Raw genomic sequence first — 144,179 nt, forward strand, 5'->3', positions numbered from 1 at the left:
CGTGCTTAGTGCGAAGAGACCAACCAATCAAGGCGCTTATGCTCTGGCCCAGCACCAATCTTGTGTTTCTTGATGTGCATTTTTTGTATCAAGAGAGGGCAGTTCCTGCTGTGTTCCCCTGCTCCTTACCACATCGTCAATAGTTTTGATGTATCATATTCATGTAGAATGTTTTGAAAGTAGGAAGTTGAGGACAGAGAGGTAAGTTTCGTGTCATTGGCGTTGTGGGTGCCGTGTGACTGATCCTCCAGCCACCGCTTTGTGCTGACGGCCGCACACGTTGCTGATTTTGGGGAAATGTGAGTTCCGTAGCCTGCAACAGCTGATCCTAACTCTGAGCAGTTTGGTGCTTGCTTGTTCTGGCAAGCAATTTGAGTTGCACACTTGATTGTAATTCGTGATTTTCTATCATTAATGTTGAATTCACAAGCTGCCCACGTAGGGATAACTTGTTGCGTTTTCTCCGTGCAGTTTTCCCATACAGTTTGGTACCTTTCCACTTTGTTAGCACCATTGTGTGTGAATTCAATCCAGATATTTAGAGAACTCGGCTCTCTCTTAACTGCTTGTGTTTTGTGTCTAATAATTAGAACAAGTAAAAATACCGTATACTCCGTCTTGATTTACATTACAAGAGCATTCAAACTGTCTTATAATTTTTCTATGGTTAAGCGAACCGTTATAATAGTAAACATAGGCTGTTGGACACCTTAAACTTGTTCTCAATGTGACGGTGTACTCGCTGAGCACAGTGGCCAAACTCAGCGGTCATTCTCTTACTATCCTGTGAAGGTAACGATCATTTGACTCGTTCGTCTTGTTTGATTATGTGCCTGGTTATTGACTAGGGAGAGCTGTGTCGATTTCCCCTAGGGTTATAACTTCGCTGTCTTGTTTAGTGATTATGTGGCTAACGACCTGGAAGTACTCAAGTATTCAGACGTAATAAGCAACAACATTTTATAGCCACGTCATAGCATAACACCACTCTTTATGACTGTCTTCTCATGTTTATACCGAGCGAGGTGGCGCAGTGGTTAGACACTGGACTCGGGAGGACGACGGTCATCCTGATTTAGGTTTTCCGTGATTTCCCTAAATCGCTCCAGGCAAATGCCGGGATGGTTCCTTTAAAAGGAACGGCCGACTTCCTTCCCCATCCTTCCCTAATCCGATGAGACCGATGACCTCGCTGTCTGGTCTCCTTCCCCAAACAACCACAACTCAAGTACACTCCTGGAAATGGAAAAAAGAACACATTGACACCGGTGTGTCAGACCCACCATACTTGCTCCGGACACTGCGAGAGGGCTGTACAAGCAATGATCACACGCACGGCACAGCGGACACACCAGGAACTGCGGTGTTGGCCGTCGAATGCCGCTAGCTGCGAAGCATTTGTGCACCGCCGCCGTCAGTGTCAGCCAGTTTGCCGTGGCATACGGAGCTCCATCGCAGTCTTTAACACTGGTAGCATGCCGCGACAGCGTGGACGTGAACCGTATGTGCAGTTGACGGACTTTGAGCGAGGGCGTATAGTGGGCATGCGGGAGGCCGGGTGCGCGTACAGCCGAATTGCTCAACACGTGGGTCGTGAGGTCTCCACAGTACATCGATGTTGTCGCCAGTGGTCGGAGGAAGGTGCACGTGCCCGTCGACCTGGGACCGGACCGCACGGATGCACGCCAAGACCGTAGGATCCGAGGCAGTGCCGTAGGGGACCGCACCGCCACTTCCCAGCAAATTAGGGACACTGTTGCTCCTGGGGTATCGGCGAGGACCATTCGCAACCGTCTCCATGAAGCTGGGCTACGGTCCCGCACACCGTTAGGCCGTCTTCCGCTCACGCCCCAACATCGTGCAGCCCGCCTCCAGTGGTGTCGCGACAGGCGTGAATGGAGGGACGAATGGAGACGTGTCGTCTTCAGCGATGAGAGTCGCTTCTGCCTTGGTGCCAATGATGGTCGTATGCGTGTTTGGCACCGTGCAGGTGAGCGCCACAATCAGGACTGCATACGACCGAGGCACACAGGGCCAACACCCGGCATCATGGTGTGGGGAGCGATCTCCTACACTGGCCGTACACCTCTGGTGATCGTCGAGGGGACACTGAATAGTGCACGTTACATCCAAACCGTCATCGAACCCATCGTTCTACCATTGCTAGACCGGCAAGGGAACTTGCTGTTCCAACTGGACAATGCACGTCCGCATGTATCCCGTGCCACCCAACGTGCTCTAGAAGGTGTAAGTCAACTACCCTGGCCAGCAAGATCTCCGGATCTGTCCCCCATTGAGCATGTTTGGGACTGGATGAAGCGTCGTCTCACGCGGTCTGCACGTGCAGCACGAATGCTGGTCCAACTGAGGCGCCAGGTGGAAATGGCATGGCAAGCCGTTCCACAGGACTACATCCAGCATCTCTACGATCGTCTCCATGGGAGAATAGCAGCCTGCATTGCTGCGAAAGGTGGATATACACTGCACTAGTGCCGACATTGTGCATGCTCTGTTGCCTGTGTCTATGTGCCTGTGGTTCTGTCAGTGTGATCATGTGATGTATCTGACCCCAGGAATGTGTCAATAAAGTTTCCCCTTCCTTGGACAATGAATTCACGGTGTTCTTATTTCAATTTCCAGGAGTGTATATAGATTTGTGGCTGTCAGACTCAAGTATGGTTCAAATTGTTCACATGGCTCTGAGCACTATGGGACTTAATATCTGTGGTCATCAGTCCCCTAGAACTTAGAACTACTTAAACCTAACTGACCTAAGCACATCACACAAATCCATGGCCGAGGCAGGATTCGTATCTGCGACCGTAGCGGTCGCGCGGTTCCAGACTGAAGCGCCTAGAACCGCTCGGCCACACCGGCCAGCTTAATTAAACAGGTAATCACTGATACGTTAATCTTTTCATTGACGTTCTGCTAGCAATATGTTCCTGCACGACAATTACTGTTCCTGAAACACGGAACTGTACCAACCATAATTCTATTAATCAATCGTCCACGGTTTTCTGCGAAATACCTGAATTACTGAAATACAATTCTCCCACAAACCGACATAACACTTTTAACTGTTAATTCCACTTTCTACCAAATGCTGCACATCACTTACCTGCGGTGGGGCAGGTCGCGACCACCCCATACGTAAGCACATCACGGACACTACACCCACCTAGGTGGCGCGTGACCATTAGCGCTGGGGCATTGTTGTCACTATACCGAGAGACAATGCTTTCACGGAGGAAAGGCGCGGCCGCTTGCGAAAGTTCCAGAAGTGAGCGATTAGCTAACGAGTACTGGATACTTTTGACATCAAAGGCAGCAGTACTACTGACAGGGTCTGTGGTTTACCACCCACGCAAACCGCTACAACTTTTAATTGTGCAGAGCCTTTGCATGTTCGTGTTGGTTTATATTCCTCGACTGTAATGCGAACATTGAAACGACAATGTCCGGTCACTATGCGAGGTCCCGGCGGCCACACGCGACCTGCGCCCAAGAGGACAGACATACACTGAGGTGACAGGCACGGGATATTGATACGCAATTATAGAGATGGCTGTAGTATCTAATACACGGGGTATAAAAGGGCAGTGCATTGCCGGAGCTGTCAATTGTACTCAGATGCATTGATGTGAAAAGGTTTTCGACTTGATTATGGCCACACGACGGGAACTAACAAACTTTTAACGCAGAATTGTAGTTGGATCCAGACGCATGGGAGATACCATTCCAAAAATCGTAATGGAATTTTTTATTTCTAGATCAACAGTGTCAAGAGTCTGTCGAGATTACCACATTTCAGGCGTAATCTCTCACCGTGGGCAACGCAGTGGCCGATGACCTTCACTTAACGACCGGGAACAGCAGCGTTTGCGTAGACCTGTCAGTGCCAACAGACAAGCAACACTGTGTGAAATTACAGCCTTGATCGATGTGGGACGTACGACGAACGTATTTGTTACGCCAGTGCGGAGAAATTTGGCGTTAATGAGCTATGGCAGCAGACGACAGATGCGAGTGCCTTTGCTAACAGCACGACATCTCCTGCAGCGCCTGTCCTGGGGTCGTGACCATATCGGTTGGACCCCAGACGACTGGGAAAGTTTGGCCTTGTCGGATGGTAAGAGCTGACAGTAGGGTTAGTGTGGCGCAGACCCCACGAAGGCATGGACCCAAATTGTCAATAAGGGACTGTGCAAGCTGGTATTGTCTCCATACTGGTGGTGTCTCGATAATGGTGTGGGCTGTGTATATATGGAATGGACCGGGTCCTCGGCTATATTCGGCTCTTTAGAGATCATCTGCAGCCAATCATTGATTCCATGTTCGCAAACAACAATGTAATTTTTATGGATGACAATACGTCATGTCACTGGGCCATCCACAATCGTTCAAGATTGGTTTGAAGAACATTGCTGCTCCTCTTGGTCTACCTTTGTCGACTGTAATGCGAATACCGTAACGACGGGTTCCAGTGGCCCACACTCAGCACCACGGAAGATGTCGGCGGCCCCTGGGCACTAGCACCGGAGTTGATAGTCGTGCAGCCGCGTCACGTAGTTTGAGTCAGGGGAGGGCCTTGAATGTAGCAGGACAAGTAACTACCCACATAGTGCGACGGCATGTGCACTGTCGACTTGGAGACTGTTGTTTCGGTTCCCTCTGCATGGCTGCAGAGAGAGTCGCGCGCGCCCAACTGGAGCAAGGACGGGCGCCGAGTCGTCTTCTGAGTACAGCACCGCGATTGCCGGTTCCAAATTTCGTTATGGGATACCGGAAGGCTGGCGAGCTGAGCTCCACTCGATATCCAGATCGAAGTTAGTGCCAGAGATGTCGTCACTCTGCACCCGCAGATCGCCTACAGATTTACAAAGGTACTCTTGCCACTGTACTGTTTGCGCAACCAGCTAAAACTTTGTTATCTACTTTCTATCCTGGTGTTGCAGTTTTAATAGCCAGTAGGGTATCTAGCCGCCGCTTTCCTCTTACACAAATGAAATACTTAGTTAGCTCTATCTTGTGAATTGTGGGGTCGATCGGTGCTGGCGGGCTAGTAGAACAAGACTCACAGCAGACAGGAGGCGTTCGTTGGTAATGCAGTGGATCGTCTGTTCTCAAGAGACAGACATTTGCCGGCCACACTGGCCGAGCGATTCTAGGCGCTTCAGTCCGGAACCGCACGACCGCTACGGTCGCAGGTTCGAACTCTGCTTCTGGCGTGGATGTGTGTGATGTCCTTAGTTTAGTTAGCTTTAAGTAGTTTTAAGTTCTAGGGGACTGATGACCTCAGGTGTTAAGACCCATAGTGCTCAGAGCCATTTGAATCATGTTAAGACAGATATTTGGCTTAGGTCATTCGTGTTCATAACACTGATAAAGAAATTGTCCACGCATTGGTGTTTGTTATCAGTATCATACAAACGCGTTCTTTTGTGCTAGATTTATAGAACAATGTCATGTCTGTGAATGAGAAGCTCAGACCTGCGAATTTTGTACGCCATTTATAACACTTGTTACACGCTATTTGTCCTGTAAAGGGTCTCATCAGGCTATGAATACGCCAGAGAAGCGTTGGTATATTTCTAGCATAATCTTTTTTCTTTACCTTTATTGTTGTTCCAGTTCTGCATGAGGTGATGTGCTGACAACTGTATGAAATCTGCTCTTCAATTAAAGATTTGTGTAATTTTAAAATGATATAATGAATCAAAAAATGTGTAATTGTGATTTTAAAATTATATATGGGGATGAGAACTTTATGTAGCTTTCTGGCAGATTAAAATTGTGTACCGGACCGAGATTCCAATCTGGTTTCTTTATTTGCTGGTAAACGCACTAGCGACTGGACTACCCAGGCAAGACTGCTGAAGCGCTCTCGCAGGCTTACTACCGGCAGCACCTCTGTCCTACCGTACAAACTTAGTGACGTTCTCCAGCATACCGTGCGTATTAGCATTACTCGAAGGAAAGATATTCCGCAGAAATTACACAGGCACGGTTCAGGCGATTATTGCGGAAATGAATTTTCACTGTACAGCGCAGGGTGCTCTGATCTGAAATTTAACGACCGGGTCTCGAACCTTTGCCATTCTCGGTCTGTGCTTGCTAAAAAGTAGTATTTCGCGGTGCTTCCTTGTTTCGGCTTCATCAGAGAAGCTTGCGCTTCATTTCCAGTGCTCTTAGATTTCCTTCTGAAAGTTTGTGAACACGCTTTTCTGGAAGTGCTGCTACGAGCCACTGGATGTATATATTTTAGTGGCATCTTTTCGATAATTCACTGTGGTTCCGAACAACCGCTTACGAGTGCAGAAACGATAATCGTTACGAAGAGTGCAACAGCTGCTAAAAGGAGGACAGGATATTTTCCCGATCTTTGCTAAAATTACACTTATCGGTGAGTATAATTCACGACTGAAGCAGTAAGCGGTAATTACTGAATTTTGATTGAAAAAAATGATGCCTGCTGAAAATACTATCCTTTGAAGGAAGTACTGTCGAATGAAAAATATTGCTTCCATAACTTTAAAAAAATTGTTAATATCGCCAGACGAGAAAAGGAATGGAGAGTGGGGGTCGGGTTAGGGGCTGTGTAATATCTTCGGTCTGTGACTCTTTAGTTCCTCTCAGCATTAATAAGACCGGATGGCAGTGTACAACGGAAGTCTGTGATAGAGTGTCTCTGCCACGAATTAGGGGCTGTGTAATATCTTCGGTCTGTGACTCTTTAGTTCCTCTCAGCATTAATAAGACCGGATGGCAGTGTACAACGGAAGTATGTGATAGAGTGTCTCTGCCACGAATTAGGGGCTGTGTAATATCTTCGGTCTGTGACTCTTTAGTTCCTCTCAGCATTAATAAGACCGGATGGCAGTGTACAACGGAAGTCTGTGATAGAGTGTCTCTGCCACGAATTAGGGGCTGTGTAATATCTTCGGTCTGTGACTCTTTAGTTCCTCTCAGCATTAATAAGACCGGATGGCAGTGTACAACGGAAGTCTGTGATAGAGTGTCTCTGCCACGAATTAGGGGCTGTGTAATATCTTCGGCCTGTGACTCTTTAGTTCCTCTCAGCATTAATAAGACCGGATGGCAGTGTACAACGGAAGTCTGTGATAGAGTGTCTCTGCCACGAATTAGGGGCTTTGTAATATCTTCGGTCTGTGACTCTTTAGTTCCTCTCAGCATTAATAAGACCGGATGGCAGTGTACAACGGAAGTCTGTGATAGAGTGTCTCTGCCACGAATTAGGGGCTGTGTAATATCTTCGGTCTGTGACTCTTTAGTTCCTCTCAGCATTAATAAGACCGGATGGCAGTGTACAACGGAAGTCTGTGATAGAGTGTCTCTGCCACGAATTAGGGGCTGTGTAATATCTTCGGTCTGTGACTCTTTAGTTCCTCTCAGCATTAATAAGACCGGATGGCAGTGTACAACGGAAGTCTGTGATAGAGTGTCTCTGCCACGAATTAGGGGCTGTGTAATATCTTCGGTCTGTGACTCTTTAGTTCCTCTCAGCATTAATAAGACCGGATGGCAGTGTACAACGGAAGTCTGTGATAGAGTGTCTCTGCCACGAATTAGGGGCTGTGTAATATCTTCGGTCTGTGACTCTTTAGTTCCTCTCAGCATTAGTAAGACCGGATGGCAGTGTACAACGGAAGTCTGTGATAGAGTGTCTCTGCCACGAATTAGGGGCTGTGTAATATCTTCGGTCTGTGACTCTTTAGTTCCTCTCAGCATTAATAAGACCGGATGGCAGTGTACAACGGAAGTCTGTGATAGAGTGTCTCTGCCACGAATTAGGGGCTGTGTAATATCTTCGGCCTGTGACTCTTTAGTTCCTCTCAGCATTAATAAGACCGGATGGCAGTGTACAACGGAAGTCTGTGATAGAGTGTCTCTGCCACGAATTAGGGGCTGTGTAATATCTTCGGTCTGTGACTCTTTAGTTCCTCTCAGCATTAATAAGACCGGATGGCAGTGTACAACGGAAGTCTGTGATAGAGTGTCTCTGACACGAATTAGGGGCTGTGTAATATCTTCGGTCTGTGACTCTTTAGTTCCTCTCAGCATTAATAAGACCGGATGGCAGTGTACAACGGAAGTCTGTGATAGAGTGTCTCTGCCACGAATTAGGGGCTGTGTAATATCTTCGGTCTGTGACTCTTTAGTTCCTCTCAGCATTAATAAGACCGGATGGCAGTGTACAACGGAAGTCTATGATAGAGTGTCTCTGCCACGAATTAGGGGCTGTGTAATATCTTCGGTCTGTGACTCTTTAGTTCCTCTCAGCATTAGTAAGACCGGATGGCAGTGTACAACGGAAGTCTGTGATAGAGTGTCTCTGCCACGAATTAGGGGCTGTGTAATATCTTCGGTCTGTGACTCTTTAGTTCCTCTCAGCATTAATAAGACCGGATGGCAGTGTACAACGGAAGTCTGTGATAGAGTGTCTCTGCCACGAATTAGGGGCTGTGTAATATCTTCGGCCTGTGACTCTTTAGTTCCTCTCAGCATTAATAAGACCGGATGGCAGTGTACAACGGAAGTCTGTGATAGAGTGTCTCTGCCACGAATTAGGGGCTGTGTAATATCTTCGGTCTGTGACTCTTTAGTTCCTCTCAGCATTAATAAGACCGGATGGCAGTGTACAACGGAAGTCTGTGATAGAGTGTCTCTGCCACGAATTAGGGGCTGTGTAATATCTTCGGTCTGTGACTCTTTAGTTCCTCTCAGCATTAATAAGACCGGATGGCAGTGTACAACGGAAGTCTGTGATAGAGTGTCTCTGCCACGAATTAGGGGCTGTGTAATATCTTCGGCCTGTGACTCTTTAGTTCCTCTCAGCATTAATAAGACCGGATGGCAGTGTACAACGGAAGTCTGTGATAGAGTGTCTCTGCCACGAATTAGGGGCTGTGTAATATCTTCGGTCTGTGACTCTTTAGTTCCTCTCAGCATTAATAAGACCGGATGGCAGTGTACAACGGAAGTCTGTGATAGAGTGTCTCTGCCACGAATTAGGGGCTGTGTAATATCTTCGGCCTGTGACTCTTTAGTTCCTCTCAGCATTAATAAGACCGGATGGCAGTGTACAACGGAAGTCTGTGATAGAGTGTCTCTGCCACGAATTAGGGGCTGTGTAATATCTTCGGTCTGTGACTCTTTAGTTCCTCTCAGCATTAATAAGACCGGATGGCAGTGTACAACGGAAGTCTGTGATAGAGTGTCTCTGCCACGAATTAGGGGCTGTGTAATATCTTCGGTCTGTGACTCTTTAGTTCCTCTCAGCATTAATAAGACCGGATGGCAGTGTACAACGGAAGTCTGTGATAGAGTGTCTCTGCCACGAATTAGGGGCTGTGTAATATCTTCGGTCTGTGACTCTTTAGTTCCTCTCAGCATTAATAAGACCGGATGGCAGTGTACAACGGAAGTCTGTGATAGAGTGTCTCTGCCACGAATTAGGGGCTGTGTAATATCTTCGGTCTGTGACTCTTTAGTTCCTCTCAGCATTAGTAACACCGGATGGCAGTGTACAACGGAAGTCTGTGATAGAGTGTCTCTGCCACGAATTAGGGGCTGTGTAATATCTTCGGTCTGTGACTCTTTAGTTCCTCTCAGCATTAATAAGACCGGATGGCAGTGTACAACGGAAGTCTGTGATAGAGTGTCTCTGCCACGAATTAGGGGCTGTGTAATATCTTCGGTCTGTGACTCTTTAGTTCCTCTCAGCATTAATAAGACCGGATGGCAGTGTACAACGGAAGTCTGTGATAGAGTGTCTCTGCCACGAATTAGGGGCTGTGTAATATCTTCGGTCTGTGACTCTTTAGTTCCTCTCAGCATTAGTAAGACCGGATGGCAGTGTACAACAGAAGTCTGTGATAGAGTGTCTCTGCCACGAATTAGGGGCTGTGTAATATCTTCGGTCTGTGACTCTTTAGTTCCTCTCAGCATTAATAAGACCGGATGGCAGTGTACAACGGAAGTCTGTGATAGAGTGTCTCTGCCACGAATTAGGGGCTGTGTAATATCTTCGGCCTGTGACTCTTTAGTTCCTCTCAGCATTAATAAGACCGGATGGCAGTGTACAACGGAAGTCTGTGATAGAGTGTCTCTGCCACGAATTAGGGGCTGTGTAATATCTTCGGTCTGTGACTCTTTAGTTCCTCTCAGCATTAATAAGACCGGATGGCAGTGTACAACGGAAGTCTGTGATAGAGTGTCTCTGCCACGAATTAGGGGCTGTGTAATATCTTCGGTCTGTGACTCTTTAGTTCCTCTCAGCATTAATAAGACCGGATGGCAGTGTACAACGGAAGTCTGTGATAGAGTGTCTCTGCCACGAATTAGGGGCTGTGTAATATCTTCGGTCTGTGACTCTTTAGTTCCTCTCAGCATTAATAAGACCGGATGGCAGTGTACAACGGAAGTCTGTGATAGAGTGTCTCTGCCACGAATTAGGGGCTGTGTAATATCTTCGGTCTGTGACTCTTTAGTTCCTCTCAGCATTAGTAAGACCGGATGGCAGTGTACAACGGAAGTCTGTGATAGAGTGTCTCTGCCACGAATTAGGGGCTGTGTAATATCTTCGGTCTGTGACTCTTTAGTTCCTCTCAGCATTAATAAGACCGGATGGCAGTGTACAACGGAAGTCTGTGATAGAGTGTCTCTGCCACGAATTAGGGGCTGTGTAATATCTTCGGCCTGTGACTCTTTAGTTCCTCTCAGCATTAATAAGACCGGATGGCAGTGTACAACGGAAGTCTGTGATAGAGTGTCTCTGCCACGAATTAGGGGCTGTGTAATATCTTCGGTCTGTGACTCTTTAGTTCCTCTCAGCATTAATAAGACCGGATGGCAGTGTACAACGGAAGTCTGTGATAGTGTGTCTCTGCCACGAATTAGGGGCTGTGTAATATCTTCGGTCTGTGACTCTTTAGTTCCTCTCAGCATTAATAAGACCGGATGGCAGTGTACAACGGAAGTCTGTGATAGAGTGTCTCTGCCACGAATTAGGGGCTGTGTAATATCTTCGGCCTGTGACTCTTTAGTTCCTCTCAGCATTAATAAGACCGGATGGCAGTGTACAACGGAAGTCTGTGATAGAGTGTCTCTGCCACGAATTAGGGGCTGTGTAATATCTTCGGTCTGTGACTCTTTAGTTCCTCTCAGCATTAATAAGACCGGATGGCAGTGTACAACGGAAGTCTGTGATAGAGTGTCTCTGCCACGAATTAGGGGCTGTGTAATATCTTCGGTCTGTGACTCTTTAGTTCCTCTCAGCATTAATAAGACTGGATGGCAGTGTACAACGGAAGTCTGTGATAGAGTGTCTCTGCCACGAATTAGGGGCTGTGTAATATCTTCGGTCTGTGACTCTTTAGTTCCTCTCAGCATTAATAAGACCGGATGGCAGTGTACAACGGAAGTCTGTGATAGAGTGTCTCTGCCACGAATTAGGGGCTGTGTAATATCTTCGGTCTGTGACTCTTTAGTTCCTCTCAGCATTAATAAGACCGGATGGCAGTGTACAACGGAAGTCTGTGATAGAGTGTCTCTGCCACGAATTAGGGGCTGTGTAATATCTTCGGTCTGTGACTCTTTAGTTCCTCTCAGCATTAATAAGACCGGATGGCAGTGTACAACGGAAGTCTGTGATAGAGTGTATCTGCCACGAATTAGGGGCTGTGTAATATCTTCGGTCTGTGACTCTTTAGTTCCTCTCAGCATTAATAAGACCGGATGGCAGTGTACAACGGAAGTCTGTGATAGAGTGTCTCTGCCACGAATTAGGGGCTGTGTAATATCTTCGGTCTGTGACTCTTTAGTTCCTCTCAGCATTAGTAAGACCGGATGGCAGTGTACAACGGAAGTCTGTGATAGAGTGTCTCTGCCACGAATTAGGGGCTGTGTAATATCTTCGGTCTGTGACTCTTTAGTTCCTCTCAGCATTAATAAGACCGGATGGCAGTGTACAACGGAAGTCTGTGATAGAGTGTCTCTGCCACGAATTAGGGGCTGTGTAATATCTTCGGTCTGTGACTCTTTAGTTCCTCTCAGCATTAATAAGACCGGATGGCAGTGTACAACGGAAGTCTGTGATAGAGTGTCTCTGCCACGAATTAGGGGCTGTGTAATATCTTCGGTCTGTGACTCTTTAGTTCCTCTCAGCATTAATAAGACCGGATGGCAGTGTACAACGGAAGTCTGTGATAGAGTGTCTCTGCCACGAATTAGGGGCTGTGTAATATCTTCGGTCTGTGACTCTTTAGTTCCTCTCAGCATCAGTAAGACCGGATGGCAGTGTACAACGGAAGTCTGTGATAGAGTGTCTCTGCCACGAATTAGGGGCTGTGTAATATCTTCGGTCTGTGACTCTTTAGTTCCTCTCAGCATTAATAAGACCGGATGGCAGTGTACAACGGAAGTCTGTGATAGAGTGTATCTGCCACGAATTAGGGGCTGTGTAATATCTTCGGTCTGTGACTCTTTAGTTCCTCTCAGCATTAATAAGACCGGATGGCAGTGTACAACGGAAGTCTGTGATAGAGTGTCTCTGCCACGAATTAGGGGCTGTGTAATATCTTCGGTCTGTGACTCTTTAGTTCCTCTCAGCATTAATAAGACCGGATGGCAGTGTACAACGGAAGTCTGTGATAGAGTGTCTCTGCCACGAATTAGGGGCTGTGTAATATCTTCGGTCTGTGACTCTTTAGTTCCTCTCAGCATTAATAAGACCGGATGGCAGTGTACAACGGAAGTCTGTGATAGAGTGTCTCTGCCACGAATTAGGGGCTGTGTAATATCTTCGGTCTGTGACTCTTTAGTTCCTCTCAGCATTAGTAACACCGGATGGCAGTGTACAACGGAAGTCTGTGATAGAGTGTCTCTGCCACGAATTAGGGGCTGTGTAATATCTTCGGTCTGTGACTCTTTAGTTCCTCTCAGCATTAATAAGACCGGATGGCAGTGTACAACGGAAGTCTGTGATAGAGTGTCTCTGCCACGAATTAGGGGCTGTGTAATATCTTCGGTCTGTGACTCTTTAGTTCCTCTCAGCATTAGTAAGACCGGATGGCAGTGTACAACGGAAGTCTGTGATAGAGTGTCTCTGCCACGAATTAGGGGCTGTGTAATATCTTCGGTCTGTGACTCTTTAGTTCCTCTCAGCATTAATAAGACCGGATGGCAGTGTACAACGGAAGTCTGTGATAGAGTGTCTCTGCCACGAATTAGGGGCTGTGTAATATCTTCGGTCTGTGACTCTTTAGTTCCTCTCAGCATTAATAAGACCGGATGGCAGTGTACAACGGAAGTCTGTGATAGAGTGTCTCTGCCACGAATTAGGGGCTGTGTAATATCTTCGGTCTGTGACTCTTTAGTTCCTCTCAGCATTAGTAAGACCGGATGGCAGTGTACAACGGAAGTCTGTGATAGAGTGTCTCTGCCACGAATTAGGGGCTGTGTAATATCTTCGGTCTGTGACTCTTTAGTTCCTCTCAGCATTAATAAGACCGGATGGCAGTGTACAACGGAAGTCTGTGATAGAGTGTCTCTGCCACGAATTAGGGGCTGTGTAATATCTTCGGTCTGTGACTCTTTAGTTCCTCTCAGCATTAATAAGACCGGATGGCAGTGTACAACGGAAGTCTGTGATAGAGTGTCTCTGCCACGAATTAGGGGCTGTGTAATATCTTCGGCCTGTGACTCTTTAGTTCCTCTCAGCATTAATAAGACCGGATGGCAGTGTACAACGGAAGTCTGTGATAGAGTGTATCTGCCACGAATTAGGGGCTGTGTAATATCTTCGGTCTGTGACTCTTTAGTTCCTCTCAGCATTAATAAGACCGGATGGCAGTGTACAACGGAAGTCTGTGATAGAGTGTCTCTGCCACGAATTAGGGGCTGTGTAATATCTTCGGTCTGTGACTCTTTAGTTCCTCTCAGCATTAATAAGACCGGATGGCAGTGTACAACGGAAGTCTGTGATAGAGTGTCTCTGCCACGAATTAGGGGCTGTGTAATATCTTCGGTCTGTGACTCTTTAGTTCCTCTCAGCATTAATAAGACCGGATGGCAGTGTACAACGGAAGTCTGTGATAGAGTGTCTCTGCCACGAATTAGGGGCTGTGTAATATCTTCGGTCTGTGACTCTTTAGTTCCTCTCAGCATCAGTAAGACCGGATGGCAGTGTACAACGGAAGTCTGTGATAGAGTGTCTCTGCCACGAATTAGGGGCTGTGTAATATCTTCGGTCTGTGACTCTTTAGTTCCTCTCAGCATTAATAAGACCGGATGGCAGTGTACAACGGAAGTCTGTGATAGAGTGTATCTGCCACGAATTAGGGGCTGTGTAATATCTTCGGTCTGTGACTCTTTAGTTCCTCTCAGCATTAATAAGACCGGATGGCAGTGTACAACGGAAGTCTGTGATAGAGTGTCTCTGCCACGAATTAGGGGCTGTGTAATATCTTCGGTCTGTGACTCTTTAGTTCCTCTCAGCATTAATAAGACCGGATGGCAGTGTACAACGGAAGTCTGTGATAGAGTGTCTCTGCCACGAATTAGGGGCTGTGTAATATCTTCGGTCTGTGACTCTTTAGTTCCTCTCAGCATTAATAAGACCGGATGGCAGTGTACAACGGAAGTCTGTGATAGAGTGTCTCTGCCACGAATTAGGGGCTGTGTAATATCTTCGGTCTGTGACTCTTTAGTTCCTCTCAGCATTAGTAACACCGGATGGCAGTGTACAACGGAAGTCTGTGATAGAGTGTCTCTGCCACGAATTAGGGGCTGTGTAATATCTTCGGTCTGTGACTCTTTAGTTCCTCTCAGCATTAATAAGACCGGATGGCAGTGTACAACGGAAGTCTGTGATAGAGTGTCTCTGCCACGAATTAGGGGCTGTGTAATATCTTCGGTCTGTGACTCTTTAGTTCCTCTCAGCATTAGTAAGACCGGATGGCAGTGTACAACGGAAGTCTGTGATAGAGTGTCTCTGCCACGAATTAGGGGCTGTGTAATATCTTCGGTCTGTGACTCTTTAGTTCCTCTCAGCATTAATAAGACCGGATGGCAGTGTACAACGGAAGTCTGTGATAGAGTGTCTCTGCCACGAATTAGGGGCTGTGTAATATCTTCGGTCTGTGACTCTTTAGTTCCTCTCAGCATTAATAAGACCGGATGGCAGTGTACAACGGAAGTCTGTGATAGAGTGTCTCTGCCACGAATTAGGGGCTGTGTAATATCTTCGGCCTGTGACTCTTTAGTTCCTCTCAGCATTAATAAGACCGGATGGCAGTGTACAACGGAAGTCTGTGATAGAGTGTCTCTGCCACGAATTAGGGGCTGTGTAATATCTTCGGTCTGTGACTCTTTAGTTCCTCTCAGCATTAGTAAGACCGGATGGCAGTGTACAACGGAAGTCTGTGATAGAGTGTCTCTGCCACGAATTAGGGGCTGTGTAATATCTTCGGTCTGTGACTCTTTAGTTCCTCTCAGCATTAGTAACACCGGATGGCAGTGTACAACGGAAGTCTGTGATAGAGTGTCTCTGCCACGAATTAGGGGCTGTGTAATATCTTCGGTCTGTGACTCTTTAGTTCCTCTCAGCATTAATAAGACCGGATGGCAGTGTACAATGGAAGTCTGTGATAGAGTGTATCTGCCACGAATTAGGGGCTGTGTAATATCTTCGGTCTGTGACTCTTTAGTTCCTCTCAGCATTAATAAGACCGGATGGCAGTGTACAACGGAAGTCTGTGATAGAGTGTCTCTGCCACGAATTAGGGGCTGTGTAATATCTTCGGTCTGTGACTCTTTAGTTCCTCTCAGCATTAATAAGACCGGATGGCAGTGTACAACGGAAGTCTGTGATAGAGTGTCTCTGCCACGAATTAGGGGCTGTGTAATATCTTCGGTCTGTGACTCTTTAGTTCCTCTCAGCATTAATAAGACCGGATGGCAGTGTACAACGGAAGTCTGTGATAGAGTGTCTCTGCCACGAATTAGGGGCTGTGTAATATCTTCGGTCTGTGACTCTTTAGTTCCTCTCAGCATCAGTAAGACCGGATGGCAGTGTACAACGGAAGTCTGTGATAGAGTGTCTCTGCCACGAATTAGGGGCTGTGTAATATCTTCGGTCTGTGACTCTTTAGTTCCTCTCAGCATTAATAAGACCGGATGGCAGTGTACAACGGAAGTCTGTGATAGAGTGTATCTGCCACGAATTAGGGGCTGTGTAATATCTTCGGTCTGTGACTCTTTAGTTCCTCTCAGCATTAATAAGACCGGATGGCAGTGTACAACGGAAGTCTGTGATAGAGTGTCTCTGCCACGAATTAGGGGCTGTGTAATATCTTCGGTCTGTGACTCTTTAGTTCCTCTCAGCATTAATAAGACCGGATGGCAGTGTACAACGGAAGTCTGTGATAGAGTGTCTCTGCCACGAATTCGGGCTGTGTAATATCTTCGGCCTGTGACTCTTTAGTTCCTCTCAGCATTATTAAGACCGGATGGCAGTGTACAACGGAAGTCTGTGATAGAGTGTCTCTGCCACGAATTAGGGGCTGTGTAATATCTTCGGTCTGTGACTCTTTAGTTCCTCTCAGCATTAGTAAGACCGGATGGCAGTGTACAACGGAAGTCTGTGATAGAGTGTCTCTGCCACGAATTAGGGGCTGTGTAATATCTTCGGTCTGTGACTCTTTAGTTCCTCTCAGCATTAGTAAGACCGGATGGCAGTGTACAACGGAAGTCTGTGATAGAGTGTCTCTGCCACGAATTAGGGGCTGTGTAATATCTTCGGTCTGTGACTCTTTAGTTCCTCTCAGCATTAATAAGACCGGATGGCAGTGTACAGTGGAAGTCTGTGATAGAGTGTATCTGCCACGATTAGGGGCTGTGTAATATCTTCGGTCTGTGACTCTTTAGTTCCTCTCAGCATTAATAAGACCGGATGGCAGTGTACAACGGAAGTCTGTGATAGAGTGTCTCTGCCACGAATTAGGGGCTGTGTAATATCTTCGGTCTGTGACTCTTTAGTTCCTCTCAGCATTAATAAGACCGGATGGCAGTGTACAACGGAAGTCTGTGATAGAGTGTCTCTGCCACGAATTAGGGGCTGTGTAATATCTTCGGTCTGTGACTCTTTAGTTCCTCTCAGCATTAATAAGACCGGATGGCAGTGTACAACGGAAGTCTGTGATAGAGTGTCTCTGCCACGAATTAGGGGCTGTGTAATATCTTCGGTCTGTGACTCTTTAGTTCCTCTCAGCATCAGTAAGACCGGATGGCAGTGTACAACGGAAGTCTGTGATAGAGTGTCTCTGCCACGAATTAGGGGCTGTGTAATATCTTCGGTCTGTGACTCTTTAGTTCCTCTCAGCATTAATAAGACCGGATGGCAGTGTACAACGGAAGTCTGTGATAGAGTGTATCTGCCACGAATTAGGGGCTGTGTAATATCTTCGGTCTGTGACTCTTTAGTTCCTCTCAGCATTAATAAGACCGGATGGCAGTGTACAACGGAAGTCTGTGATAGAGTGTCTCTGCCACGAATTAGGGGCTGTGTAATATCTTCGGTCTGTGACTCTTTAGTTCCTCTCAGCATTAATAAGACCGGATGGCAGTGTACAACGGAAGTCTGTGATAGAGTGTCTCTGCCACGAATTAGGGGCTGTGTAATATCTTCGGTCTGTGACTCTTTAGTTCCTCTCAGCATTAATAAGACCGGATGGCAGTGTACAACGGAAGTCTGTGATAGAGTGTCTCTGCCACGAATTAGGGGCTGTGTAATATCTTCGGTCTGTGACTCTTTAGTTCCTCTCAGCATTAGTAACACCGGATGGCAGTGTACAACGGAAGTCTGTGATAGAGTGTCTCTGCCACGAATTAGGGGCTGTGTAATATCTTCGGTCTGTGACTCTTTAGTTCCTCTCAGCATTAATAAGACCGGATGGCAGTGTACAACGGAAGTCTGTGATAGAGTGTCTCTGCCACGAATTAGGGGCTGTGTAATATCTTCGGTCTGTGACTCTTTAGTTCCTCTCAGCATTAGTAAGACCGGATGGCAGTGTACAACGGAAGTCTGTGATAGAGTGTCTCTGCCACGAATTAGGGGCTGTGTAATATCTTCGGTCTGTGACTCTTTAGTTCCTCTCAGCATTAATAAGACCGGATGGCAGTGTACAACGGAAGTCTGTGATAGAGTGTCTCTGCCACGAATTAGGGGCTGTGTAATATCTTCGGTCTGTGACTCTTTAGTTCCTCTCAGCATTAATAAGACCGGATGGCAGTGTACAACGGAAGTCTGTGATAGAGTGTCTCTGCCACGAATTAGGGGCTGTGTAATATCTTCGGCCTGTGACTCTTTAGTTCCTCTCAGCATTAATAAGACCGGATGGCAGTGTACAACGGAAGTCTGTGATAGAGTGTCTCTGCCACGAATTAGGGGCTGTGTAATATCTTCGGTCTGTGACTCTTTAGTTCCTCTCAGCATTAGTAAGACCGGATGGCAGTGTACAACGGAAGTCTGTGATAGAGTGTCTCTGCCACGAATTAGGGGCTGTGTAATATCTTCGGTCTGTGACTCTTTAGTTCCTCTCAGCATTAGTAAGACCGGATGGCAGTGTACAATGGAAGTCTGTGATAGAGTGTCTCTGCCACGAATTAGGGGCTGTGTAATATCTTCGGTCTGTGACTCTTTAGTTCCTCTCAGCATTAATAAGACCGGATGGCAGTGTACAATGGAAGTCTGTGATAGAGTGTATCTGCCACGAATTAGGGGCTGTGTAATATCTTCGGTCTGTGACTCTTTAGTTCCTCTCAGCATTAATAAGACCGGATGGCAGTGTACAACGGAAGTCTGTGATAGAGTGTCTCTGCCACGAATTAGGGGCTGTGTAATATCTTCGGTCTGTGACTCTTTAGTTCCTCTCAGCATTAATAAGACCGGATGGCAGTGTACAACGGAAGTCTGTGATAGAGTGTCTCTGCCACGAATTAGGGGCTGTGTAATATCTTCGGTCTGTGACTCTTTAGTTCCTCTCAGCATTAATAAGACCGGATGGCAGTGTACAACGGAAGTCTGTGATAGAGTGTCTCTGCCACGAATTAGGGGCTGTGTAATATCTTCGGTCTGTGACTCTTTAGTTCCTCTCAGCATCAGTAAGACCGGATGGCAGTGTACAACGGAAGTCTGTGATAGAGTGTCTCTGCCACGAATTAGGGGCTGTGTAATATCTTCGGTCTGTGACTCTTTAGTTCCTCTCAGCATTAATAAGACCGGATGGCAGTGTACAACGGAAGTCTGTGATAGAGTGTATCTGCCACGAATTAGGGGCTGTGTAATATCTTCGGTCTGTGACTCTTTAGTTCCTCTCAGCATTAATAAGACCGGATGGCAGTGTACAACGGAAGTCTGTGATAGAGTGTCTCTGCCACGAATTAGGGGCTGTGTAATATCTTCGGTCTGTGACTCTTTAGTTCCTCTCAGCATTAATAAGACCGGATGGCAGTGTACAACGGAAGTCTGTGATAGAGTGTCTCTGCCACGAATTAGGGGCTGTGTAATATCTTCGGTCTGTGACTCTTTAGTTCCTCTCAGCATTAATAAGACCGGATGGCAGTGTACAACGGAAGTCTGTGATAGAGTGTCTCTGCCACGAATTAGGGGCTGTGTAATATCTTCGGTCTGTGACTCTTTAGTTCCTCTCAGCATTAGTAACACCGGATGGCAGTGTACAACGGAAGTCTGTGATAGAGTGTCTCTGCCACGAATTAGGGGCTGTGTAATATCTTCGGTCTGTGACTCTTTAGTTCCTCTCAGCATTAATAAGACCGGATGGCAGTGTACAACGGAAGTCTGTGATAGAGTGTCTCTGCCACGAATTAGGGGCTGTGTAATATCTTCGGTCTGTGACTCTTTAGTTCCTCTCAGCATTAGTAAGACCGGATGGCAGTGTACAACGGAAGTCTGTGATAGAGTGTCTCTGCCACGAATTAGGGGCTGTGTAATATCTTCGGTCTGTGACTCTTTAGTTCCTCTCAGCATTAATAAGACCGGATGGCAGTGTACAACGGAAGTCTGTGATAGAGTGTCTCTGCCACGAATTAGGGGCTGTGTAATATCTTCGGCCTGTGACTCTTTAGTTCCTCTCAGCATTAATAAGACCGGATGGCAGTGTACAACGGAAGTCTGTGATAGAGTGTCTCTGCCACGAATTAGGGGCTGTGTAATATCTTCGGTCTGTGACTCTTTAGTTCCTCTCAGCATTAATAAGACCGGATGGCAGTGTACAACGGAAGTCTGTGATAGAGTGTCTCTGCCACGAATTAGGGGCTGTGTAATATCTTCGGTCTGTGACTCTTTAGTTCCTCTCAGCATTAATAAGACCGGATGGCAGTGTACAACGGAAGTCTGTGATAGAGTGTCTCTGCCACGAATTAGGGGCTGTGTAATATCTTCGGTCTGTGACTCTTTAGTTCCTCTCAGCATTAATAAGACCGGATGGCAGTGTACAACGGAAGTCTGTGATAGAGTGTCTCTGCCACGAATTAGGGGCTGTGTAATATCTTCGGTCTGTGACTCTTTAGTTCCTCTCAGCATTAATAAGACCGGATGGCAGTGTACAACGGAAGTCTGTGATAGAGTGTCTCTGCCACGAATTAGGGGCTGTGTAATATCTTCGGTCTGTGACTCTTTAGTTCCTCTCAGCATTAATAAGACCGGATGGCAGTGTACAACGGAAGTCTGCCACGAATTGGAACACCTGAAGGCGGTTTTCCGTTAAGACTGCTTACACACAACAACGTATCCGGCTAGCGATAGGCCGTACACCGGCAGGAAAACCGCAGCAAAGGGAAGAGGAACTTGTGAATGCCGTAGCTGCTGTATCTCTTTCATGCGAATCTGACAAATACTAGAGATTCGCTGAATTAAGGCTGTTTTAAATCCGTCTGTGAAACCGTAGGAACTCCTTGGGAGCATCAAGTCGGGCAAATCTCATCTTAACGCGCCAGTAGGTATTGAGGGCAGAAGCTGGCAGGATTGAAAAATATTGTCGCGAATAGCGGCGAGGCCACCAGTCGCAGACACTCAGTGTCCGTGTTGCACGCAATGATTTAAAACGTTGCACTATTGGATATGGAAACTGGAGCAGCATGAAGAGGAAGTGCAGCCGACATCAGAGAGGCACGAAGTGTACTGTATGGTGTCAGATGCAAATTGTTATCATTGCAGCACAGCCGCGTGGCAGCAGTAACGGTATTTCCATTCTGTACTCAAGCGAAAGGATACGTAGCGGCTTTTCAGAAATGGCACTTAAATGTTGTTCATTTGTAAGAAGATGATGTTATGCCTCTAGTAAATTAACTAAGGTTACAACCTTAGCAGTGCTAACTAAACCGAAATATGATCAATTAAAAGACGAAAAGAGATACCCGTATAACGTGCTCTTTCGTCTTAACTGATTATTCTGATATTTTAAGCGAAATATAGTAAGCCTACTGACTGCAAGAAAAGCTATGCACAGCTTTTGCGACTTGCAAACAACACAGACATTCACGTGTCGTCTTCTTCTTCTGAAGAGGTATGCTGCAACTCCTGCGATTCGAAACAGTTCTTTGTTACTTTAATATGAGGTTGACCTTGCAGTATTCGTAGACAAATGAGATACTCAAACAAGAACGAACTGCATTCGTACCTTTTATATTAACATTTACTGTTTCCTCTATTATATCGCGACACCGGCTGTTACCATACACTGTAATTACTCTTGAACAACGTCTTTTGACTATGTCGCACTTGTCAAAAATATACCTGTTCAGTATTCAGGACTATGTTCTGCCTTCAGTATTCTGTCTCAAACTGCACTGGTGTCCAACATTGAAGCAACAAACGGAAATCTTGCAAACTTGCGTTTATTTTGCCACAAAACAGTATAAACACGTGATAGAAAAGTAGGAACAATATTGAAGAATACAGACCGTAATCAACTGCTATATGCATAACGGTAGATAAAAATGTTCTTAGGTTTTTTTCCCTCTTAACCGATTTGCACAAACATTCTTACAATTGGTTAATGTGCTCAGTTCGAGTTGTGACCACCCCTGACGCCAAAGCAGGCCTGATAACAACGGGGAATGCTATGAACTATGTCATCAATCCCATGCTGAGGCAATGACGCCCATTTTTCCTGCAGAGCTGCTAGCAAGTGTTGGAGACTGGTTGGTGGATGCTGAAGTGATGCAACCCGTCTCCCTAGTGCATCCCAGACATGCTCCATGAGATTCAGATCGGGAGTGCGAGCAGGCCACGCTCCGCGTGCAATATCTTTCGTTTCCGAAAAAACATCAACCACCCGTGCCCTATGAGATCGAGTATTATCTTCCATCAATACGAAATCTGGGTCCACAGCACCATGCAACAACAATCCATCAGATCCCAAGGTCTCCTCACGACACCTGAGAGCTGTTAAATCTTGCAGATTCACTCGTACAACTCCATGAAGAGGTGTACGAGTGCTCAACATAATCCCTGCCCACTCCATTAGGGATCCTTCGCGATATCGGTCTCTTTCCACAATGTTTGAGTCTCTAAATCGTGTTCCACATGCCCTCCAGGTGGGAATCCGTCCAGAATCACTCTCCAGACCAAATTGGGACTCATCTGTGAAAAAAAAAGATTGACCTACCGTTCGACAGCCCAGGTAGCAAATTGACGGTTCCAATCTAGACTTTCTCTTCTGTGAAGACACGCCAGAGATGGACAGACAGGACGTCCCCAACAATAAAGGCCACTCTGCCGAAGCCTTCTGTACACCGTTTGCCTCGATGCAACATGTCCAGTGGATGCTGCGGGAAGAGATGCCAGTTGAAGTGCACTAGTAAGGCGGTACCGTCCTTCCCTTGCAGCCACGTGACGGTCCACTCTTTCTGCTGTCATACATGGTCTGCCCTGTCCTGGTCTCTGGGATGCAGCTTCGGTCTCTCTAGACTGCCGCCTCATCCGATAAATAACAGAGCGATTGGCTTTAAGGCACCGGGCCACACCAGTTTGCGATTGTCCTGCTTCCATTCTTCCTATGGCCCTCCACAGCAGAGTGTCTGTAGGCGTCTTCTCCGTGTCATACTGCACCGTCTGTGACTGTGTAGACAGCGACTGAGGGTGTGGGACTACCCGGCACACACTACACCGTTTGATAGGTGCCCTGACGTCACTGCCGGCGTGGCTGTTCGTTGATCGGATGCCACTTCCGTGCAGGACACGATCGTAACATCTGTTGACAGTTTGTGTTTATGATTACATGGTGGATTAGAGACATGACGGGGAAACAGCGATTTTTTGCTTTAATTTTGGACAGCAGTGTATTAATTTATCATATTTCTTCACATAATTGGACCTCACTCGCGAATGTTTGCTATCGTCCAGATCCAGCTTCTTCTCGTCCCCAACTACTCCTGACTGCCCTGCTTGGTGTCACTCTCCAGGAATATTTCTTCTCGGCCGACGCTAGTGCGTAACGTTCCTACGTCATGCGTGTCGTCCAGTGGCCACACAACTACCCCGGTTATCCAACTGGAGGATGCTGACCTACATTTTAACGTTGAATCCAAAATACTTGTCATTCGTGGTGACTCCTCACGTTGTTGGGGGGTGAAGACTATTCTAAAGGCAGACTGAAAATTTCCGTGGTCGTACTGTGATTGGATCCCGCGACTTCTCTGTTTCCAGGCACTTGCTTTAACACTTTACAACCAGATACGACGGTGTGTGTGATGATTTCCACTTATTACAGCACATGGTTTAACACGATTTAGCTATAAATGCGGTACTCTCGCAAGAGTTTTATTTTCCGAGTGGTGTTTACTTCTAGCCATACTGCTACATGCTCTGGAGACTGAATTCCGGGCTAATTAACATGTTATTTGTCGTATATCACGCTTAATTGTTAGTCACTAAATGAGAGGTAAGGTAACATTGGAGGTTCTCTGACATACCATCATCGTACATCCAGCATCACTAATGAACTGGTGTCTGATGTGGGAAGAGCATCAGCGAATACTTCATGCTTTAAACACGTTCATAACCTTGTCCATCTCATCCACCAATCCACCAGCAGATAAAACGCATGCACGCACACACACACACACACACACACACACACACACACACACACACACACGCACACACACACACACGAGGCCAGCAAATGATCGAATTTTGGTGTACCCGTAGGCGGTTCTTACTTTTCTTCCCGGAAGAAACTGGTTTTGCCTGCTACGAAGACTTTGTTACATTTTTTTAAAGTATCCCCTTACAGTAATTTACGGATTTTACGGAGTAGCAATGAAAAGACTGTAAGTTTTAACTGTCGTGCAGCTGGGTGCGGCGTTCTCCGAGGAGAGGCGTGGCTGCAGTGTACACGTGAGGGTAGCTAGGTTGAGGTGCGGCGGGGCCAGAGCGGCACGAATGAGCCCTCTGCTAGCTGGCCCGCGAACAGAACAGGATTCACGAGGACGATCTGCGTCGCTGAGAGGAGCACGGCCTCCGCAAAACCCGTTCCCCAACCCCGGGAGCGTCGCCCGACCTACACGGGCACCTCAGACACACCTAACGGCGCGCGCTTGCTTAGGCTGCACAAGAGTCGGGCGTGGTTTTCTATCTCTACATGTCCTTCACAGCAACAAAACCGAGTCAGACAGCTACAGATCCTAACACGGAAAGCAGTTTGCTTTTAACTTCCAGAATGAAATTTCGTTCTACGCAGACAACGTGCTGATTTCTTGGCAGATTTAAAACTGCGTACCGGACCGGGAGTCGAAACTAGGACGTTTGCCTTTCGCGGGCAGGTGCACTTCTGAGTGAGACAGAAGATACCAGATAAGGTGCTGAGGACATTAAAGGTCTGGGGAGGGACGAAGACGGTGGTCATTGCATAGCTCAGCTGCTAGAACACTTGCTCGCAAAAGGCAACGGTACCAGGTTCGAGACCCGGTCTGGCACACAGTTTTGATCTACCCAGGAGTTAGCAAAAACTTGTCTATACCCGTCTGTTTCAAATGAATGTTTTATTTGCTTGTACCAAACATGTTTCGTCTGTTCATGCTAGGAATCTTCAGCGGTCTATAATATCCAGAAAAAGTATTTAATTGTATCCCAGGTGTGCAAGTATGAAACCGGAATTTCGTTGCAATAATTACACGTCAGTTGTGTGAAACTGATAAAGAATATTCTATTCAAAATAATCTCCATTGCTATTTAAACATTTCTCCCACCTCTCGAGCAAGCTATGAATGCCACGCCAAAAAAACAGTTCTTCTTTTGAAGCGAACCACTCAGCGAGCCATTTTCGTGCACTCTCATGCGGATTGAAGCGTCATTCAGCGACAGCGTGTATCACTGATGCAAACAGATGATAAACAGAAGGATCCAAGTCTGGAGAATAAGCCGCATCCCCTAGTATTTCGCAACTGAACCCCGCGATCGTTTCCCTGGCCCGTGCTGCCTTTTTCCATATTACGGTCGTTTTTCACGGAATGCTCGATTTAAATCGATTGTTTGCTGTTGGTAGCGATCAGTGTTAACAGTTCCTCCAGCTCACAAAATATGACATCCCTCTGTTTCCACCAAACACACAGCGTGGTCTTCTTTCCAAAGCGATTTGGTCTTCCAGGGGAAGTCGATGGTTTGCCTGGATTCACCCATGATGTACGACGCTTAGGATTCTCAAAATGTATCCATTTTTCATCACCTGTCACTATTCCATTAAGAAACGAATTTGTATTATATCTGGCGAGTAGCATTTCACAAGTAGTCTTTCGATTTGCTAGCTGTCTTTCATTCATTTCATGCGGAACCCATTTTCCCACTTTCTGCCCCTTTCCCATATCTTTCAACTGACGAGAAACGGCTTTCTGCGTGACATTCGATTTTTTTCCGCGAGTTCCTGTTCAGTCTGAGTATCACCGTCATCCAATAAAGGCTACAATTCGTTGTCTTTGAACTTTTTCGGTGGTTTCCCGCACTCATTGTTTCTCACCCAAAATCAACACTTTTGAATTTTTCTAACCACTTGAAACACTGTGTTTTCGCAAGAAAATGTTAGCCGAAAGCTTCGACGAACATTCGATGCGATTCTGCCGAAGTTTTCTTCAAATGATAAAAGAAAACCAGTGCTGTCCGCAAGTCGTAGTTCGAAGGCACAAGACTCGACATGTTTACTGGTTAGAAAGTACCGATGTACGGAACTTGGGTTACTGCGTTTTGACATTCGTCGTAAGCCTTTACGGGAAGCAGATGGCGCTGCAGACACGGTCTCACGGGCGCTACGTTGACGGCTAGCACCATCTATAGGGAAATTCCGGTTTCATACCTCTCCTCCTGGTAAACTTTGATGGGAAAGCTGCAGTCATTCTTGGCAGCTCATCTAAATGATTAACTATTTACAATTACATTGCGCAACTGAGTTAAAGGATAACTTTTTTCGAAACCCCCGTAATTATCGACCATTACGAAGCAATAGTTTGAAATTTCGTCCAAAGGTGCCTACAACGTTCCTCTGTAATGGCGGAAAACCGTTGCGCCCTGCTGCCACCTCACCTTCGGGCTCGACGAGGCTTCATACAGCAACGTGTCGACACACGCAGAAAAGCATCAGCTCATCTCAACTGTATTAATCCCACCATACTGGCATCCACTGTGGATGCGTCACATGAGGTATTTACAGCCCCTTTTACCTACATTTCATGCCTTCTTTTGACGCCTCGACGATGGAGCTCAGAACCGCGACGCCCAGCGTTGAAATCAGGCGGTTTTTTTGTCGGTGGGCGAGGAAAGCATTTCAGGTAGGCAAACCGCACCCACGCGTGTCGAAAGGGTAGCCCAACCCTCAGGCGCTAGAGCAGCCGCCGTGCTCAACTGGTGTCGAAATTTCTGACAGGAACATAATTATGTAACGCGGCAGCAAAGCTACGTTGGTGGCACCGAGGGTGTTGCCCGAATGCGGGGTCTTGGAAGGACCCACTGCCGTTTTATTCACGCATTTGCTAATGCTGGGCACCCACGAGATCACGCCACAGAAGGGCGGAAAACAGAAGGGCTGAAAAAGCATAAGTACCCTTTACAGCTTCTCATCACTTTCTGATTTCGTCGAATGGTTTTGGACCGTTCCCAATGGTTCCAACCCGTGCACGATTCGCGCTCTACTCCAATGCATTACGATCACGTTTAATAGGGATACAGCCCCACAATATCCTTAAACAGGGTTTAAAGTCCGAGTACGTGAGCAGTGTCAAAGGGTGTACAGAACATCTTCCTGTCGCTCAGCGCACTGCAAACTGTCGTTTGCGATCGCGAAATGTGTGGGGGTCAACGACCCGGGGGAAGGACTCTCGTAACTGCCAAACTGGTAGGGTCAGTATTGCCTCTCGTGTTCCAACATTTCTACAGAATGCAAACTGGTGTTCCCTGAGGTCGGCTTCTACCAGTTTTTCCATTCGTCTGCAAAAAATTCGTATTAGTACTTTGCAGCCGTGACTTATTAAACTGATAGTTCGGTAATTTTCACACCTGTAAATACATACTTTCTTTCGCATTGGAATTATATTCTCCTTCAAGTCTGAGGGTATTTCGCTTGTTTCATACATCTTGCTCACCAGATGGTACGTTTTGTCATGGCTAGCTCTCCCAAGGCTGTCAGTAGTTAAGATGGAATGTTGTATACTCCCGGGGCCTTGTATCGACTTAGGTCTTTCAGTGCTCTATCATACTCTACACGCAACATCATATCTCCCATTTTATCTTCATGTACGTCCTCTTCAATTTTCATAATATTGCCCTCGAGTACACCGCCCTTGTATACACACACTATATACTCATTCCATCTTTCTGCTTCCCCTTCTTTGCGTAGCACTGGTTTTGCATCTGAGCTCTTGATATTCATACAAGTGATTCTCTTTTCTCCTAAGGTCTCTTTAATTTTCCTGTAGGCAGTATCTATCTCACCCCTAGTGAGATAAGCCTCTACATCCTTACATTTGTCCTCTATCCATCCCTGCTTAGACATTTTGCAATTCCTGTCTTCTCTTTTTTAGACATTTGTATTCCTTTTCGCCTGCTTCATTCGATGCATTTTTATTTTTTCTCCTTTTATCAGTTAAATTCAATGTGTCTTCTGTTACCCAAGGATTTCTACTAGCCTTCGTCTTTTTACCTACTTGATCCTCTGCTGCCCTCACTATTTCAAATCTGACAGCTACCCGTTCTTCGTCTACTGCATTTCTTTCTCCCGTTCTTGTCAATCGTTCCCTGAAACTCTCTACAAACCCTGGTTCTTTCAGTTTATCCATGTTCTATCGCCTTAAATTCCCAGCTTTTTGCAGTTTCCGCAGTCTTAATGCAAAGTTCATAACCAACAGATTGTGGTCAGAGCCCACATCTGCCCCTGGAAATGTCTTTACAATTTTAAACCTGGTTCCTAAATCTCTGTCTTACCATTATATAATCTATCTGATACCTTTTAGTATCTCCAGGGTTCTTCCATGTATACAACCTTCTTTCGTGATTCTTAAACCAAGTGTTAGCTATGATTAAGTTATGCTCTGTGCAAAACTCTACCAGGCGGCTTCCTCTTTCATTTCTTAGCCCCAATCCATATTCACCTACTACGTTTCCTTCTCTCCCTTTTCCTACACTCGAATTCCAGTCACCCATGACTATTAAATTTTCGCCTCCCTTCACTATCTGAATAATTTCTTTTATTTCATCATACATTTCTTCAATTTCTTCGTCATCTGCAGAGCTAGTTGGCATATAAACTTGTACTACTGTAGTAGGTGTGGGCTTCGTATCTATCTTGGCCACAATAATGCGTTCACTATGCTGTTGTAGTAGCTTACCCGTACTCCTATTTTCTTATTCATTATTAAACCTACTCCAGCATTACCCCTATTTGATTTTGTGTTTATAACCCTGTAGTCACCTGACCAGAAGTCTTGTTCCTCCTGCCACCAAACGTCACTAATTCCCACTATATCTAACTTCAACCTATCCATTTCCCTCTTTAAATTTTCTAAGCTACCTGCCCGATTAAGGGATCTGACATTCCACGCTCCGATCCGTAGAACGCCAGTTTTCTTCCTCCTGATAACGACATCCTCCTGAGTAGTCCCCGCCCGGAGATCCGAATGGGGGACTATTTTACCTCCGGAATATTTTACCCAAGAGGACGCCACCGTCATTTAACCATGCAGTAAAGCTGCATGCCCTCGGGAAAAATTACGGCTGTAGTTTCCCCTTGCTTTCAGCCGTTCGCAGTACCAGCACAATAAGGCCGTTTTGGTTAATGTTGCAAGGCCAGATCCGTCAATCATCCAGACAGTTGCCCCTGCAACTACTGAAAAGGCTGCTGCCCCTCTTCAGGAACCACACGTTTGTCTGGCCTCTCAACAGATGCCCCTCCGTTGTGCTTGCACCTACGGTACGGCCATCTGTATCGCTGAGGCACAATGAGAATACTGGTTCACTGTGATTATGTCTGCCCAGGAATGCCCCGCCCACTCCCATTTCAATCCTATAACAATCACTCCCATTTCAATCCTATAACAATGATAAATACTTCTTCTACTCCCTTCTGCCTCTCCTCCATTTGTTTGTTTTCTGGTCTCTTTTTCTGATATTCAACATGCATCTTGTAAACTCTGTATATTCGTACACCTTCAAAGGTTACCGTTAAACCGCCTTGCCTAGGGACGCCAGATGAAAGTTGATGTAGTCAAGCTCTGAATGAAAATTGCGCAACGGATAACTGGGGAGGGGAGCTTGAGAGCGCTACCTAGAGAGCGTGCCCTATTCTGTACGGCAAGGGTCTGGAGGGCTCACACGCTGATGTGTGCGTCCCTGCATTCTGTATCTTTTGTCTTAGATCAATACCTTTAACTTGACTCCTTTGTGATTTTTAATGTATGTTAAAGATTGATGACAATTGATTACTTATTTATTTTAAACATTCTCACTCGACTTTACAGCGATTGGAGAAATTGTTCCAGTTTGCAGATATTACAATTTTACAACTCATAGCTCGGGTATATTATATACTAATCTGCATGCACATTTCTACGGGTAAGACGGAATTGTGTTGGCCAAATGCATACCACCAAAGTGTCCCAATATTTTACATGGGACATTCGCTATGTGAGGAGGTTAACGCATAAACTGGGGACCAGATACATTAACACAGGGGGTCAAATTTCCGAAATTAAACGAGCACATTCATTTCCTTACACAATCCGAAGCTGTAAATAAAAGAATTAGTACAAATATTCAAATACCTCTCTTCCATGCTTGAACATTGAGACAGACGCACTGGGGACACGTTTGCTCGCTTACTCGTCTTCTGTAACACTTTAAGAATATGGCGGGCACCCGGAGGTCTTCCTGGGCCCCGGTGGAGGGGGTGGTCGAACCACTTGGCCGTGACCAACCTCTCCACCACAAATCTTGTGACACTGGAACGTCTTTGACTTTTACCTGCCTGTGCTGTCTCTCTGATCCCCTATCCAGGAGTGAGGTTGGCACTACTATACTACAGATCTACTTCCCAACAAAGGTTTGGCCACGCTTTACGGAAAGGTGTGAGGAGGATTAGGAAAGTTCATGTGCAGATTCACATTCACGTGCAAGAAATGCATAATAAACGACACATATAAATACGTATAACGAAGCCTGACACATTCCTTCCCGCCCGTCCACATGGGTTCTGCTGCAACCGCGCGCGGCAGCGTCGTGCAATAAAATTGGCGGCAAAGACGCCTCTGTTTGTATTTGTCAGTGAGAGCGAGCAGCGAAACCTGCTGCTTATAGAGCGGATACTACTGTACCGTTTCAACCCCTACGATATCTTGCGGCAGCGAGGTTCTTATGCACGTGCGTGCAGTTAAGGCCCAATTACTCTGCCGGACCAGTCTTCCCCGACCCGCTCGCCTGTTAGTGGGCGATGGCCCGGCGGTCGGATCCGCGACTCAGATCCGTCGGTTCGGCCGGCGGGCGGACTCCTCCTGCCTGCTCTCCGCGACCGCCGCCCGCCAGCCCACAAGAGCGGGATTCCGCGGCGGGCCAGAACCGCAGACCAGTTCCGCGGAGCTCTGACGGATCTGACTCCTACATCTGATGCCCGTCCGCCGTTTCCCACCAACGTGCTGTCCCCGCCTGCCGGATCTAGATCTCCGATCCGCCCACAGGCCGTTCGTGTGTGGGCGCAAATCGGCTCGTTTTCCTGATTTATCTGCAGACTCAGGACAGGCCTAGAGGTCACGGGCGACGTATTTCAGGAGTTGCGGCTTTGTCTCACAGCAAATACGTAGTACAATCTGGCACTTTGTTTCGTTTTACGTATCGTAGCACATTTTCGCAATTTGAAAGTAGTTCATGTCGTCAATGGAAAGTGTGGACGATGCTACGAAGAAGATTAGATTAGATAAGTTTTTCGTTCCATCGATCCGTGCTGAGCAGATCCTCGTGGATGTGGAACATGTCAATTTTTTTTAACTGTATAACAATAGTAATAGTATAAATATATACAACACATCATTTGTTTCTATTAAAAAATTCGTCAATGGAGTAGGAGGAGTTGGCCACTAGTAAGTCTCTCAGGCTCCCTTTAACCTGATCTTTATTTGTAAGATGAGTGTTCCTCAGTGGTGGACCCCTTTTTGAACTAAAGTCTAACATTCTGGGTGGTGTCTGTTTGTTCTATATCGTAGGGCCTTATAACTTAACACGGTTGTGCTCTCGGCTTCTGTTTTCGTTTCTGCCCTCGGGACTGCGTCTGTCTTGTGGTGGGAAGGTATGACATGCATTTAGGCATTCTTGTGTTAGTCTGTGGTATTCCATTTGCTCACTCGTTACTCGTATTACTTTGGATAATTTAATGTCACGATTTATTCGGAGCTATGTGACATACTGCTGGATTTGCTTATCATGTCAGGGTTTTCATGGAAGTTGTTGGATTTGCCTGACACCTTACATATCACCACCCTTCGAACTTAATTTTTCCACTGAAGTTAGGCAATGATTGAATCGTTGTCTAAGTCAGCCAAAAATTATTCCTTTATCTAAATTTTGTCGCCTACTGTCCAGCCATGTTATTCTGGTTCTATGCTAGTTTGTATTACTAATTTATATTTTTATATTCTTCCACATTATAGTTAAAAATGACAAGAGAAGAATATTTTTATTCTATTATTAATTTTTAATTATTTTCTTTTTTCATTTAAGTGTGATGTTTGTTTTTTAAGAAGTTTGTTATCGAAAGTGTGGAGTCTTTCACATCGATTTTCTTAGAAATATTGTTTTTATAAATGTAGTAATTAAGTAAAATCTATTCCTAACACATTTTCTAAATATCATGTACAAGTAAAATGTTTTTGTCTCTAGACACTCATTTCAACATTGTTACACTAACAAATAAGAATTATTTACAAGAACTGCTTTGACAAAGAAATATACATACACAAGTATAGAGATATTATCGTAACAAATGGTAGAAATGTTAAAAAAAGGGAAAACGTCCAACAAGATAATTTTTTTGTTCTTTGTTTTTATAAGGAGAAAATAAATAAAATATAGTTATTATTTTATTTTTATGAGGAGAAAATAAGTGGCATATTGTTTTAGTGTTTATTATGCCGTACTTTTGTTCTTTATATACTGTCCATTTCAGAACTAACGACTTATGTTTATCGATAGTCTATTTTTTTATTTAAGTCCATAGTCAATGACTGTTATTTTGTAGTTTATTAGCTGTCTGATGTGCTTAACTTATTTAATTTTTCACACGTTTCTTTTGCACAATTCCTACGTCACATAATTTGATTTCACACATTCACACAATCCTATGAATGTTTAAGCATGAGGTTGGCGAATGTTTTTGCATGAAGGTGATGGACTTGAGCGAGATGGATGTGGGCAAGTATTTGATGTACAGCTTCGTTCGTTGTTCCTTGTTGGCTTTGCAAATGTGTGTTGCTGTTGTGGAGGTCCCATAATGGAATGGGGCTGTGAGTGCAGAATCTCGTTTACTGGCTTTGTATGCGTGAAAGTTATCGTTATGTGTCGCTGAAAGCGGTCGTTTTTCGTTGTAATACTTTGCAGACGACTAGTTTACAATACGATAGGGATTTGGGAAGGTATGTCGTCTATTCTTCACCCATCTTCTTTCTTGGTCTCAATCTTGCAAATCTTCAACTTCTGTTCTTCCTGCTTTTTCTCTGCTTCTTACTTGCTTCTTGGTTCTTCTCTGGGCAGGATATGGAAATATTTATTGATAACTAGTCGCTTTGAAGTTCTCCTCCTAGTAAAAGTTTGATAAATTGTTTGGGCATGTCATTTCTACTTTGTGGACGTTTTCTTCAGTTTCGTGCATCAGCGTGCTGTTTAATAGCGGTAGTGTGACTTTTACACAAATTTTTTGCCAGTGGTGGCTTGCCCAAGCCGTCTTCTCGTCGGGCCGTTTTTTGCTCGCTCCGCTGAGTCGGGGCGTCCCGGGGTTTACGAGCGGTGAAAGTCCAGTGTTTGCTTTTCAGTCCCTGCACTGGTCCCTTCCGTGTTCCGCCACTCTGTGGTTCTGTCTTCTGTCCCATCAGGGTTCCGCCACCCTGTGGTTCAGCAGATTTACTGCCCACTTCAGCTACCATCTGTTGGTCTCGCTGTCCTTTCCCTTCCCTCGACGCTTCTGTCTTGTAGGAATAGTGTCTTGCTAGTTACGTCCTTTTCTTTTTTGATACTTCTTGCGTTGCAACTTGTGGGTCGTTGCATCTGGTCTTTGTTGGAGTTATTACAATGGTTCTTACAAAAAGTTTTGATCATGTAACATATGTCTAGTACCTACATTATTTTACGCCTTCTTAAAAAGCTTTACAAATTTCGGCGCCTTTTCCATGTTACAATTCTAAGATATTTACAACAATCCTCTAATTCGTTTTTTATTTTTTTGTTTAGTGTCGTGGTGTATAGCATTTTAGTATTTCATGCTGTTACACTATCTACGCTTTATCCCTTCTCCTTAATCTATGGAACTATTGGTGTTATTTTTGTTTTTGTTTTTACTGAAACTTTTCTTTTATCCACCTTCCTCTCTCTTAATTCTTCTTTCTCCTGACGATCTTATCTGCAACATAATCTTGAAATATTGTGATTATTTACCAGTAATAAAATTAATCTTCAAACTTGTACTGAAAGTGTTTAATACTGCCAGTCTTAGGTAAAAATACCTCTGCTTTATCTCGTAAGATACCCTCTAATTCTCTTTTACTGTGTTCCAATTACCTTGAACTTCTTGCAATTTTTTCGTCGATTTCTTTATGGACTTCTTTCATGAGTTGAGGCGATTCCCCCTTCTGTGCATACCATTCTAATTCTTCATCCTCTTTATCTCGCATCATTCTTAATTGTTTGTTTTTAACTGGTATTGCTTCTAATTTTAGCTTTTGCTCAAAGAGAAGTGTGAGATTCCCAAATGTTACGCTATGTTTCCCCATATCTCTTATCGCTTGTCCCTCATTTAAAAAATTTGCACCTATAATCAAATCTACAGTTAGTTTAGGTATAATCACGAAGTTGGCTAAGATCTTTTGACCTTGACATGAAAGAGTTAACCTTGTTTGTCTCGTAACTTCCTCTGCATTGTTTCTAATAGGACCTCTTACTTTAATCTTACGTGTTTTCAGAACTGGCAATTCCTCATTGGCATTACACTGCATGAATAAATTTTCTGAGATCGCAGTCAGTTCACTTCCGCTATCAATTACAATATTGACTGGTATATGCTTTACCATGGGCTTACAATTGGTTGAATTTGAAAGGGTTGGTTCTGTCCTTCTTCTTCTTGCATCAACTAATCCTCCACTGAATCATACATGAGTCTTTTCGGGAATTTCCCTTGTGAATTCGAACTTTCTGCAGGATAAGCTTCGACTGCTACTTCTCTCTTTTCTTTTCTCTTCTCTATTTATTCCTTCATTTACGCTTTCTTCAACATCCTCTACTTTTTCCTCACCCTCATCTATCTTCTCCTTCTTCGTCGCTACTTCCACATAATCGCATCTAAATGCTCTAATTATCGCTTCATAACTTCCTTCATTATATACGTTGGGTTGTGTGCCCACTTGTAACTTATTTTCAACTTCTGTCGACTGCGCATTATCCTCATTGAATTCGCTTTCCCTGGTTTTCATCTCAAATAGCTCTGCAATATTCATTACTTCGTCCTTTCCTCCTACATTCGTTGTGCATTCCTCTGGTAATTCATCTTCCTCGTCAGTATTCTCCCAATTAATTTCGTCCCAACACGATATTGTTATTTTCTTGTCTTTGTTTTCATCTGGTCCCTGCGGATTTGTTTCTTCTTTCTTATCTTCTTATGATAAGATTTTTACTTCTCTGTTCAAGGTGCTGGGTCGGTGCGCCATTCTCTTTGGCATGGGCGCTTAGCTGTCAATTCGAACTTTTATCGGGGTTTGGTCTTACCTACACCTCTTCTATCTGTATTCTCTTTTCTTGTTCAGCTTGTTGATAGTGGATTCTTTGTTGATAATCTGTCGGTCTATTGGGTCCCCTGTACCCGTTCCGGTTGTCGTTATTCCCTCTGGAATAGTTGTTGCCGTTCCTGTGTGAATTATAGTTATTGCCATATTCTCTTCTAAATCCATAACCGGTTCTTTGTTGAAATCTATTGTCGTTTCTTGGTGCGAAGTTATCACATGGTTCGTAATTATTGTTTCTTCGTACTGTGTCTTGTGGATTCCACTGCTTTTTGCTTTCGTTTTCACGTGCGCTTCTCCTTTTTTTGTGTCATCTTCCGAAAATATGAACTCTAGTTCCCTTAGAATACCTTTAAATGCTTCGACGTCATTGCCTCCGCGACCTACTAATGATTGCTAGTATTTCAATGGTAGCTTCATCGCGCATAATTTAATCAACTCTCCGTCACTGTGTGGTACATCTAAGCATTTATTTTTGTTTGCCATTACTTCGAAAAATTTCACGGGACTCTTCTCTCCTGAATTTTCAAAATATGGGTTCTGTAATAATTCGTACTTCACTCTGTTCTGTGCTTCGCTGGACCAATATCGTGAGAGAAACTTCTCTCTGAAATCTTCGTACGATCGGCATGTCGCTGCAACATTCTCCATGGTTTCTGCGACTGTTCCTGATATGTGTGCACATATAAAGTCTAATTTGTGTGCTAGCTTCCAGTGTTCTGGTAATCCTATTCAGAATTGATCAATAAATGTTCGTGGATGTAATGAGTTTCCTTCGCGAAAGTGTTGAGATTTTCTGACTGTGAGGAAATGATCGTTGTTGTACTTTGTCATAGTTCCATTTGAAATTCGCGATTCTTCGCCACTTTTGTTTCTGATCATTTCTCCCGCCGTTCTTTCCGGTTGTGGTAGATCCATTGGATATTGTCCACTGTAACTTTCGTCTACCCTTGCGTAGTATCGTTCGAGTGGTACGCAGTAATTTTCCTCCATCAGTTGTGAACGTGTAGCTGAATGCATTGCACTGTACTCTTCACGACCTGGCTTTCAATTGTCATGTATGTTACTTTCCGCCTGTGATTGGAATCGCAAATGCATGATATCTTCGTTAGTTGCTTGTGTTTCCGGTGCTGTTACAGATACGAATGTGGTTGCAGACTCTGCACTTGTTTGATCCTGTTCACTGCGCTCTTCAATGGTTTGCAATAACACTGTTCGCAATTTCTGAAATTGTCTCTTCGTTTGCGCTTCTATATTGACTATGCTCTTATCATATCTTTTCAGCGCTGGTTTTGTGATACGTTTGTGTAACACACTGTTTTTAACAACTTCACGCGCTGTACCTGCTGCTTGTCTAGTAATTTCGTTTATCTGTTTCTCTAGTTTCTTGACTTCTTCCTGGGTGTTGTTACGTAATCTTTTGATCTCGTCCTGAATGTCACTACGCAATGTTTGTACGTCCGCTTGTACCTTGTCAATGTCTGTTCTCAATTGATTGTGACCTGTTATTACGTTTCCTATCACTTCTCACGATTCTTTTGCCTCGTCTTCAATATCACTTAGGTGTAGCTGAATTTTTTTGTTTTGTTCGTTAATCTGTCTTTTTGTCTTTATTTTTCCTTGTCATGATTTCCGTAATTTGTTGTAATAATTCTGCCAGATTGGTGGATCCTATTGCGTTTTCTTCAGACGTCCTACGCTCTGTGTTTTCGCGGAAGTGTTGGTTCGCAACCGATTGCATTGAACTGTGCTGTGACACGTTTCTGCTCGCATTCCTTGTACTCTGTGGTGAGGGAGCTCTGATTACTTGTATTATGGGTTCTACGTATTCAAGACGCAAGTTAGAATCCCTATCGACTGTCTCTCTACTTTCCTGCTCCTCTGTTGTATGCTGACTTATGTTTTCTATGCCTTGACATACATTATCCTCGTTATGGTGCGTTATATGTCCTATTTCTCGCGATACTGCACCGTCTGTTGTACTGTCCTCTATTCTCTGTCCATTTTCATGTTGTGTCTCTACCTCAATTCGGTCAAGGTCTCGATCTACCATAGCTATTCTTTCCGAATCCCTTATTTTCTTTTTTTAAAAGCAACTCACGCGCCCTACTTCGAGTCAACATGCGCTCATACGATCTCACGCTTTTTATAAACTTTTTGTTCACACGACTTGACAATCCATTCACTTACTTGTTGGGTCAGAACCAACTTGTCAACGATGTATCCGCCACCTGTGCGCCTCCATTGGAGAGAAAAACTTAATTCTAACAATACTAAAATTCACAACTTCATTATGCGATTGTCTCTGTCAGAATGTCTCACTTTTATTGAATACTTTCTTACTATCTATCGCTGCAGCTACTGTTTTCGACTGCTTATAACGTTCAAACAAACTTTTTTTATTACGAAAATTATTCAACAGGATATTTTTCTGACCTAGTTAGGCATGTGGTCGACCTTCATCGTGGTATTTTACCACCCTGGTAGGGTCGCCATTTTCTAACATTCTGGGTGGTGTCTGTTTGTTCTATATCGTAGGGCCTTCTAATTTAACACGGTTCTGCTCTCGGCTTATGTTCTCGTTTTTCCTCTCGGAACTGCGTCTGTCTTACGGTGGGAAGGTATGAAATGCATTTAGGCATTCTTGTGTTAGTCTGTGGTATTCCATTTGCTCACTCGTTGATCGTATTACTTTGGTTAATTTAATGTCACGCTTTATTCGGTGCTATGTGACATACTACTGGATTTGCTTATCATGTCAGGGTTTTCATGGAAGGTGTTGGATTTGCCTGACACCTTACAAAAGTAAGTGCTTTTAAGTCCTTGTGCTGATCATTTTTGTTCCTGGTATTGTATGTATGAGCTGAGCTGTTTGTTGGAAAAAGAGATATATTATTTAGGACAAATTTCATTAAGCAGTAAATATACTGACAGGCAGTAGTTAATATACCCAGTTCTTTGAAGAGGTTTCTACAGGACGTCCATGAATTTACTCCACTAATAATACATGGTGTGCTCCTATGGCTCAAATGGCTCTGAGCACTATGCGGCTTAACTTCTGAGGTCATCAGTCACCTAGAACTTAGAACTACTTAAACCTAACTAACCTAAGGACATTACGCACATCCATGCCCGAGGAAGGATTCGAACCTGCGACCATAGCGGTCGCTCGTTTCCAGACTGTAACGCCTAGAACCGCACAGCCACTTCGGCCGGCGTAGTGCTCACCCAACTGAATTTATTATCAAGCTGTAATCCCAGGAATTTAAGACTGTCAACCTCTTCTGCCTGCTCTTCTTCATACTTTAAGCATATGCTGCGTGGAAACCTCTTACAGATTCTGAATTGCATATAGTGAGTCATCTGGAAGTTTAATGTCAGTGAGTTGGCTTTAAACAATTTATTAATATACATGAAAATATCATTAGCAGATCTTTCTAGAACTACTCTCGACAGACCATTTTTTGCAGTACTTGTGTCATCTGCAAACAAAACGGACTCTGCTTATGGCAGTATAACTGATGAGATATGATTAATGTACACACGAAAAAGCAATGGCCCTAAGATGGATCGTTGTGGGACACCACATGTAATTTCTTCCCATTCTGATGATGGCTGATGACTTAATTCACTAGTCCCTTGCACTGACACCCTTTGTTTTCTGTTAGTGAGGTCTGACTTGAAACATTTTGCAGCACTGCCCGTCACACCATAGAATTCTAATTTATTTAAAAGGATATTGTGCTTCACAAATGATGGCAGTCGCCCGCTGTTTGAGTCTTTGTGGCGTACAGTAATTTGTGATACCTGTCTGCCCCCCTGGGTGAGTGGTCAACTTGTCTCACTACCGTGCAGAGGACCCAGGTTAGATTCAAGGCTGCGTCGGAGATTGTCTCCACTCGGAAAGTGTGTGTTTTGTTGTCCTCATCAACGTTTGATCATCATCGACACGCATGTCGCCCAATGTGGCGGCAACTAATAAGACTTGCAATTCGGCGGCCAGCCATCAGTGCCATACGGTCATTTCACTTTTTTTAAAAATATCTGTAGTGTGGTCATGGTCCACTATCTTTACTGTATAGCAACTAAAACTTGCTGTCAACTGAAAATCACTCATTCATGAGCGGCGAATTTCGAGTATCACCTACATTTCTTTGGTTGTCATGTTAAAACTTGCTTCTTTTGGCAAAACCGAGCGGAGTTCACACAATGTCCGCTCACAAACATTCTAAGTCAGTTTCAGTTGCGATAGAATACTGAAAGAGTGGTTTGTTAACCGAGATACCGAGGATAAAAATTGGTTCAAATGGCTCTGAGCACTAAGGGACTTAACTTTTGAGGTCATCAGTCCCCTAGAACTTAGAACTACTTACACCTAACTAACCTAAGGACATCACACACATCCATGCCTGATGCGGGATTCGAACTTGTGACCGTAGCAGCAGCGCGGTTCCGGACTAGCGCCTAGAACCACTCGGTCACAGCGGCCGGCAAAGATTAAAAGAAATCACATTGTCGGGATAAGTATAAAAATGGATTTTCTTCACTTACCTTGTTGCAAAGCCGCACTGGGAGTTCACATCTCATCAGCAATCAGTGACTGCTAAAAACTAACTTCAGTTAACTGCAAGTCTGCAGTTACTCGTATATCGCGGTCGATGAGGAACTTCTGGTTGCTTGCCGTGTGGCAAAATACTCTCACCTTTGCGTGCTATCATCTACCAAAATCTCGTTTCGATATTTCAAATGTTTTGTGAGATATGAAGGGTGTATGAGGTTGTGGGTGTTGGAGAAAACAATTCCTTTATTCCCACATATATTTAGCAATAACTTAACACTACACACATCAATGAACTGTGTAGACATGCACAGCACGGAATAACCAACTAAAGCTAAGTCAGAGAATAACTATATCACTGCACGTAAATTAACACTTCACGGAATGTTTATGAAGCACTGTACACTTGTAGGGATCGATTGTCAGAAATAGGTCACTACATGAGTCCCCCCTTTAATGCTAACGATACCGCAGATTAAATTTCGCACGCTGTCCCGCTCTTGTAACTACTTCTTTCTTGAAACCGGGCGGTGGGTCACGTGTGTCAGTGGTTGTGTCAGGGAGTGGTGTAGAAGTCCTCGACGTCGGTCTTGGTGTTGCAGTGACTGGTGTTCGCTGAGCGTTGTGGTGTTCATGGGGTACAGGAACACATCTTGTAGCTTCTCCTGTCTTCTCTGTTAAGGTTCAGTGGTAGCTGTGGTGTCTGTTGCGGCCAGAAATGCAGGCTTGACACGGTCCACTGCAACTGTGGTGGGTGTGCCGTTAATCATTATGCGGAAAGTGTTGGTACCCCTACTGACTGCCAGGTATGGTCCGTCATATGGTGGCTGCAGTGGTTTACGCACAGTGTCATTGCGTAAGAATACGTGCGGGCACTTGTCTAGCTCCGCAAAAACGAACGAGTGTCTTCCAAGCTGGTTTCTGGGCATTGTTGGTCTCAATTGGCGTATATGCTCTCTTAATCTTGTGGCCAATTCCGAGGCTGTGATTGTATCATCTGCCATGCTGTGCAGAAATTCTCCAGGTAGGCGTAGCGTTTGTCCATACACCAGTTCTGCTACTGTTGCTTTCAGATCACTTTTGAATGACGTTCGTAGACCCAAAAGTGCGATAGGGAGTGTCTCTGTCCAATTCGGTGTTGCGTGACATCTCAGTGCTGCCTTTAACTGTCCATGAAGACGCTCAACCATGCCGTTTGATGCGGGGTGGTATGCCGTGTTGCGTATGCGTTTCGTACCTAATAACGTAGCCAATGCTTTGAAAACGTAGGCTTCAAATTGACGTCCTTGATCAGTTGTAATTCTCAGTGGAACTCCAAACTGGGCAATCCAACCACGAAAAAATGTTTGAGCTATAGTTTCTGCAGTGATGTCCTTCATTGGAAATGCCTCAGGCCACCTAGTAAATCTGTCAACCACCGTGAGGCAATAACTGTACCCTTCCGATGCCGAGAGTGGGCCGATGATGTCAACATGGACATGGTCAAAACGCTGATTTGGTGGAAGAAACGTGCCTAATGGTGCCCTGACGTGCTGTGTGATTTTATTCCTCTGGCACGCCAAGCATTGCTTCACAAATGCATTACAGTCTGTGTGCATACATGGCCATACAAATTTTTGTTTGACCAATCTGAGTGTGGCTCTTACTCCTGGGTGTGACAGATTGTGCATTGATGCAATTGCCTGTGTTCTGAATTGCTGTGGCACAAATGGACGTATCTTTCCTCTTGCTACGTCACAATACAACTCAATGCTTGCTCCAGGAACTGTCACGAGCTGTAGCTTCAATCCTTTCTCTTGTTGCAATAGATCACGCAACTCACTATCACATTGTTGCGCATGCGCGAGGGCGTCGTAATCAATGGCCTTTGCCACTGCTTCCACCTGTGCGATGTCATGTGCTACTGTGGACACTGCTTCTATGCGAGAAAGTGCATCAGCTAGAAGATTTAGCTTCCCTTCCACATACACAATGCTGACCGTGAACTGGCTGATATAATCTAAGTGTCGCAGCTGCCGGGGCGATGCCTTCTCTGGCTTTACCTCAAAGGCATAGGTAAGTGGTTTGTGATCTGTGTAAATCGTGAACTGTCGCCCTTCTATTGCGTGTCTGAATTTTTTTACTGCCGCTAAGCGGGGTACAGCTCACGGTCATATGTTGCCCAACGTTGCTGATATGGTGACAACTTATGACTATAAAATGCAATGGGGTGCCATAACTGATAAATTTGTTGCTGAAGTACGGCACCAATGGCAGTGGACGAAGCATCAACCATGAGAGCGAGTGGAGCATGCGCGACCGGGTGTGCTAATTGCGAGGCCTTTGCTATAGCTTTTTTTGTAGCGTGAAACGCGGTGTCCGCCTCGATAGTCCGATGCACACAGTGGTTAGGTTTAGGTGCGCCTTTAAGTGGTTCATTCAATGGTGCAGTTGTCAGTGCATGATTGCGAATGAAGCGTTGGTAGAAATTCACTACTCCAATGAATTCTCTGACTGTGACAGGGCGGGGGTATTTGTTTATGGCCTCTACTTTACTATGTGGCGGTCGAATACCCTGTGCATTCACCAAATCTCCTAGAAAGTGGACCTCTTTCTCACCAAAAATACACTCATCATCATCATAATAATCATCATTTAAGACTGATTATGCCTTTCAGCGTTCAGTCTGGAGAACCCCCTTATCAAATTCCTCCATGATCCCCTATTCAGTGCTAACATTGGTGCCTCTTCTGATGTTAAACCTATTACTTCAAAATCATTCTTAACCGAATCCAGGTACCTTCTCCTTGGTCTGCCCCGACTCCTCCTACCCTCTAATGCTGAACCCATGAGTCTCTTGGGTAACCTTGCTTCTCCCATGCGTGTAACATGACTCCACCATCTAAGCCTGTTCGCCCTGACTGCTACATCTATAGAGTTCATTCCCAATTTTTCTTTGATTTCCTCATTGTGGACACCCTCCTGCCATTGTTCCCATCTACTATTACCTGCAATCATCCTAGCTACTTTCATATCTGTAACCTCAACCTTGTTGATAAGGTAACCTGAATCCACCCAGCTTTCGCTCCCATACAACAAATTTGGTCGAAAGATTGAGCGGTGGACAAATAACTTAGTCTTGGTACTGACTTCCTTCTTGCAGAAGAGAGTAGATCGTAGCTGAGCACTCACTGCATTAGCTTTGCTACACCTCGCTTCCAGTTCTCTCACTATGTTGCCATCCTGTGAGAATACGGATCCTAAGTACTTGAAACCGTCCACCTGTTCTAACTTTGTTCCTCCTATTTGGCACTCCATCCGTTTATATTTGTTTCCCACTGACATTACTTTCGTTTTGGAGATGCTAATCTTTAATTGCTTGCAAAAGTTTGCCTTCTATTCCATAATCTCGTAGAACAGACACTAACTTCCTCCTAGGAACCCGGTCATATGCCTTTTCTAGATCTCTAGACCTCTTTCTCACCAAAAACACACTTGGCAGGATTAATTACTAGTCCATGTGTGCGTAGGCGGTCAAACACTTGTGCCAAATGCTGTAAGTGCTCCTCTTCTGATGCAGACATCATCAATAAATCATCTATATACACATAGCAAAAATCTAAATCTCTTGTATGTAATCTCATCCATAAAACTTTGGAAGGTCTGGGCGGCATTACATAGTCTGAACGGCATTCGGGTGAATTCAAATAGACCGAATGGTATAATCACCGCTGTTTTAGGGGTGTCTTCTGCAGCTATAGGGATCTGATAGTAAGCTCGAACTCGATCAATGGTAAAAAATATAGTCTTACCGTGAACATTTGCAGAAAAGTCTTCTATGTGTGGAACTGGGTACCGGTCTGGAATGGTCCTTGCGTTGAGTTGGCGATAGTCACCGCAGGGGCGCCATCCATTCTTCTTTTTAGGCACGATGTGAATTGGGGATGCCCAGCTGCTACTAGAAACTCTGCAGATACCTTGTGACAGCATGCTGAGAAACTCCTGCTTTACCACTTTTATCTTTTCGGCCGTTAAACGTCTAGGCCGAGCGTGAGTTGGCGGCCCTGGCGTGGTCAAAACGTGGTGGACGGTTGTTTGCTTGACTGGTGGGAGAGCAGGCGATTGCTGTGTGACCTCGGGGTATCCTTTCAGCAACTGTATATGTGGTGTGTCGCCTGTGACTGTGCGTACCTCTAGTGGTGTGGTACAACGGACGTTTCCTGTCGTATGCAGACTAGTAGTCAAATCTATTAGTCGCTGACGTCCCAGATCTGGCAGTAAGTCGTGGAAGGACAAAAAATCTGCTCCGATAATAGGCTGTGATATATCTGCCACTGTCAATTGCCATTCAAACACACGGCGTAGCCCCAAATCAAGGAATAATGTTACTCGACCGTATGTTCTAATTTTGGAGTCATTAGCGGCGTATAGATAACAGTCGTCGCAGCTCCGGCGTGATAGGCGGTTTGCTGGATATACGGACACTTCTGCGCCTGTATCGACGAGAAACTGTAGTTGTGTTTCGCGGTCTGTCACAAAAAGTCGGCGAGTGTTTGCACTGGAAGTTATCGCTGCTACCGTGTCTGCCTCATGTTTCCACTTGCCAGGTGGCGTACACTTTCGTGCATCATTACCAAATGTCTTGTGGTACCAGCATAAGTTCTGTAGTGATGGTGATCGATTGCGACTTCGTGACCGTCGGCGGCGTGGCCGTTGGCGGTTGTGCTTTGTTTATAATGTAATGTAGTGCAGCTACCTGTGCGGTCAGCTCTGCCGGTTGTGACTGTAGGGAGACTAACGTCACTGTGGGCGAATTCTCTTGTTGTGGCGTTAATGTTGAGACACTTGATGTGGGGTGCACTTCAGTTAAGCTGTCGGCCGTTTGTGCCAGTGCGTTTAAATCGCCTGCGCATACCGTGAGGATTTTTTGAGTATCTGACGGCAACCGAGACAGCCATCTATTTCGTAGCACATCATCAGTTACAGTGTTACGTGCCAGTGTGCGCAAACGTCGTAAGAGTTGTGATGGAGTGCGATCTCCGAGTTCTTCAGTGCGCAGTAGCTTCTCCAGCCGTTTTGCCTCTGATTGTGACAAACGCGCTATTAATGCTTTTTTAATGGATCCATAACGATCGGTATCCGGTGGTGCGGCTAGGATAGCTTGTACTTCTGCTGCTAGATCTTCTGTAAGTGCTGCAACCACATAGCTGTACTTGGTTTCGTCCGCCGATATTTGTGCGAGGACGAACTGGCTTTCTAACTGGGCAAACCACAGTAGAGTATTATGTAACCCTGTTAATTGCACTGCTGGCTTCAGGTTGAATTGAGACTGGCGAATCGGTCATTATCGTGCTAAAGCGAGCGCGACGCGGCTGGCGCGGAAGTTACAAACGCGAACGTTGCGGAACTTCGTTAAACGCTGGAGCCGACGCGGATGTTAACGTAGTTGGTCGGGTGTCACCAGATGTGGGTGTTGGAGAAAACAATTCCTTTATTCCCACAAATATTTAGCAATAACTTAACACTACACACATGAATGAACTGTGTAGACATGAACAGCACGGAATAACTAACTAAAGCTAAGTCAAACAATAACTATATCACTGCACGTAAATTAACACTTCACGGAATGTTTATGAAGCACTGTACACTTGTAGGGATCGATTGTCAGAAATAGGTTACTACAAGGTATTTCATTGTAACCTTGTCGCTGGCGCCTGCGATCGCAAAATAGTGCGTTACATAACATATATTCTCTCTTGAGCGATGATAGATAGAGATCTTCTCCTATGTCTAAAGAAAAGTTTAGTGTTTTAGCTAAATATCATATGTAGCTATATATAGTGTAATATGCTCAGATGGAATTGGAAGGATGCTTGAATAAATATACAAAGTGGTTGTACTGATTGAAAATGATTGCATCTCCAAAGACATAGTAATTTTACGTGAAGCACATAATTAGAGTTACATACACCATGGGGCATCTTCACCACTGGAAGACAAAGTCTTCTCTCAGAAAGCACTCATGAAACCGACAAAAATACTAGGAATCGCTCGATGAATGAAGAATGGATTTTTATAGCTCGCCTACGAGTCAAATGTGTGAATTCTGGCCGACATTATTCGAAACTAAATGAACCACTGTATCACTCATAATGGCTCGGTACAGATGTGAATACCTTGCATCAGCGTGTCACACCAACAGCGCACTGCGGCATGTATTACCTGAGTACTCATTGCTCGCGACCAGAGAATGCAGATCGCAATTATCGTAAGATTTCACATAAAAAAGAAAGTTGTTGCTACCAACCAGTTCCTTTATCTCTATACCTGAGAGCACCCCCACTTCCACCTTGCATCAGACACGCCACAGAAAACAAGTTCCACAGAACAGAATATTACTATTTGTTTTTCATTCAAAAACAGACAATGCTGCTACTGCTCTGACCACGTTGAATTCCTACTAGCCGAGTCTGCGCTTACCTAAAGAACGTCGTTAAGACAAAGCTTCGCAACTGAGCAAGTTAACAAATGTGTAGAACATGATAAATTGGATGTTGATAAAAATAACAGGGAAGTTTCAACTTCTAGATCTTCTTTCTCGTCTAACGAAGAGTCCTACACAAGACTGGCAATGGCAAGGAAAGCGTTTCTGAAGAAGAGAAATCTGTTAACATCGAGTCTAGATTTAAGTGTCAGGAAGTCGTTTCTGAAAGTATTTCTATGGAGTGTAGCCGTGCATGGAAGTCAAACATGGACGATAAATGGTTTGGACAAGAAGAGAATAGAACCTTTCGAAATGTTGTGCACAGAAGAATGCTGAAGATTAGATAGTTAGATCACATAACTAATCAGGAGTTATTGAATACGATTGGAGAGAAGAGAAATTTGTGGTACAACTTGACTAGAAGAAGGGATCGGTTGGTAGGGCATATTGTGAGGCATGAAGGGATCACCAATTTAGTACTGGATGGCCGTGTGGAGGGTAAAAATCGTAGAGGGAGACCAAGAGATGAATATACTAAGCAGATTCAGAAGGATGTGAGTTGCAGTAAGTACTGGGAGATGAAGCAGCTTGCACAGGATAGAGTGGCATGGAGAGCTGCATCAAACCAGTCTCAGGACTGAAGACCACAACTACAACAACTTTGCGACAACATCTTTTATCTAACACTGATGTTACCTCTGGCAGTATCTGTATTCACTGCATAACACTTGGTCCAAATTACACTTGCTCGAGCGCTTTTACATACAGTAACCAACGCTGTGTTCCAAAGCTCAGTATTCTGTCTCGGCACGGTTAATTATATCATTCTTTCTTCATATAATTCGGTATCACTCAATCCACCTCCACTCTAAGTACACAACTTTCGTTTTTAATGTCGATCCCCGTCTGCCTGTGCTTGGCGACATCTCCAGGGATACATCTTTACGGCTGACGTCCTGGGGTACCGTTCCTACGTCATTTACGGCCCTCGCCACGTACTGCACAATGTTTCTGCGGCTGATATAAGGACTGCATTGATCTTTCAGTGATTTCATGTTGTAAGTGGTGCTTTGTGCTAGTCAAACTACTCCATATTCTAATGTTTGAGTTGACAGTTGCTTTATCCGTTATCTTACAGCTACAAAGTTTAATTATTTGCCACTGAATCAGACGTAATTTGACATCGGAGCTTAGCGAAGATGTTGTCAACTTAACTCTGTGTTGAGCTTTTGTGTGGTACTTGAACATGACACCATGTCTAGCATCTATAGTACAAAATGTTCAGATGTGTGTGAAATCTTAAGAGACTCAACTGCTAAGGTCATCAGTCCCTAAACTTACACACTGCTTAACCTAAATTATCCTAAGGACTAACACACACATGCTCGAGGGAGGACTCGAACCTCCACCGAGACCGGCCGCACATCTTTAGAACGACGGATGAATAAGCGCTCCGCCATACGCTACCATTCCTTTTGCCTACCTGCGCAGGGTAGAGTGAGAACATAATACACTGTCCACTCACATCTTTTAAAAGCCTCAGTAACCACGTGGACGTGTAGGAAGAGAATGAGTGAGGAAGTTCTGGGAGACATCGACAGGGATGTGGAGCCACGCTTACTCCCGTGCCGTTCACACCTGCGCTAGGTTTCTCGGTTGAGGATCCAAGGCGGGAATAGCCCAGACGTGAGTCTCGATTGGGCTTTAATTAGGGGAATGTGGTAAACGCATTTGTTCTTGGAACGACGCACGCGTACTGCGAGCTGTGTGCCACGTTGCATTTACCTGCTGGTAGATGCCATTGTGCGGAGGGAAAGTAATTGCATTTAGGGATGGACAACCCCGAAGGATAGATGCATACGTGTGTTGCTCCGATGTGAATTCCAGAATGACGAGGTCACCCAGGGTAATGCCATGGTAACAGCCCTCAGACCAATGCTCCCTCTTCCGGCCTGGGGCCTTCCGATGATTGTTGCAAGGTGTTTGCTTTCAAACGTTCCACGCCGCACATGCCAACGGCTCCGATGGAGCATCAAACGTGATTCTTGTGCGAAGGACACCTGCCTGCCCTCCGTGGACGTCCAGTTCGGTAATAGCGTGCTTATTCCAGCCTTCGTCGCTGACGAACGGCAGTCAACATGGGTACGTGAAACTGGCGCCTGCCACAAAGGCTCATATGCAACAGCTTTGTTGTCCGATCGCTGAGGAGGCACTGTTGGCAGCCCGTTGGTCCATCCGTATGGTCCGTTGCTCAACAATTGCACGTCTATTCGCCCGTACACCTCTCTGCAGCTGTCGTTCTCCCCTGTCATCGGTGGCCCGTGGTACACATCAGTTATCTTGGCGCCCGTTTTGGATAGCTCTATTTTGCCATGTATGTTATACTTCAACCACGGCGGCACGCAAACGATTTACAAATTTAGTCGTTTCGGCAACGCTTCCACCCTAGGCCCGAGATCATACCCTTTTCGGACGCCAAATAATTCGCTCCGTTTGATCGTTATGACAACAACTGCAATATTTTCCGCGTCCCCCCCCCCCCCCCACCACTTCTTCAGCTGCCACCTGCCGTCTGTGATTGGTTATTGCACGGTGACGTCGAACATAGACGGTGGTCACGTTAATGTGACTGGACCGTATATTGATACTGAATACATAACCCACTGACCGCTTACAGTCTCGCTCAGTTCTCGAATGGTTGGCTCTGAGCACTATTGGACTTAACATCGATGGTCATCAGTCCCATAGAACTTAGAACTACTTAAACCTAAGTAACCTAAGGACATCACACAACACCCAGCCATCACGAGGCAGAGAAAATCCCTGACCCTCCGGGAATCGAACCCGGGAACCCGGGGGTGGGAAGCGAGTACGCTACCGCACGACCACGAGATGCGGTTTCGAATGGTTTTCTCATTAGGAGCCCAATGTCTCACTGCGATAAGTCAACATTGTTAATAGTGAGTCATATAAGTTGAAACATCGAAATATATTGAAAGTTATGGACCTACATACCACAAGAAAACTGTAAAGATCAAATACGCATGAATGACGTGTTCGCCTGCAATATGGCGGTATCTGATTTCAGAAGATTTCAGAAGAAAACTTTTTTCTAGTCGGAAACACTGTTTGTAACTGCATGCAGTATTCTACGACAAAAAGTGAATACGTTCGTGCTAAAACGTTTCTTTCGAACGAGACACGAAATGGAAATTATGACAAGGAACAGCAGACAGATTTTAAGTGGATTATAATACTACTGCCTGGGGCAAAAGGGCTGTTTGTATACAAATACTTGTACCACATACGCCTTTGTGGTGCTAACTCTTGCTGTGTTTGTATTCATTCAGTCGCAGTATGCTTTGTTTCAGGCAGTCCTACAGTATAATTATGTACAAGTAAAGACAGTTGTTCTGTGTTGTAGAAAACGAACGTACTGCACACTGTGGTTAGGCCTGTCTGTTCCTTTTTCATGGGTGTTGTTTTTGATAGGTATGGATAGGTTAAGTAGTGAATGAAATGGAGTGTTTTGTTTAAGAAAAACTTAAATGAGTTTTGATGTATGGTATTCCCAAAGGAAAAATCATAAATGCTGTCAGTCTTTACACAAAAAGGTTTCCTGCGGGCACACCGTGTAATGCTTCATTTTACAGCTCAGAGGAAGAATTTACCAGCAACGAATGCGCACAAGTGAAGGGAAGCCTGTGTAGAAGAACTAGTGGGGGAAAATAATTAGATCACAGTGTCAGCTACAGCTGCTGTATATCCCCGTATAATCTGTGAATGTATTGATCTTTCTGCAATATCAGCGATCGGTGTTTTCAGAATATTACGGCGTCACAAATGTCACTTCCACCATCATCAAAGCGTAGCAAACTTCGTGCAAATGAATTTTATATTTACCTCGTGCATTGTCAGGGGACTTGTGATAGAATAAAAATAAATCCACATGTACGCTGAAGCACCAAATAAACTGGTGTAGGCATGCGTATTCAACTCCTATATAAGACAAGCGTCTGGTGCAGTTAGATAGGTTACTGCTGTCAGAATGGCAGGTTATCAAGGTTTAAGTGAGTTTGAACTTGATGTTATAGTCGGCGCACGAGCGATGGGACACATCATCTCCGAGGTAGACATGAAGTGGGGAGTTTCCCGTACGACCATTTCACGAGTGTACCGTGAATGTCAGGAATCCGGTAAAACATCAGATCTCCGACATCGCTGCGGGAGGAAAAAGATCCTGTAAGAACGGGGCCAACAACCACTGAAGAGAATCTTTCAACGTGACAGAAGTGCAACCCTTTCGCAGATTGCTGCAGATTACAATACTGGACCATCAACAAGTGTCAGCTTGCGAACCATTCAACGAAACATCATTGGTATGGGCTTTCGTTGCCGAAGGCCCACTCGTGCATTCTTAATGACTGCCTGATACAAAGCTTTACGCATCGCCTGGGCCGACGTTGGACTCTTGATGACTGGAAACATACTGCGTGGTCGGTCGAGCCTCGTTTCAAATTGTATCGAGCGGATGGACGTGTACGGGTATGGAGAGAACCTCATGAATCCCTGGACCCTGCATGTCAGCAGGGAACTGTTCAAGCTGGTGGAGTCTCTGTAATGGTGTGGTGCGTGAGCAGTTGGAGTGATATGGGGCCCCTGATACGACTAGATACGACTCTGACAGGTGACACATTCTGTCTTATCACCTGCATCCATTCATGTCCACTGCGCATTGCCAGCCGCGGTGGCCGAGCGGTTCTAGGCGCTTCAGTCCGGAACCGCGCGAATGCGACGGTCGCAGGTTCGAATCCTGTCTCGGGCATGGATGTGTTTGATGTCCTTCGGTTAGTTAGGTTTAAGTAGTTCTAAGTTCTAGGGGACTGATGACCTCCGATGTTACATCGTATGGTGTTCAGAGCCATTTGAACCACTGTGCATTCCGACAGACTTCGGAAATTCCAGCAGGACAATGCGACATCCCACAGGTCCAGAATTGCTACAGAGCGGCTTCAGGAACACTCTTCTGGCTTTAAGCACTTCCGATGGCCACCAGACTCTCCAGACATGAACGTTATTGAGCATGTCTGGGATGCGTTGCAACGTGCTGTTCAGAAGAGATCTCCACCCCCTTCTAATCCTACGAATTTATGGACGGCCCTGCAGGATTAATGGTGCAATTGCCTCCAGCAGTACTTCAGACATTAGGTGGCTCCGTGCCACGTGGTGGCATTTGTGCGTTCTCGAGAGGCCCCTACACTATGATCAGGCAGGTGCACCACTTCCTTTGGCTCTTCAGTGTATTTCGCCGTGTTTTTCCCTAATCAGCGCAATAGCCACAATGTGCATTAGCCGGAAGATCTGCGCCCTTCGTCAGCTAACATATGGTGCGGAATAATGTTAGTCAAACTTGTTGACCGTTGTTGGTTTGCGGGCGTTTTTGATGAACAAACGTCAGCAGGCTTTCTGTCATTACAGCTTACAGATTTTTAGCCTTCAAAGACCGTCAAACTACGTGGATGCCAAGACAAAGTAGTCAGTAAAAGGTGTGGAAATAATAGACCGAAATTACAATGATCGATAGATCGCAAGAGATGGTACAAAAAACTGAACATCTAGATCGTCAGAGCATACAACTCCAGATTTCTTTCCCCAGGGTTTTCAAATGAAGAAATCCACCAGTAAATTGTAGCATCTAGTGAAAGTAGAAATGAAGGCATTTTAGAGGCTTCACAGATTCTGGCGGGGAAAGACCGTTCTGTTGTCAGAAATTTTTTACAAGACGACTTAAGGAATGTATCGATTTTGAAGATAATCGTGTAGAACATTTGCGGGAATGATTCCTTTTTGGACAGTTCTCCCGGGTCTTGTTGAGATGAATTTTTACAAAATAAATAGAAAAATTATTAGGCTCTGTTTCGTCGATAATAAACATTTGTAATAGAAAGTAGATAGTATCAGTTTGTAGGTGACTCTCGTTCATGCGAAGTTTGTCCTTTCGACAGATGTAATATGTTTTTTGTGGTGTCACCGCCAGACACCACACTTGCTAGGTGGTAGCCTTTAAATCGGCCGCGGTCCGGTAGTATACGTCGGACCCGCGTGTCGCCACTATCAATGATTGCAGACCGAGCGCCGCCACACGGCAGGTCTAGAGAGACTTCCTGGCACTCGCCCCAGCTGTACAGCCGACTTTGCTAGCGATGGTTCACTGACTTCTACGCTCTCATTTGCCGAGACGATAGTTAGCATAGCCTTCAGCTACGTTATTTGCTACGAACTAGCAAGGCGCCATTATCAGTTACTATTGATATTGTGAATCATGTAATGTCAAGAGCGACGTTCGTCATTAATGGATTAAAGTTAAGTATTCCACCAGCTACGTCCGTTGTTTCTAAATTCTAATCTCCTTGTCCTGTTCCAGACCTCACGCCAGCCTGCGTGAGCTAAAACGCGTGCCTTTCGGCCTCCTCTAGTAACACGGTGTTGGCTCTCCTGCCAACCACAACATTTTTTACATCAACAGTACCGATCATGACACGTAATGGCATTTGGAGTGCTTGACTTCTTTCCGCTTGTATATTAGATCAGAGGCCACACTACTTTTGAATGCTAAGAGATCCACATTTTCTTGCCCATTCGCCTTCTGGATTATCTAGGCATCAGCTACACCAGTTGTTCGTTGGTTGGTTTTGGGGAGGGGACCAAACAGCGTCCTCATCGGTCCCATCGGATTAGGGAAGGTTGGGAAAGGAAGTCGGCCGTGCCCTTTCAAAGGAACGATCCCGGCATTTTCCTGAATTGATTTAGGGAAATCACGGAAAATCTAAATCAGGATGACTGGACGCGGGTTTCAACCGTCGTCCGCTCGAATGAGAGTCCAGTGTCATCTGCTATCGTTACATTTAGCATGTGGTACAAACTCCTCCAGACAACCTATGATTCTAGTGTCATTTCTGTGCGAAGCAATTGGAGAATCCATCAGGTCAACACAACTCATGTGATTACTTTATATTCCAATTCAGTGGGGTCTTTAGATCTCTGTAGACTCCTTCTCCTTTCCATTAAGCCTGACAGGAATTCCTACTGGATCTGTACCTGCTTATTATTGTACAGGACTTACAAGTGAGCTGTCAGTCCATGTTGTGACAGTAACTGCTTCGACTAATGTTGCTACCGTGGAACTGCCACGTCCCTGCTTCTGTCATTGCTTCCAATACTCAGATTTTCTCTCTGCTGCCCGCTCAGTCCGTTGCTGTGAATTGTACCAACGTACCATACGTTGGGCTCTTTGAGTTTTAATATCAACCGAATGCTGCAGAAGAGATAGTCAACGTAAACATTGTGGTTCTTTCCATGAATGTACTTTACGCAAATAAAATTAATTTTTTGATGTTTGGCTAAAACTCCTAGCTACATTTAGCATATTTAAGAAATGACTGGATGCTGTGTACAATAAAATACTACTTTACAAAAGGATAAAGGGAAAGAAAAAATTCCGTAAGAACTGAAGACAGTAATGGACAGTTGTCTCGACGTATCAGGTCCTCATGTCGAAACACAAATGATTAATACAATAATCTATATTACCATTCAGATATTCGCAAACGCTATCAAATACTCCATCATAAATATCAACAAACGAATTACAAGGACTGAAGTATTTATTCCACAAATCAATGTAAAACTTTCACTACAAAACATTACAGCTACATCAAGAATGCAATGCCAAAAGTAACATTCCACGTGCCAACAACTTACACTGCCAACCTGCAGAGATTCTTTGAACTAGTATTTCTCCTCATTTAAGGAGTCTGTGATTTTACGGTCATATCATACTTAAAAGATGAGAGAAATGAGCCACAAAATGGTTCAAATGGCTCTGATCACAATGGGACTTAACATCTGAGGTCATCAGTCCCCTAGAACTTAGAATTACTTATAGCTAAGTAACCTAAGGACATCACACACATCCATGCCCGAGGCAGGATTCGAACCTGCGACCGTAGCGGTCGCGCGGTTCCAGACTGTAGCGCCTAGAACCGCTCGGTCACACAGGCCGGCAAATGTAAGATGTACTCGTTTTGTTCTTCATTGTCCTAATATGAATATACCCTCTATTGGTCTACAAAGTAGTTATTTGGGTTGATGTTAATGAATTTTATGTAAGAAAAGTCTTACGACACCAAAAAACATCGGATTTTTTTAAAATTTGCCTTGATCACGTGTGCATGAGAGAACTGACGGTATGATAAATGACAGAGACGAGCAAACGGCTGAACTGCAGCGGCGGCAGACAGGGAAGCTCTGCGGACAGACAGCTTGGCGCTGTCCGCCACAGGAGGTTGCGTAAGGCGGACGAGGAAGACCCAAAGTCGGCCTCCGGGTATTCTCCGTCGAACGGGAGTGTCGCCCAGACTAATGTGGGACCGTCTTATCACAAGACTACGTACGATTCTCCTTTAAGGGGGGGCAGGACGTCACACGGGGCGACAAGGAGCAGGAGACGCATCGCAGGACACTTTAATTTTACTTTTACAAATAAATTCATAAAGCTTTGTCAGCATGACCAGGAAGGATTCAGGATCCACATTAGTAGCAAGGAAGTTCCAAAATATAAAAAATAAGTTTTTTGCATTTGAAATTTCATCATTTTTTTCACTTACTGTTGGCTGCATTTGTTGCTATAGGCACACTTTTCTTCATATGTAAGAGAGATTCTTCGATGAATTTTGCACAGCATGCAAACCATACTTACAGGCGTATGAAACCCGAGAAACTATTTAATTCATGAAAAAATGAACGAGCTGTTACATTTTAAACTTCATGTTTAGAAAAAAATCAACTTTTATAGTTAATTGTCTCAGTTTTTACCACCGTTCTTAATAGATTTGAAAAATTCTGGAGTTTTGCATTAAGCAGTGCAAAATTCATCGAAGAATCTGTCTTACTTCTGAAGAATTGATTTGATCGCTCTGAGCTTTTGTTATAGCTTGACACCAGTGTCTACCAATTTTAATTGTATATTATAGCACAGAGGATGGTCACCAAGTGACCGAAAATCGATTTCGCTGACAATAAAACATCAGAATACGGCCAGTACTGATTTTCCGTCAAATTCCATCCACTATTTGGTGGTGGTGCGCACAACACGCCATGGAGGCGCCACTCAATGAAATCAGAATCGTGACAAATAGCTATAGCTCATATGGCAATGTGACAGAAATATACGGGAAAATGGAACCGGAACCTTCGGAAGAACGACGATGTGGTTCCCGCTAAACCGTGTTCAGTACATTCGCATACAGGTGTTTGAAATTTAGAAAACTTGTACTGGATGAAGACTGTGCAGCCATCATTCTGCCGCAGTCGTATACCTCACGTAGGCATCGAGGAAAAGATAAGAAAGATTGGGGCGCCTTCAGAAGTAAATAAACAGTCATGTTTTTACTTGTTAATCAAGCACAGAAAGTCCCTGAACTGGTACGATGTTTCTCCTGGAACAAGTTCACTGATACGTTGAGTGGCTCGAAGACTTCTTCAGCAGCAGGACCCCGGCGAGTGTTCACCAGAAACGACGACTTTGGCAGGAGTGCCCCAGGGAAGTGTCATATAAACCACATACATAAATATTATCATCACATACGTACCGCTAGGTATCGTCTACACTACTGGCCATTAAAACTGCTACAGCAAGAACAAATGCAGATGATAAACGGCTATTCACTGGACAAATATATTATACTACAACTGTCATGTGATTACATTTTCACGCAATTTGGGTGCATAGATCCTGAGAAATCAGTACCCATAACAACCACCTTCGGCCGTAATAACGGCCTTGATATGCCTGGGCATTGAGTCAAACAGAGCTTGGATGGCGTGTACAGGTACAGCTGCCCATGCAGTTTCAACACGATACCACAGTTCATCAAGGGTAGTGATTGGCGTATTGTGACGAGCAAGCTGCTCGGCCACCATTGACCAGACGTTTTCAATTGGTAAGAGATCTGGAGAATATGCTGGCCAGGCCAGCAGTCGAACATTTTCTGTATCGAAAAAGGACAGTACAGGACCTGCAAATTGCGCTCGTGCATTATCCTGCTGAAGTGTAGGGTTTCGTAGGGATCGAATGAAGCGTAGAGCCACGGGTCGTAACACATCTGAAATGTAACGTCCCCTGTTCAAAGTGCCGTCAATGCGAACAACAGCTGACCGAGACGTGTAACCGATGGCACCCCATACCATCACGGCGGGCGATACGCTAGTATGGCGATGACGAATACACGCTTCCACTGTGCGTTCACCTCGATGTTGCCAAACACGGATGCGACCATCATGATGCTGTAAATAGACCCTAGATTCATCCGAAAAAATGACGTTTTGCCATTCGTGCACCCAGGTTCGTCGTTGAGTACACTCTGGCTCTCCTGCCTGTGATGCAGCGCAAAGGGTAACCGCAGCCACGGTCTTCGAGCTGATAGTCCATGCTGCTGCTAACGTCGTCGACCTGTTCGTGCACATGGTTGTTGTCTTGCAAACGTCCTCATCTGTTGACTCAGGGATTTAGACGTGATGCCAGATCCTTTACAGCAATGCGGATAAGATGCCTGTCATCTCGACTGCTATTGATAAGAGTCCGTTGGGACCCAGCACGGCGTTCCGTATTACCCTCCTGAACCCACCGATTCCATATTATGTTAACAGTCATTGGATCTCGACCAACGCGAGCAGCAATGTCGCGTTACGATAAACCGCAATCGCAATATGCTACAATCTGACCTTTATGAAAGTCGGAAACGTGATGGTACGCATTTCTCCTCCTTACACGAGGCAACACAACAACATCTCGCCTGGCAACGCCGGTCAGCTGCTGTTTGTGTATGAGAAATCGGTTGGAAACTTTCCTCATGTTAGCACGTTGTAGGTGTCGCCACCGGCGCCAACCTTGTGTGAATACTTTTGAAAAGCTAATCATTTGCATATCACAGTATCTTCTTCCTGTCTGTTAAATTTCGCGTCTGTAGCACGTCATCTTCGTGGTGTAGCAATTTTAATGGCCAGTAGTGTACATACATAAATGAGTTGGCTGACTGGTTGGGCAGTAATCGGCGGTTGTTTGCTGATGATGCCATGGTGTAGGTAAGTCGTCGAAGTTTAGTGACTGTAGGAGGATACATATGACTTAGGCAAAGTTTGTGATTGGTGTGAGGAATGGCAGCTAGCTCTAAATGTGGAAAAATGTAAGTTAATGCGGATGAGTAGGAAGAACAAACCTATAATGTTCGGATACGGTGTTAATAGAGTCCTGCCTGACACAGTCGTTGAAATACGTAGGAGTAACGTTGCAAAGCGAGCATTTGAGAACTGAGGCAGGGAAAGCCTGTGGTCGACTTCGATTTATTGGCAGAATTTTATGAAAGTGTGGTTCATCTGTAAAGCAGACGGGATAGGAGTACTGCTCGATTCTTTGCGATCCGTATGAGGTCTGATTAAAGGAGGGCATCGAAGCAATTCAGAGGTGGGCTGCTAGATTTGCTACCGGTAGGTTCGGTGATGGACACCGACACATGTACAACAAAACGCCGGCAAATCCGGCACTGCTGCCGGTAACGAAGTGATATCTTCTGAGAGGTGCAGCCGAATGGCTGACTGCCGAAGGCCCGCAACGGAACGGCAGCATCTCCGTGGTTTTCGTAAACTCAGACGCGGCGCAGCACTGCGCCTCCTCCGACTGAAAAACGTGCATGTAGCCAACTTCGCTGGGGTCGGCAATGGAGACGACGGCTGCTACTTCAGGCCCGATCTCCTGAGATTTAAGTTGGCTGACCTGTTGTCACACCAGGAGACAATAGTGTCCCGTGCACTGTGGTGAGTGCAGGTGAAATATGAACTTGACTACTCCGAAATTTTACTACATTTCACCGTCTTGTTGGTTTTCTAATTTAACTGAACGGTGAACGTGAAAAATTATCCGCCCCCGCCATTCGATGGCCCTCTATCCAGGCAGCCTGTTAGTGGTTAAGGTTGACTGGGGAAAATGACTATATTGATTGATTAATTTTACCGACATTTTAATTAATCAAGCAAAAGGCCAATGATTACTATCGTTGAAATCGTGATTACGTATCCACTATGAATATGCCACTGGAAACACGATTCTGCAGTCCGGAACCGCGCGGCTGTTACGGTCGCAGGTTTGAATCCTGCCTCGGGCATGGATGTGTGTGATGTCCTTGGGTTAGTTAGGTTTAAGTAGTTCTAAGTTCTAGGGGGCTGATGACCTCAGATGTTAAGTCCCATAGTGGTCAGAGTCATTTGAACCATTTTGGAAACACGATTGTTATGTAACTGAAATCTCTTTCCATGGAACTGGACTAAATTGGTAGCTCCTGAGACTTCTTTTCCTGGATCATACGTTTCAAAAAAATCTCAGGATTACAGGTTTAACGAGGAAGAGAACAAACCGAATTAACCATAAGTGCATTAGCGACGTAAATAATAAGACATTGCACCAGTTAACTGCTGTTTACATCAGTATTTATATGATCTCTCTCTCTCTCTCTCTCTCTCTCTCTCTCTCCTCTCTCTCTCTCTCTCTGTGTGTGTGTGTGTGTGTGTGTGTGTGTGTGTGTGTGTGTGTGTGTGTGTGTGTGTGTGTTTTCTGATAGTCTTGCTCTCCAGCCGTCTTTTTATGGTTTTAAGGGACTGTGGCCCTGTCATTGCGGAGAAATTCGTATAGTAGTATACTAAAATCATTCGTCACCCTATTTCTTTACATAAACCAAAAACATGATACGCACAGTGTGTCTTTGCGTACAGGCTCATTTTACTTAAAGAAAAAGTGTGTGTTTCTGTTTCATTGTCTGCTCATGTTTTATTTTCTGCGCAGTGAAAGAAGCGCAATACCTTAGAACCACAAAAAGACGGCTGCAGAGCAAGACAAGCAGGAGAAAACATACGCAGACATCACGAACAGTAGTAACGTAAACTATCACAGCACTTGAAAATTTGAGTAAATTCCTGAAACATGTATTACGAAGGAAGAAAGGTAGGTGCTAGTGAGTTGTGTTACTGAAATCATTTGAGTAGTTGCCGCCTTTCAAGAATTACCGATTATTCGTAATTGCCGTTTGCGATATCTGAGACACATTAGTAAATAGTGGGAAACATTCAAGCAGGAAACAGGTCAAGATTTGCACTCGAAAAGTTGCTTTAGTACCGGCTTCTTACGGGATCCTTGAGGATGAGGATCTGCAGGACTGTATGACAACCTGTGGTTCTGTGCAGAGCAGACTCTGGCCCAAGAAAATAGAAAGAAAACTCCTCGCATCTGTGAGTACTCTTCTGAGACAGGTTTTTGGGCCAGTGAAGGACACAGAGGACTGGAGGGAAAGGAGAAAAACCACCAATTTCAGGAGTTGTACGAACCGCTGGACAATGTGGCTGTGATTGGAGAGAGAAGACTGACGTTAGTGGTGTGGGCATGTAGTGTGTCGCCTGAGCCAGAGGTGGTGGAAGAAGACATCAGAGGTAACAGACGAAATGGAAAATCACGCCTGAGATGGATTGACGGAAGCAGAGAAGATATGAGTACGGCGGGACTAGCTGAAGAAGAATACATGAGTTGAAGAAGATGGTGGAGGGTGATCGGCGAGGGCAAAGGTCCATTACATCAAAATACTCAGAAAATGTCCGTGATCAACCCACGAAACCTACGGAATATCAGACCAGCTGTGTGGCTGGATAGAAGAGTTTTTAGCAAACAGAACACAGCATGTTGTTCTCAATGGAGAGACGTATATAGACGTTAAAGTAACCTCTGGCGTGCCACAGGGGGGTGTTATGGGACCATTGCTTTTCACAATGTATATAAATGACCTAGTAGATGGTGTCGGAAGTTCCATGCGGCTTTACGCGGATGATGCTGTAGTATATAGAGAGGTTGTAGCATTAGAAAATTGCAGCGAAATGCAGGAAAATCTGCAGCGGATAGGCACTTGGTGCAGGGAGTGGCAACTGACCCTTAACACAGACAAATGTAATGTATTGCGAATACATACAAAGAAGGATCCTTTATTGTATGATTATATGATAGCGAAACAAACACTGCTAGCTGTTACTTCTGTAAAATATCTGGGAGTATGCGTGCAGAACGATTTGAAGTGGAATGATGATATAAAATTAGTTGTTCGTAAGGCGGGTGCCAGGTTGAGAATCATTGGGAGAGCCCTTAGAAAATGTAGTCCATCAACAAAGGAGGTGGCTTACAAAACACTCGTTCGACCTATACTTGAGCATTGCTCATCAATGTGGGATCTGTACTAGGTCGGGTTGACAGAGGAGATAGAGAAGATCCAAAGAATAGCGGCGCGTTTCGTAACAGGGTTATTTGGTAAGCGTCATAGTGTTACAGAGATGTCTCACAAACTCAAGTGGCAGACTCTGCAAGAGAGACGCTCTGCATCGCGCTGTAGCTTGCTGTCCAGGTTTCGAGAGGGTGCGTTTCTGCATGAGGTATCGAATATATTGCTCCCCCCTACTTATACCTCCCGAGGAGACCAAAAATTTAAAATTAGAGAGATTCTAGCGCGCGCGGAGGCTTTCCGGCAGTCGTTCTTCCCGCGAACCATACGCGAGTGGAACAGGGAAGGGAGGTATGACAGTGGCACGTACAGTGCCCTCCGTCACACACCGTTGGGTGGCTTGCGGAGTATGAATGTAGATGTAGATGTCTTAGGGGGGTTCACGCGGTGTATATGGATCCAGTCTGTACTTTCCCCCGTACTCCTACGCCTCTAAGGCGAGCAGAGTCGCCGAATGTCGCAGCCGTCACCCAGTCGGGCAGTGCTTTCTCCCACACACGTATGGTGTGACTCACTCGCTCCTCTCCATTGCTGGTGACGCGGAAAATCCGCACGCAGAGTTCCCCCGCTGCTATTCTGGGCCTCCTTCCGGTCTCTATTTATCGCCCGTCCCGGGGCGCTGGCGTCCATTTCTGCACCGGGGACGGCACTCCAGAGGATGCGCGCCGGCGGCTGGGCGGGCTCTGAGCGCGAGGCGACCCTCTGGTGCGCCGAGCGGCGCTCGCAGGTGTCTGCGGTGCTGGGCGCCGCGACGCCGGCGGCGGCGGTGCGCGTGCAGCTGCGGCTGCGCGCCTGGCAGCTGCGCGCCTGCGCGGGCGCGCGCGCCAGCTGCGGGCCGGTGCACTGCGCAGGCGCCGCCGCGCTGCTGGCGGAGCGCGGCGAGGCGGCCGTTGTGGTGCGCGTGGCGCAGCTATCGCAGGGGCCCGCGCCGCAGCTGCAGCCGCAGCTGCGCACCGCGGAGCTGGCGCTGGTGGTGCGCGCGGCGCGCAGCTGCTACAGCGAGCGCCACAGCCAGGACACGCCACGCGGCCGCGCCTCCTGCTGCTTCAGCGCCAGCGCGGAGGCCTCCTCCGTCTCCTACACCTTCACTGTACGCGTCTTCCGGGCACCGTCTTCGAAACTCGGTCCTGCGGGAGTAAAGGACTGTTCGTTTTCTGACAGACTAGAGGAGCTTGTGTCACAGTCCTAGTGTCCTCGTGCCACAAATCAATTCGGGGCAGAGCGTAAGGTGAAGGGGCTCGTAACTCCTGAGATGAGTATGAATAATGAATAATAGTTACAAAGAGGTGACATTTTCCGCTCTTGCTGTATCAATTTTATTTCTTCACAAACAATTTCAGGTTTCTAGGCTATTCTCACGTGTTTTTGTGGTTCTGTAATAGAAAACTGCCAGCGTCTATAAATCTGTGTTTTACATTCGTTTCGGCTCACAAATGCTGCCTTTTTGGTTTGACAGCTTGAGACATTTACATGTGATGACTATGGCTGTTATACGAATGAGCAATGTGTGTGGAATATACAGAGTCGCAAAATATAGGGAGCATCCGAAACAGCATGTACTTTTTTTGGAATTTCGCTTGTAAAATTGAGAGTCTATTTTAACAATAGTCTCAGAATGCTTAGACGGAGCTGATTAATGACGCCAAACTCTCAAGGAGCGAGACTGAGATTCCCCGGCTGCCATCTAGGATCACGTTTTCTCTAGTTGAACTAAACCTATTTACGCTAATGCGCCGGCGTGTCCTTAGGGACGGACACGGTCGATCTTCTTCTACACCTCTGTCATCCCGAGCACGTGTTTTGTCTCTGGTGACCTCGTCGTCGACACGATGTTGAAACACATAATTATTTTATTAGTTAATCCACATCGCGTATTGTTTCAAATGGTTCATGAACTGTACTGGCGCGTGTACAGATTACTTGGCCAACATCCCTTGAGCAGTCCGTTGAAGAATATGCTTGGCCTTCCTGCGTGTTTGACCTGCGCGTGCAATCACGGATTAATGCACATTATCCTGGTCATTGAATAGGTAGAGATGAGGCCATTTCGTGTGTTCAGCTTGGGTTGACTCACCTCGACAATTAACGTACGCCTGCCACTGGTTCGGCATGTGCTGTTACAGTAGTGTGGGAGACAGCACAAGTGGGTTATCCGAATACGCTGGAAACTTGGTGTGGCGCCGAGATGGTGGAATGTAGTCTCTTTGTGCAATTTGTGTGAAATGCTGTGAACCATTTGTATAATGGAGTAAATCATTTGTATAATGAAGTAAATGGCAAGTTAATGTACATCTGAAAGTCTCGTAACTCAAGGCCTAAGACTTTCAGGTCTCATCTGTGTATTTCTTTTTAATATTGAAGAGTATGGTGCCTTTTGTGTTATCCACTATTTTTGATACATCCAGAATATTTGTGGCATTGACTACTAAAGTCACGCTCTATTGAGTATGCAAGTACCTGAAAACAAGCGTTGCTGTGATGTTGTGCCCGAAAAAAGACTGTATTTATTGTTCTTGTGCCATCTGTAACAATAAAAGTATTTGCATATCACTGTCGAACTTTATTTACTGTTTAACCTTCCTATGATGAAATATTAGTGCTGTAGGCACTTTGATTTTATTATTTTTTATTTGATCTTACGTTTCCCCTACGTTTGAATGTTCCTCACTCAGTGAATTGGTTGTTACAACGTACGAAAAGTACATCAATTTTGACAGTAATACAGGATTCCAATTGTCCTGATTGAACACAGTCGACCTAAGGAACCCCGCCCCCCTCCCTCCCCCCCGAAAATTCGACTCGAATGAGCTATCACAATAAAATTTTCATCAATTAACAGCACTTTTTGAGAACAATGGCTCTTATGTAACGCACAATATTTGAAACTGAAAACAGCAATACCCCACTGATATTGATTCACTTTACTTAAAATACAGTGTGACCAAGTTACTTGGCCAGCCGCGGTGGCCGTGCGGTTCTAGGCGCTTCAGTCCGGAACCGCTAGACTGCTACGGTCGCAGGTTGGAATCTTGCCTCGGGCATTGATGTGTGTGATGTTCTTTGGTTAGTTAGGTTTAAGTAATTCTAAGTTCTAGGGGACTGATGACCTCAGACGTTAAGTCCCATAGTGCTCAGAGCCTTTTGAACCAAGTTACTTCCGACGACTTCCAACTGTAGTGGTTAAAATGATACATGGTGCGTCTTTTGAGGACGTACAACCCTTATGTAAACGGTAGTTAATAATTAGGAACAATCCAAAATAACTAAGCAAAATCGGGCTTCCTTTTTAAAACCCGTACTATAGTGGAAAAGCGGTGACATAAGTAGCTGAAATGTGGTATCTTGTTTTTCCTGCATGTAATCTTGAGCTGCTCCCTATTATCCAGCTGGGTGACAACGTCCAGATCATACGAAATCTCGACAAACCGGCTCGATTACCAGGACCGCCTGAAGATGGCAGCAATTGGCTTGCCGAAATTCCGCGCCACCAGCACGACGCCGACCTGCTGAACACTCGAGAGACCGTCTGGTTTGTTTTGCACACTGACTGCTACTGGAGTGTTTCCTGTCAACTCGTATTAAGTTTAAGTACTCTCGAGAAAAAGGCACACCCGGGACACTGCACTTTTTTGGTTGACATGTGCTTAGCGCACTGTGTAGACAGCAAAGACTCGAAGGGCCGAATGACGGACACTCTCGGAACTAAACTCATACACTAACGAAAAATTTTACGTCCACGACTACACGTACACAGTCTACATAAGTACACGACATTCAAGAATATTCCAGGAAAATAAAACTTCTTTTACAATCAGTGGTCATCTTAAAAAACTCCTCATAGCACCAGAAATTCTCAGCGTCTTTCCCTAGGTGAACTTGCTCCTTCCAGAGCGATGAAACTTGTGGAACATGGCTGGCACAGTTACCTGACCAGCCGGTCTTGTGATTAGTAACGTTCAGAAGTTCTCATCATCACATTGCGTAGAACTGAAGCAGAACAGAGGGTCTTCGTCGGAAGTGGAATTAAATTCTGGCCAGGAGTGCTGCAGTCTGAAGCAGAGGAGACTTTCTGACGTCTGTATTGGTTTCCACTCAGCCTCCCTCCCTCCTTGCCGTTCTCTTCTTCCACTGCTACAAACGACTGCTAGATGGCGACGTGGAGACATGACATTAGTTTTAAAAATTTCTTTTGTTGTGATTAAAACAGGGGCAGCTCAGATACTGAGTGCATATATGTATGTTTTCGGATAGGGCCCGCATTTAGCTAAACACATTTTTTGTTTTTTAACCCAAACATGTTCACTGCAGTTACAGCATCTTCAGTAGGCTTTTATTTTCCTTCTTTTTACCACATGGTGTGGTTTTTCTGATGTCTTGTGTTTCTACAGTGACAGTTTGTTTGCACAGTTTGTCATGTGCAGCCACTTATACCTTAAAGTAGACAAATTGTTTGAGCCAAAATTACGATTTGAAAACTTGTTATTTCTATGTCTGAAATTATTTAATTCTCTGTGTGTGTCTATTTACATACTGTTTCACTTATGTTTTCCATTTAATCATCTTCATCACTGTTGAACACTGTATACTGAGTTGTCACTGTCACTGTAACTGTTCCACAGCTTTACCAGCTGTAAAAACAAACATGGCGGGCAGTGGAACAGTTGAAGGTGTAAAAACAAGATGGCTGACAGTTTGAAGGTGTTCCTGGCGGTTGTTCTGAATCTTTCAGAGGCGTTAGTGATTCTTTTTGTCCTTTTGTGTGTGTGTGTGTGTGTGTGTGTGTGTGTGTGTGTGTGTGTGTGTGTGAAAAGGGGAGAGAGAGAGAGAGGGGGGGGGGGTGACAATAGGTTTAGGGATTTATTTTATTTTTAGTTTGTGTGTGTGTGTGTGTTTGTGTTTGGGGGGAGGGATGATGGGGAGGGGGGAAGAGCTCTATTGGTTGGTCTTGTCTAATAATTCCTTGAGGGCAGAGAACAGAATGCGATTGCAGAGAACTGTGTATTCATTTATCACTTGTTTGCCTTCCACTATGGCTTTTTGTATCTGATAATTTTCTTCAATTATTAGTTTTTGTGGGGGGCTGTTGCTGCATTTGAAAATTTTCAAATCTGTACTGATGTTTGTTGGGTTATGTTTCATGTCCATGAGGTGTTCAGCAAATGTGGAATGACAGCTGTTACTGTTTAATGCTAAGCACAGAAGAAAAGAGCTTCAATCCCAAGATGATGATATTTCGACGCCCTGCCAGGCATTTCAGAGAAAGCTCTACAAGAAATTCCGGAACACTACAGCAAAGTTACATCAAACTATTTTACATCAGAAAAACGACACCATGTGGTAAAAAGATGGAAAATAAAACCCCCACAGAAGATGCTGCAACTGCAGTGAAACATGTTTGGGTTAAAAAACAAAAAATGTGTTTCGTTAAAGGCGGACCCTATCCAAAAACATACATATTGTTAAAGCAAACACGGAAGAAAACAGCTTCAACCCCAGGATGATTATTGAGTGCAGAGCTTGTCTACAGCAAGCGTTTAATAAAACAGGTTTCGGACAAAATGGAAACTTCACGATTTTTGTATTTATTGGTAATCATTTACTTTCAGGAAAAGTTTACAACAATGCGTTGCATTTGGCAGCAATATGTCGAATTTCGGTGTTTCAACGTGACGACTGACTGTAGAATGATATGAACCAATGCGCAGTAGCGACCGCCATAATCATTTTCCGCCGTTTTCGCAGTTTTTGTTGTTGTTAGACACGAGGTTGTGTTTTGCGTAGCATTTGTAAGTATTTCGCGTTCTACACATTTAAGTACTGTATATAAAACGAAAGCTATCTGGAATGTATTGTTAATTCTTACGATACAAAATTTTATGGTGAGCGAAGTGCTGCACATTTGCATTAATATTTATATACTTCATAGGTCATGCACCGTCTTTTATCTTGAAACAGGAAGTCTTTACCATGGAAGATGTGGTACTTGGAAGTGAACTAAGTTTATTAAATGTCACAAGATTTATACGTCTCTTGAAAAAGTAAATTGGTTTAGTTTCTAATAGCTTCTATTACAAAATACATTTGACATGTAATTCGTTTTTTGTAATACTTCTGCTTAATTTGATTTCACTTAGCGACTGTCCATGTGTAACAGGGTAATAAAGTAACAGACGATTAAATACTACACTGACAAGTTTTTCTCCATTTGCAACGCTTTAACTGTCAATAGACCATTTGTTTCTAGGTGCACGACCATATTGTACCATGGATCATGTTTTCACACTTGAGGAAACCTTCATCTTCCGCAACAATTTTTAAAATTTCGGAGAAAGCTGCAGCACATAAAAATGAATTTCATCATTTAAAAGTGGAATAATAAAATGTATTAAACTTCTAGTACAGGGCTGGGTAGAGGCGAAAACTCGTAAAGGATATTAAGGTACAAAATTCACAACTACTAATGAAATTCGCTCGGGCTTCCAGCAGCGTCGAGCTATTTAAAACCTACATTTGACAGTGACTGATAATTGTAAAGTTCTCTTGAGCTTCCAGCAGCTTGAGGTTGAAAATCGATTGGGTCTTGATCAACTTGACGCAACTGTTTACAATTGCATAATTTCGTCGTGCTCGTACTTACGTCACTGATAAATTTGGTGAACATCGTGAGCGTGTGAGTGCCCTTTACCCTGTGGCTCCTGCAAGATGCAATTTCCACCCCCACACTACTACAGAAGTCAGGCAGACGTTCTAAACGTTCTAAAGAGCAATGCCTGAAAATCTTTCAGAAATAAATATCTTCTGGAGTTGTCTGTCCATTGTAAGGAAGTGACACAAAAATTCACAAAATTTCTTACGTAACTATTGGGATACTTGGGTACTGGAGTAGTGCTAGTTAGTGTAAGAAAAACATGAAACTAACGAAAATTATTATTTATTTTGAAAAAGTTCTGAGAAATCACAATGGCACTTTTAGTTATGAACTGAACAAGTTATTTCCGGGTTCTTTTCAGAATGTGAAGTTACCTCTTAAGGATAGGATTCGCTAATGAAATTTCTATACAAAGTTTAAGATGGTTATTGACTATGCAGAATGGCTGAGAGCCGCGCAATTATCCGTTAGAGTGTTGCTAGGTACGGTCAAGGCTGTTACGTGTGAAATGCAGTGAAGTGTACTGTTGTGGAGGAAACATGGGCTTGCAAGATCTGTAGTGCACAATACCGTAAGTTATGATGACTGCTGTCTGCGCCACTCGCTGCTGACAAATAAGATAACACTCGTTCTATGTGGATTGACCTTCGCCAATCAAACTCTCCCTACGCCTATTGGCGTGCTACACCGGTCAGATAACCAGTCCACCGCGATGCCACTCAAAAATTCGCTCGCAGGCGTTTAACTATAACTCTGTTTGTTCACACCGCACAATAAGTGTGGCGGCCTCCTGCTGCACTTACCTACCTGGTTACCCTTTACAACAGCTGCCTCTCCTATAATTACTTCCCTCCAGTTTGGAAGCTGGCCCGTGTCATTGCCCTCCCGAAACCCCGCAAGGATCCACTCTTCCCACAGAACTACCGCCCCATTTCCCTCCTCAACTTCCTTGGCAAGATCCTAGAACGCATCATCCTCTCCCACCTTCAATCCTTCCTTGATGCTCACTCCATCCTCATCCCCCAACAGTTCGGGTTTCGGGCTGGCCATGGCACGGTCCACCAGCTGATCCGCCTCCACGATACTATCCGCAGGGCGCAGCTTGAGCGTCAAAGTACAGGCATGGTATTATTAGACATTGAGAAGGCCTTTGACCAGGTGTGGCATGAGGGCTTACTCTATAAGCTTGCTGACTATGGTTGCCCTCTCCACATCATCCACATCCTCCGACGCTTTTTAACAGGGCGATCATTTTACGTAATACAGGGCCGAGACCGTAGTTCGATTCGGACCGTGGAAGCAGGTGTGCCCCAGGGGTCTCTCCTCTCCCCGGTACTATACGCAATATACACCAATGACATCCCATCCCGTGCCTCCAACCAACTGGCCCTCTACGCAGATGATACTGTTATCTTCACCTCCCACCGCAACCTACAATTCATTGCTATGAATCTCACACGCCACCTCGAACAGATCACCCAGTGGAGCAATAAATGGAAAATAAAAATCAATGCGGATAAGACTCAGGCCATCCTCTTTACAAACAAACGAGCTCCGCCGGCTCGCCTGGTGGAACTTGAAGGTCGTCGCATTGCATGGTCACAAACAGTCACCTATCTCGGCCTCACGTTAGACACCCGCCTCACGTGGAAACCCCACATTGATGGTGCCTGTCAAAAAGCATACGTAATGCTACACAAACTCTACCCATTGTTGAAGGGCCCAGGCCTTTCGATCCACTCCAAGCTGCTCATCTGGACGTCCTGCGTCCTGTCACTCCTGCTATACGGGTGCGAGCCGTGGGGCCTAGCAGCTGACACCCATGTTCTCCAGGCCCAGGTGGTGCAAAGTAAATCACTCAGGATCATATTAAACGCTCCCCGTTACGTCTCCAACAATGACATCCGCCGTATTCTCCGTATTCCGCCGCTGGTGCAACAAATCCGACTTCGCGCCTCGAACACACTTACCTTCCTCCAAAACTCACCTCATGATCACCTTACAGCTCTTTGTCATGCTGTTGGAGACGTACCTTACCCTCATCCAACGCTGATACTTCAGCGCCGGTATCGCCCCAACTGACGGTCTCACCGCAGCTGGGTTTCTGCTAATGTTTTGATCGCTCAACTTTACTATTATACCGTCCTTGTCGCATAAAAACGCCATTTCGAACCAAATATTCACTCTGAAGGCAGGCCCAGAGCGATCCTTCAATAAGTCAGGGGACGTAAGTCCCGTCAAGTTTGCGGGGTGGTGGGGTGGTGCACAACACTTAATCGCAACTCCGATTCGCTCTCGACGGAGGTGCTCTCCCAGTGAAGTACTGAGGAGAGACTTGTTCGTCACTCTTTGAGTACACGTACGAGCGCACACGCTCTCCTTATGTGTTCTCGCTCCAAGAGTGACAACAGAACGGCCTCTCTCCACGCCAAATGTGAAGGGGTATATCTTTCACTCTCTTCCATTACTCCTTCAGCTCATGGCGTCAGGAATATCGTCTGCCAATCAGCATTGCTCTTCTAAAACGGGAGAATGACGTTTCGTTTAAGGCGACCAATCCAGAAATCTGTAGCATCGGCGTTTGGCTTTTGCTGTCTCCCTGTGAAAACCTCTGAAACTCCGTGCTATGTTTGTAAAGAATGTGTAGGCTGGGCGCTCCCACACAATGTAGCAGAATTTGCTTTTGAGCTGAACACGGGGTCATTCTTCCCTTTCACTCGGGCAAACGCTGTCTGCTCTACGGGCGGTCACCGGTCGACATAGATAGGTTGACTTGTCCTCTGAAGGGAGCGGCCGCTTGGCGTGCGGTTTGCCTCTCTCGAACTAAGAGCTCCTGTGACCGTCGTGTCTTGAATGTGTATGTATATGCCAGCCTCGAGTATTTCAATCTCGGTGCACACTTGCGATTTACTAGTTATTTGCTATCGTTTACATGAATTACCTTACCGAGTTTGGGTTCGAATGAAGCATTTTGATGTGCGGAGTATGATTGTGAGGGCGAAATATGCAAGCAATGAAGGTCAGCAGACCACGACGTCTTACAAAGTCGGTCTGATGAGGCTGTTGTTCCAGAAACATCGATGATTATTTTAAAAACAAGAACTATGTAATCATATGTGTAAGTAAAAAGACACCCCAAGTTTCTATCTTCACTCAGTACAGGATGTAGATTTGTGAAGTCGCATGATTCTAGGTTGGTGAGTAAATAGTAGGTCGGATATACAAATGAATACCTTAAAACTCAGACAAATTTGAAGTTCGCATAACTTTGTGGTGCAGTCTCAATGTCCCTCGTCGTTGATTTGATCAGCTGGTCGTTTAGGTGGATGGTTTCCAGATTTTCTTCCATGTTTCAGAAAATGGTATATGCTATTTTATACTACTAGCGATGTAAAATTGCTCTTCGGCACTGAACATCACACTATTTTAAGTTTATTAGTCGATCACAGTATTATTTCACCTGGGAGTGAGGAGTTTCGGTCGCCTTATCGTGATATTTCACGTGCACACGCTGGCTCAATTGCATATTTGCGTCAAATCACTGTATATACACAACTTCCCAAGGTGCAAACATCGTGGTTATACTAAGCAGGACGCATATGACATCTTACGTTACAGGGGCCTTAAGCAAATATGCAATCCGAGTTCACTGCCGTAGGTAACCAATGTTTAGAGTCACGTCAAGTACAATACCTTATGCACAACAAAATGTTAACTTACAAGTAACAGCAGTTTGTAAGTTCATTGTATTTTTGTCGTAGTACTTACAAGCATTCATTATTAAAGCTACTAAATGTCGTATTTTGATTAATATTGTAATTCCTGTTCTACTCACATTTGACTCTGTGTTGCCAGTCCTTTGGCTAACCAAATTTTATAAACTTAATAATTATATCACTTGGTACACACTGATAATCTTAATGCTTTCCAGAAAATATTCATGTAACATTAACAACCAAGTTTTTGCTGAAAAAAGCGAATCCCAAACCTAGAATTTTTTTTAAAAAAGTGGCTCCCTTAATTTTCAAGATTCCATGAAAGTTTGTCAAACCAGCCGTAGCTAAAATTATTATCTTCTTGTAAATTCCATGCGAGGTGGCGCATCTGTTAGCACACTAGATTCGCATTCGGCAGGACGACAGTTCAAACGCTCTTCCGTCACGTTTTAGCTTTTCCGTGATTTCCCTAAATCACTGCAGGTAAATACTGGGATGGTTCATTTGAAAGACCGCCGCCGATTTCCTTCCCCATCCTTCCTTAAGCCAGTGGGACAGATGACCTCGCTGTTTGGTCCCCTCCCCCAAAGGAACCAACCTCATTGTAAATATAATTCTATAGCTACTCTCTGAATGCATTAAATATGATAATCGTTACCCAGTTAACTAAGATCCTAAATATGATTTTAATTAGCATAATTATGTAATAGAAAACTAAACGTTCCCCAGAGTGATACATACCGTGGCAGACAGTGCCCACAGGTTCTCCAACATTTCAGTCTTTGTTAAACATACATGTAGCATTCTGACTACAGTCTCGTGTTGATGCAGTTTTGAAAGCTGAACGATTTTGCAATCCACAAACAACATTTACATTCGCATAAGCAAGCCACCGTGCGATGGTTAGCGGAGGGTACCCTGTACCACTACCTGTCATTTCCTTTCGTGTTCCACCCACCAACTGAGTGAGGGAGTGTCTATACGCCGCTGTATGAGCCCTAACTTCTCGTATCTTTGTGATCCTCACCCGCAGTGTATGCTGGCGGCCCTAGAGACGTTCTGCAGTGAGCTTCAAATGGCGGATCTCTACGTTTTCTGAACAGTGTTTCTCGAAAAGATGGTCGCCTTTCCTCCAGGGAATGCCATTTGCGTTCCCGAAGCATTTCCGTGACATTTTCGTGTTGCTCGAACTTACCAGTATCAAACCTACCAACCTGCCTTTCAATTGCTTCTATGTCTTTTTTTTAATACGATCTGGTACGGTTCCCAAACACTCGAGTAATACTTAAGAATAGGTCGGGCTAGTGTCCTATATGCGCTCTCCTTTACAAATGAAGTACGCTATCCTATAATTCTCCCAATAAATCATAGTCGATCATTGGCGTCTCTACCAGAGTCCTCACATGTTCGTTCCATTACATATCGCTTTGCAACATTACGCCCAGATGTTTAAACGATTTGACTGTGTCAAGTAAGACACTACTAATGCTGTAGCCGAACATTACCGGTTTGTTTTTCCTACTCATCGCATTAACTTACATTTCTCTACATATAGAGTTGGCCTCCTTTCATCCCACCAACTAAAGTTTTTGTCTTCAGTCTTTTTCTATCTTTGTATAGTCACTCAGCTTCGACACCTTATCATACACCACGACATCATCAGCAAACAATCACAGACAGCTGACCACCCTGTCCGCTAAATCATTTACACTGCTGGCCATTAAAAGTGCTACACCACGAAGATGACGTGCTACAGACGCGAAATTTAACCGACAGGAGGAAGGTGGTGTGATATGCAAATGATTAGCTTTTCAGAGCATTCACACCAAGGTTGGCGCCTGTGGTGACACCTACAACGTGCTGACATGAGGAAGGTTTCCAACCGATTTCTGCCGGCCGGAGTGGCTGTCGGGTCTAGGCGCTACAGTCTCGAACCGCGCGACCGCTACGGTCGCAGGTTCGAATCCTGACTCGGGCAATGGATGTGTGTGATATCCGTACGTTGGTTAGGTTTACGTAGTTCTAGGTTCTAGGGGACTGATGACCTCAGACGTTAATTCGCATAGTGCTCAGAGCCAGTTGAACCAACAGATTTCTCATACACAAACAACAGTTGACCGGCGTTGCCTGGTGAAACGTTGTTGTGATGCCTCGTGTAAGGAGGAGAAATGCGTACCATCACGTTTCCGACTTTGATAAGGGTCGGATTATAGTCTACCGCGATTGCGGTTTATCGTATCGCAACATTGCTGCTCGCGTTGGTCGAGATCCAATGACTGTTAGCAGAATATGGCATCGGAGGTTTCGGGAGGGTAATACGGACCGCCCTGCTGCATCCCAACGGCCTCATTCACTAGCAGTCGAGATGACAGGCATCTTATCCGCATGGCTGTGACGGATCGTGCAGCCACGTCTCGATCCCTGAGTCAACAGATGGGGACGTTTGCAAGACAACAACCATCTGCACGAACAGTTCGACGACGACGACGTTTGCAGCAGCATGGACTATCAGCTCGGAGACCATGGCTGCGGTTACCCTTGACGATGCATCATAGACAGGAGCGCCTGCGATGGTGTACTCAACGACGAACCTGGGGACAGAAAATGTTCGACTGCTGCCCTGGCCAGCACATTCTCCAGACCTCTCACCAACTGAAAACTTCTGGTCAATGGTGGCCGAGCAACTGGCTCGTCGATATATGCCAGTCACTACTGTTGATGAACTGTGGTATCGTATTGAAGATGCATGGGCAGCTGTACCTGTACACGCCATCCAAGCTCTGTTTGACTCAATGCCCAGGCGTATGAAGGCCGTTATTACAGCCAGAGGTGGTTGTTCTGGGTGGTGTTTTCTCAGGATGTATGCACCCAAATTGCGTGAAAATGTAATCACATGACATTTCTAGAATAATACATTTGTCCAATGAATATCCGTTTATAATCTGCATTTATTCTTTGTGTATCAGTTTTAATGGCCAGTAGTGTATGTATATAGAGAACAGCGGCGGTCATATCACAAGTCCCTGGGGGCACTCCTGACGATACCGTTGTCGGCGATGAACACTCCCCGTCGAAGACAACATGCTGGGCTCTGTTACGTAAAGAGTCTTTGGACCGCCCACATATCTGTGAATCTATTCAGTATGCTGTGCGTCGTGTAAAATGCCTCCCGGAAATCTAGAAATATTAATCTGCCTGTTGCCCTTCATCCGTAGTTCGCAGTATATCATGTCTCAAAAAGCCAAGCCAAGTTTCGCACGAGCGATGCTTTCTGAAACCTTGCTTCCTCGTTGAATTTCCCCGTATGAGGCATTAGGAATGCGATTCGTGTGCAAGCTTATCCGAATAAGGCTGACTGTGAGGTTCTTGAGAATACGCCCCACAAGACTGTGGTTAGATATTTACCGTTTATTACTAGCTGGAAGCGACCCTATTATAGAGGCGTTACACTATGAAGGACGATCCATCCGTTGTTTCATTGCGTAAGAAACCTATTGTGCTTTCTGTTTTTGGTAACGATATTGTGAAAACACACTTGACCTCTTCGCAAAAAATAATCCTGAGTTAATAACGAACATCAAAACGGATACAGGGATGAGTGAACACATAGTTATCGTAGCGAGACTGAATATTGTAAACCAAAATCCTCCAAAAATAAACGAAAAATATATCTACTCAAAAAAGCAGATAAAAATGCACCTGACTCCTTCCAAATTAATAATATAATTGTAGACCAGATGTGTCTTAGATCCAAAGAAATAGTATCGGCAGAAATTGAGAGATTTATACCAAATAAATTAACAAACGACGGAGCTGATCTTTCTTGGTACACAAAACGGGTCAGAACACTGTTGCAGAAACAACGAAACAAACATTCCAAATTTAAACAGACGCAAAATCCCCAAGATTGGCAATCTTTTACAGAAGGTCGAAATTTAGCCCGGTCTTCAATGCGAGACGCTTTTAACAGTTTCCACAACGAAACTTTGTCTCTAAACCTGGCAGAAAATCGAAAAGAGATTCTGGTCGTATGTGAAGTATGTTAGCGGCAAGAAACAATCAATGTCTTCTCTGCACGATAGCAATGGAGATACTATCGAAGACAGTGCTGCCAAAGCAGAGTTATTAAACACAGCCTTCCGAAATGCCTTCACAAAAGAAGACCAGGTAAATATTCTAGGATTCGAATCAAGAACAGCTGCCAACATGAATAATGTAAAAGTAAATATCATTGGAGTAGTGAAGCAACTTAAATCACGTAAAAAAAAAGTCTTCTGGTCCAGACTGTACACCCATTAGGTTCCTTTCAGAATATGCTAATGGAATAGCTCCACTCTTCACAATCGTATACAACCTCTCGGTCGACGAAAGATGCATACCAAAAGACTGAAAAGCTGCACAGGTCACACCAATATTCAAGAAAGGTAGTAAGAGTAATACACTAAATTACAGGCACATATCGTTAACGTATTGAATAGAATTCGAGAGAAGAGGAGTTTGTGGCACAACTTGACTAGAAGAAGGGATCTGTTGGTAGGACATGTTCTGAGGCATCAAGGGATCACCAATTTAGTATTGGAGGACAGCGTGGAGGGTAAAAATCATAGAGGGAGACCAAGAGATGAGTACACTAAGCAGATTCAGAAGGATGTAGGTTGCTGTAGGTACTGGGACATGAAGAAGCTTGCACAGGATAGAGTAGCATGGAGAGCTGCACCAAACCAGTCTCAGGACTGAAGAGCACAACAACAACAACAACGACAACAACATCGTTAACGTCGATATGTAGCAGGATTTTGGAACATATATTGTATCCGAACATTATGAATTACGTCAAAGGAAACAGTCTATTGACACACAGTCAACATGAATTTAGAAAACATCGTTCTTGTGAAACACAGCTAGCTCTTTATTTGCATGAACTGACAAGGGATTTCAGATTGATTCCGTATTTCTGGATTTCCGGAAGGCTTTTGACAATCAACCATACAAACGGCTTGTAGTGAAATTGCGTGCTTATGGACTATTGTCTCAGTTATGTGACTAGACTGATGATTTACTGTCAGAGAGGTCACAGTTCTTAGTAATTGATTGAAAGTCATCGAGTAAAAAAGAAATGATTTCGGGCGTTCCTCAAGGTAGTGTTATAGTTTCTTGCTGTTCTTTATCTCCATAAACAATTTGGAAGATAATCTGTGCAGCCCTCTTAGGTTGTTTGCAGATGTCGCTGTCGTTTATCAACTAATAAACTAAGCAGAAGATCAAAACAAATTGCAAAATGATTTAGAAAACATATCTGTGTGGTGTGAAAATTGGCAATTGACCCTAAATAACTAAAAAGGTGAGGTCATCCACATGAGTGGTAAAAGGAATCCGTTAAACTTCGGTTACATGATAAATCAGTCAAATGTAAAGGCCGTAAATTAAACTAAATACTTACGAATTACAATTATGAACAGTTCAAATTGGAAGAAACAGGTAGAAAATATTCTAAGAAAGGCTAACCAAATACTTCGTTTTATTGGCAGGACACTTAGGAAATTCAACAGAGCTACTATGGAGTCTACGCTTGTTCGTCCTCTTTTAGGATACTGCTGTGCGGTGTGGGATCGTTATCGGATAGAATTCACTGAGTACATCGAAAAATGTCAGAGAAGGGCAGCACGTTTTTATGATCGGGAGTAGGGGAGTGAGTGTCACTGAAATGATACAGGATTTGGGCTGGTAACCATTAAAAGAAAGGCGTTTTTCGTTGCTACGAAATCTTGTCACGAAATTCCAATCACCAACTTTCTCCACCGAGTGCGAAAATATCTTATTGACACCGATCTACATAGGGAAATCAGAGCTCGTACGGAGAAATATAAGTGTTCATTCTTTACGCGCACTGTACGATATTGCAATAATAGAGAATTGTGAAGGTGGTTCGATGAACCCTCTGCCAGGCACTTAAATGTGATTTGCAGAGTATCCATGTAGATGTAGATATTGAAAGTGGCGTCGAATGCTTCAGGAGATCCGCAGCCGAAGAGCTATACGAGCTGATAAGTTTTACCTGTTCGCGTTCCTGCCGAGTTCTTCGGAAGTGCCGTAAAACCGGGAGCGCATCGCCGCCCTCGTTCGCAATGTTTACTGCGCGGCGGCGGCGGCGGCGGCGGCGGCGGCCGTTCCCTTGGACGACTTTACGCCGGGGCGATGCGTCCGCTCGGTCCCCGGGGGTCAGGGTCGGCGGTCGGTCTGACTGTGAGCTCAGGTCAAGGGGAGATGCGTGCGGTAGGCGAGCGGCCACGTTAACATTCAGCGAGCGGACCTCGTGCGAGCACCGGGCCGGAGCACGGGGCAGGGCCGAGCTGCGTCTGCTCACGTGCTCTGCTCTAGAGTTTCCAGGGTGTAATCCAGCGTGGACACAGCTGCTGCGTGCCACGGCTGCATACGCATTGCATCCAAAAATTTCCCAGACTGATATTATTCCTGGCGTTTAGGCAACGTCAGCGCAGTAACTACGATGGCAGCTTGAACCAGCTTCAACTAACAACTTTGAACACTATATATGCATTCGACCAGCCAGTTGTGAGTGGTTAAGTAATGGACGAGCGGTCATAGATTGTCAACTTCGTTGCCTCACAAATCGCGAAGGAACACCTGTAAATCATGTGTCTCCAGAATGTTTTGAAGATTGGGGAAAGTGCGTGCAAAAAGTCTGTACTGTATATTTTGACTTCTGGAGAAAAACAGCGACGTGTGGACGCTTGCCGTGACTTGATTTGAATACAAAACGCGGGCAATTGTTTTCCGGAAAAAAGATATTCACTTGAAAAGTCAACACTTTGTTCACATAACCGCCCTTCAGACCAGTGTCACAAACGAATTGAACTACAACTCAAAGAAGGGCATCTTTCATAGTTTCAAATGAGTGGATGAACTTCCTGTGCGTTCTACTCGAGTAGACAGAGATCATGTAGAAGATTTGCAGCATTAAAAGCACCATCGCAACTTTTCTGTAGTTTTTCTTCATCCAGTCTGGAAACTTTGCAGGTTGTTGAGGAATGCACTGAGGTAACTAAAGTAATGGGATCCATCCTAGTATGGTATCGAACCTGCTGTTGCCCGACGTAGTGCAGCAACGCGACGTGGCAAGGAGTCAACCAGTCGTTGGAAGTCCCCTGCAGAAGTACTGAGCCATGCTGCCTCTGTACTCGTCCGTAATGGCGAAAGTGTTGCCGGGGCAAGATTTAGCATTTAGCGCATATATAAATGGCTCTGAGCACTATGGGACATAAATTCTGAGGTCATCAGTCCCCTAGAACTTAGAACTACTTAAACCTAACTAACCTAAGGACGCCACACACACATCCATGCCCGAGGCAGGATTCGAACCTGCGACCGTAGCGTTCGCGCGGTTCCAGACTGTAGCGTCTAGAACCGCTCGGCCACTCCGGCCGGCTAACTCATTTATCGTAACAAAACTGCAGCCATATTCGCTTTCACAAAATATCATTTTTTAAATATGCGTCACTGCTAGTGATACTCAAGCAGATGTTGAATTCGTTAAGTTCTCACTTTTCCGCTCTGCTGTCTACCTGCAAACATCTCTTGTAATGACGCTTTCATAAGGCTTTGGCATTCGCCTAAATTACTTGGTATTTCAACGTTGTTGTTGTATACCTTTATCAATTGCTACGAGACCGTACAGAAAAACAATGCCTCCGAATTTCTCATGCCCAAACTCTCAAAGCTTTTTAAATAAAACAAACGCTATTTACATTGTAGATCTTTATTCTTGACGCCTAGATATTTGTCAACATGGTTACCCTGGCGACGAATACATTTCCCCAAACGAGAGGCCGGTTTGTTGATAACGTCACTGCAGAATGTTTGGCTTAGCTGTGAGAGCTACAACCTCATCTCCGCTTGCACCGCTTCTTTTCTATCAAAGTGAAGGCGTCGAAGGTGCTCTCTAAGTTTAGGAAACAGATGAAATCCGCATGACGCCAAGACGGTGATGCTCGGCAGATGTCGCAGCGCTCGTTATCTGGTCTGGCGTTGTCATCTTGAAGGAAGGGGTGCTCCATGTCTCGACGAACTCCTCGAATTCGAAACTCGGTTACAATAAGCTATTTGTCACACACTACCATAGTTATACTACATGCAGCCCTCTTACACTCTATAGTTTGGAGCCTCCTAGTGGGAGAGGGCTTAAAATACGCAGACATGAAGACGAAAGATGTAGAATGTTAACAACGTTAGTTTTATTAGAAAAGATTTAACAGTTTTCATACGAATAACTCGGAGACAGTACTCTTTAGCGCCCCCTCCTATTTTATGAAGCAACATCAGCACTGTCAGAGTTTACTTCAAATAGCCTATAGTAATACCCACTATTTTCTACAAGTTATTCCAAACGCACACCCAACAACCCGTCTAGCCATTGTCAAAAACTCGTTGAATACATCTTCTTCAAAGCGTCACAAAAGTAGAAATCTATAATGCCAGCTGCTGAACGCAGTCTGACTAATGCGCATGCAGGCTGGGGGCGTAAAATAAGTCGCACGCAACGGTTTGCTCAACTTCCCGTGTGCGTCGCCATGGCCGCCTGGCGCGTACACCGTATTGTGGCGGATAACTAGTTTCCTCACTTCATACATAGAAACATTACCAAAGTGGGAAATTACACTCTGACGATTTTGGAAAATACATTAACCGGTTTTGTGTGTGTTATTATAAAATTATACTCTGAAGAGTCAAAGAACCTGGTACACCTGCCTAATATCGTGAAGGCTCCCCGCTTGCACGTACAAGTGCCGCAACATGACGTGGAATGGACTCCACTAATGTCTGAAATAGTGCTCGAGGCAACTGACACAATGAATATTGCAGGACTGTCCATAAGCCCGTAAGAGTACGAGCTGATGGAAATCTCTTCTGGACAGCACGTTGCAAGGCATCCCGGATATGCTCAACAATGTTCATGTCTGGGCAGTTTGGTGGCCAACGAAAGAGTATAAACTCGAAGAGTAGTCATGGAGCTACTTCGTAGCAATTCTAGACTTGTGCATTGTCGAACTGTCCTGCTGGCAATTGCTCTAGTCTGCCGGAATGCACAAGGGACCTGAATGGATGCAGGCGATCAGACAGGATGCTCACGTACGTGTCACCTGTCAGAGTTGTATCTAGAAGCATCAGGGATCCCATATCACTCCAACTGCACACGCACCACACCATTACAGTTACTCCACCAGCTTGAACAGTTCCCTGCTGATATGCACGATCCATGGATTCACGAGGTTGTCTCCATGCCCGTACACGTTCATCCGCTCGACAGAATTTGAAAAGAGGCCCGTCCGACTAGGCAACATGTTTTCCAGTCATCAGCAGTCCAATGTCGGTGTTGACGGGCGCAGGCGAGGCGTAAATCTTTGTGTTCTACAGTCATCAAGGGTGCACGAGTGGGGCCTTCGGCTCCGAAAGCCCATATTGTTGATGTTTCGTTGAATGGTTCGCACGCTGACACTTGTTGGTGGTCCAGCATTGAAATCTGCAGCTATTTGCGGAAGGGTTGCAGTTTTGTCACGTTGAACGATTCTCTTCATTCGTCGTTGGTCCCGTTCTTGTAGGATTTTTTTCCGGCCGCAGCGATCTCGGAGATTCCTAATATTCACACTTGTCTCATACACACGTTGCCGACCGCGGCACCATATTCCGCCTGTTTGCATATCCCTGTTTTTTTAAATACGCATGCCTATACCAGTTTCTTTGGAGCTTCAGTGTGTAAATATAAATAAATTATATGAATATAAAATTAATTGGTAATAAATGAAAGAAAGAGTATTTTAACTACGTGATAGATTTTTTGTTAAACTTTTCACTAGTCGTGAACACCTTCAGTTTAGAAGTATCAGTTTGATACTTGATTATTAAAAGCAATAAATGAAGTTGTTTGGTTCGGGTCCCACCCACTTGAGCAATATTCTAGGATGGGCCGTACGAGAGATTTGTAAGTAGTCTCCTGATTGCATTTCTCTAATGTTCCACCAGTGAACCGAAGTCTGCCAGCTACTTTACCTGCTACTGATTGTATGTGATCCTTGCAGCTCGTTCTCCCACAAACTGTTACAACGAGGTATTTGTACTACTTGACGAGTGGGACAGCGCAAGCTGGTTGTACCATTACGGGTTGTATAACACCGTGACTTAGCGCTGCTAGTGTATTCGCATTCAGACACCTTCGGAATCCAGCAGACCGAGATCTTCATCTCTGTGCCCTGTCGCAGAACGCATACATCCATCACTCTGTAAGCAACAGACACAACAAGTGATCATTCTTCGTCTTTCCGTCCGCAGCTCGTGGTCGTGCGGTAGCGTTCTCGCTTCCCGCGCCCGGGTTGCCGGGTTCGATTCCCGGCGGGGTCAGCGATTTTCTTTGCTTCGTGATGACTGGGTGTTGTGTGATGTCCTTAGGTTAGTTAGGTTTAAATAATTCTAAGTTCTAGGGGACTGATGACCATAGATGTTAAGTCCCATAGTGCTCAGAGCCATTTGAACCATTTTTTTCTTCGTTTTGCATAATCAGTGCGGCTTTGTCCCTAACATTAATAGCATTATTTGCGTCGCACGTAGAACACGTTTAAGACTGTGGCTATTCAAATAATATGTTCAAAGTAATGAACACTTCCTAGTAGAGTTTGTAGGGCACATTAATCTGATTCTCGTCCAGAAAAACTGATATGCATTTTCTTCATAGTTCGAGTTTCAGCCAGATACTTTTTAGACCGATTTTTTGGTATTGAGTAATGATAAACCCTTGGTTCAAATAAGCATATGTATTACTAAATCTCCACAAGGCTCTTGACACTGTATTTCACAAGCGGTTTGTAATCAAATTACATGCTTTTGTAATTCGTCTCAGTTATGCGACTGGAGTCGTGATTTCTTGTCGGAAAGAGCTTACAGCTCGTAGTATCTGACGGAAAGTCATCCAGCAAAACAAACGCTTTCCCCAAAGTAGTGTTATAAGGCCTCTGTTGTTCTTTATCTGTATAAATGATTTGGGAGACAATTTGAGCGCCATCTTATGTTGTTTGCAGATGATGCAGTCGTTTATCGTCTAGTAAAGTTATCAGAATATCAAAACAAATTGCAAAATGATTTACGTAAGCTATCTGTATGCTGAGAGATTGAAAATCGACCCTAAATAATAAAAAATGTTATGTCATCCACATGAGTGCTAAAAGGAACCGTTAGACTTTGGTTACACGATAAATCAATCAAATCTTAAGGCCGTAAATTCACCTAAAAATGTAGGGATTACGAATACCGACCAACTTATATTGGAAAGAAGAGATAGAAAATGTTACAGAGAAGATGGACCAAAGACTATGATTTATTGGTAGAAACATTAGAAGATGCAACAGATCTATTAAAGAGACTGCTTACACTACGCTTGTCCGTCGTCCTTTACAGTGCTGCTGCGCGGTGTGGGATTCTTAACAGATAGCATTAACGGAGTACATCGAGAAAGCTCAAGTGTGTCAAGTCAAAGACGAGCAGCATGTTTTATATTATGGACAAATAGGGGAGAGATGTCTCGGACATGGTACAGGATTTGGGGTGGACATAATTAAAACAAAGGCGTTTCTGGCGTCTGAGGGACCTTCTCACAGAATTTCCATCGCCAGCTTTCTCCTCCGAATCTGAAAATATTTAGTTGACTACGAGGGGCGTTAGAGAAGTCCGTGCAAAGTCCGAGAGATGGCACCACCGGCGCGTATCGAGGTCATGTTTAGTTAGTAGTCTCTTTGGAAAGAACGCACACGGAGTTTCCGCCATATTAGTCTATTTCTTTGTGTTTGGCATTCGTGTGAATCTAGGAAGTCGAGTGATTCTCAAAAAATGGACGAAAAAGGATTTCGTGTGATGATTAAACATTACTTTATGAAAGGCAAAACGCCTCAGGAGACTAGAGAGAAGCTTGATAAACATTACTGTCACCCTGCACCTTCGATTACAACAGTTTATAAGTGGTTTAAAAATTTTTGGAGTGGCCATGATGCTGAACGTTCTGGACGCCCTGTGGAGGTTACGACTGCGGAAATCATTGATAAAATCCATGATATGGTGATGGGTGACAGAAGAGTTAAGGTGTGTGAGATTGCTAGTACTGTGGGTATCTCGAATGAACGGGTACATAATATTTTGCATAAACATTTGGACATAAGAAAGGTATACGCATGATGCGTTCCGCGATTCCAAAAACGGAATCGTGTGGAGTATTGCAAGGATGGTTTGCAGCTGTTCAGGAAGAATCCGCAGGACTTTAAGCGTTGTTTCGTCACTGTGGATGAAAGATGGACACATTACTATACTCCTGAGACCAAACAACAATCTAAACAATGGGTTATCAAGTGAGAAACTGCACCAAAAAAGGCGAAGACCATTCCTTCGGCCGGAAAGGTTATGGCGACTGTCTTTTGGGATTCACAAGGGATAAACCTCATCGACTATCTGGAAAAGGGGGAAACTATTACAGGTGGATATTGTTCATCGTTATTGGACCGTTTGAAAACCGAGCTGCACGAAAGGCGCCGGTGATTGGATCGGAAAAAGAGTCCTTTTCCATCACGACAATGCACCAACACACACCTCAGCAGTTGTGGTCGCAAAATTAATGGAAATAGGATTCCAACTCGTTACACATCACCCGTTGTCTCCATCAGACTACTCTTTGTTCCCCAATTTCAAGAAATGGCTGGCGGGACAAAGATTTTATTCAAACGAGTAGGTGATTGCAGCAACTAATAGCTATTTTGCAGATTTGGACAATTCCTATTATTCGGAAGGGATCAACAAATAAGAACAGCGTTGGAGGAAGTGTATAAGTCTAAAAGGAGACTATGTCGAAAAATAAAAGATTTACCCCAAACACGTAAGTAGTTTTTATTTTTGCATGGACTTTTGAAACGCCCCTCGTATATACGGAGAAACAATCATCATAGTAAAATAAGGGAACTCACAACTCTCACGGAAAGGTGTAGGTGTTCGTTTTTTCCGCGCGCTGTTCGAGTGGGGTATAATATAGAATTATGGTGAAGGCGGATCGATGAACCATGTGCTAGGCACTTGAGTGTGTTTTGCAGAGTACCCCTGTAGACGTTCAAAGAGATAATAAACAAGATCTTTGAATGTCCGAGCAACTGCATCATGTCTGTTATTGTCCTTCCGTCTCATATCCTCTGGAGAACTGTTGTTCGAGGTCAGACGCTACTTACTGCACAGTGCGTCGTTGGCGAGAGACTGTACGCAAAGCAAAGGATGCGTCTGTGCACACCGGTAGCTCTGTTGTCGTAGCATCAGCAATTAAGCAGACATCATCATAAAAATATTTGCCACAGTGATACCAGACAGTGAACCTGCATCATGCTCACCGCATGCTCCGTGTTTATCCACTATTTTGCGTAACCTTCATCGTTTCATATTATTACCCGTGATGCTCACAGCTGAATGTTAAAAATTTTTACTCTGTTCAGTAGACTTCTGAGAAATGTTGTTCCCATTGTTCAGCTGTTGTCGGCTGAAAACATCGCAACCGTCGGAAGCGGATGTCAGTTCACCAACACACACTTTCCTGATAGAAAAATTTACTGTCGGAGAAAAGGAATGACTGGAAACAGTACTTACTTGTACAAAATTTTCCTTTCTTTCATGCTGTTTCTGTTTTTTGGGGCACCGGACACTGTCTTCAGCATTCGTTACAGAAAGACACTAGAGCAGGCTGAACCACTCCGACAACTACTAGAAATGGCTCAGAGCACTATGGGACTCAACTGCTGTGGTCATCAGTCCCCTAGAACTTAGGACTACTTAAACCTAACTAACCTGAGGACATCACACAACACCCATGCCCGAGGCAGGATTCGAACCTGCGACCGTAGCGGTCGCGCGGTACCAGACTGTAGCGCCTAGAACCGCTCGACCACACTGAACTAGTACAAAGGGGATAACAAAAATTCAGGGTGCAATGTCCCCAATTTTCACACATAAATTGCCCTTGTTAATTGACAATAACCATGTTGTAATAAACATTCTTGAGAAAGCTTGTTTCTTTAGAAGCACCTTTTCTATCAGTTGCAATAATCAACCCATGTGTTGTTTGTGCTAAATTTAATTAAAGCAAATGGTGAGTCCAGGGCATGGATATCAAAACGCGTTGAAATGTCGAAACCAAAATGAAATGACATGGGTTGTTTTTGTTATGAACTCCGCAGCTATGATCTATTGATGTCGTAGCTACAGGACACTACGTTTTTTTCCATTTGTTAAGTGCACAAGTGTACTTTTCTGAACACTGAAAGCAAGTTGCTAATATTTGTAACTCTGAAGTCTTACGAAGGCACGAATGAATATCTGTGCAGCTTTCTGCAGATAGTATTTCATTATAAATAACTGCATCATCTGTGGAAAGTCTGAGGTTACTATTTGTATTGTCCGATCATTAATGTACCACATGAGCACCAAGGGGTCCAGCACACTTCCGTGGGACACCACTTCTACATTTGACCAAGACTGTCCATCCAAAATAAAATGTTGCGTTTTCCCTACCAACAAATCCTGAGCCCATTCACAAATTTCGCTTGATACGCCGTACTATCGTACTTCCGACAGTAAGCGTTGGTGCGGCACTGAGGCAAGTGCTTTGTCGGAAGTAAAGGAATACTGATTATACCTCACTGCCTTGCCCCATGACCTTTAGGTGCTAATGTGAGAAGAGCTCGGGTTGGATTTCAGATGAACCATGTTTTCAGGACCCGCGCTGGTTCGGCTGGAGGAGGTCATCTGTTCGACATACTGTAGAGCGACGGGTAATAATCAAATGGTCGACGGTGCGTTATGTCGTAGTGAAAAGTCACTTAAATTGTCTGTGCGTACTTAACACCCTCCTTCGCCGTTTACAAGAGCCTGAAACTGTTCTTGCACTCAGCCAGAAAGCGATGGAGAACATACTGACCGAATTTCCAGTACGGAAGTCGACATTACACACTACACTAAAAGAAAATGTTCGTACTTGCTATTTATTCAGCGGGCGCAGGAGCTATGACTATAAGTAAAAGTTTCGAGTGCTTAACTCATTGACAATACTGTAAAAGTTCACTTGCATAAAATACAATAATATCCCTGATAATAAAATAATAATAATAATAATATGCCTACCGCAAACAGGACTATTAACAGATGACCTCTATGGAAAGTTCCATGTAAAATGGTCTATCGCCCCGGCTTCTAATCACCATTGTAATGTTGTTGCATTAATTTATTCTGCAAGCGCTGCTGCTGTTAAAGACCATAAAAGTGGGTTAAAAGCTGTGGGCTGTCTGAGGAAGTTAACCTTGCATTACTGCGCAACTGTTTCACCAGGTATCCAGTCTTTACTTAGGATTGTGAAAATGTGAGTTTGTAATCTTACGGAACACATCAAATACGGAGCCAAGATTGGGAGACTGCATACAACACTGCATTCATAAAATAACACGCGAAGAACGTTGAAACATATGCAAGAGGAAATTAACCACAACCAACCGATTCAATTTTCACCCAAAGAAGTTACGTTCGTAGCGCAATCCTGTCCGTCATGAAATTACCACACACTGGTATACTAAGTTCATACTAACTCTCTGTGAAATCTTCGCGAATAGAATAGCTGAGGGCTACTTTGATGCTTACACCACGTGCTTGACGTGGTCAACTTGGTTTACACAAAGAGTGTAGCTCCACAATAATTTTGATGGTTAAAATAAATTACACCGAAACGCAATTTACAAAATAAAAACCTCGAACTGGTTACTATCGTCTTACTATTAACCTGATAGGTCAAACAATTGTATAAGCATGTGGTACTGGTCTCAAAAAGTACACCTCACGTGGGATTAACATAAAGAAAAGTTGCTATATTGAAAAATATTGTTAAGACGAGACGTTATAATCTCACACACATTCGTATTTAAGATTGATGGTCTGCGTTGCAATTTAAGATAACATTAGATATTTTAGAGCTAAACCTGAAATAAAGGTGATTAAATCTTCAGTTAGGCTGATCTTAAGAAATCCATTGTCCTACGGACTTAGCAGACACGGGCTCGCCGAGGACAGACCGACTGACCTGGGCCCCTAGCGAGCGTGCTTCACAAATACAAACGGAAGTGACCAGAAAGGTAGCTTCCTATACCAACATGACAAGGGACGTACAGGACCATACTAAGAATAGAGACCTCTTTTCTTTTATAAAGCGTAGCTACCTGTTCCGACGTTGGTCCTACTGTTCTCTAGCAGACAGGCTTGTCTGCTACCATCCAGCATGCAACTAGAAATACATTTGCTCATTCATCCTCTCACACAGAAGGGAAGGGGGATGACCGTATCTTATCATATACAGTATATAAAAGAAAGCGGATGTAGGTTCCGTATGAAACTGTGGGACATGAATTACATATAAACTGTGTTTTAAAGTGTAGTAGTGTGACAGATCGTTCTTGTTTATGTCTAAAAGTAACACGTTTCACTGCTCAGTTTCCTCCCAGATAGTCAGAAACACCACAGTAAATTCATTGGAGGAATTTATGCCATAAATAATAACAGATTTAAGAAATTAACATGAAAGGAATCCAACAGAGACCTTCCATAACCCCAACGCTCCGGGAAAAGACTGTGCAGGGAATTTTCTGGCCATGCTAGGACATTCCCAAGCAGGCTTCTCACACCCAACTTAAACCAAAAATGTAAAGAAAAGGCAAAAGGTCACCAGCTACTTGCTAAAACACAATAATTTCAACAGATCTTTAGAATTTACCAGTTTCAAAGAGAAAAAGAAAACAATCTGTGACACCTATTTAAAAGATAGTGTAGACCTAATTCGGTTAGCAAGTAAAAACAATGATTCCTATGTCATTAATATGATAACAATTTCTGGTTGTTACCCTTATAGAGTCCACCAGTATTAGCTCATTGCAAGAGCCAACTGAGCACAGGAAAATTTGTGACTGTTTATTAACAAGTAAAATTTGTGAAAATAGCAAAGGTGCCACAGCAATTAAGAAAAACATAACAATAACATCAGTATTATAAAGCAGAACATTACAATGCACACTCCGCAAAAACAAAAAAAAAAAGATAAGTGAAAAGACATGTTTTACAAAGTGGTTATCGCAAAAAAATTCTAAATCATATTTAAACTAATAATGTGTAGAATTAAAATAACTTTGTGGCACTAATTTAATCACTCTACTACATTTCAGTTAGTTAGCAAACAATGATCACTGTGTCATTATACTGAAACTACAATTAATTATGTGATTGTTACCCCTATGGGGTTCCTCACTATAAATATGCCCCATGGAAAGGCTAATCGATCACAGTCCAATGAGAATGAATAGCTATCTGACTGATAAACGAAGCAATGCTACAGGAATGAATTTACGAAACAAAATACCTCAAATCTAATACATCACACAAGAACAAACATTGATCAATAAAACAGCTCTGAAAGTGCAATAGTCAACGTCTAAAAAAAACACCAATAAATAGAACACCTGCAAAATACAAGAGTCAGTCTAATAAACACCAATAAATCGAACCCTGCAAAACACACGAGTCAAAGTTTCTCTGACAGAACACACGTATATGCATTGGACTAAGAACCGTATAATCACTGTTCACTGGCACACTCAGTAGTTCCACTGTTCCGTGGTCCAATAGAAGGGGGGAGGGGGGGTTCGTCGCCGCAGCTGTCAGTAGGGATTTTTTTTTTTTTTTTTGTCCATCTGTTGCGTGCAATCCCGCCGTCTCTGTCCTTTCATGAAGTTTCTCTTGGTGGCCCGTGTCATGTACATCTCGATTAGGTTCCATGTTTGTGTTGTCAAATTCGTGCGGTATCCTCGTTTGACACCCCAGGTTGATATTCCTGGGCAAGGATGACAATGGCTCTTCTTTGTGCCACCCTTAGCGACCAGAGAACATCTTGAAGTCTGCAAATTTCTCTGGACAGTACGTGTCAAAAGGCTCCACGCCCCTTGTGTTGTCAAATTCTTGAGTTATCCTCAATTGGCTCGCCGGTTTGATATTCCTGGGCAAGGATGACACTTAGTGGCTCTTCTTTGTGCCACCCTTTGCAACCAGGGAACATCGAACTATGATTTACTGTCGCTTGACAGTGGGCATCCGCCAGGAAATGTTGATAGTCATCGTTGACGCTTGCAAATTTCTCTGGGCAGTACCTGTCAAAAGGCTCCACGCTCCTTTATCCCCTGTCTTCTGTCGTTTCACCGCGGCCGTCTCGTCACGGTCGCGTGCGTGTGGTGCGTTGCCAGCAGTGGATTTCCGCGCGGTGGACCGCTCGCCCATCTCAGGTCATCGCCTCCACGAAGGGTCGCACTGGTGCGGCCGCCCATTAGCTCCAGGTGCAAGGGAAACTGTTTGCCGCGTAGCCCATCTTTTGTTGGCGAGCGTGCTCCAGAAGTGGCCCTGTTGACAGTGTCCTGCTGGGAAACCCGCCTGTTTACAACTAGTCTTCCTCCTCGCTGCTCCCGCTGTCTCGTAAGAGTTTAGCCGGTCCGTTTTCACGTTCTCAACGGCATTCACAGAAATTGTTCATCATAATTATGTGACTACAAAATGTCATACATAATACTACTTAGTATTGTCTTTCACAATTTTTAAGAACAAAAGTGAGACTTATTCTTTTTTTAAACAAATAAGTTACATGAATCAACAATATAAAAATAAAAGTTAAATGACTTAACAATATAAAAAAATAAAAGTGAAATGAGTTGACAGTATAAAAATAAAAATTAAATGAGCTGACAATATAATACCTAAATCCACATCACTAATGTGGTTCACTTGTGTTAAGTATAGGTCAGGGCAGCATAGGGTTCACATATTATTTACACACACACATGCACACCTGTTGTCTATACTACAAACTAACTACCCATAAACATGTATTACTCAAAATTCTACTTCAATCCACTACTAGTTAATCCAACAAGCTACTTCAATACAGTGTTTATACCACTACAACATTGTGCTTATTCGTCCTCTTCTTGACGCTCGCGGCATATGTCTTGTCACATGATAAATATGGAGAAACTTTCCTTAAACATACATAGTAAAAAGAACAATGGTTATTTACACGCCAAAACATTTATACCAATTAACACAGCTGATAAGAGACTCGCAATTATACATTTATCATACTCATATGTTTACACATAAAACAGTAAGACAATTTCATCTAAAATTACGTTATCATAAGAATTAATAACACAGATGTCTCTGAGAAGGGTAAAAATATTTTCATTATACAGGTTATACTACATTTTCTTACCCATTTTGCTCCAATTTCGTTCCTTCTTTAAGTTACCTTTCGCTTCCAAATCAGTTATTTCGCCTGTGATGGTTATTCTTGATTCATTGTACATGAATAGCAAAATTGTGGTCTCCTCTATTCTGTAAAACAGTTTCATTGGTCGGACACACAGTTTTAATCTGGCAGGAAGTTTCATATCAGCGCACACTCCGCTGCAGAGTGAAAATCTGATTCTGGAAACATCCCCCAGGCTGTGCCTAAGCCATGTCTCGGCAATATCCTTACTTTCGGGAGTACTAGTTCTGCAAGGTTCGCAGGAGAGCTTCTGTAAAGTTTGGAAGGTAGGAGACGAGATACTGGCAGAAGTAAAGCTGTGAGCATCGGGCGTGAGTCGTGCTTCGGTAGCTCAGTTGGTGCCGGCGCGGTAACTCAGCTGTTCGGTCAAAGGGTTAGCTTTTCTCTATAATAAAAAAACTGAGTTAATCGATCAACAACGAACTTAACCGGATGTCTTACGACGTCCGCCCCGAGCACATGAAACAAACACAAGCGAACAAAATGAGATTAAAAAAAAAAAAAAAGAGGTTGGTAGAGCACTTGCCCGCGAAAGGCAAAGGTCCCGATTTCGAGTCTCGGTCGGGCACACAGTTTTAATCTGCCAGGAAGTTTCATATCAGCGCACACTCCGCTACAGAGTGAAAATCTCATTCTGTAAACATATTGAACTTACTACAGACACAAAAGATCCGAATCCTCCTGCAGTTTAAATGACAAATGTTTTGCTTCATCCTTATTACATTAAACCAAGCTTTCCTTCGGTCCCATAATCAAAATTATTTAATCTTCCTCTACCTTCAAGAGGGACATTTCTTCAGTTCAACTCATATAGGCTGCAGTGCATCCCGCACCAGCGAACACAGTAAGCTGTAACGCTCACAGCATCAGCAAAACACATAAACATCGGTTTCTAGGGCAAAATCCACTTACGAAATCCACAGATAGCACTTCATGTACTCAGCTGTAAAGAACATAAAAGACATATATCATCAATATTAACATATCGTCGCATATTGAGAAGCCATTGGTTAAACAATCGTATTATTGCATCCTGTTTTCAAAATTCTAAACTTACGCATTCCTTTCTCAGAGTTCTCCTATCTTAAAATATTCATACAGCGCGCTTACTATAGTAAGAGATCCTCATTTATACTGACAGATATAGAATAGTAATAGATAGATAGTAGCACTGAAAGTAGAAAATCGGAAACAAGGCTACTAACAGCTGGGGACCTGGATTTGCCAGACCCATAATACCCACAAATCGGATATTCCCCTGAGTTTTGCATTAATTCAACACAGATCTTGCTTCTCTCAGGAGCGACTCTTTTCAATTTACACAAAAAAACCATAAACGGCATTTCACTTGTTCACAAAGAAACGTTTTATCTTCACATTTGAACCAGCCTAAATCCTAATTGCACAAGGAGAAAAAAACTGCAAACACCACTTCAATCAATCACAAAGAAACATCTTTGTCATTATTTTTACCAACATATTATTCAAAATGCATATGTCACAAATTTAAACTAATCAATTCTTTCTCCTCGCCGTTCTCTCTACTCCTCACCGTCCTCTCTACTTCTCACTGTCCTTTCTAATCATTTGCCATGTCACTCAATTGTTCCGATTCGGCGCCTTCTGCGTTGATCATTTGTCATTGCCGGTTTTGTTCATTTTCATTTGCTGGTTTATGTCTAGGGTTGGCCGGCCGAATTTCAGCATCATGAGGTGCTCCGCCTACAGTCCTATTCCCACCGTGTTCACCGTAGTATCGATTCTGGTTGCCGTACCTGTAGCGTTCACGATCCTATCCACGTCCTCGATCATGTCCGTTGTTACACCTGTGTTCGCGACTGTTACCCCAGTTTCTATACGGCCGGTCACGATTATTGTTCCGTTCGCGTCGCGACGACCAGTCACGCCGTTGATTAGCACTGCGGCCACGACTGCGATCGCGCTGCTGTGCCCCGCAATAACTTTGTGTCTGATTAGGCGGGCATTCTCCTGTGTTGTATTTCAACTCTTGGAGAAGTGTCTTAAACGTTTCCACGTCCTCTTTGCATCGTCCCGCAAGAATGACGTGGCGCAAGTGCATCGGCAATTTGGTGATGCATATCCTAATTAGTTCCGCAGGCCCGTTTGGGTCGTATAGAAATTGATTTGCCTGCAGCATGTGGTCGAATAGGCGTGTTGGACTGCCGAAACCAGACTGGTTCAAATTTGGCAGCATAATTATGCCATGCTTGACCCTATCTTGTGCCGCTTCCGGCCAACATACGGACAGCAAGGCTTGTCGAAACTCCCGAGTGGAGTTGCAGTGACGCGCTGCCGACCTCATGCGAATCGCCGGTTCGCCTTCAAAATAGCCACACATGTATTCTATCGTATGTGAACTTGCCCAGTCGGGGGGAAGACAGAATTCAAATTGCTCGAGCCATGCTCGTGGATGTATTCCTTTTTGCGAATTTCGAAATATCTCAAACTTTCACAACGTAAGGAAATGTTTGAAATCAAATCCCCGCATTTCCTCCCGGCGAGCCCCTTGAATGTTTCAATTTTTCTCATGTCTGCCCCTCGAAATACACTCCCGGAAATGGAAAAAAGAACACATTGCCACCGGTGTGTCAGACCCACCATACTTGCTCTGGACACTGCGAGAGGGCTGTACAAGCAATGATCACACGCACGACACAGCGGACACACCAGGAATCGCGGTGTTGGCCGTCGAATGGCGCTAGCTGCGCAGCATTTGTGCACCGCCGCCGTCAGTGTCAGCCAGTTTGCCGTGGCATACGGAGCTCCATCGCAGTCTTCAACACTGGTAGCATGCCGCGACAGCGTGGACGTGAACCGTATGTGCAGTTGACGGACTTTGAGCGAGGGCGTATAGTGGGCATGCGGGAGGCCGGGTGGACGTACCGCCGAATTGCTCAACACGTGGGGCGTGAGGTCTCCACAGTACATCGATGTTGTCGCCAGTGGTCGGCGGAAGGTGCACGTGCCCGTCGACCTGGGACCGGACCGCAGCGACGCACGGATGCACGCCAAGACCGTAAGATCCTACGCAGTGCCGTAGGGGACCGCACCGCCACTTCCCAGCAAATTAGGGACACTGTTGCTCCTGGGGTATCGGCGAGGACCATTCGCAACCGTCTCCATGAAGCTGGGCTACGGTCCCGCACACCGTTAGGCCGTCTTCCGCTCACGCCCCAACATCGTGCAGACCGCCTCCAGTGGTGTCGCGACTGGCGTGAATGGAGGGACGAATGGAGACGTGTCGATTTCAGCGATGAGAGTCGCTTCTGCCTTGGTGCCAATGATGGTCGTATGCGTGTTTGGCGCCGTGCAGGTGAGCGCCACAATCAGGACTGCATACGACCGAGGCACACAGGGCCAACACCCGGCATCATGGTGTGGGGAGCGATCTCCTACACTGGCCGTACACCTCTGGTGATCGTCGAGGGGACACTGAATAGTGCACGGTACATCCAAACCGTCATCGAACCCATCGTTCTACCATTCCTAGACCGGCAAGGGAACTTGCTGTTCCAACAGGACAATGCACTTCCGCATGTATCCCGTGCCACCCAACGTGCTCTAGAAGGTGTAAGTCAGCTACCCTGGCCAGCAAGATCTCCGGATCTGTCCCCCATTGAGCATGTTTGGGACTGGATGAAGCGTCGTCTCACGCGGTCTGCACGTCCAGCACGAACGCTGGTCCAACTGAGGCGCCAGGTGGAAATGGCATGGCAAGCCGTTCCACAGGAATACATCCAGCATCTCTACAATCGTCTCCATGGGAGAATAGCAGCCTGCATTGCTGCGAAACGTGGATATACACTGTACTAGTGCCGACATTGTGCATGCTCTGTTGCCTGTGTCTATGTGCCTGTGGTTCTGTCAGTGTGATCATGTGATGTATCTGACGCCAGGAATGTGTCAATAAAGTTTCCCTTCCTGGGACAATGAATTCACGGTGTTCTTATTTCAATTTCCAGGAGTGTAGAAAAAGGAAATAAGAACCAAATCCCCGCATTTCCTCCCGGCGAGACCCTTGAATGTTTCTATTTTTCTCATGTCTGTCCGTCAACACACATTCTTCCCTGTCGTCAAAATCTCCCTCGTGGCCGGAGTCCCTCTCTGCACTGTTCGTACGTGTATTTTTGTTGCTATTGGCGAATTCGGAATCACACTCAATGCGGCTTTCCAGATGCGCCACGCGTTCTTGTAATTCGCCTGTTACAGCTTTGTGCCGCCTGTTCACTTCGAACTGTCCCTTCTGAAATCTAAGAAGCGAACGCACTTCTTCGGTCTCTGCGACCGCTACCGGTATAGTATTGTTATCGCTCTCCGTCACCTTCATCGTGCCTACGATGTCCGCTAATGCCGCACTCTTATCGTGTATTTGTCTGTTGTCCTCCGCCCCTGTCTGCTTCAATTTTTCTACTTGCTGTTCGAGTGCGTGAATCGCTTGACTGTTGTCCGCTACTGTGTTGCTAGCGGACGCGGGACAATGCGTTTCCGCCTCATGGACCATGGAGAGTACCTGCTGCCGTTCCCTTTGGTATTCTTATCTCAGCGCTTGGAAATTCCTAAGTAGCTGCTGTTCGCTCTCTTTCGATTCCGCATCGCGACTCCGCTTGCCCTGTTCTAAGGCTTGCAGACGGCCATCGATTTGTTCAAATGTACGGCCTAATTCTTTCATAATATCACTTTTTATTTCACTTTCCAGATTGTTTATTCTTTGTGAGATAGCATCGGACACTCTCTGCATAGGGACCGATGACCTAAGTAGTCTGGTCCCTTTAACCCCCACAAACCAACCAACCAACTCTCTGCATCGACTTGTCCACTTTATTTGTCTGCTGGATTAGTTTTTCGTCTATTTGTTCGCCTAGCTCGCGGATCGATTTTTCAGATTTCTCTGTCATTTGTTCGCCTAGCTCTCGCATCGATTTTTCAGATTTCTGCGTCATCTGTTCGCCTAGCTCTCGGATCGATTTTTCAGATTTCTGCGTCATTTGTTCGCCTAGTTCTCGAATCGACTTTTCAGATGATTCATTTTGTTCTCGGAACGATTTTTCTGATTTCTCTGCGTTTTCTTTATTTTGTTGCAATAAGGCTTTCACGAGTTCTGCCAAATGAATTTGGTTAGTAGGAGGCAAATTAATTTCTGGCTCTGCTGTGAGCCCGTTCGTCCTGTTTTGCATTTCGTCTGAAGTATTCCCCATTGCATTTTCGGAACCGTCCGAAGCATTAATATTCGAAATCAAATTATCCCCTTGGTCCATGTTGCTTAAGTTGTTGGACCGCCTACTTTTAGCTTGGTTACGTGTCTGCATTAGTTCAATTTATACCCGGTACGCAACACACTAATCACAATATATGTATCCCCCAAAAACTACGACAGTTACACGAAAGGTACCCAAACTAGTACGCACTTTTTCACACGCAAAACAAATTATTATCTTTGATCGAAGCAGTGCAATTTACAAGCGAGAAAAAAACACATACACACACATATATAAAACACACAAATATAGAAAACAAAACAACAAGACAAACAACACAACGCCGCTCAACAACGCCGTGAATCATTTGAAAGTCTGCTCAGAAACAACGCAGAAGTTGTTTGAGCGCTGCCGGGGAAAAAATAAGATTATACAACGCTCGCAATCTAACGTTTCAGAGATTCCAGAGTCTAGCGGAATCACAGAACAGGGTCGCAATTTGTAATGTTGTTGCATCAAGTTATTCTGCAAGCGCTGCTGCTGTGAAAGACCATAAAAGTGGGTTAAAAGCTGTGAGCTATCTGAGGAAGTTAACCTTGCATTACTGCGCAACTGTTTCACCAGGTATCCAGTCTTTATTTAGGATTGTGAAAATGTGAGTTTGTAATTTTACGGAACACATCAAATACGGAGCCAAGATTGGGAGACTGCATACAACACTGCATTCATAAAATAACACGCGAAGAACGTTGAAACATATGCAAGAGGAAATTAACCACAACCAACCGATTCAATTTTCACCCAAAGAAGTTACGTTCGTAGCGCAATCCTGTCCGTCATGAAATTACCACACACTGGTATACTAAGTTCATACTAACTCTCTGTGAAATCTTCGCGAATAGAATAGCTGAGGGCTACTTTGATGCTTACACCACGTGCTTGACGTGGTCAACTTGGTTTACACAAAGAGTGTAGCTCCACAATAATTTTGATGGTTAAAATAAATTACACCGAAACGCAATTTACAAAATGAAAACCTCTAACTGGTTACTATCGTCTTACTATTAACCTGATAGGTCAAACAATTGTATAAGCATGTGGTACTGGTCTCAAAAAGTACACCTCACGTGGGTTGAACATAAAGAAAAGTTGCTATATTGAAAAATATTGTTAAGACGAGACGTTATAATCTCACGCACATTCGCATTTAAGATTGATGGTCTGCGTTGCAATTTAAGATAACATTAGATATTTTAGAGCTAAACCTGAAATAAAGGTGATTAAATCTTCAGTTAGGCTGATCTTAAGAAATCCATTGTCCTACGGACTTAGCAGAGACGCGCTTAGCCGGAGATCTTACCACTTCAGACGCTCGTCGCTGACAGACTGACCTGCTGGGCTCCTACCGAGCGTGCTTCACAAATACAAACGGAAGTGACCAGAGAGTCAGCTCCATATACTAACAGGACAAGGGACGTACAGGTTCATACTAAGAATAGAAACCTCTTTGCTTTTATAAAGAGTAGCTACCTGTTCCGACGTTGGTCCTACTGTTCTCTAGCAGACAGGCTTGTCTGCTACCATCCAGCATGCAACTAGAAATACATTTGCTCATTCATCCTCTCACACAGAAGGGAAGGGGGATGACCGTATCTTATCATATACAGTATATAAAAGAAAGCGGATGTAGGTTCCGTATGAAACTGTGGGACATGAATTACATATAAACTGTGTTTTAAAGTGTAGTAGTGTGACAGATCGTTCTTGTTTATGTGTAAAAGTAACACGTTTCATTGCTGAGTCTCCACCCAGATAGTCAGAAACACCACAGTAAATTTTGAAGAGGAATTTATGCCGTAATTGATAGCAGATTTAAGAAATTAACATGAAAGGAATCCAACAGAGACCTTTCACCATAAGTTAATTGCTCGCCTTAAAAGTGAGAAATAATCTCGACACTTGCCACGCGGTTTTGTCAACGTTACAGGCGGCAGACCAACAGTTGCTTTCGTTAAATCTAAACGACAGAGTACAGTCGTCGCGAGTTCACTTCCCACTTTCAAAGTAAACCCATTCAAGTCTGCCCAGCTCTGACGTCATCCGAGGCACAAGGCACACAGGCGGTTCACTGACGAGAAGCTGCGCGGGGCAGCTGCGCGGTCTTGGGCGTCTTGCCACGGTTCGCGGGGCTTCCCCCGTCGGAGGTTCGAGTCATTCCTCGGGCATGTGTTGTCCGTAGCGTTGTCCTTACCACCAACACCACTGACGCGAACATACTGATATGTCGTCCCCACTGCCTCTCTGGCTGTATTTATATAGGGGCGCAGCCGACCGCCAAACGGAACATCTGCCGTCAACTGCCCTAGGCGAAGGTAGCGGAAGGTAAATGGCCCGCTTCTTGGTCACGTATTAATTAATAGCTCTGTCTAACAATGTACAGTCATCTTAGTTTTTGTATAAAGGGAGTGAAGTTCGCTTTAGTTACCGGTACCGAAAAAGTTGTAGACCGACTGCATTTAAACTTTGTCTGCTAGAAGTTTTAGAACGGAACTGACAGTAGAACATGACGTGTGAACTGCTTCTTCAAGGTCCCTTGTAATAGTTGTTATTTACAATATAAACTTGTAACTTGATACAGCTGTATTGATGTATAAATGTAATCGATAGCTGTAATTAGAACTTTCTCCTACAAATACAAATGATACTTAATCTACCATGAATAAGGACATTTTCGTTTCAAATTTGGTTTTCAGTATATAACTTGAAAACTAATAGAGGTGGCTTACTGCTCTCACATAGTGAATGTTTTTACATGAAACTGAGACTACATACGAATTTTCAGCTTTCTGAGCATAATACACTCCTGGAAATTGAAATAAGAACACCATGAATTCATTGTCCCAGGAAGGGGAAACTTTATTGACACATTCCTGGGGTCAGATACATCACATGATCACACTGACAGAACCACAGGCACATAGACACAGGCAACAGAGCATGCACAATGTCGGCACTAGTACAGTCTATATCCACCTTTCGCAAGCAATGCAGCCTGCTATTCTCCCATGGAGACGATCGTAGAGATGCTGGATGTAGTCCTGTGGAACGGCTGGCCATGCCATTTCCACCTGGCGCCTCAGTTGGACCAGCGTTCGTGCTGGACGTGCAGACCGCGTGAGACGACGCTTCATCCAGTCCCAAACATGCTCAATGGGGGACAGATCCGGAGATCTTGCTGGTCAGGGTAGTTGACTTACACCTTCTAGAGCACGTTGGGTGGCACGGGATACATGCGGACGTGCATTGTCCTGTTGGAACAGCAAGTTCCCTTGCCGGTCTAGGAATGGTAGAACGATGGGTTCGATGACGGTTTGGATGTACCGTGCACTATTCAGTGTCCCCTCGACGATCACCAGAGGTGTACGGCCAGTGTAGGAGATCGCTCCCCACACCATGATGCCGGGTGTTGGCCCTGTGTGCCTCGGTCGTATGCAGTCCTGATTGTGGCGCTCACCTGCACGGCGCCAAACACGCATACGACCATCATTGGCACCAAGGCAGAAGCGACTCTCATCGCTGAAGACGACACGTCTCCATTCGTCCCTCCATTCACGCCTGTCGCGACACCACTGGAGGCGGGCTGCACGATGTTGGGGCGTGAGCGGAAGACGGCCTAACGGTGTGCGGGACCGTAGCCCAGCTTCATGGAGACGGTTGCGAATGGTCCTCGCCGATACCCCAGGAGCAACAGTGTCCCTAATTTGCTGGGAAGTGGCGGTGCGGTCCCCTACGGCACTGCGTAGGATCCTACGATCTTGGCGTGCATCCGTGCGTCGCTGCGGTCCGGTCCCAGGTCGACGGGCACGTGCACCTTCCGCCGACCACTGGCGACAACATCGATGTACTGTGGAGACCTCAGGCCCCACGTGTTGAGCAATTCGGCGGTACGTCCACCCGGCCTCCCGCATCCCACTATACGCCCTCGCTCAAAGTCCGTCAACTGCACATACGGTTCACGTCCACGCTGTCGTGGCATGCTACCAGTGTTAAAGGCTGCGATGGAGCTCCGTATGCCACGGCAAACTGGCTGACACTGACGGCGGCGGTGCACAAATGCTGCGCAGCTAGCGCCATTCGACGGCCAACACCGCGATTCCTGGTGTGTCCGCTGTGCCGTGCGTGTGATCATTGCTTGTACAGCCCTCTCGCAGTGTCCGGAGCAAGTATGGTGGGTCTGACTCACCGGTGTCAATGTGTTCTTTTTTCCATTTCCAGGAGTGTATTTAGCGCTTCAATTTTTTGTAAAAACGCTGATCTGAACCAAAATATTGCTGTGATTAGGTTAAAGCTTTTAACTTTTAATTTTGACATACATTTGCAGATTCTGAACAATTTTTACCTTTACAGTTTCATTAATCAGCGCCACTTATTTTTTCTGAGTATCGTATATTAAGCACTTAAGCATACACTGACGAAGTTTGAAAAAGTCATTTTAATTTTCAATTTCACTCTTAGATTGTGGTGCGGTCTCTTGTACGTTAAGCGTTGTGACGATGCTCTGACGTGGTGCTGGTGGTAGTGAACTGGGGTAAACCCTGGCACACTCTCTCGCCTCTGTACCTCTTAAACAACGATACAGCGCTTGTTTCGTCTCAATATCAGGTTACGTTCCGGCTGTTCTCCTGTTATTTTGATTGCTCGAAACTCTGGTACCGTAGCTTTCCAGTACACAGAGGTGCACGACCTGAACACATCGACATGTTGCTCACTGGCATGGGGAATGTCACAGACGCAGCCAGCCGATTCTTATATGAACACGTGGTGTCTATTATTTCGGATCAGGCACCACACATTCAAATAATTTGATAGACGTTGCTGGGAAATGAATCCATCGGTGCCATACGTCCGACCTCCTGTCGGAATGTCAGAGAGCGAACATTTAGGAAACGGAAAGGGGCTGCGGGTAGGAGGCTCTCGATGGAGGTGTGGACCGGCCGTGAGGCGCGCCGACACAGCCCGTGCAGTTGGGCCACTGCTGTGTCTCGGATAGCGCAGTGGGTACAGCAACCGCCTAATAAGCAGGAGATCTCGGGTTAGAATCCTGGTCCGGTAGACATTTTCATTCGTCGCTGCCGATTCTGAGTAATGTCCCAATCCGGCTGACAGCGGTGATCCCTCCCCTTTCGTTTCCTTTCTTCCCCTCCCCACCTTCAATTTACATACAACCGATTCTTCTCATATTCGGCAGGTCGGCTGTGTACAGCCTAAAATAAAAGACTCTAATTTCTTTCGGCTCAACACCGTTTACCTCCCCATTTTTGAGAAAACCGCACCTACGATTCAAGACGTGGAATCTACTCAAAATTAACAGGATCGATGCATAATTGAAATTCGAGCATTTTTCATCGTGATCTGTGGGGACCGCAAACTCTTTTTCCTCGTGTACCCATAAGGTAAACAAGGGCTTTACACCAGGGCTGGGGAGCAGAGAACCTGTGTACAATTCCCGGTTGTACTTCTTTCCATTTCGAAATTGGTAGGTATAGGAGGACTAATAAGGTAAGTAAATCAATAAGGTTCAAATGGCTCTGAGCACTATGCTGTGGTCATCAGTCCCCTAGAACTTAGAACTACTTAAACCTAACTAACCTAAGGACATCACACACATCAATGCCCGAGGCAGGATTCGAACCTGCGACCGTAGCAGTCCCACGGTTCCGGACTGAGCGCCTAGAACCGCGAGACCACCGCGGCCGGCAATCAATAAGGAACAATAACAAAGTAGGCAAATAAACATCTCATACGACTTGTATCAGTAATCCAGGTCGCTTTATGAAGGCCCTTTCACTCACCTTGTTACGTGACTTCTATTTGTTTCCAACAACTAGATGGATGGTGCTTCTCATATAAGTACGATGCAGATATAGTCACGTCACGAAGAACTTTTAACGAATGCAGTCTTCACGCAGTTATATAGTTCCTTTGGAAGGTTCTAAGGGAAAGAGAGTTGGTTTACAAAAAATGGCTCTGAGCACTATGGGACTTAACATCTGAGGTCATCAGTACCCTAGAACTACTAAAACTTAACTAACCTAAAGACTTTACACACATGCATGTCCGAGGCAGGATTCGAACCTGCGACCTTAGCGGTCGCGTGGTTCGAGACTGAAGCGCCTAGAACCGCTCGGTCACATCTGCCGATCTTGGTTCACATTTAAAAATATTTGTTTTTAGAGAATTAATTGTGATGCCTACTACACTTACAATAACACTCCCTGAAAAAATCGGTGCATCCGCGTGATTGTGCAATTCTCGCAGGGTTTCCAGTAGCAGCCTGCAATTTTGAAATAAAGTTTTTAACTTGGCAATAAAAATGAACACCACATGACTGACACACTGGCGTGTAGTGTGGTGGTATTACTTTCATCTTGCATGACAGTTGACCCTCGGCATCTATAAACATTTTGTCATACAAGACGGTATTACTTTGTCCACCCCGGGCATCAAATACGGACAAAACTTGTTATGGTTTTTAAACTGTTCTCAGGATTTGCTTCGTAAATTTAACATATGAATTAAGTGGATTTGGAGCAAGTATGGTAAACATTCTGCAACGAGTCCGTTAAACGTTTGACCTGTGCTGTACTAAAAAAAGAACCTCCTCCCGAACAGGCCATGAAGGCCCAAAGGTTCCAACCGGCTGCAGGGTCATCATCAGCCCACAGGCGTCACAGGATGCGGATTGGAGGGGCACGTGGTCAGCACACCGCTCTCCCGGCCGTATGTCAGTTTAAGAGACCGGAGCCGCTACTACTCAATCAAGCAGCTCCTCAGTTTGCCTCACAAGGGCTGTCTGCGCTCCGCTTAGTAACACTGCTCGGCAGAATGGATGGTCACCCATCCAAGTGCTAGCCCAGCCCGACAGCGCTTAACTTCGGTGTACTGACGGGAACCGGTTTTATCACTGCGACGAGGCCGTTGGCTACCTGTGCTGTACACTGAGGGTCAAATTAATCGTCAGTTTGGATCATTACTGCCTGAGGTTTTGTTGTGCTTGTAACAGTCACAGTGGTCGAATACTGTGCCTGCCTACTGCGACGAACATTCGTTTTCCCACCCCCTTGCGATAACGTGCGCAGAATGCTCATCTTCGCAGCACTCTATTGGGAATTGTTTCCGTGCAACGATATCAAGATTTTAATTCATTACTAATGTACGTCGTTTGAGAAATTTATTTGCCTACCTCTCTATTATTCCTTATAGATTTACTACCTTATTACCCTTCTATTCTTGTAAAATTCTACACGTAAAAAGACGCGGACAAAAAAGTGCAATTGAGAATGGAACACAGGTTCTCTGCTCCCCAATCAGATGCTTTGGTCGCTACTCCAGAGGCGCTTTCGTTGCCCAGTACCTTATGGGCAGATAAACGGCAGTCAAAAAAGTTCCATTCCTCGATTTCTAGGAGAGTAAGTGTTTTCGACGCCTATTTGTGATGATGGAAAATGTTCAGTTTTCAATTAAATGTCGATCTCATCAATTCTGAGTCGATTGCAAGTCATAAACTTTAGAAGTGGTTTTATCAATAACGGCAGATTGTTGAGATTTTCTTTTTGGGTTGTACCTAAACACTTGCGAAATATAAGCCGAAACGATTTATCGTGTCTGAGGCCTTCCCTTTGCACTGCCACAGAACACACTAATCACGGTACTGTGATTATTGAAATGGCTATACAACACAGTTCACAGTTAGAGTTCTCGAGCTGTTAGTATTAATAACGCATTGTTTCAAATACCAGTAACCTGTCGGTGTCTGTGGCTCTCACGAAACTGTCTGAATATTCCTAACATCGCAATCCATTCACAGTTTATTCAAAGTCACTGCCCTACTGATGTCCGTATTAGTTCAGTTCACGCGACAATGTCGTCATCCTTGGCTGATCACACCGTACATAGAAACCTCTGGCATGTAACGCACATGCACAGTGCACCTCTCACGTTACAAAGCTTACTCATTTACACATGCAAGTTGTGAGGTTTACACATACATTTGCAGTTAATAAGAAACTAGGTACTGTTAACAACACATTTTAAACACTATACAAGACTGGTAAGACTAGATTGTTTATATACTATATGTGAGCGCTTAACGACGAACTACACAATCATTGTAAATAATCATCAACGTAAGGTTACACGGCCGGTACTGACATCATTTAAAACTTCCGGGCTAACAGGACGTGGTCGATGTATAAAACTTTTTCCTAATGTTTCCTCTCCCACTGCGGGAGACATCTTCAGAGGTAAAGTGGCGAACTGCAGCCAGAACTCGAGGGAGCGCCGAATTTACGGGCAGTGTAGAGGGCACCACAATCCACCACATGAATTTAACAGATACTTGGCGTAATGTGTCTCCACATCTGTTTGAATGTAACAAGAAAGCTATAAAACATATTCTGATACTGCTGTGGCTGTAAAAGTTTTTTTGTCCATCCTGTTGAATTAGATTTCATGGGATTGGTACCTTTTGGAAATGACCTTCCCGGGTATCTCGAGCGCAGTTCCATGCTATCGTGGGTGCCGATGGTCGTCACGTGGAGCTCCATTTGCAACCTAGAACGTAAACGCGATGCGCAGTTAACAATTATTACCCTCTCAAGTGGAAATCAAAATACCTTTCTTTCAGTTGTTTATTCGTTATTTGTCTTCCGCATGTTCTTACAAATTCTTCCGCGAAGTTTCATTGTCCTACGATCAGTCGTGTTTCATGGGGGCCTCTCGAGTAGAGAAAGTAGAGTTATATCCACCTTGTGTAAGCTGGACACGGCAGAGGTAGTTAAAAGACATGTTCTTAGGGGGAGAAGAAGGATTTTGAGAAAAGAACGGTCAAGTATTTTGCGAAATTACTTGCCTAAAAGGAAGAAATGAAATGGCTTAGAGTATAATTTGACGTGCCTTTGAACGGTGCTGAAATCATGTACGGCAAATTAGACTCCATGGCCTACATACCCACCAGGCAAATACCCCGTAGTATTCCTTAACACGTTCGGCGCAGCGTCACATATATCTGGGTGATGTGCAGGCTTCCGTGAGGGGCCGCGTGACCCACATATGTTCAACTTAATAGGATTTAGCAGTTGGAATTTTTAGAGGAATGTAATGGAATAAGCACTGAACTGTAACTGTAGGGTATACAACATAAACATACAAACTGTACACAGAGACGCTCATACGCTTTAGTCATTTCTACACACAACAAAAAAAAGTTTTGCATCACCTCGGTTCCGAGAGTTCCGGAACCTGTACAGAAAATTGGAATAGAGATCAACATAAACATCATTTCCGCCCTTTTTGTTTCTCATGAAAACCACACATTGCATCTTGTACCACCATACAGCGAGACCTTCAGAGGTGGTGCTCCAGACTGCTGTACACACCGGTACCTCTAATACCCAGTAGCACGTCCTCTTGCATTGATGCATGCCTTGAAACGTCCCCTTAGAAAAAATTTATACACGACTGGTCTATATGAAACGTCCCCTTTGAACAATTATACAAGACTGTGCTTAAACTGACACACAATATTTTTAGCGCAACGCAATCTAACTTCCAAAAATCCCTACGAAAGAATGGCCCTGATTAACATAAACCTATACGTTTCACAAATCACTTACCTCACAAAAATCTTCGTTACTCAAGCTACTGCAATACAGCGAGCGCCACTACTGCCAGCTAAATAAAAGATTCAAACTACTGAAGGCACTAACTACTGATAGGCATATTTAGCAAATGAAAGATTTTAATAGAGAACAAACAGTGTATTTACCTTAATAGTCAAAATATATATGGTAGTTCATGACATCCAGTCTTACAAATTACAAAACTCCGCCATTTCTCTCCTCACATCCACCACTGCTGGCGGCTCGCCTCCAACTGCGCAACGCTACGCGCTGTTAACATCCAGCTGCCGCTGACCAACACTACAATGGCAGACAACAATGCAAACCAGCCACAGACTGCACACGGCACAGCCAGTGATTTTTATACAGAGCGCTACGTGGCGGCGGTGTTACCAATAAAAAAAAACATAAACAGCCTACTTACATAGCCCTCATGCTCCCCACAAATTGTTTTGGGCAGTGGCCAATACAGATTTGAAAATTTTTTTCATAATTACAATAACAAAGAAATGAAATGCACACACTTATCGAAACAATGTTGGTCAAAAGCTAAAATTTTCTCACAGTCCATAAAGACAGTCCTGATCATTCATCAAAGTAAAATTGCAGTGTTTTTCTCAAAGTCTGAGTAGTAAATGAAAATGCACATGGAAGTAGTGGATTTCCATGCAGTCTTGAAGAAGTAGAGTTGTCCTTCCAACGGAAAGACAGTGCTGACTCTTGACATGCAGACAGGTAATGGGCCACAACAGAGCAAACCCACAGCAGAGGCAGTCGAAGTTTTCAAGAATATTGTTAGGTAGGTCGTCACAGAGTAGACCCATTGTAGTCCTGGTAGAGATTACGGTATTGGTGGGCCACCAGAGGTGCAGACCCACTGCAGTCCTTGTAGAAATAATGGTATCGGTGGGTCGTCAAAAGTGTAGACCCACTGCAGTCCTTGTAGAGATGGCCAGCAGCCATCTGTTTGACTGTGCAGGTGCACAATCACCATTGAAGAGTCTTGCAGATGATATAGCAAGTCCATAACCACCACTTGTGCACTCACAAAAATTGTTTTTGAAATGTTCTTACAACCAGCAATGCTGTTATCCAGTCCCTTACTGAATTATTAACACACGTGCAAACACTATCAGTCCCTACTTCTCACATATTGTCCATATACTATGACCAACGGAAACGTGTGCAGTGAAATGTAATTTACAAGTTACTTAATTTGATGAACTGGTGTCAATTACAATTTTATAACATAAGAATACAATAACAAAGGTACAAAATACATCATTAAAGAACATAACAATACAGATAACATTAGCAGTAGTACAGGCTTTACAAAAGAATTGAAATAGCAAATACATCAGTGTCACAAAATTACGACATAAGTACATACATAAAAGATCAGAATAACTTTTGAAACATCAACTTCACACATGAGCATTAGAACAAAACAGAATAAATACTGTGTAAACATCTTTACAAAGTAAATAACATGTTATTAATGCAAATTATATTTGAGGATAACAGTATTCCTCATCATAGTGAATGTAGCTTAGTATTAGAAGAGAAAAAATTGTATGAAACAGTACACAGAGACAGGAAGAAAACAAATACACAAGGGTACACAAACATATAGTGGGACACACAAAAGGAAAGGACAGGGTTTGTTTTCTAGGTTTCTAGGTAACATTTGGTACTGCAGTTCAACCCAAAACTTCATTCTGTAGATCTTTCGTCGTATCTCAACATTTCTTTCCTCCAAACAAATCCTATCCAAGCATGCTTTCTGTATTCTGTTCACATCCTGTTTCAAAACTAGTTTTTCTCCACTGTACACTACTTTTTTGGCCAAACCATTTTCTTATAGCTTCTCAATGCTTTTATTCCAATTCATCATAGTTAGTTTCTTATATAGCCTACCACCTCTTAAGCTAACTTAAAATCTACTGAGCTCAGATGCTAAACTAAGGGACGACGCAATGCAGCAGCACAAAACGATTAACACAAACAGCAATGAATAAAAAATGCAAGTAAGCATAGCAAGCAGCAATAAATGTAATAACTTATACCTAAACATGACAAACCCACAAGCAGAAAAAATAGCACACTAAAGACAACAATGCAGATAAGGGAAAGTTATAATCACATCTTAATGACTATGTAATTAAAGTGGTGCACCACAACTTATTCTATTAAATAAATTACCAAGTACTTGAAAAGAAAATTATATATGCAGTTCCTGTTACTAGACCCTTCTTATTGTTCTTTCCTTTCCAAGTGCTCCTTTTTTTTAAAAATGTGGATCATAAAATTATTATTTAACAGATCTGTTGACAGAAAGTGTTCACATAAGCAAATGCATTTAATTTTATAAAACCAATGCTGCAACACAGCTGGAAAACAGATATAAAATGAAATAAGCAACTATGTACGAAGCATAAAAATATCATTCAATAGTCATGTGACATTTCATAAGTTAGTACAAATTCTCTCAACTCTTGTAGAAAGGCACTTGTCATAATCAGGTGTGCAGATGTAAGAATGTTTCCAAGAAATAAGGGTATCGTATTTGCGGTGCTTTCTACAAAGGACGGTCAATAGCGAGGACAGTGGCCTCTTTTTTTTTTTTTTTTTTTTTTTTAAAAAAAAAAAACCTGTGCCTCTGAAAGGCACACACTAAAGGCGTGTTTCCCGGTGGCTGTCGCCCAGCTGGGTACCCACGACGCATTACATGCAGGTGGTCACTTAACTGTCTTACCGAAATATTTACGACACCAGTTTCTGCTACAGTGGCAGTCTCATATAAAAAATTTCACATGTCAAGAACTTGCGTTACAAATCTGTAGAAACAAAATCCTGTAAATATAACAGTGTCCAAAAAATTTTCGGCGGCATTGTGGTACATTCACACATTTACATACATTTCATCTCTTAAAGTACGATTCTTGGTTTTCAACCACCTTTTTCACAAACCAGAGTCCCTAACCACTACTCATTATTCCTTACCTTATTACACATATACATATTCGTCCACACTTCTTCAATATTTCATCATAACAAATAAGTAGCATAATCAAATTCCTCATATAGCATCAGCTTATTGATCATAAACATGCCACAACAGCATAATACACATCGTCATCGTAATAATAACATCATAACACTTCAGTCAAATTCTCAAAATCGTCGTAGCTTCCTCCAATAATTTCAAAACCTAAAAAAATTCTCTGCTCATGTCAAAAGTGTCATCTACCTCAAACGTACTTTAAAAATCATGATCCCATACCAAATATGTCATTCAAAGCTCTCATAGTATCACAATGGTTCCGAAAAAAATATAAACAGTTCACAAAGTACAGACAAAATACAACTTCGTAAGTGTGAAGTTATCCAATGGTATAATTACGTAAACATCTGTCACTGATGTAGTAAAGTAAATGTTTGTCTCTCTCAGTTAAATGAGCAGATAGCTGTGTAATTTATGTGTTAGAGAAATATGGTACCGATGTGTAAAGTTGTATAAACAAATACCATATTAGCTAGGCCTCCTTGTGCTTGCCAAACACATGGTACACAAAGTAAGCGTGTACCCCCCTGAGGAATAATGTAATTATATCCTCAGGTGTTACAGATTACAGCAATGGAATGAAATGTATCACGGAAAACTTTCTTTGTAATTCAAATATGTTGAAAAATAAATAGTTTAATGCGCGTCCTGTAGCGCTAAATGTGCGTCTTGCTGTAAGACAATCTCTGTGGAAGTGTCGTAGTTATTGTCCTCCGAAAGCTAAGTTCTGCAGAAGTCAATGTACTTACCTCATGATAAACGAAATTGAAATGCTTTGCGTATAGATATCTTAGTTATTACGCTTATTGCCGTGATGAAGTAAGTACTGTACTGTAACGTATTGTTGCGCTACAGAGAAGGCAGTCTCATTGTAGCTATACCACAAAAGTTACTACTAAAACAAGTTATCCTTTCCAGAAGAATTCAGAAAAACTGTGCAGATATAAAACAGATACACCGCAAAAGCAACATCGTAAATTGTCACTCATTAGTAGCGTCGTGATATAATCGTGTAGCTATCAAAGAAACCAAATGCTAAGTCATCTTTGATGTCACAAAAACTACTTGAAATAAGGAATGTCTTTTCAAGTAAACCAAAATGTTGCATTAAAATCTCATTAGCAGTATATGTTCTAAGTATGTAAGCCTTATAGTCGTTAGTAATCGTGCAACTATCAAGCAAGAATGTACACACACAGTAACACTGTGTCCTCTGTTCACTATCACAATGCAGTGGTAATTACTGTATGTTCCATAGGTTCTAGACCGGATAGTTAACTTCAACACATTGCTGCATGTTAACAGTTTCTCAGTGTGACAAAGCATACTAGTAGCGTGAAGTGAAAAATTTTATGGCAAAGACAAAGTTAAAAAGCAGATTATCTTTCAATAAACGGTTTTACATGTGAAATGTGGTGTAAACCTTTACTCTTCCTAGTACGCAGTGTTTCAACTTCAACGCAATTATCATGTGGTATACGTCGGATTCTGTAAGGTCCATTGTAAACTAGAAAGAATTTGTGACTCAAGTGTTTCTTCTTATGTGACAATGGATGAGCTTTAATGAGAACTTTCTGACCAATATATAATTTCTTTGCATTTGCTTTACCGTGTAATTTTTTTTCTTTTGTCTGCAGCAGAATTTATATTTTTAATAGGCAAATCAATTATGTCTTTGTGACGAAGTTTACGTGTATTCGGAAAAGGTACAAGCTCTCTGATTCTGTTTGGTGGTTCTTTATTCTTCAGTACAAGAACAGGTGGTAAAGCAGTGGAGTCATGAGGCATTTCATTCAGCACGTTTTGAAATAAGTGTAAATATCTGTCCCAATGCTGATGCTTTCTGTGACAATAAAGTCTGCAAAGCTTATTGATTTCTTTCATAATCCGTTCAGACGGGTTACAATGTGGTGAGTACAATGAAATAAAAACAGATTTGATTTTATGGTTACGAAGCATGCGTGACCAAACAGCAGATCTGAATTGCGGTCCGTTATCTGAAATTATTTTACTAACGTGTCCAACTTCACGTAAGAAATTTCTAACAAAGGCGTTGGATACAGACCGTCCAGTGGCTTTACGTAACGGAGTGAAAGAAACAAATTTTGAAGTAAGTTCAACAGCGACTAGAACGTACGAAAATCCATTAGATGTTCTGACAAGCGGTCCCAAGAGATCAATAGCAGCAAATTCTTTTAATTTACAAGGAATGATAGGAAACAATGGAGCACGATGAGAGACAGTAGATGGTTTCGCCTTTTGACAAAGTTTACAAATAGACAAGACTCTTCGAATTCTCTTTTCCATATTGTTAAAATAACAAGTCGTTCGAAGAATATGATAACATTTTCGTGGACCAAAATGTGCATAGCTGAAATGAATGTCCCAAATGAGCTTATTAACAAAATCGTCTGGAATGCAAAGTACCCATAGCTTGTCATCAACAGTGCATCGTTTGAACAGTATGTTGTTTCTAACCAGATAATAATGCCGAATCTGTGTGTGTGTCTTTTCATGCCATTTACTTTTGATGTCTTTCCAAATCGGATCTTTATCTTGTTCATGAGCAATGTCCTTTAAAGATGTGGTGATGAAGTTTTCAAAGGCGACTTTCTGAATGTAAAGAATACTGAAATTTCTCTCGAGGTTGCTTTCTGTGTTACTTTTCTCAAGCCCAGCCGGTGCGCGTGACAGTGCATCCGCAACAATGTTCTCCTTGCCGGGAATGTAGACTATTGTGAAGTGGAATTCTTGCAGAAACAATGCCCAACGTTTTAACCTGTCATGATTTAATTTTGAAGACATAAGAAATTGTAATGCACGATGGTCACTGTATACTTTTACGTGCTTACCATAAAGAAAGAAACGGAATTTGTTAAATGCCCAAACGATAGCTAAAGCTTCTAATTCAGTAACGGAATAATTTTTTTCAGATTTTGTTAGCACTCGGCTAGCAAAAGCAATGGTTTTCTGAACAGTAATGTCATTTTCTGTGGCTTCTTGAAATAAATGGGCACCAAGACCGACTTTAGAAGAATCCGTGCTAAGGCAAAAATCTTGTGAGAGATCTGGATGAGCTAGTATTGGCGCGTTAAGTAACGATTCTTTCAAAGAATTGAATTCCAACTGTGCTTGTTCGTCCCAGTTCCAAATAGTATTTTTTCCAGTGAGAGAACAAAGTTTTGGTGTAACTAGAATTTGCATATTCAGAAAACGACGGTAAAAATTTACGAGACCTAGAAAACTGCGGACTTGTTTTTTTGTGGATGGTACTGGAATGGCTCTGATTGCTTCTAACTTTTCAGGATCCGGCTGGATGCCTTCAGAAGAAATAATATGTCCCAAAAACTTCACTTTTGTCCTACCGAATTGAGACTTTTCCAAGTTAACTGTAATTCCAGATTCTGCAAAAATATGTAACACGCTGTTGAGGATGCGATTATGTTGTTCCCATGAGGCTTCTGCTATCAGAATATCGTCCACATATAAGGTGATGTGACGTTTTAAGAGCTCAGGTAATATGGAATTTAGCCCGCGAATGAATGCGACCGAGGAAATGTTCAAACCAAAAGGAAGTTTCCGAAACTGATAACAAACGCCGAAACAAAGGAAAGCTGTGTATTTTCTACATTCTGGATGAAGTTCGATCTGATAAAAGCTGGATCTGAGATCAATGGAAGACAACACTTTTACACCATTAAAATTTTGAAGAAGTTCTTCCAACGTTTGCGGCCTGTCTGTTTCAGGAATAATGATAGTATTGATTTGTCTCGAATCTAAGACAAGCCTGATCGATCCATTTTTCTTCTCAACAACATGTAATGGATTGTTGTATGAGCTTACTGCAGGCTCAATAATGCCCTCGTCAAGCATAGATTGTATTTCTGTTCTAACACGGTCCCTATAATGTGCTGGAATTACGTATGGTCTAACACAAAATTTAGTATGCTCACGAACACGAAATTGGTGTTGAAATCCCTTGATTGTTCCTGTTTTGTGATTAAAAACTGTGGAATGTGCTTGTAAAATCTGAAAAAGGTCCTGCCTATCAGTGTCATTACAATTCTCAATTGTTTGAATTTTATTCTGAATTAACTCATTAGTTTCAAATGTGCCGTCGATATCATCCCTGTCAGTACTTGCAGAGCGACTGTTAGTGTCTAGTTCCGTAGAAAATTCCGAACTGTTGTCTAACAGAAGGTAAAGCCGATTAATTTCCTCGTCATGGTTTGAGAGCCAATCTTCAAATTTCAAAGCTATTGACTTACCTTCTTTCTCTAAACTTATTTCAGCATCGTGAAAGTTTAAGATTGCTTTGTATTCATTCAAAAAGTCTACTCCCAGTATAATTTCCGTCGACAACAATGGAACAATAAGAAAGTTCATAGAGAAGCTGTGGCTCTGACAAAAGAATTCTAAGTTGGTTTGTTGGCGTACATCTACACTTTTTCCAATGACTGCACCTTGTAATTTAATCTTGCGTAACGGAAGTGTGGGGCAATCGTTCGATTTGTTGCATTTGCTAAAAGCTGTTTCACTAATTACTGAAATGGGACTGCCTGAGTCAAGTACTGCCGTAAATTTTACGTCATTTACAGTAATGTGAATCACAGGATATGCAATGTTGTTATGTTTTACGTCGTGTTCCTGGAGTAATATGTCCCTAATGTCTTCAATTTTAACGTAATTACTAGCTACGGCAGCTGCCTCGTCAGTTTCATAAGTACGTTTTGAGGCTGCCAGCGGTATGAGTCATTGCCTATTGTGTCTTTGTTGGCGCGCGTCGTTATTGGGATTTGGAGACCTAACTTCTACAAATTCACCTTGTCGAGAGGGCCCTGCTCTGTTTGATTCCCGCCAGTTCTGCTGCAATTCAGGTCTGTCGTTACGATCATATCGTCTGTCGTCATGTCGGTAGATTCCATAATTTCTTTCTTGTCGGTCACGTGGTGGAGAATTTCTCTCTGAATCGTAACTGCGCGCTGGACCGTTGCGTCTAAAGTTATTCTGTCTCCCTTGATAGTAATTATTTTGGTTCCCATATTGTCTGTTTCTCTGATTGTCTCTGTGATAGTCACTACCACGGAGAGGTGATCTTTCTCTGTAATTATTACTAACCTGCCAACGGTTGTCATACGGGTGGTGTCTGTTTTGGTCACGATTTGTGTTGTGAGTATAGCCTTGTCGTGTCCAGTTATTATTTCTTTCATCGCGGAATTGCGACTGATGTGACCTGTAATTGTTGTGCTCCTGTTTTCGCGTTCCGCGATTGTCAGTGTCAGTTTCTAATTCTTGTAAGAGTCCCTGAAAAGTTTCAATGTCGTGTTTGCAACGGCCTGCCAAAATAATATGCCGTAAATGTGCAGGCAATTTGATTAAGCAAATGCGGATAAGTTCTGACGGGCTGTATGGGTTTGAAAGATACTGATTCTTATGTAACATGTCTTCAAAATATTTCACAAGACTTGAAAATTCAGATTGTTCGAAATGTTTCATCATTATGATGCCATGTTTTACTCGGTCTTGTGTGGCTTGGGACCAATATGCTGAGAGGAAGGCATGGTAAAATTCTCCTTCACTGTGGCAATCGTGAATGACCGATCGCATTCTTACAGCTGGTTCATTCTCTAAGTAGCCACACATAAATTCTAATCTGTGCTCTAGTGACCAGTTGGGAGGAAAACAATGAGAGAATTGATGGAGCCACGCTTGTGGATGAATGTCGTTGCCAGAATTCTTAAATGTTTTGAATTTACGTGTAGTAATGAACAGCTTATAGTCAAAATCATCATGTCGGTCATTGTTACGTCGTTTCGGCGGTTCCATCTCAAAATTCGGTGTACTTTGCCAATTTCTTTCATAATCTCCAAAGTGCCCTGTGTTGTTATTTTGTGGCAGTTCCGTATTTTTATGTCCATCTTCCCGTATTGGAGTGCGAGTGTCCTCTGAAATACGTAATTCTTGTATTACCTGTGTCAGCTGATCTTGTACTTCCCGGATTTCTCTTTGGTGTTGCGTATTAATTTGATTCTGATTTTGTTTGAATTTCCTAATTTGTTCGAACTCTTCTGTGTCATTAAAGACTACCGGTTTTGTGTCATTCAGATTATCATCTATCTTCGTAGATAAATTATTTAGCTGATCCGAAAGTTCAGCTACTTTTTCTGATAATGAATTAATGTCCTCCATGTGTCTTTCTGAACCAATTTTCAGAGTATCTACTGTGTCCTTTAAGTTCGCTTGAGTTTTTGCAAGTTGTGTAACCGAATCGGTAGATGGAACTGAGTCAATTTTAGCTTGCAAGGTCTCATGATTTTCATGAACAATAGTTTGCAGTTCTTTTATGGCTGCTTCGTGATTCTGTAATGCATTTTCATGCCGCGAAAAAATAGTTTGGAAATGCTCACAAATTTGTGTTTTTACGTCATTACAGACTTTTTGACATTTCGATTAGATTTTATGTAATTCAGTAGTTAAATCTTCACGTGTTTGTTCAAGCGTATGTTCCACTGAGTCTAACTTTTGAAGCTTTTGCTCCATTGCGTCTAACTTTTGCTGTGTTTGTCTCTGATTTTGTTCCATTGTGTCTAAGTTTGGAAGATTTTGTTCCATTGTGTCTAACTTTAGAAGCTTTTGCTGTGTTTGTCTCTGATTTTGTTCCATTGTGTCTAACTTTTGAAGATTTTGTTCCATTGTGTCTAACTTTAGAAGTTTTTGCTGTGTTTGTCTCTGATTTTGTTCCATTGTGTCTAACTTTTGAAGCTTTTGTCCCATTTGTTGCATTAATTGTAATAACAATGCACTGGTGTCTGAAACATGTTCCTTAGTGCTATTCGGCAATGCATTTGAACCGGCAATATTCGCAGTTTGAAAAACAGAAAATGTGTCTTGACTTATTTGAGAAAGCGGTGAGGACGCAAAACCTGAATCTACAGTATTTGCAAGAATGTGTCCTGTCATTTCGGAATCCTGAGGCGAGCTGTTGCCGACTGATCGATCGATAATTGTTCCCTGTTCACTACTTATTTCACTGTCTACACCATTGTTTGCAGCCCACTCCATTTCCCAATGTAAAATTACCAAATTACTACTTTGAACATTAGTTAATTCATTACTCGGTGGCGCTAACACACTGCTTTCGTCTTCACTGTCATTTCTCAGTTTACTTTGGAGCCTAGTATTACGTTTTTCACACGCCATTATTGTCTCAATATTTCACACGACAACACAGAAAAAAAAAATTTGAAGAGCAAAATTAAGAGAATACATTAACATAGAAAATAATATGTAATTAATTGCAAGCGCAGCTGCGAAATACTTGGTGCAACTCTACATGCATGCCACAACTGTTGTACTGTACAACAATGAAAGACTACAACTACAAAGGAGATTCTCTCTACACTTACGCGCTAGCAATAAACAAAATCTACATTAATTGCACAAACTACAAGAAAAAAATCAGAAGATTCCAGTGAGGTATCCTTGGCTAAGGGTCGTTGTAAGGAAGCTGAAGGGCAAACATCGTTGACTGACGAAAAGCGGAGCGGCAGGCCGGTGAGTGCAGTGACTCCACACAACATTCAGCAAGTTGATGACATCATTCGTGGTGACCGTCGGGTGACTGCAGATGAAGTGTGTCGCATTATTTCTCTTAGTAAAGGCAATGTGATCACGATTATTAAACAATTGGGGTACTCAAAAGTTTGTGCACGGTGGGTTCCAAGAATGTTAACCGATCAGAATAAAGAGGCAAGGAAAACAATAGCCTCCCAACACTTGCAGCGCTTCCGTTTGGAGGGAGATGAGTTTCCGAAAAAAATTGTGACTGGGGACGAAACATGGGTGCATTTTTTTGAACCCGAATCAAAGAGGCAGTCAATGGAGTGGCGTCACACAAGCTCGCCGAGGAAGAAAAAATTCAAAACTGTGCGATCGGCAGGGAAAGTTATGGCAATACAGAGGGTGTGATTCTGGTTGATTTTTTGGAGCAGGGATGCACAATAAATTCTGTTCAATACGTCACAACCCTCAAAAAACTTAAAGCACGTCTTCAGCGAGTTCGCCCAACAAAATCAATGGCAGATGTTCTTCTTTTGCATGACAATGCAAGACCACACACCAGTCGTCACACCTCTGACGAGATTGTCAAAATTGGATGGGAAGTTTTGCCTCATCCCCCATACAGCCCTGACCTGGCACCATCAGACTTCCATCTGTTCGGGCCACTAAAAGAAGCTCATCGTGGGATTCATTTTGAAGATGAGGAGGCCGTCAAAACATCCGTGCGTCAATGGCTTAGGAAGCAGAGCTGTGATTTTTACCGTGCTGGGATACATGCCCTTGTTCAAAGATGGACCAAAACTGTAGAGATGGGCGGAGATTACATTGAAAAATGACAAAATGATCCTCAATGTTGTGGTTTTCAACCTATGTAATTGCATTTAAATTTCCTGACAATTAAACGTAGAAAAAAAAATAGGAGGCATTACTTTTTGACTGACCCTCGTATATGGTAGTTCATGACATCCAGTCTTACAAATTACAAAACTCCGCCATTTCTCTCCTCACATCCACCACTGCTGGCGGCTCGCCTCCAACTGCGCAACGCTACGCGCTGTTAACATCCAGCTGCCGCTGCCCAACACTACAATGGCAGACAACAATGCAAACCAGCCACAGACTGCACACGGCACAGCCAGTGATTTTTATACAGAGCGCTACGTGGCGGCGGCGTTACCAATAAAAAAACATAAACAGCCTACTTACAGCCTGTGTTCGTCGGGCGGGCTTTCAAATAAAATAAAATGAGATGTGGCCCTCAACTACGTATCCTCAGACCCACAGTTGAAATATTAAAGGTTTTGGCTGGTTTCGTTGTCTAGGGGTTGGGATAGGTAGTTGCTGCATTACGAGCCAAATACTGCTGAGTCTACAGTATACAATATGAATGTACACATGAATCGAACGGTCGAAGATTCCTAGACTCGGCAGTTGCGAATTTTGAATGTTACATAGAAATTTGTAAATGAAAGATTGCAATTAAATAAAATCTTCAGGTACTATTTTAACGTCTTTAAATGTTGAGTACGATAGCAGAAGTACCTTTAAGAATGTCCTTTATTACTTTGAAACACTTTTTGGTGTCAATGGTCCAGCAATTAAATAAAATAATGGTGTCAATGGTCCAGCAATTAAATAAAATATAAGTTGAATAACAGGGAAACAATAGATTCCTACTTCACGTAATTGGTTATGAGCAACAACATAGCTCGCGAGATATTCACTTTTAAACGCATACTATGTTTTCACTGCAGAAGTCACAGAACTCTCACAAGTGCACAAGTCGGCACTACGAAATATTTCTATCTCCCGCGACCACGCGCAAACTGCTCCACTCTCCAAGTCTTTCCCGCGACTGCCCGTCGCTGTTTCCCATCAAGCACCTCCCGTGTCCTGTGCCGTACCCTCCAGAACTCTCCTGTCCTCCCTCGAAACGATGCTCCTCCCCCACTTCCATACAGTCTCTCCACGTGTCCTTTTTGGAACGATCGCTGTGATTGGCTAGAGCGCTCCTGCCCTGTCTCCAAGCCAATGCACACTCACAAACGTGATGAAGCACCTTCGAAATATTGGATTTACATTTAAATAATTTGAAATTAAATAACTATTCCTAGAGCTGGACCATAAATACGCTCTAACACACATTATTAAATACAAAAACAAATCAAATAAGCATACTGGTATATCAAAGGAATAGAACAGATGTAAACCAGTAGCCTAATGCGTCTGTGCTTTCTAAAACACAGTAAATAATTGACCAATTTCTTCATGAATAGTATATATCCGATATAAGCAAAGGCACAGATGAATTAATATATTTATAAGCACGCTGCTACCGCTTTTTCGTATAACTGTGGACTACTTATGGCCCAACGCGATCGATAGTAATCGGCCACTTTGACCTCCAATAACTCATGTACTATTGAAGTTACATGCCCGTAATTTATTCCAGTTTAGGTTTACACTAATAGCCTTCTAAAGATACGTCGATCGACAAAATCGGATGAACCGTTTAGATTTACGAAATTCGTTGCTGGGTGTTACTTGTATAATTTATCGTCATATACTAAACTTTAAACTAATAAAGGTATTGAAAATCCGTTTACACCATCAGAATCGTCGTGCAAATAATGGTACTGTAAATGTTTCGTTTTGAGGTATCAAGATTCCTCTGGCTACTATTAATTTCTACATGAACTCTGAAATGTCTGCCATTAAGGTTTTACAAAGTCCGCCATTTCTGGCACTCTCGGCATGTCTCCTTCACCGACACAGCGTCACCGTGGAGTTCCCAGCCACGTGGTCCGGCCATTGTCCGGCACCACGCGGTTGCTAACGAGCGAGCAGCCCGAGCGGTGGCCGCCAACTCTGAACTTAGAATATTTTCAGGGCGCCACAACTCGCCCATTACCTCACAGTCGTGGAATACTATCCACGCCCGCATCTCGTGGTCGTGCGGTAGCGCTCTCGCTTCCCACGCCCGGGTTCCCGGGTTCGATTTCCGGCGGGGTCAGGAATTTTCTCTGCCTCGTGATGGCTGGGTGTTGTGTGATGTCCTTAGATTAGTTAGGTTTAAGTAGTTCTAAGTTCTAGGAGACTGATGACCATAGATGTTAAGTCCCACAGTGCTCAGAGCCATTTGAACCATTTTTTTCTGTGAATAGTTTCATAATACCTTATTTACTACACGTCACACCATGGTTCCAAGATTGTTGTTGCTGTTTGCGGCATATTTTTCTGTTGCCGTTCTTTGTGTGAGCGGCTGTTAGTAAAGAAATACAACGACGCCAACTTAAGTATGTAAGCGTTATACGGTTGGGATTGCGGTAGTGTTGTGGATATTGTGTTGATGTGTAATTTGACGTGTACTCACGTTCGTTGGGCGGCTTGCAGCTGTTTTTATACAGAGAAAAACATAACTTTCGAACTTCGTTCGTAATCCAAACCATTACGCCATGTTGCTGTTCGCGTGTGTCGCGAGAAACGTATCGCATGTTGTAACTGTTTATGCGCAAAATAGGTAGGTTTCGATAAGATAAACTTTTTGGCAGTTGATTTTCATCGCTAGCGGCAGCTGTACGTGAAATATTTACATTTTCTCTCAACAAACTAGTTAAGTTTTTCTTAATTAACTTCGTTATTTTGAAGCACTTAAACTATTTTCTGCAAAAGTAGTCCTCACCCTGGTTAACCTGATATCCCTTTCGTCCATTTCCTACTTTTCGTTTGGATATGAAAGTTCAGAAATGGTTCAAATGGCTCTGAGCACTATGGGACTCAACTGCTGCGGTCATCAGTCCCCTAGAACTTAGAACTACTTAAACCTAACTAACCTAAGGACATCACACACGCATGCATGCCCGAGGCAGGATTCGAACCTGCGACCGTAGCAGTCGCACGGTTCCGGACTGCGCGCCTAGAACCGCGAGTATGAAAGTTCACTCGAAACTCAGTTGCACAGTTTCTAGGGAGTCTCGTTTCAACAAAAAACAGTACTTACTTATACAATCAAACTTAAGATAAATCGAAAATGGAAGTAAGATGGAAATCTACGAAACTGTAGAGAAAATGTCAGAATTAATGGCAAAGGGAATATAGAATGAATGATAACTGGGTAACGAAACAAATCTCCCTGTCTTTGTGGACAAATAAGTCGAAATAACGTCGATTACAGAAATAAGTATGGAAATACAAAGAGAGCAGGCCAGAGAATGGGAAAAATAGAAAGAAATCTTTATAATAATGGCTCTAAGCACTATAGGACTTGACATATGAGGTCATCAGTCTCCTAGAACTTAGAACTACTTAAACCTAACTAACCTAAGGACATCACATGCATCCATGCCGAGGCAGGATTCGAACCTGCGACCGTAGTGGCCGCGTGGTTCTGGACTGAAGCGCCTAGAACCGCTCGACCACAGCGGCCAGCGAAATCTTTATAAGAATAAAATACGACATGTAGAAGTATTACGATACATATGTATTTTTCACGAAAAAGCTGCCACTTGAATGCGTCGTATAAGAGATTTTGCACAGCGTCTGATTTGATTCTAAGTCTGAAATATGTAAAAGGAGAATAAATACGTGCACATTTGCTGTCAGTTCTTCTATGTCACTTATGATATAGGGTATACAAGTAGATTGCTTGATATCTTAGCGTTAAAGCCGAAAAGTCGTTCCATCAGTATACTCGTGGACGTGTCTTCTCAAGTGAGACTTCACAAGCGAACGCGTTGATGATAATGACCTTTAGGACTCTGGAATACCCGTTAGCGTTTATGAGGTTAGCATTTTTACAGCCGCGTGGAGAGCTGTTCGCTGTCGTCGCATTCCGACGCTGTATTTACGAGTTCAGCTTTTTATATCCTTGCCAGCGTCACACGATGGGTCAGCCGCGTTTTCCCAAGCTTTCCGTTACTTTAGCAGGCGTGAAGTTCTGCTAGTAAGCTTCCATACTTCATAGAGGTGTTGCACGTCAGCTGGATTTAAGTGTCGTGGACAAGAAAAGCATGACAGAAATCAGCAAATGTGTGGGTCATGCCGCTTTAACAGACATACCACCACACAGAAAACGTCTCTGGCCAAAAGACTTTCGCCTTAACAGAAGGATCCCTCAAGTAACGCACCATCCTGATCACAGTGTGTAGGAGCGGTCACACAGAAGTGTAGACAACTCCGTTTCCGCGGTCGGAGTGGGCGTAATGATTGATTCTGCCGTTAGGTGGCTCTGATACACATAGGTTTCAATTAGCTGATCAGCCATCATCCTCGGAAAAGCAACAGTTAAGTAAGAGTGCTTGGTTTTGTTTTTGCAAACACTACATCGCCTATTTCGCAATTTGAGGAGTTGTGCACTTGTCACACAGAAGTACTGGAATCAGATTGTTTCATTTAGTGAAAGCACGGTGCAAACTATATACGAGGGGATTCCAGAAAATAAGTCACACGTTACTGAGGCAAGAAAAGCAACTTTTATTGAATGCTGCACTACACTTCAAGCTGACATATGTATATGACACTAATTTCAAACATTTCCTCTGTTATGGCGGCTACTGTGGGATATATTTGTTGGGGAAAGAGGTAATTTCGTATGTCCAGATACGCAGTACTTAATGGTTACGCTGCACCAAAAACTGTCTGCCCAGAAACGCACGTAGGCATAGATGAGTGCTAAGAACGTTGTGGCAGATCTACAACATGAAATTCATATTAACGTCTTTTAGTTGAGTATGCGGCCTGGTATTTCCCTTCACTCCCCAATGATATACAACAATGCTGGCGTGGCTGCTGCGGCTATTCTCTCCTTTCCGAATACCCAAATTTTAAAATGCAAGTCCTCGTCGCATCGGGAAAAGGAAACTAGGACTTAGCTCGGTAGTACAATGAAAATTTGCGACTTCTGCGTATTAGAACTTTTACTTAACACAATACTGCGACAACTCAATTACATTCGTCTTTCACGCACCTGCTCAGAACACCGACAGACACCGAGATCGGCGAGAAAAACAAATGAGTTACACAAAAAAATTGACAAATTAACCTTCAATTTTCTGTTAGCTTTGATATGATCATACCTCCCTACGATATCTGTGCCGTGCGGAGATGGCGCTTATATTTATTTAAAGGTGTAGGCCATTTCAAGAACCTACTCAGGGAGTCAGCACAGATAAAAACAAGGAAGGAGGAAGTTACGGTGGTCGATGGCAGGAATCCAAATCATCTGCACAAAACACTTGAAGATATAACTCTTTATTTCTAAAAAAGAAAATAATACACCAAAGAGCCAAAGAAACAGGTACAACTGCCACATATCGTGTAGCGTCCCCGCGACCACGCAGAATTGCCGCAACACAACGTGGCATGGGCTCCACTAATGTCTGAAGTAGTGGTGGAGGGAATTGAAACCATGAATTCTGCGGGGCTGTCCATAAATCCGTAAGGACACGAGGGGGGTAGAGATCTCTTCTTAACAGCTCATTGCAAAGCATCCCAGATCTGCTCAATAATGTTCATGTCTGGGGAGTTTGGTGGCCAGCCGATGTGTTTAAACTAAGAAGAGTGTTCCTGGCGCCACTCGGTAACAATTCTGGACGCGTGTGCTGTCGCACAGTCCAGCTGGGATTGTGCAAGTCCGTCGGGATGCACAATGGTCATGAATGGATGCAGGTGATCAGACAGTACGTGTCACCTGTCACAGTCGTATCTAGACGTATCGAAGGTTCCATATCACTCCAACTGCACACGCCCTACGTCGTTACAGAGTCTCCACCAGCTTGAACAGTCTCCTGCTGGCATGTAGGGTCCATGGATTCATGGATTCCCGGCCGGGAATCGAACCCAGGACCCCGTGATCGAGAGACAGCAACGCTAGCCGGTAGACCACGTGCTGCGGACACCACATCCGACACCCATCCCAAATATGGTCCAGACAGTGGGAGACCCCGTGAGTACGCGACACACGCACACACGAAATAACGCAATTGGGCTATGTGTGTGTATATATTAGGATAAACACAGATCTTCGATAACTATTTCCATCTGTTACACACACCTCGTATTTTTAGTATATACAAAGCTTTAACACCTTGGTTGGACAGCATTCTACGTTATCTGCGCACGAGAAAGAACAAACGGATGTCATTGTTGTTGGGTGGTTGTGGAGGTAGATTTCGTTTTGTAAGAATCGGTCAACTTAAAGCTATATTTAAGATAGCTTAAGTCACCATTCCACCACCACCGCAGTGCATATGTAGTTTAGTGTACATAATGGTTGACTTTGGAGTTAATTGCGAGAAGTAGTAGCTAGGAGTAATCATCTGGAGCGTCGTAAAGTGGAGTGAACACATTAAACAAACAGTAGGAAAAGTGGTCAGATTTAGATTCATTGGGAGAATCTTACAGAAATGTTACTCATCCGCGATAGAAGTGGTACACAGAACACTCGTTCGAGCAATTCTTGAGTACTGTTCTTCAGCCGGTATCCTCATGCAGTAGTATTAACAGAAGGGATAGCGAAGATGCAAAAAAGAGTGGCGCCTTTCTTCACAGGATCTATTACTCGACAGCAGATGTAAAGAAGATGCTCAACAAACTCCAGTGAGCGACGCTGCAAGACAGACGCTAAACATCACGGAGATTTTTACTGCTGGAATTTCGAGAGATTACGTTCGAAGAAGAGTGGGCCAGCAAATTATTTTCTCCTGTATACGCCTTGCAAAATGATCATAACGAGAAAATTACAGCAATTACGTGTCATAAGAGGCTTTACCAACAACAACCATTCTTCCTATGCCGCACGTCCCCGTTTGTGGATGGAACAGGGAAAGGGGGATCAGATAGTGTGGTATGAGAAGTACCCTCTGACAAATGTTGTAACCTGGCTTCTGTATTATAGATGTAGATATGCTATGACCAGGGTTGCCATCCGTCCCGACACATCGAGATCGTCTCAGTTTGGACCATCTTGTGCCGACACACTAACAAGGCCCAATTTTGTCCCGATTTTACAAAATGCTGTTTTAAGCTTGGCTCAATTACTGAAGTAGCGCCATCTTTAGTGCAACATATAAGTGCTGCCTCAGTTTTATTTGGTCAACAAGTTTATGTTGACAAAGTCGTCTAACAGTTGGCGTTGCGTGTTGCGTATACTGTATCGGCGATGCAAGCACTTAGATCTAGCGCCATCATTCGAGAAAGTACCAGACTTCTCCTGGAACTATTTAAGCACCGCCACGAGGAAGAATCGGTCAGTTCCGATTTGAACAGCGATGTGATAAAACTGTTCTTCCTAGACGTAATACGAACAACGAGTGCATGTTAGTAATTCAGAAGTGTTTACTGCGAGTATATAGGGCGTGAGGTGTACGAGGTTTGTCCGGAAAATACGTATAAAAGTTGAATAATAACTTTATTTTACAATTGTTTAGGTATTATAATATGGTCTCCTTCAAAGTACTCGCCCTGAGACGCGATACACTTCTGCCAACGCCGTTTCCACTGTTGATAACATTACTGAAAGTCTTCAGTTGTGATGTTGTTCAGTTGCCGTGTCGTTTCCGCCTCGATGGCTTCCAAATCTCCCACGTGCAGCTCCCGAAGCATCATTTTGCATTTCGGGAACATGAAGAAGTCACACGGTGCTAAATCGGGTGAATAAGGCGGGTTGTCTGCCACGGTGACTGAGCTTCCGGCCAAAAACTAACGCGCACAACGAGCGACGTGTGAGCGGACGCATTGTTGTGATGAAGGATCCACCTGCCCCTTTTGCCAACTCCGATCGAACTCAGAACACACGAGCTCTGAGACGTGTCAGAACCTCAGTGTAACAATTTCCGTTCACTCTCTGGCTGGGAGGGACAAATTCCTTGTGAACAATGCCCCTAGAATCAAAGAAAACAATCAACATTGTCTTCACATTGGACCTCGATTTTCGCGACTTTTTTGTTCTCGGTTCTCCTGCTAGTTTCCATTCCATGCTTTGAGATTTGAGCTCCACATCGAATTCGTAAAACCAGGACTCGTCTCCAGTGATGACTCAGTTGAGAAAGTCCCCTCGTTCCTCTGCTTCCAACCAATCCTCACAGCACTCAACCCTCTTTGCTTTCTGTCCTGGCGTCAAGAGCTTCGGTACGCTTTTCGCACACAATTTCTTCATTTCCAGTTTTTGTGTCAGGATTTCGTGAAAGATTGTTTTGGGGACTGACAGCTCGTCAGCAACCATTCTGACTGTCAGTCTACCGTCTGTAAGACATTTGCATCGGAACTCGATGTCGACGGGCGTCCTGGCCGAGGCTCATCGTTCACTTCTTCTCGGCCATCCCGGAACCTTTTTAACGATTTGTTCGCGGTTGGTTCCTTCAGAGAATTGTCTCCGTAAACCTGTTTCAAACACTCAAAAATCTCACGGTCATTCTTGCGTAGAGCTTTGCAAGGAACTTGATGTTGACGCGCTGTTCCTCAATCAGAGAGAGCCCCATGCCGACGGCAGATGAAAAAGGGTAAGTGTCAACAAGCTGCCGCACACTCCCACCTTCACGCAGAGTGCTCTGACTCGAACTGAACGTTGGTGGGACTGATTACAGCAGTAGTCCCACCTGGCGGTGACTGCAGCTGGTAACATAAAGACATCATTCAACTTTTATACGTATTTTCCGGACAAACCTCGTATAGTGACGTGCACTTAGATGACTAAAGTGTTGCTGTCGACTTTTACCTTCTACTAAATTTATCATAGCTCACAAAAATGAAAGAGAAAATGTCACTTTTCGGATTATTAGGAAGTGCTCTGTGAGATTTTTAGCTGTTTAATCTCAGCAACTCACGGAGATACGGCAGACGTCAAGCAACACATTTGTAGAAAAATCATACAAATAGATTCCCGGTAGCGTTGAAATCAAAGACTATTCCTAATTTCGTGATTAAAGAGGGTACCCAGGAAGGACTGATCGTAGGTGCCGCAGAACTAATAGCAGTTTATAAAGTTATAAAGCATCATCAATCCTTCAGTGCTCCTGACTGTACAATAAAACTGAATGCCGCAATGTACACTGACTCCAAAGTCGCCACAAAGCAGTCTACAGCCAGTAAAAGAGCTGCAGCGATTGTTGAAACTACTCCCGTGTGCGAATGCATAAAACAAGTGCAAGAACTTTCGTTTTACGGCATGTTTGATTTGCTGAATAACGAAATATCGCAGACAATTGAAAAGTGTTGTCTAGACACTTTAAGACACTTGCAAATTCCATTAGATAAATTAATCGATTTTTGTGGGGATAGTACCAATATCAACTTCAGAGGGCTTCATCGACGCGGCCAGCGCAATGTGTTTCACCAAATTAAAGAAGAACTAGGAAAAAATGTAAAAGGAATTGGATGCCCTGCCCGTATTCTCCACAATACTACCATGTCAGGCGCTGCTGGAGTCTTAACTGCCGACATTGAAATATCCTCATGAAAATATTTAATTATTTTTCAATATTCACGGTAAGGTGAGAGAAGCTGAAAGAGTTCTGCTTATACCTTGATGCCTATCATCAGACTCGTCTATCTCACTCAAAAACAAGCCGTCCCTAATGCCCGCAGTTGAAAGAATTCTTAACCTTTCGATTGTATTAAAACGATTTTTCACGCTGAAGACAGGCCACTTAAAACAAAAACAATTTCACATTTTTTTCAGTCGTCCGATCAGTGAAATTTATTTCTATGTTTTTGCAGTCAATCTTGGCTCAGTTTGAAAAGGAATATATAAGAACCGTGGAGGAGAACCAAGGATCTGCTGGAGGACTGTGATTGATCATAATTTGAACTTTATTTTAGATTCTCAATAGAAAAAAAAAACAAAATGGCACCAGTAATTACGTTTTGGTCAAGGGACTGCAAGTCTGAAGTACGCATACTGCGTGCAGTGGAAGACAGGCCACTTAAAACAAAAACAATTTCACATTTTTTTCAGTCGTCCGATCAGTGAAATTTATTTCTATGTTTTTGCAGTCAATCTTGGCTCAGTTTGAAAAGGAATATATAAGAATCGTGGAGGAGAACCAAGGATCTGCTGGAGGACTGTGATTGATCATAATTTGAACTTTATTTTAGATTCTCAATAGAAAAAAAACAAAATGGCACCAGTAATTACGTTTTGGTCAAGGGACTGCAAGTCTGAAGTACGCATACTGCGTGCAGTGTAGACCCTCAGGAATTATCTGAACTCAAGAATGGGTAACATCATTCGATACAACACTAAATTAATGGGAGCTTGTACCAGACAACAATGAAATAACCTTAAATTTAACGATAGGATGCTAACATGAACTTTGAGTTCGATTTTCGGGCGTTTTTGCACTCTTTGCAGCTTTACAAAAAATATAAGTAGTTAACATCAACGAATTTCATGTGTTATAGGTATAAGCACCAAAGAAAGGCGTTTACTTCTCTGGTGTCAATGTTAGAAGTTAATAGGTTGAACTGTTTTTATTTTATGCTGCACGCAGTTTTGAAACATCGTTTATCGAGAAAAACCTGTCTAAAGTTTAGGGAAAACTTTCATATGAATTATTAATTCACTTTTCATAAAAACTAAATATTTTCGATGTCCGTGTACACAGATATGAAGACAGATTTTCGAAATTCAAAATGGTTAGTCCAATATGGCGGACCGAAAATTATGTTTTAATCGAAAAGAAATGTTTTCGTTACTTATGTGTAGTATGCAATTCCAGAACCACATATCAACCCCTCCTCTAACTCGAACTGTTTCTGGAGAGCAATTCCCTCGTTCTTCTTGGCGAATAAAGCCAATCTGGCTGAGCTGGTTATGCTGTTTTTCGGCGAATATGTTGGCATGCGTACTGCAGATCATCCTGTGCACGCGCGTCACGCCACGACGAGTTTTCTGCCCAAGCCGGGAGTCTCCGGCCGAGAGCGTCCCACGGTGGCAGTGACACTGCTTCGAACAGTGGGAGTGGACGGATTAAAAAACCTTTTCGTCCTAATATTCTAGACACAAAAAATGGGATTAAAAAAACTAATTTTCGACCATTATAAACGAGAACCTGCCCTTAAATGGAGCAGCTAGCGGAGTTTCTTGCAACTAGACGCTTGCATTCTTGACTGGCCGTAAGCACTATGGGACTTAACATCTGTGGTCATCAGTCCCCTAGAGTCAGAACTACTTAAACCTGACTAACCTAAGGACATCACACACATCAATGCCTGCGGCAGGATTCGAACCTGCGACCGTGGCAACAGCGCGGTTCCGGACTGAAGCGCCTAGAACCGCTCCGCCATATATGCCGGCGCCTGCATTCTTCTGTTACTCATTTAAGACCATCCAGGGGCAAGTGCGACTTAATAATGATACAAGTGTGAGTAACTACATTTCATTATTACCATTTTCTAAGTAATTTTGTAGAAAGTATTAATAATTTCATGCTATTATGTTGTGAGATGTAGGGATGGGAATAACCGTCTACTAATACCGACAGTGGTATTTTTGTTATTAATGACCGATATTGTTCAGTATTTTTATTGTCTCGGTTATAACAGCTTTTTTTTATGTTTTACTGAGAACTGGGTGTAAAACCGATATTATCACTTTGCCATAGCAGTGTTGCTAATGTTTTTGTTTTGCTTTTAAATTAAACCTTTTAAAGAAACGAGTTTGAAGGATTTGAATGAAAGCATGAAAGGAGTAACTAACAGATCCACATACACTACTGGCCATTAAAATTGTTACACCAACAAGAAATGCAGGTGATAAACGGGTATTTATTGGACAAATATATTATACTAGAACTGACATGTGATTACATTTTTTCGCAATTTGGGTGCATACATCCTGAGAAATCAGTACCCAGAACAATCACCTCTGTCCGTAATAACGGCCTTGATACGCCTGGGCATTGAGTCAAACAGAGCTTGGATGGCGTGTACAGGTACAGCTGCCCATGCAGCTTCAACACGATACCACAGTTCATCAAGAGTAGTGACTGACGTATTGCGACGAGCCAGTTGCTCGGCCACCATTGACCAGACGTTTTCAATTGGTGAGAGATCTGGAGAATGTGCTGGCCAGGGCAGCAGTCGAACATTTTCTGTATCCAGAAAGACCCGTACAGGACCTGCAACATGCGGTCGTGCATTATCCTGCTGAAGTGTAGGGTTTCGTAGGGATCGAATGAAGGGTAGAGCCACGGGTCGTAACACATCTGAAATGTAACGTCCACTGTTCAGAGTGCCGTCAATACGAACAAGAAGTGACCGAGACGTGTAACCAATGGCACCCCATACGATCACGCCGGGTGATACGCCAGTATGGCGATGACGAATACACGCTTCCAATGTGCGTTCACCGCGATGTCGCCAAACACGGATGCGCCCATCATGATACTGTAAATAGAACCTGGATTCATCCGAAAAAATGACGTTTTGCCATTCGTGCACCCAGGTTCGTCGTTGAGTACACCATCGCAGGCGCTCCTGTCTGTGATGCGGTGCCAAGGGTAACCGCAGCCATGGTCTCCGAGCTGATAGGCCATGCTGCTGCAAACGTCGTCGAACTGTTCGTGCAGATGGTTATTGTCTTGCAAACGTCCCCATCTGTTGACTCGGGGATCGAGACGGTGCTGCACGATCCGTTACAGCCATGCGAATAAGATGCCTGTCATCTCGACTGCTAGTGATACGAGGCCGTTGGGATCCAGCACGGCTTTCCGTATTACCCTCCTGAACCCACCGATTCCATATTCTGCTAACAGTCATTGGATCTCGACCAACGCGAGCAGCGATGTCGCGATACGATAAACCGTAATCGCGATAGGCTACAATCGGACCTTTATGAAAGTCGGAAACGTGATGTTAAGCAATTCTCCTCCTTACACGAGGCATCACAACAACGTTTCACCAGGCAACGCCGGTCAACTGCTGTTTGTGTATGGGAAATCGGTTGGAAACTTTCCTCATGTCAGCACGTTGTAGGTGTCGCCGCCGGCACCAACCTTGTGTGAATGTTCTGAAAAGCTAATCATTTGCATATCATAGCATCTTCTTCCTGTCGGTTAAATTTCGCGTCTGTAGCACGTCATCTTCGTGGTGTAGCAATTTTAATGGCAGGTAGTGTATTATAAAACGAGTATTTATGAAAATATTAGCAAGTAACTATTGACCAATGGCTTAATTCATCTTCAGTTTCACTACAGTAAAACTTCGTTAACACGAATCCGAAGGGATCGAAAAATCAGAAGTTCGTGTTAAGGGAAAAACACAGATTTTAATATGTATACATGTACAGCAGTACACTAATGTGTAATAGACTACACTATCAGTCACGTTATTGTAGACTTATAACACTATAAAGTGATTGTAAAATCCAAATACTCACTAATTATGCACGTTACTTTCTTGGAAAACATTAGGTCATGGTTCGCTGACGTTCATGGGAACGATAATATTTTGTAATTTCACAACCAACTGTAATGATAGCGTCCGTAAACCCAGCAGTGACGTCGGATGTTGAAGCGAACCGTTTCGAACATTACAAGGCTGTAAACATCTCCTGACGGGCAGGTGGAATGGTATCTGTATTGTCTTCCTCTTCACTTTCTTCTGATGGCTTTTCTTGCACCTCGGTCACAACTTTCGACACATCCGACCCCACAGAAGCACATACGGCAACACCGCCGTCTACACTAATGAATTCTTCGAAACTATTCCCAGGGTTCGCAACGTCCTACGGAACTGTCCATTCGTCAGGTGAAGTGGCATCTTCTAACTCGTGGACATCTTCAGTGTTGCTATGTCTCCAAGCTCTGTTAAAGCACTTCCCTATCTGATGTGGCGATACTGAGTTCCGGTGTGGTGTGTCGGATGGGACGTCTGCATCCCTCGTTTTGTTTCGAAGGACCGGGACTGCTCGAGCCCATACCTTCTGTCGGATAATTTAGGGGTTCGGAATGATGGGTTTGGGAAGAATCGTGAGTAATGTTTCTTTAGTTGTTGGTAGGATGGTCTTGGAAAGATATTTCTGGGATGATTTAGGGTGCGGATTGATGTGAGATCGGGATAGGATCGGATATCGACGTCTTCTTGCCTTCTCTCGCCCCAACGCGCCGACTGCGTTGTGGCTCGCCGAACGAGCTCCCCCCCCCCCCCCCCCCCCTTTAGGAGGGCGGCGAGATCGCTCCCGGCGTCTTGTGATCAGTTTTTGACGACTGTTGGCTGCCGTGAAACAGCCTTCTTCTGTTCTTTGTCGCAGACCGGGGCTGCGTTTTCCTTGGTGGCTGCTTCAACCTTTTCGGAGGCGGCCAATGCAAGCAACCCTTCCAAGTCCTTTGAGATCCGCACCGCCAACTTCTTCTTGGGAGGCGGCGGTGCTGGATCTGGGTCCGTTTCCATTGCGTCCATTTACTCTGTGGGCTCCCGCCCCGATGGGGGTGGAGCAGGTGGGGTGAGCCGCAAGCCTCCGGTGGCAGAAGCCACTTCAGCCCGCAGCCGCTGGATCTCCCTGTGTGCCGCGGCCAATTCGCCTCGTAGGGCGGTCCTCTCTGCCGCGAGTGCGGCTTTGAGGTCCGCTATGGCGTCTTCTGTGGCCGCACGGAGCTTGTTGTGCGGCACAGCGTCATCATGGCGGCGTCTTTCGCCCCCCTGGTGCTGCTAGCCCGCGGTCGGAACGCTTTCTTCGTCTCTTCCTCTTCTTTTTGCCTCCGTGACCCCAGTTAGCAATATAACTGCAGCCACGAAGGCCCGCGACGTGCTTCCCTCCGCAGTTTACGCACTTCGGCGCTACGTCCCGCGGCTTTGTGCAGTCGCGGGTGTCGTGCGGCTGCGCATTTCATGCACGCCACTTGGCTGCGCCGGCAGTATTTAACCACGTGGCCAATCTGCTGGCAGCGGAAGCACTGCACATCTCGACGTGCTTTGCCGCCACCGAAGCCGAGCAGGCACGCTCCATCACGGCGGCAACAAGGCGGCGGCTCGGCCTCCCATCTCTTCTGGGCGGCATCTGAGCACAGCAGCGACGGCAGACACACCAGCAAGCGCTCCGCTCTAGTCAGCCTCTCCCCACACAGTGGCCGGCTACTGAGTTCCAGGCTGCTGCGATGGCTTTTATTGCGTCAAGCAGATTCCAATTTGGGGTTGCACTACTGTTTTCAGCAGCACGAATTGCAGCCCTCACAAGTCGCTTACGATAAGCTCTCTTTATGAGAGAGATTATGCCGTGGTCCAAAGGCTGAAGGCGGCTTGTGGCGTTGCGTGGAAAAAACTGAACCTTTATGTTGGATAGGTTCAGATCATGAACGTTATGGGCAGTACATCTGTCCAATTTAAGAAGAACATGTCTATTTTCAGCAACCATTTGACTGTTGAAACGAAGAAGCCACTTTCGAAATGATGTGCCATCGATCCAAGCTTTCTTGCGGTGAGAGTAGATGCAAGGTAAACGGTGCCTATTTATGTTTTTGAAATAACGTTGTTTCTCGGATTTGCCAATAATCCACGTTGTTTGCTTCTTGCTCCACCGTGACACTTATCACCTTTTATCCCCAGGGTGTGATTTGGAAAAAGTTTCTAGAAAAGTCCAGTTTCATCCATGTTAAACACCTCACACAAGGCATACTTTTCCCTCACTCGGATATATTCATGCAACCAGCTCTTCGCACTTTCTTCATCAACTTTATTTGCTTCACCACAAATTTGTACAGATGAAATTGAATGTCTCTTTTGGAACCGATACAACCAACCATCAGAACAACGGAAGTCTACGATGCCCATATCTTTAGCAATATCATTTGCTTTTGACTGAATCACAGGGCCAGTTAAAGGTATATTAGATGCACGCATATGATTGAATCATTCTAACAATAACGTCTCGATGTCTTCATACTTGGCCGTACGAAGTCGTTTAGAACCTGATGCCGCAGCATTAATAATTTTTTCTCGATTTTAATAATCGTAGATAAAGTAGATTTAGGTATTTAAAACTGCTCTGAAATTGCTGTTTTCTTGGTACCACAGTCCACTTCATCTAGAATCTTAAGCTTTAACTGTACATTTAGAGCTGTCTGTTTTCTCTTTGCCTTTTTCGCCTGCTACGGTACCGGTTCTAACTGTAGTTTTTATTCAGCATTCCAACTCGATACGGCTACGACTAACAGAACACCTGTCAAATCTGGCACTGAGTACGTTCCTAAATACTGCTGCACACATTATTGAATGTCTTACAATGTACTGTATACGCTGGTTGTTGAGGTGATAATCGCGGCTACCTACCTACAATACGTTAAAAACAAGTCAACAATAAGTATAATTAGCTTTGTAGCTACATTTCCTACATTCATTTTGGAAAAAAATTACGCTTTAGAATACTCTTAAGGTCGGAAGTTTGTGTTTCATTGAAATTTAATTAGGCTAGGAACTGAAACAGAGTTCGTAATTCGCCTTAACCGAAATTCGAGTTAACCGATAAAACGTACCATGAGAAGTAATGTATTCATGGCCAATTTCCCGTTAACCGCAAGTTCGTCTTAAGCGAGTTCGCGCTAACGAGGTTATACTGTACTGTCTTGTAATTGTTCGTGTTAGACGTTATATTCTGCCATCTATCTAAATTGTTCATTTTAATTTCTTGAAAGAGCATTTCTTGTTGTGTCTGCAAAAAAGAAGTTGTACTCCAATTCCGAAAGAATTTTTCATTCGCAATAATAAAAGATAAATAACACTACAAATTTTACACCATAACGTATTATTTATCTGTGAGTTCTATGAAATAATAAAAGAGAAAGGAAGTTGTGGCAACAGCAACAAATTAAAAGCTTAACAATTCATTCGCCGACGGCGGTTTCCGAGCGGTTCTAGGCGCTTCAGTCCGGAACCGCTTGACTGTTACGGTCGCAGGTTCGAATCCTGCCTCGGGCATGGGTGTGTGCGATGTCCTTAGGTTGGTTAGGTTTAAGTAGTGCTAGGTTCTAGGGGACTGATGACCACAGATGTTAAGTCCCATACTGCTCAGAGACATTTTGAACACTTCATTCAAAGTTTTAATAAAAATATAAAGTAGCTGACCTTCTGCGTGTGGCTACATAATGTACGCTAATCTACTCGAAAACGCTAAACAACGACAACTTACCACGAAAATTAGAGTTCTCCAACGTGCGTACAATCCTTTCCCTCGACCCGCTGCCGTAAAGACAAAATGTAGCCACTGTGTCAGTTCGTCCACGTAGCATAATAATGACACCACCATCACCGAACAGACGTAGTTCCCTAACATGGTTGATGTGTCAGCTGCGATTCGTTCACTAAACTGCCGCCTATACAGCTGGCTCCTGTCCAACAATGAAGTTCTTGCTGCTGTTTCACGGTGGTATTGTTGGATCTCAAGGTCGCCGAGCGGGTGCTAAAGCAGTGGACCGATATACGACGGCCGAAAAGTAACAAAATGGTGCAGAGGACATGTGATTCATTTGCTACTACAGTCAGCACTTCTACATCTACATACATCTTCCGCATGCCGGAGGGTACATCGTACCACTGCTAGTTATGGGTTGGGAATTTTCTCTGCCCGAGGACTGGGTGTTTGTGTTGTCATCATTTCATCATCATTCGTGAAAGTGGCAAGATTGGACTGTGTAAAGATTGGGAATTTGTACGGGAGATGATAACCTCACAGTTGAACGCACCACAAACAAAACATATCATCATCACTGGTGGTGATTCCCTTTCGTTTTCCACTCACAGATGGAGCGAGGAAAACACAACTGCGTTTATGCTTTCGCACGAGCCCTAATTCTCAGCCGGCCGCGGTGGTCTCGCGGTTCTAGGCGCGCAGTCCGGAACCGTGCGACTGCTACGGTCGCAGGTTCGAATCCTGCCTCGGGCATGGATGTGTGTGATGTCCTTAGGTTAGTTAGGTTTAAGTAGTTCTAAGTTCTAGGGGACTAATGACCACAGCAGTTGAGTCCCATAGTGCTCAGAGCCATTTTGAACCTAATTCTCATATCTTTCCTCGACGGTCCTTATGCGAGACGTACGTTGGTTGGTAGCAGTATAGTTCTCCTATATGTCGCAGATGCCGATTCCCTACACTTTCTCAATAATGTTTCGCATAGAGAACGTCTTGTTCTCTCCAGTGATTACCATTTGAGTTCACGGGCCAATTCCGTAACACTCTTGTGTTGGTCGAACCTAACGGTAACAAACAATTCGCCTATGAATTACTATTATGTCTTTCTTCACTCAGACCTGGATCCCAGACACTCTAGCAGTACTCAAGAATGCGTCTCACAAGTGTTGACGCAGTCTCCTTTATAGACGAGTTACACTTTCATTGAATTCTATCAATAAACCGAAGTCGTCCTCCATTTCACATCGCTTAGCACCGTTCCGATTAGATATTTGATCTGTGTGACTATGTCAGGCAGCGAAATATTGTTAACGTATTAGTAAATTACAGGATTGTTTTCCGTAATATATCCTCCTACACTCATTCAATAATGACTCTTTCCTGTACACTACAGTGTCATCAGCAAATACTCGCACATTGCTGCTCACTCCATCCAAATGATTCAAAAGGCTCTGAGCACTATGGGACTTAACGTCTGAGGTCATCAGTCCCCAAGAACTTAGAACTACTGAAACCTAACTAACCTAAGGACACCACACACATCCATGCCCGAGGCAGGATTCGAACCTGCGACCGTAGCGGTCGCGCGGTTCCAGACTAAAGCGCCTAGAACCGCTCGTCCACAGCGGCCGGCTTCACCCCATCCGTCAGACAGTTTATGTGCACAGAGAACATGGGCTGTACTATCACCCTGGGGCACACCTGGCGATGCACTTGTCTCTCATGAACACTGGCCGTCCAGGACATCTACTAGTTTCTGTTACTTGGTCTACACTGAAGCGCCAAATAAAATGGTATAAGCATGCGTATTCAAATGCAGATATATCTAAAAAGGCAGAATAAGGCGCTGCGGTCGCCAGCGCTTACATAAGACAAGTGTCTGGCGCAGTCGTTAGATCGGTTACTGCTGCTACAATGGGAGGTTATCAACATTTAAGTTAGTTTGAACGTGGTGATATAGTCGGCGCACGAGCGATGCGACACAGCATCTCAGAGGTAGTGATGAAGTGGGGATTTTCCCGTACGATCATTTCACCAGTGTAGCGTGAATATCAGGAATCCGGTAAAACAGCAAATCTCCAACATAGCTGTGGCCGGAGAAAGATCCTGCAAGAAGTAAGCAACGACGACTGAAGAGAATAGGTCAACGCGAGACAAGTGAAACCCTTCCGCAGATTGCTGCAGATTTAATACTGGGCCATCAAAAAGTATCAGGGTGCAAACCATTCAACGGAAAATAGTCGATGTGGGCTTTCGGAGCCTGCACAACACAAAGATTTACGCCTTGCCTGGGCCCGTCAACACCGACATTGGACAGGAAACATGTTGTCTTGACGGACGAGTCGCGTTTCAAATTGTATCGAGCGGATGGACGTGTACGGGTGTCGAGACAAACTCATAAATCCATGGAGCCTGCATATCAGCAGGGGACTGTTCAAGCTGGTGGAGGCTCTGTAATGGTGTGGGGCGTGTGCAGTTGGTGTGATACGGGATCCCTGATACGCCTAGACACGACTGTGACAGGTGACACGTACGTAAGCATCCTGTCTGATCACCTGCATCCATTTATGTCCATAGAGCATCCTGACGGACTTGGACAGTTCCAGCAGGACAAAGCGACACCCCACACGTCCAGAATTGCTACAGAGTGGCTCCATGAGCACTCTTCTGACTTTAAGCACTTCGGCTGGCCACCAGACTCCGCAGACACGAACATTATTGAGCGTATCTGGGATGCCTTGTTCAGACGAGATCTCCACATACAGCTCAATAACCCCTGCCGGTTCTAAATGATTAGTTATAGCTGAGCACATTCCCACTTCTTCACATGATGCAGTCAACCAGCGACATACCCACATACTCTCATCATGACACATACTGCTACATAAAATTAAAACACAATAGAATTTACTATTCACTACACCACGAACTTTAATACTTGTACTACTTTAGTTTTGTGTATTTTAACCATGTACTGTGTTTAATATTGCCCATTGCATAAAAATCTAATTTACAGTGTAAAACATGTTCGTTGCGCAACATAAGATAGTACCGTTCAAATCAGACAGCTCTGAACCTATGTCACGACCTGACAAACTATGGCATCATAACCATAGAACTTGTTACACTGTAAGATTGTATATTTTAATTAATCTGTAAAATGCTGCCCAGTGCTTAAAGTTTAGTTCAGAATGTTAGGAAATATATTTGTTGCACAACATAAATGAATAGCGGTCAGGTTAAAAGTTTCTCAGACAATGTCAAGACCTCACAAGCATTAGCATTTTAACCATTAAACCTATAATATTGTGTAGTTTAATTATTTCTTGTACTTAACATTGTCCACTGTGTAAAGTGTAATTTCAACGATAAGGAACAAGTCTGATGCACAACACTCAACATCTTTGCTTATAATGTTTTGTTACCGAAGAACTAGTGTCACTTTCAGACCCTAGTCAGTTGTTTCCTGAAGATGACGCAATAAGCCGAAAACTAGTGTGAAGTAAACAAAGATGAGTAGAACAAAAACAGTGTAGTTTTGATTGGACCTTAAGCATGGATTTTGTTGACCATATGTTTTTTATAAAGTTTTTAGAAAGTTTGTACTGTGATGTGCAGAAGACTGGAAAGAATGGTGAGAGACTGTTAAGATGATCGTATGACGGGTCACCAACTTCCCACTATGAAAGATGGAGTATTGATGATATAATTTATTTACTACAATGATACAAAAATGGTTCAAACGGCTCAAAACACTGTGGGACATAACATCTGAGATCATCAGTCCCCTAGACTTAAAACTACTTAAACCTACCTAACCTAAGGACATCACACACGTCCATGACCGAGGAAGTATTCGAACCTGCTACCGTAGCAGCAGCGCGGTTCCGGACTGAAGTACCTAGATCCGCTCGGTCACAGCGGCCGGCTAAAATGATACATTTAAATTGTTGTTTTTCATGAGTGTAGTTCATTTAAGTAATATTTTCTCAGTAATGCTTTATTTTTATGAAGCCTAGTTTCAGCATTACAGTAACTCTGTTAAAAATTGCAGGAAGATACTTTACTGGGGGGCGTGTGCCTTGTACAAAAGTGAAACGTGGGCAATAAAAAGTTCAGACAAGAAGAGAATAGAAGCGTTTGTCATATACAGGGTGTTACAAAACGGTACGGCCAAACTTTCAGGAAACATTCCTCACACACAAAGAAAGAAAATATGTTAGGTGGACTTCGACTGAAATGTGCACGAGCTCCATCGTGCATGAACCACATGTTGTGTCGTACTTGTAAAGGCACAGATAGAGTATCCCGTATGAAATCATGATAACGTGCTCCATTGAGCGTAGGTGGAAGAACATACTGACGAAACTAAAATGAGCTCTAACATGGAAATTAAGCGTTTCCGGACACATGTCCACATAACATCTTTTCTTTATTTGTGTGTGAGGAATGCTTTCTGAAAGTTTGGCCGTACCTTTTTGTAACATCCTGTAGAATAATGCTGAAGATTAGATGGGCTGATCGAGTAATTAATGAGTAGCTGCTGAATCTAATTGGGTAGTGCTTGAGTGAAAGAAGTGATCTTTCGACAGAAGACATTCTGTGGCATAAAGGACTCGTAAATTAGGTAATGGTGGAAAGTGGTGGGGGTAAAAATTGTAGAGGGGGCTAAGTGTAGGTTCAAATGAATGCAGATGGCAGAAGTTGTGCATAAGTGAAGAGACTTCCACAGGGTAGGACTGTGCGGAAAGCAGCAACAAATGTCTTTGGACTGAAGGTCACAACAATGACAACGACAAACAACTGTGGTCGAACGTTTGAGGATCTGATGGTGGGTGGGTGGGTGGGTTGCGCACGTGCGCGCCTGCAGTGGGGTCTGGGGAGCCCACCGGCACCGGCAGTGGGTGTTGACCCGGCTGGTGGGTGCCGTGCCCCCTCCCAGCTGGCAGCGGCTGGTGGGAGAGAGCCCTCAGCCTTCAGCCTGGGCCGGCAGTCGTCTGCGCGCGGTCGCTGGCGGCGCACACACGTCGGCAGCCGGAGACCGCCCGCCTGGCAGTGTGCGTGTCGTGTGTAAACACTCCACTCGGCCGGTGCGTGCTCTCTCTACCTGACCACCCCAGCGTCGTCTCGCCAAACAAACGCCGGCGACGGTTGCACTCACGTGACATTCCACTCCGCTCCTGCTTCACCGCGCACCTCTGCTCGACGAAGCGTCGCAAGTGAGTACGAGAGAATGGGTCCGATTAAGTTATAGCAGCGTTCCACGGCTAACAGGTATTTCAGCCGTCGTGCCCGTGCCTGACATTTTGCAGACTAAGTAGGAGGCGACAACAAAGCGTCTCCAACCTACTAGATGTTTATTGCCTCTACGAGCTAACACTTCATTGTCTACTCTGCAAAGCACTGTGCTGTGCATGACAGAGCGAACTTCCCACTGTAACACGTATTAGTCTTTTGTTTTCTCCTTCACTTCGCATAAATAACGCTGGACGAAGAACTGCTCTCTGTATACGTTCAGCACCCGTGTTAGATGTGGTTCCCACACACTGTCGTAGTATTATAGGGTGAGTCGCACGAGCGTTTCGTAGGCAATCTTCTTCGTCGAGTAATTGCATTTTTCCAATACGCTACCAGTGAACCCATTTCTAAACCTATGACTCAGCAGACGTGTTCATTCCTTTTGACATTCCTACAACTTGATGGTTTTTGACTATATGCCTGCTTCAGAATCAATGTGACAGCAGCTGAAGCAACACAGCCATTTTTAGTTCTGTATGGTTCTGAATAACACTGGAAAGAAGTACAGAAGTTTATCTCTAATAATGGACCTCAACAATGAGGAAAGAGCGATTGTTAGAGTTTAACGTGACACTGATGTCGAAGCCATCAGACTCAGAACATTTGCCGAACTGGGCAAGCATAAGGCAGGGAACGTGCTGAGACCTAGATGAAGCAACTGCATCGGAATCCGCCCAGATTCCGGGACGTAAATCAGGAGGCTGGGCGTACGGAAGTTTGAACCGCGCTCCTCCCGAATCTAAATCCCATGTTTGAATTTCACTCATGCGAACACCATTGGGCTAGAGGTCCATTAATTACGTGAGCTCACAACATGGGGGGGGGGGGGGGTGAAAATCTCACGTCAGATTTCTGATTCAGAGAATATACATTATTATAATGGATAACACTCTGTTTCATTAAATTAATCCCGAGCATAGACAATATTACAGTGCCCACCAATCTTTATGGCCTCTTTGAATGCTCTACACAAGTGCACGCTCGGGATTCCCCGATTTGAAACAACTGCCGCACACGCGTCAGATTTCATCTGGGTAGTTCTCTGTCGTGCCGTTCGAAATCACTGCGTGTCCGTGAATCACTCACGGTATTCTGAAAAACATATTAAGCTGATGTTATTGCGTTCAGCATGAATTTGTCCAAAACCTTTTACAAGTTTTAAGTGGCATGCCGATAGGCCGTAACACACATGCGAGCAATAATTTAAACGTTTGTGGAACGAAGCCATCCTGAAGTTCACCGACGAGAATCTTATTACCGATCAAGGTATCAAAGACTGAAAACCTACGTAATCATACGGTTCAAAGGAAGGTACAAGTAATGTCTTGCATATGCAGAGTACTTAAGGGTTTAATTACACTCAGCGTATGTACCAAGAAAAGATCGGTTTTTAGGAATCCGTCAAAACGGTTGATACTGTTACTGTGGAGTCTTTTTGTCCGTCTGCGGCTTTTCTGCCCCACCGATTGCTACTCGGGATTGGCGTGTTTAAAATAAAGGAGTTTTAATCACATGTTAAGAGCATTGTTTCATACACTTTGTAAATCAAACATGGTTTTACTGAAATATTTAATCACCGCTTAATACAGATTTTTAAAAAAATCGTTTATACGTATTTTTACTCGGATACGGGGTCAAATCACCTGGGGAAGGGGTGTTCGGACAACATCTCATCGAATTTCACCAAGGGGGTAGCGGGGGGTCCAAATTTTATAGAAATCCTGTCACACAATCAATGGACTTCCTCCAGATTCCTAACACCGACAATTCAGCAGCATAAGAGCTCGTAAATCAGTTGTAGTTTCCATTGATCGTAAACAGTAGTTACGGTAGATACTCGTCTTCACGATGAACTGAAAGCCGATTTTCCATAGCAAATTCTCTTATCCTTCAAATTGATGTTGCAGCAAAATGGGCAGGAAAAATGTGATTCATGAATAGACGGAATGTGTGTCGTTTTAACGAAGCCAATAAGCAGTTGGTAATATTTGTGCGTATTGGTTTCCCATCGCAGGTGAGTTCAGTTGTTGGTGATATTAGTAAATGTAGAGCAATAGAAACTGAAATGTTTGTAAGAAGCGTCGAAATAACACGGCCGATCCCTTTCTCCTTGCGACGTTGTACCTCTTCCTTAACGATGTTATTTTTTGTAACGAGCATCGCCATTAATCGATACCCATTGCTGTGTTGGAGTAATCAACAACTGCAGATGAGTGAGGTGTAATTAAATGCCAAGCGACGTACCGATGTTCTGTCCGGTAGAAAAGCACATTCGTCGCCTTCCACTTGATAATACGAATACAGAATGAAATAGCTAAGATAATGCGGTACAGATTCGCGTGATTACCAGATGGTTTGTTGTGTTAGGCTAGAGCTACTTGCAGAAGGGTAAGAATTGGAAAAAACAATACTAGAAATTTGCGTTTCACGGTGACCCAAATAGGACGAACGAAGTAAGCAGAGAAGTGGAGTTTGAAACTTGAAAAATCTCGTAACCTGAGTCAAATGTCTGCTGAAGTGCAGGGTAAAGCAGCGTTCTTGGCAGGCAGCGGTTGTGGTGCTGCGTGTGGTTTGCTCAATTAGTGACCGCTCGAGTCAGCGACCTTCATTCGGACAGTGTACCGCGACCCGCTCTCTCTCCAAGGCCGTCTTCATCCGTGGCTACACTGCTTGGGTGAATACTGAGAACGTTCAGTGACCGTCTTGCCTTTCTTTACACGTAAATGCTGAAGTTCCTAGTTAATTGCCATGTAGATATCGCCGTGGGCTTTCTGCGAAGACTTGTAAAACGAAACAAAAAATTTCACTGCGAACTAAAAGCCTCTATATTTGTGCCCTTGAGAACTGTGTCATCTGCTTGTTGCACAACGTTGAAACGATACATGTTGGCAGGTTTGAAGAACACAGTGTTCTACTAGGTATGGTCCTATTGGAGGTAGTATATGCCGTTGCCTTCCTCCGATCTTAAATCTTAAGACCGACAGGCGAAGTTAGGTTCTTTTCATTTGTAGTCTGACACTCCTTTTAGACAGCGAAAAACAGTAAGTATTGCATATCTTTCACCAAACCGGCACAGTGCTTTCGGTGGTGGTAAGCAAATAAAAATTGGCAGTATGTGTTTCGGCAGCACACTGCATTCTGCAGGCGTCTGCTTAAAGGCCCCCGTAGACCAGTTACTGCCAACGTTTCTGAGACCAGTAACCGGTAGTTGTCAGATATTAGCTAGTAATCCCCCACTCATACCTCCCACCAGCACCAACTTTAGAAAGAAAAAATATTTTTGAACATTTTTACTTTTAAATCAGAAAGAAAAATGCTATTCAGTTTGTGTATGAGCCAATGAGACTTATTATTTCTAACAAACATTTTTAAATTTTTTTCTCAATTAGTGTACGTTATACATTCTGATCCAAGTACGTTCGGCTCTTTGCCTTTATTTTTTTGCTATCATGGTGCAAAATCTACATTCTCACCTACAAATATTGAGTGCCACATTTATTATCCATGTGCTTGTTCGAGTTGTGTGTGTGTGTGTGTGTGTGTTAGAATGAATGATGTGGAAAAGAAGTCTGTCTATCTACATTGATGGCAGATAGTTGTTACAAAAGACCTTTGCCCTGCCCAATTCCTCTCCCTTGCGACACTTTATTAACCTGTACCCTGCATCCCCTTTCAAAATCAACCAAGTTAAAATGAGTGGACTGTACTTACTGTTTAGAAATCACTTGATTGCTGGACTTACTTCTGAACTGGCAGAAATTGGTGGACTTAAGGCTGCCAGTGAGTTGTGTCTGACCACTCCCACTAATAATAATAATAATAGTAGTAATAATAATAATAATGTGAATAGCACTATAGTGACCTTGTGCAGTTACTGTCGTGTCATGCTGCAGTTGATTTACCTGTTTCGAGGTGAGTAATGAAGAAATCTGTCGTCCGTTGAAGGAATTATCTTCAACTTGGAGAAGACATTGTCATGCCATATTTAGCATATGTTACGTATATGTGTCATTTTTACTGTCTTAGATGCATGGTACAAAATACATTTATGAATCATGTGTGGAATGGGTGGACAACATGAGGAAGATGTTGCTCATACATTTGTTTCATAAGCTGTAACCTCGAACGCATTGTGTCATGGATTAATTCTAGTAATTGAGAAAAAACTTATTATTTATAGCATTGATAAACAGTACTATATTGTTACAAATTTGTAATAATAGTAATGATATTTTTAAAAAATAGTTACATGACTGAAGCACGAACGCTTTTGGTTTTAACCCCTCAGAAAATATCATTTTAGCCCTCATGTTGGGAGGTACACAACCAAACAATATTTGTAAAACTTCACTAACGTGTCTGATTATTTGACAGTATGCGGCCCTGTTTGACATGCTTTCAAACTGACCATGCTCGACGTGTATGAGATGAAATTTGATTCATGGGCGATTTGACAAGATGACAGACGTTGTTCGTGTTGATGTTTCGCCGCACATGTTCAGCGAC

Source organism: Schistocerca gregaria, chromosome 7 (genome assembly GCF_023897955.1).
Source record: "Schistocerca gregaria isolate iqSchGreg1 chromosome 7, iqSchGreg1.2, whole genome shotgun sequence".
In the NCBI taxonomy this organism is placed as follows: domain Eukaryota; kingdom Metazoa; phylum Arthropoda; class Insecta; order Orthoptera; family Acrididae; genus Schistocerca; species Schistocerca gregaria.